Source organism: Canis aureus, chromosome 24, assembly GCF_053574225.1.
Source record: "Canis aureus isolate CA01 chromosome 24, VMU_Caureus_v.1.0, whole genome shotgun sequence".
Lineage (NCBI taxonomy): Eukaryota > Metazoa > Chordata > Mammalia > Carnivora > Canidae > Canis > Canis aureus.
Genome location: NC_135634.1, coordinates 27007776 through 27132023, shown reverse-complemented (window position 1 = coordinate 27132023; position 124248 = coordinate 27007776). Strand labels below are relative to the sequence as shown.

General features: G+C 45.4%; 2 protein-coding genes and 2 long non-coding RNA genes across 5 annotated transcripts; 2 read left to right on the top strand and 2 right to left on the bottom strand.

Annotated features, from left to right (window-relative positions):
- Positions 1-5234: 5234 nt before the first annotated feature.
- FDFT1 (farnesyl-diphosphate farnesyltransferase 1) lies at positions 5235-40918 on the top strand. 2 transcript variants are annotated; one of them, XM_077868617.1, is made up of 8 exons: positions 5235-5508; positions 13989-14086; positions 14991-15174; positions 20987-21115; positions 24440-24631; positions 29925-30101; positions 31626-31778; positions 37460-40918. In XM_077868617.1, the coding sequence occupies exons 1-8, from the start codon at positions 5410-5412 to the stop codon at positions 37679-37681; spliced, it is 1254 nt and encodes a 417-aa protein (XP_077724743.1). In that variant the 5' UTR covers positions 5235-5409; the 3' UTR covers positions 37682-40918. The 2 variants fall into 2 exon arrangements, with proteins under 2 accessions (XP_077724743.1, XP_077724742.1); XM_077868616.1 differs by lacking the exon at positions 5235-5508 and having other exon boundaries at positions 13707-14086.
- Positions 13069-16498, bottom strand: LOC144295936 (uncharacterized). Its single transcript, XR_013363080.1, has 2 exons — positions 15344-16498; positions 13069-15250 (listed from the first exon to the last, which is right to left on the bottom strand). It is a non-coding gene; the product is annotated as an uncharacterized LOC144295936 (long non-coding RNA).
- A 942-nt stretch (positions 40919-41860) lies between the features above and the next one.
- CTSB (cathepsin B) lies at positions 41861-62151 on the bottom strand. Its single transcript, XM_077868618.1, has 10 exons — positions 62033-62151; positions 50015-50165; positions 48583-48668; positions 47549-47663; positions 46421-46539; positions 45515-45600; positions 45000-45143; positions 44375-44491; positions 43237-43365; positions 41861-42858 (listed from the first exon to the last, which is right to left on the bottom strand). Exons 2-10 carry the CDS (start codon positions 50138-50140, stop codon positions 42761-42763), a joined length of 1020 nt encoding a protein of 339 aa, XP_077724744.1. The 5' UTR covers positions 50141-50165; positions 62033-62151; the 3' UTR covers positions 41861-42760.
- A 3833-nt stretch (positions 62152-65984) lies between these two features.
- On the top strand, positions 65985-69188 carry LOC144296491 (uncharacterized). The gene is made up of 2 exons (XR_013363593.1): positions 65985-66302; positions 68992-69188. It is a non-coding gene; the product is annotated as an uncharacterized LOC144296491 (long non-coding RNA).
- Positions 69189-124248: the final 55060 nt, after the last annotated feature.

Below are 124248 nucleotides of genomic sequence, written 5' to 3'. Positions count from 1 at the left end.
GGGAAGAGTAGTAGAGCCACACTGAAGATCCAGGCTAGACTGCTCCACCTCCCAACTTTCTCCAGCTGCATCCAGAAGCCTAGGCTCAGGAACAATGAAACGGATTCTATATTAACCCACAGTTGAAGGTGGTCAGGGTAAGAATGGAACAAGGCCAGCGAGGTAAATGAGAATCCTTAATATTTAAAAAAATTTTTTTAAAGATTTTATTTATTTCAAAAGAGTCACAGAGAGGCAGAGACACAGGCAGAGGGAGAAGCAGAGTCCCTGTGGGAAGCCCAATGTGGGGACTCGATCCCAGGACCCTGGGACCACACCCCGAGTAGAAGGCAGACGCTCAACTAACTACTAAGCCATCCAGGTGTCCCTAAAAAATTTTTTTAAATATTTTATTTATTTATTCATGAGAGACACAGAAAGAGAGACATAGGCAGAAGGAGAAGCAGGCTCTCTGTAGGGAGCTTGATGTGGGACTCAATCCCGGGACCCCGGGATCACGACCTGAGCTGACGGCAGACGCTCAACCACTGAGCCACCCAGGGATCCCTGAAATTTTTTTTATTATCTTTTAAATTACATATATCGGGGATCCCTGGGTGGCGCAGTGGTTTAGTGCCTGCCTTTGGCCCAGGGCGCGATCCTGGAGACCCGGGATCGAATCCCACATCGGGCTCCCGGTGCATGGAGCCTGCTTCTCCCTCTGCCTATGTCTCTGCCTCTCTCTCTCTCTCTGTGTGACTATCATAAATGAATAAAAATTTTAAAAAAATTAAAAAAGAAAGTTTATAAAAAAATAAAATAAATTACATATATCAACAGATTCAAGTGATATAAAAGTTTACAGAACAGAACATAGAAAAATAATTCTCACACCTGCTGTGTCCTCTCAGGAGCAGACTTCTTCCTCTGACTTCAGTGACTCACTAAAGTCTGTAGAATGAGGGGAAATAGAGTGCACCTAGCGGTTGAGTTGTAGGGGTCACTGTCAGCACCATCGGAATTATAGCAGAATTACATGGACTTAGTGGAAGAAATGTGAAAGCAGGAACATGGGTAACTGACAGAAACCATAGCTACTGTGCTCCCTTTTAAGATTTTATCCAGCATGGCAGGAGGCACTCGGAAAGTTTTAGTCCTGAAAGGAGGGCAGGTAGGGATGGCATAAGCGGAGTGGATGGCAGCTAGAAAAGAGGTGATGGAGTGGTGTGGAGCAGTGGAAATTACTCATATTGTCCTTATGCTATTAGGATGGAAGGAGAGGTTTTTGCTTGACAGAGTTGCGGGTGAGGGATGGGATACATGGAGAGTCCAGGTTTCACTTAGAAGTAAGGAGAGGTGACACTTGTATTCAGCAGATTCTAGGGGAAAGATTTCTCTATCTCATGAATTAGAGTTTTGTGGTAATTGACACTGTGAAAAACGTGATGTGTAATGTTAGTGTAAGTTAGTTATTGAATACATTCAATAAGTATTTCTGACATGCCTCCTAAATGCTGGGTCTGGGAACGCAAGGATAAAAACACAAACCCCTATAGGATAAAACCCCAAGGATAAAAGAAAACCCTTATAGTGATAGGAAGAGACTGGCTTATGACAAAGAATGTTAAGTGTTTCAGTAGGTTATAGAGAAACTGCTCTGTGAGGGTGGGGAGGCTAGAAGTGTGTCTAAAAGTTCCCATACAGTTCTAATTTCAAGCATTGTTACTCCACAGAAAGTAGTGGAGACTTGTTATGGGGCAAGCACTGTGCCAGATTTTATGTTTAAATGAGAGGCTCTGACCTTGAGTTCAGTGAAGACATAGAAAAGAGATCATTGGAATACACCAAGTTCAAGACAAGAGCATCAACTGAACATGATGGAAGTATTGAGGTTTGTGGAAATAAAGACTACTGAAATAAGAACAAATGAGGCTCTTTATTCAGAGCTTGCTAGAGCAAGGGCAGCAGCCATTGTCACTTGTCACTTGCATTTGGCAGAGACTCAGAAACAGGCAGGGGAGTGGGTAAGCTCTATAATGAACAAAAGGGGAGGAACCAGGTATGCATACTCTGGTTGGAAGGTTGGCATGGAGAAGCTGGAAGCAGGCTAACCAGTAGCTGGGTATCTTATGTAATTTGTTTGAAGAGTATATTTGGCTTTCTGTGATTGGTCCTGAGTTGAAAGTGGAGGAAAAATATGGGGAAGTTATTGACCTAGTCCTGACTACTCTGGGCCTGTTGCTGCACAGGTTGTGCATCAGAGTTTTGTCATGGTGTATGGTCTGGTCATTGTCTATCTGTGTATGCCATCTCCAACTGGGCACCTAGGTCAGACTTAGGAAGCTGGATTAGGATCCAACTCTGTCTCTAATAATAGCAACACCATTATATCAGCCATGTCTGTCTCTTCCTACTGTCTGGTGGCCCTGGAAGCTCTTTGAAATCAAACCTCGTCTTGCTTGTTTTTTTGTTTTTTGTTTTTTTAGTGTCTGCCACATGACTGGTGTCAAGTGGATGTTTGTTGAATCTAAAGAACAGATAAAGGAGAAGTCAGGGAACTTCAGAAAAGAATTTCTGAAGGAAGGGTATCCACGTAAGCTGTGATGACCTTAAGGCAGGTAGCTGGGTGAAGAGAAAGGAAGGACATCCTGGGTGTGAATTACTCTGGTGGAGACTGGGATATGTGGTCCTGTGGCCTGTTGGGGAACTGCAAGTGCTGCCAGGGCTGGATCAGGGCTATACAGTACAGAAGTGATGGGATAGAAAACGGCGAAAATCCAAAAAAAGGAAAACGGGTGCCAAACAATGAGGGAGTTTTTATTCAATGCCAGAATCTTTAATTTTATCTTGAAAGGCATTTCTTTTAAGGCATTTAAAATTGAAGAATTGTAGGCAAGAGAGTAATATAATCAAGTGTGTGTGGGTTTTTTTTTTTTTTTTAAGATTTTATTTATTTATTTATTCATGAGAGAGAGAGAGAGAGAGGCAGAAAGGCAGAGACACAGGCAGAGGGAGAAGCAGGCTCCATGCAGGGAGCCCGACACGGGACTCGATGCCGGGTCTCCAGGATCAGGCCCTGGGCTGAAAGCGGCACTAAACCACTGAGCCACCCGTCTGCCCACAAGTGTGTGTTTTAAATTACTCAAGCTGTCAAATGGGCATGCATGGAGAGAGAGAGGTGGGAAGTTGACTTGAAAATAGTTGGGAGAGAAGATGAAGCTTAAAACAAGATGAATCAGAGAGGAGAGGTTACAATGAGAGATGTTTGTTTCTTAGGTTCCACAGACTTGATGGAGGGCAGGTGTAGGAAGAGAACGGAGTTAGGGATGACATCAGGATTTGATAATTAGGCAATGCTGCTAGTGCCATTCACCGAAGTGTCAATGGGAGAGAGATTTCAGTTAGGGATGTAATAACTTTGGAGGACATCAAAGAAGAGGAGGTACAGGTCAGTTCAGTAAATGTTCACTGTGCACCCAGTATGTACCAGGAACTGTTCTAAATGCTTGGGGGTGTGTTAGTGAACAAAATAAAGATCTGTCAACCATTGAGCTTAGGTCTAACAAGAAGAAACAGACACTGAACATACAAGTAAACTTAGTATTATATCAGCCTGTTATAAATACTAGGGCAGGGATGGGGGTTGGGGTGAGGGGTGGGTGGTGGTGGTGGTGGTGGTGAACTAGAGCAGGATGGGGATCAGCAGTAATGGTGGGTGGAGGGCGAGCACAGTAAAGCACTGATCAGGAGAGTGGCTGGCTCAGGGTCCTGGATCGAGTCCAGAATTGGGGCTCCCCAGGGGGAGCCTACTTCTCCTTCTGCCCGTGTCTCTGCCTCTGTCTCTCATGAATAAATAAAATCTTAAAAAAATAAAATAGTGACCAGGGCTCATGGCTGGCTTGGTTGCTTAAGCCGCTGACCCTTGATGTGGCCTCAGGTCATGATCTCAGGGTGAGAGAGTGTGGAGGGGAGAGGGTGGGAATTCACATTCAACCTGGAATCTGCTTCTCTCCCTCAGCCCTTGGTGCACTTGTCCCCAATCTCTGTCTCTCCAAAAAAAGAAAAAAAAAATAAAGATGGAGCTATAAATTTCTACATCAGCCTTTCATAGGTCGTAGAAACGCTTCTGATGCATTTTGGGGACAAAGTGGACACACAATTTAAAAGATCCTAGAGATGGGCAGCCCGGGTGGGTCAGCGGTTTAGCTCCACCTTCAGCCCAGGGTGTGATCCTAGAGACCAGGGATCGAGTCCCACATCAGGCTCCCTGCATGGAGTGGAGCCTGCTTCTCCCTCTACCTGTGTCTCTCAGGAATAAATAAATAAAATCTTAAAAAAAAAAAAAAAAAAAAAAAAAGATCCTAGAGGTGAAATTCTAGGAGTGAGCGACATCATCCCCCGAGAAGTGAAAGGCTCTGCGGGCTGTGCAGCGGGCACGGGGTCACTGCTGGACGGGGTGCCCGGTGTTGCACGGGGCTGCAGGTGTGACTGCCGGCCAGGGTGCCCGGTGTTGCACGGGGCTGCAGGTGTGACTGCCGGCCAGGGTGCCCGGTGTTGCACGGGGCTGCAGGTGTGACTGCCGACCGGGTGCCGGTGTTGCACGGGGCTGCAGGTGTGACTGCCGACCGGGTGCCGGTGTTGCACGGGGCTGCAGGTGTGACTGCCGGCCAGGGTGCCCGGTGTTGCACGGGGCTGCAGGTGTGACTGCCGGCCAGGGTGTCCGGTGTTGCACGGGGCGGTCAGCGCCTCCAAGCCCTCGCTCCCCGGGGCGGACAGTCAGCGCCCGCACCTCCATGGCCCGCCCACCCGCCCTTTAAAAGTCCCGCGGCCTCGCGCAGACACAGCACGGGGAGGTGCACGCCCCTGAAGAGTCAGTGCGGCCGCAGGACAAACAGGACCCACCACGTGGAATGATGACTGACAAAGTCGTAGCGAACTCGCCCTCTGGGCTCGCACCAAAAACTCAGGACGCGGGAGCGAGAACCCGCCGCAGCCACCTCGCCGCGTCCCAACTCGGGTCTGAGGCCCCGCCCCACCCTCTACGGAGGAGAAGCCAGGACGAGGCCCACCCCCCACCGAAGCACCAATCCCGCTCACCCGCCCCTTTCTCGTCCTCCAATTAGCTTAGAGGGTACGGTCGTCACGCCAGACTCCTCCTGCAGCCGATTGGCCGGCGTCTCCCTGGTGCGAACGGTTCTGGCCAATCAGAGCTCGTCAGTCCACCCCGCGCGCCCCCGAGAAGTGGCGCGAGAGCTAGAGCCCGTTGAGGTGGGCGGGGAGGTGGGCGTGGCGCCCCGCTCTGGGCCCGCCTCTGCCCCGCCCCGCCCGTTGCGATTCCGGGGTTTAATCCTCGGCTGAGCGCCGGCCGGGGTCCACCGGAGGTATCCGGAGTAGAGCGCCAGCCCCGGGAGCCTGCCGCCTGCCGCCAGCATGGAGTTCGTGAAGTGCTTGGGGCGCCCGGAGGAGTTCTACAACCTCCTGCGCTTCCAGATGGGGGGCCGGCGGAAGGTGATACCCAAGATGGACCAGGTGGGCCGAGCATCCTTGCATCCCGGCCGGGGCCGGCGGCTGCGCGCGGTGCTTCGGGGCCTGGCGGGCAGGCCCGGCTGCCGCGGGCGGGGAGCGCGGCGAGCGAGTGCCCGACGCCTCCGGCGCCCTCCTTCCCTCGGGATAGCAGACCCCCGCCCCCGCTGGCGGCCCCGCCCGCCCGCCTGCCCTGCCCGGTTCCGCTTCCCTTGCCCCAAATCGGGCCCAGCCGACCCAGGTCTCCTCGGCGGGCCTCGTCTCCCCTCCCCCCACCCTCCCCCGAGTTGTCCTGGTGCTTAAAATGTTTCTGCTCTTTGAAGACATTGGTTGTCAGGTAGGTTCTCTTCATGCTTCTGTCCTTGCGCATTGATGTTTATCTGTGTGTCTTGATGTTGCAAGATTGAGATTATATGGGTAGATTAAGTGGGAGAGGACGTGGGAGAGAATTTCATCAAGGGAATGAACTCTGCAGATGTTGCCACAATTATCTTTTCTGCAATGAAACGTTGCGCATCCTTCCAGTTTTAGGTTACCCTTCTTCCAAAAGCTTCCCTCCCTTCTTGCGGTCTGATCAGTCCCTACTCGTCAGCGCTTCCTCGTTTTGTTTTTTTGTTTTTTGTTTTGGTTTTTTTGGTTTTTTTAATAACGCATATTTACTCTTCCAAGTTCTCATTTGCTACCTGTATATCTGTCGAGTGGCAGCATTGTTGGCCCGTTGAAGGCCAAACGTGGTTTTATTTACTTGTATTTCATCTGCCTCATTCTTTGCTAAATGAATACTTACGAAGGTATTTATCACAACAAGAAAAATTATTCTTAAGTGGTTATTGAATGAATAAGACACATTCAACAGAATTAGTGGGTTATATCAAAACGTTTAAGTTCTCTTCTCCAGCGGTACATCACAGGTACCGTTCTTTGTTTTAAATGTACTTTTAATTGGTGTTCTTTATCAAAACACTTTCATTTCCATCAGGAAAAAAAATTTTCTCTTTCTTTCATAACTCAGGATCCTTCTCATCCTTCAAGGTATAGCTTCCGCCGTTGCCACCTATGTTCACCATTCAGTGCACAGGGATGCAGGGACACCTGTTCCTTGCTAGGTGTTGTGCTTGATGCACCATGGCGGAATGGCATGGATAGACAGTTAAGACGTACAAAGAGCTCACCATCTTATCGGGTCAGTAAAGTAAGATTGTTCATAGAAAATTTGGGAGCACCATAACAAGTAACCTGTGAAACTTCCTCAGCCATTTTATCTGGTACTACTTTATATCAGCCCCATAGTCTTGTGTTGTGGTGATTTGTGTATTGGTTTTATGATCCCCAAATCCCTTTCAGGTTTAAGATTCTATATTTGATTCTGGATTTTTAAGCTATTGGGATATAGGAATCCTATTTGATGTCCCTTTAGTGAATTAATGAATAAAAGGCGGGGGCACAAGTTAAACTTCACGTGTCAGAGTATATAGTAATTGCCATAAGGAAATTTACAGAAGGGAGAACTCACTTCTGGCTGGAATAGAGGATTCATCTTTTGGGGAATGCTTAAATTGCTCACGTGTCTTGCTCAGTGAATGTTTAATTAGAGATTCTTGCTAAGAGTTTTTGGAGCTTTCCTGACATTATTTGAAAATATTTATGTTGTTGCACATCTGTGTGTTTTGAGGGGAAACAACGGCCCCTGTCCTCATATTCTGTAATCCGGTTTGTATAGTCTCCTGAACACCTCCTGTGACAGGTAGTTCACTACCCCTGGAGACTTGCCCACTCCATCCCCAGACAGTTTTGGATTTTAGGAAGTGTTACGTTACTCGGTTCTCCTTCTGAAACCAGAGTCAAATCCTTGTTGTGTGATACAGCGCTTGATGTGTTTTAAGAGAACTCTCATACTCTCTCTGAGAATACTGACATTCCAGCCAAATGTTCTGTTTTTCCCTTAGTTATCATTATCTGTAACTCTTTCCAGATCATTTACCAGCCTGATCTTTCTCCTTTTGAAGTCCAAAGTTCAGTGGACCAGTGTTCACAGTTGAACAGTAACTACCCTTTCAGTGTGGTCTGGTCATTTCAGAACTTTAAATTCCTTTCTTATGGACGCTGTATGTCTATGTAACATAGATTAAGACTGCTTTCAGTTTTTTAAAAAAAATACATTTTAACTATAAAATATTTTAAGGAAATAGAAAAATATTGAAAATACCATTACCAATTTGTGTCTATTTCCAAGATTAGATGGATAGTGTTTGCTGTATTTGCATCATCTTTTTTTTCTTTTCCTAAGAAATAAAATGGTGATATATGCAACGAAAGTCCATTTCCCGATCCTACCTCACCAGCACATCAGTGTTCACTATCTTTTTGAAGTAGTCTCATCATGCTGGGGACTTGGAATTGTTGTCATTCAGGTCCCTAACTGTACTTGCTCAGAACCTTTTCTTCCATTTTGATGCTCTGTTGACTTTTTAAACTTAGATTTTCACCCTTTAGATAAAGAGTGTCCTGATAATGGCTAATGTTTATTGAGCTCTTACTATGTGCCAAGCACTATTTTATACACCTCCTGACATCTGTTATTTAAACCTTCCGGTATCCTTATAAGGAAGGTACTAGTTTTCCTGTTTTATAGATGCGTTGTGGCTGGACAGTCTGTTGGTTAGCAGGCTGGACTGTCAAGGGGATCCTGGGCCAATGTGTCTCATCATCCGCAGGCTAGCCCTGAGGTCCCATGTGGCAGCTGGAGTGTTTCAGCCTTGCTTGAATCACATTGGCTGCTGTCTTATTGGCCAAAAAAGGGGACCTAGATTTAGGGAGGCAGAGAGAGACCCCCATCCTGTGATGAAAAGAGCCATAAGCTTTTGGGGCCTTTTTGTAACTCATCGCACTTAGTCAATCTTGACAACAACCCTAAAGTGACAAACACTATTATTACTGCTCTTTTATAGGTTAGCAAACAATGGCATAAAGTAATCAGATAATTTGTTCAAGTAGTGATTCCAGAGTGCCAACCCAGGCTAGTCTGAAAACCTCCTTGCCCCCAGTTTGGAGGCTGCCTGCAAGGAAGAGCTCAGGTTTGAAGGCCCCAGACTGCTGATCAGATCCTAGTGCTGTCACATGCGCTCCCATATGTGATACAGATACTCTCTAATTCCTAGTTCTTTTCTTCCTTTCCAAACCTGGTGTATATTAGCTTCCTTCCTTTAACAATTATGTGACCACCAATGTCAAGTACTATTCTAGATGCTAGAGATACAAAAGTAAACAGGATAGGTGAAGACCTTGCTTTTATGAACCTTACATTTTAGAGGAAGACAGAATGAAAAAAAAGCAAGTATGGTTGACCCTTGAACAACATGACTTTGAACTGTATGGATTTACTTATACATGGATTTTTTTCCTGATAAATACAGTCCAATACTGTAAATGTATTTTCTCTTAATATTTTATCAAGCTTACTTTATTGTAAGAATACAGTATATAATACATATAACATACAAAAACCTAAGTGTTGATCAGTGTTTATGTTTTGGTAAGACTACTGGTCATAGCAGGCTATGAGTAATTATGTTTTGGGGGAGTCAAAAGTTATAGGCAGATTTTCAGCTGTGGGAGGTGGCCCATGTTCCTTATCCCCACATTGTTCAAGAGTCTAATATATGTAACATTTCAGGTGGAGGTAAACACTACAAAGAAAAATAATAACGGGGCAAAGGATCTATGTGTCTAAAGTCAGGGGACACAATTTATAGGGTTGTGATTTGGGTCCAGAGACTTGAATTCTCTGAGATTCGTTTTTCTTTCTATAAAATAAGACCATTGGAGAAAACAGTAGCATTGGTTACACATAGAGAGAAAAGTAGTAAGGGCATAGGAGAAAGATTTCCACGTTATAATCTCTTGATTTTTTTTTTTTTAAGTGAGACTCTTCTAGCTCTAAGATTTGATGAGCAGTAAGTACAATATTATTTGTTTTGTTGCTTGCAGTTTTTCTGAGTCCTTTTTAAGCCCCTTAGAGCCATTAAAAAAGAGAATAGTTGAATAGAGGAAGCATAGGAACGCATTTTCCTTTGCTTAACATGATCTTAGCTTCTCTCTCTTTTTAAAGATTTTCTTTGAGAGATTGAGAGAGAGAGTGAGAGAGAGAGCACATGAATAGGAGGAAGGGAAGAGGGAGAAGCAGGCTCCCCACTGAGCAGGGAGCCCATGTTCTGCTCAATCCCAGGACCCTGAGATCATGACCTGAGCTGAAGGCAGATGCTTAACTGACTGAGCCACCTAGGCATCCCCATTAGTTTCTCTATCTCTTTCTTCTACTATTTTTTTTTTTTTTAAGATTTTATTTATTCATGAGAGACACAGAGAGGCTGAGACATAGGCAGAGGGAGAAGCAGGGTCCCTGTGGGAAGCTGGATGTGGGACTCTATCCCAAGACCCCGGGATCATGCCCTGAGCCAAAGGTAGACTCTCAACCACTGAGCAACCCAGACATCCCAGTTTCTCTTTTAAGTTAAGTAAAAACTGGGGAGAAATGTGCCTTTAGAAGATATTGATGGTTAGCTGTTTCTATCATGGAAGAACTTGGCTATAAAAATTCAGGGTTCAGTAAACTTGATTTATACTGAATTTTTAGAACTGCCATCTGCAAGTTGTGTGATCAGAGGGCACGTCATGGGCAGCCCTGGTGGCCCAGTGGTTTGGCGCCGCCTTCAGCCTGGGGTGTGATCGAGTCCCACATCGGGCTCCCTACATGGAGCCTGCTTCTCCCTCTGCCTGTGTCTCTGCTTCTCTCTCTCTCTCTCTCTCTGTGTGTGTGTGTGTGTGTGTGTCTCTCATGAATAAATAAATAAATAAATAATAAAATCTTAAAAAGAGGGGGGCAGATCACGGTAAAAGGTGTTTTGTAATTGTGCATTTCTGGCTTCTTTCAAGTCTAAATCCTAACTCTTAGCTGAGTAACTTTTGGTAATTTAACCTCCAGGCAACAGTGTCTTCATCTATAAAATAGAGATATTGATCACAGGCCCTTAACCACAATTTCCCAATGCGTAAATGGTCTAAAGATGAGGAATGTTTTCATATCTACCTCAAAGTCATGTGGCAGCAAAGCTACCCTGAACTGAAGTGACCCTGGCTTAGTACAAATATTCAAAGATTTTGCTAAAGAAATACTAACAATTAATTATGGAATATTACTCTATAGAGGTTGGGGCCATATTTACATCTTATTGCCTGTTTTCTAAAACATTAAAAATTCTGAATTCTGCTGTACATCTGGCCATGAAGTTTGAATGAAAGTGGATGTAGGTCTGTAATATCTTCCTTAAAGGATTTTTTAAGGATGAAAGGTAATATTTATATTTTGCTTGGCCTTCAGTAGTTGCCCAGTAAGCGGTAGTTTGTAATTTTATTGTTACATAAAATTGGTTATGTTTGTGGGATTTCTCCCCATTCTGAGGAATCTGTGTTAAAGTCTTAAGGAAAGCTGTGGGAATGGTCAGTAGCCATTCTTTCAATTTGAGGCTAGAGTCCCAGTCCTGGGAGTTGAGTCTTTGTACTTCTAGCCACTGCACACTCTTCCTCCAAATGCCCTCCATCCCTGTTTCTCCCCCACTTGAGGATTCTCAGGAGCACACTTCATCTCACACACCAGTGGAAAACATCAGAAGGCTCTAGGGACAGGCAAGCAGTTCGCTCTAGTTTTTTTTCTACATCCCCCCTCCCCCACAGCAGCTCATGGGAATCAAGCACTGGAAATTTTCACAGTGAGTTGAGTTTTCCAGTGTTTGATAGTTATACCTTCCTGTATCTTCTTGGTAGTTTGAGGAAATTCTTTGTTGCAGAGTGAGGAACTGAAACAGATAGGTGACAGAAGAAAGAATGATGAGGGAAGAAGGCAAAGGAAGGGATTTATTGACCTTGCTCATTTTAAGAGTGGAGGAGGTGTGTTGGTAAGGAGCCTTTGGTATTCCTTAAAGTTGCTGTTCTTCAAAAACCTCACGTCTTTTGTTTCAGTTTATGGTTAGAAATCAGCCCCCAAGCCATTAATTATAGCTGAGGATTAAAACATTTGGTAGTGCAGTGAAAGGAAGCATTCTGGCCTGGTAACAACAGCTTAGGTGAAGACCTGCCATAGAGCTCAGTAGTAGCTGTTATTTTATTTTACTTGACTGCTAAGCCTGGCCTTTCCACACTTGAGAGGGAAGGAGTTAGTGAATGGTTTTTAAATACTCTGAACGTATTCATTTATTCATCAAACCTTCACTCAGTATAGTTATATGCCAGATACTGCATGAAATTATTTTACTAATTTATGGTGCTAAATATTAATTTTTACTAATAATTTTTTATTGACTATGGCAAGGAAATGAAATTCTCATGATTATGTGATTTTTTTTTTAAAGCCTTACTTTCTTGATGTAGGATAGGCATCCATGATAAGAAATTCAGGCAATAATACACATATAAAAAGAACACGGGTCCACCAGGGTTCAGAGTTCACTGTTAACATTCCAAAGTGACTATAGTATATTTCCACCAGTGGATATGCCATATAGATATTAACCATTCTCCTGTTAGACATTTCAAATGTTTTCCTTTCCTTTTTTTTTTTTTTAATTTTTTATTTATTTATGATAGTCACAGAGAGAGAGAGAGAGGCAGAGACATAGGCAGAGGGAGAAGCAGGCTCCATGCACTGAGAGCCCGACGTGGGATTCGATTCCCGGTCTCCAAGATCGCGCCCTGGGCCAAAGGCAGGCGCCAAACCGCTGCGCCACCCAGGGATCCCTGTTTTCCTTTTCTTAAAAAGAGTGAGGGAGACCGAATGGGAGAGGGGTTGGGAGGATATATGGGAACTTTGTATTTTCTAATGTTTTCCTGCTAATGTAAAAGAGCTCTAAAATTAAAGTCTCTATAAAACACACACAGCCAGCAATTCTTTCAGATATACTTGCTTTGAAAATATGGCACCTTTTTTCCCCCCTGGAAAAATGATTATTGTTTTCCTTAGGGAAGAGTAGAGTTCAGGAAGCTGCTCATTACAGGTCACTCATTTGAAAGAAAAAGACAATTGGGGGACGCCTGGGTGGCTCAGCGATTAAGTGCCTGCCTTCTGCTCAGGGTGTGATCCTGGACTCCTGGTGATCGAGTCCCCCATCGAGCTCCCTACATGGAGCCTGCTTCTCCCTCTGCCTGTGTCTCTGCCTCTCTATCTCTCTCTGTCTCTCATGAATAAATAAAATCTTCTTTTAAAAAAAAAAAAAAGGCGATTGGAAATGTTAAAAGTAATAGCATTCCAGAGGATAGAAGACGATTAACAGGTGTTAAAGAAAAGCCAGAGGTGAGGGATCCCAGGGTAGCTCATCGGTTTAGCGCCGCCTGCGGCACAGGGCGATCCTGGGGACCTGGGTGGAGTCCCGCATCGGGCTCCCTGCATGGAGCCTGCTTCTCCCTCTGCCTATGTCTCTGCCCCCCCCTTCTCTATTTCTTTGTGTGTGTCTCTAATGAATAATAATAATAATAATAATAATAATGATAATAATAATAGAAAGCCAGAGGTGGTAGTTAAAGCAGTAAAAGTAGGTTTTATTCAGAATAGCCACTGCAATAGGGGAAAAGAGACCTGCGTATATAGAACTGGGCTCGGTTCCGAATACAAGGACAAGTGGGAATTTCTAGCTAAGGAGCAGAGTGGACGAGTCGGTGGATGGAAAATGACGAAGACGGCATGTCTGGGGTGAGGGATGTTTTCACCAAATGACCTAACCTGGCTGCATTCTTGCGGGAAGCAGACCGGGGCGATGGGATGACGGGGAATGGGGAACTCCGTCGGATAGTCAGGTGATCAGCAGCAGGATTCTTGCTAAAATTGGGCGATGCGGGAATAGACACAGAAGTACAAGAGTGGAGGGTTCAGAGGAGCCAACTCCAGTTTGGTGAAGGAGAGCTCTTGGCACCAGGAGGAAAAGCCAGCTTCCAGGAGAGGGCCGGGCTCCGCCAGCCGCGCGTGCTCCGGGAACAAGGGGAGGACGGGCGCCGAGAAAGGCTCCGGTGGCCGGGGGCGGGGCTGACCCCGGGAGGGCGGCCCCAAGGGGGGCGGGGCGGGCAGCGAGAGCCGCTGGGGAGCCGCCGGGGAGCCCGCCCCGCCCCTGGGGGGGCGCCTCCCAGCTCCGCTCGGGTCTATGGAGGAAAAACTGTCCGCGGGCCCTGCGCTCCCCATGGCCGCGGCCGCCTGCGGCACCAAGGCCATGTCCCTGTTCAAGCGGACCCTGGTGCTGAGCCCCGCCTCGGCGCCCCGGGCCACGGGCACCGGCTCCCCGCCGCGCGGCTGCCCCTTGCCCCCCGCCGCCTGGCCCTGCAAGGACCGGGCGCGGGGAGAGGGCGTGTGCGGCCGCCTGCGGAGCCCGCCCGCCGCCGGCCGCCTGCCCCAGTCCCACTCCTGCTCCTCCGCGGCCCCCAGCTCCGTGTGTCTTCTCTGCCCGCAGGACTCGCTCAGCAGCAGCTTGAAAACCTGCTACAAGTATCTCAATCAGACCAGTCGCAGTTTTGCAGCTGTCATCGAGGCGCTGGATGGGGAAATGCGGTGAGTGGCCGGACCGCTTCTTTTCACTTGGGGGGAGGAGGGCTTTTCCAGGGGACTTTGAGCCACTGGAGGCTGCTTTCTGACAGCCCCGAGCATTGCAGCCTCCGTTTGTGCCTCAGCGAGAGCATGCCCCAACAGAGTGGAAATGTCCTAGCTGGAACACCCGTGTATTTACTGTAGAATGCTCTTCCGGGCACTTCGCCATCTAATAGCGTCCCTGTGGGCCCAGCTTGCAGGGAAGCGGGGAGGGGCGGGGGGGTGTTTATTAACTTTTTTTAGTCCTGGCAGCTGAACCTGTCTCCGAGTAGGTCATGCCTTTTTCTTGACTTCACTGTGCCTGCCACATTGCAATTCTAGTATATGGGGTCAATTCTAATGAAGTTGTTTTTTTATTTTTTTACGTTTTATTTAGTTAAGTAATCTCTACAACCCCACGTGAGGCTCAAACTTAGGACTCCTGTGACTGAGCCAGCCCAAGCGGCTTCTGTGCAGATTGCGTACATGAACCTAGACCAATTGCCTTGGTGTATGATAGTATTTACATTGAGAAATTTTTGACTTTATTTTTTATCTACAAAATAATAGTTCCATGTAAACACTTGGTCTGTTGATATTTGTGCTGTTAGTTCTAAGTTAGTTAAATGTAACTCATTCTGTGAGCAGTTGTGACAGCTGGTAGGTTTTTTATTTTGTTTTTTATAAATAAATCACTGAAGTCCATCGCTCCCATCTAAGACAGGAAAACTAAGATGTTTCGTTAAATACTAAAAGTTTTGGCTGTCCTTTCATAGTTTTTAGAAGTAGGGCTGTAGGAGGGTTTGCATAAATGACATTTTAAAATAAATATTTTGGAATGTTTGTTGCATTATATTAATGCATTTTTACATGAATTCCATTTTTACAGCCATGCGGTATGCATATTTTATCTGGTCCTCCGAGCTCTGGACACTCTGGAAGATGACATGACCATCAGTGTAGAAAAAAAGGTTCCACTGCTACACAACTTTCACTCTTACCTTTATGAACCAGACTGGCGGTATATGGAGAGCAAGGAGAAGGATCGACAAGTGCTAGAGGACTTCCCAACGGTAGTGGAATTACAAATCTCTTCTGTGTATGGTTGTGTTTATAATTGATGATATAGTTGTCAGCCAGCCCTCATACCTGTAGAGAACAATAAAATAAGCAATCTGAGGGCAGTATGATATGATGTGATGGTTAAGAACTCTGGTAGCCAAAACTCTGAAGCCAGACTACCTGGGTTGGAATCCTCTCTCTCCCACTTATTAACTGGTGCATAGTGATATGGCCTGTGTAAACCTCAGTTTCTTCATCTCTCTATAGATACCTGACTCATAGTATTGTTCTGAGGTTTAAAAGAGTCACTATAGGTTAGAATGGTATTAGCTCCTATTGTTAGCAGTATGTTGCTTAGAAGCCCAGTGTTTCTTCCTTTGGAAAGATACATTCTAATTCTAGTGGTATTAAAGATGGATTCTAGGCTTGCTCACAAAACTCATTGCCTATATAATACAGCTGAAGTATAGGGTGCTACTGGCTCCTGGTACCCTTAGCCTGGTAGCACGGGTATACTGTTCATGATGGGTAGGTAGCTGCTGGGTTGAGGACCAAAAAGCAGAGTGATCCTCTACCACTAACACTACATGATCCAGGACAAGTTCCTAAGTTTCTTTGCCTTAGCTTCCTCATTTGTAAAGTTAGAGCTCTGAGGATTGATAAGTTCATATATATAAAGTACTTAGGAGAGTGCCTGCTATATGCTAATTATTCTATCAGTACTAGGTATTTAGTCCCTTACGTTGGACTTAAGTGGGTTATAATTAAAATCCTGAGTTTTAGAAAGTTGACAAGGTTATGTTTTATATATGTGACTAGATCTTACTTTTCTGGTATTTGCATGTCTCATCACATAAATAAGTGCTTCTTTCATATCTTATAAATAAAAGTTTGCTTTAATGAAGTCTCTTGTTCAGAGACTTTGGTCTAACAGACCAAAGAAGCCCTTCTATTTTGTACTTGCTAGCATTTGAGGGGAAGAATAGTCCTCATGTGGCTGTTGCTACTGGAACAATCAGTATTTCTGAATGGGGGGGGGAGGAATCCACGCTTTGCAAAAGAATGTTTTGAGGGCACCTGGGTGGCTCAATGATTGAGCATCTGCCTTTGGCTCAGGTCGTGGTCCTGGGATCCTGGGCTCGAGCTCTGCATCGAGCTCCCTGCAGGGAGCCTGCTTCTCCATTTGCCTATGTCTCTACCTCTCTGTGTTTCTCATAAATAAGGATAAAATCTTTTAAAAATCAAAAAACAAAAGAATGTTTGAGAGGCTCCTTTTGGAGTAAGGACTATTTCAGATTACTGAGATTATGTCTTTTTTTTTTGTTTTTTTATGATAGTCACAGAGAGAGAGAGAGAGAGAGAGGCAGAGACACAGGCAGAGGGAGAAGCAGGCTCCATGCACCGGGAGCCCGACGTGGGATTCGATCCCGGGTCTCCAGGATCGCGCCCTGGGCCAAAGGCAGGCGCCAAACCGCTGCGCCACCCAGGGATCCCTGAGATTATGTCTTTATTGTCAAAGACAAAAATAAAATACAATAAAGTTCAAACCAGAAGAAAAAGATCTGTGAGGAATAATTAGGTGGAGCTGATACAGTATAATGCAATTCAAAAGAAGAAAAAGGGAACATAATTTGTGAAGCATGATTAGGTGAGGAGTTAAAGCACTTACCTAGAGAAGGTACCGGTGATTTGGTTCTCCCAGGACACCTCTCATATGACCAGAGAGGCTGGGTTTCCTCTGACTAGAAATCCATGGCCATTCACTGATGAGCTTGTGAAATTCTGCTAGCACAGGAAGTGCTGAAAGCAGGGTCCCATAGCATTTATAATTGATGTGTATTGTCACTTTAAAAAGTTATATTCTAGGGGCCTCTGGGTGGCTCAGTCTTAAGCATCTGCGTCAGCTCAGGTCATGAGGTGCTGGGATTGAGCCCCACGTCAGGCTCCCTGCTCAGTGTGGAGAGTCTGCTTCTCCCTTTCTCTCTCCCTCTGTGTTCTCTCTCAAATAAATAAATAAAGTCTTTAAAAAAAAAAAAAGTTATATTCTAGCTAGAGCCGCCAAAACCAAAAAACTCTTCCAAACTATTTTCGACTTGTGTAGATTCATAACAATTGAATAGTATCTAGTCCTGGGATAAATGTTATAGGTATTTTAAAAATCAAGGCAGCCCAACCCACTCAGCAAAAATGAAAGAGTATGAAAATATGTGAATGCTAGAATAATTTGGGGGCTATAGCTGATAAATGTTTAGATAATATTTCAATATGCTTAGAAAACCAGTCTTCTTTATAAAGACTGCATTCCAGTGGAAGAAAGTTTGTTCAAGAAAATGTCATCATTAAATCAGTCTTTCCTATGTTGGGTAGTAGGGTGAGAGCAGATAGATACCACCCTTCTGAGAACAAGAGACTGGTCCTGGTAGAGTAGAAGGGAGCAGAGAGCACAGGCCAGGCATCACTGTTTTGCTGGTGTTAACCTTTTATATCCTTAAGAATGTGAACCATATGAAGCTATGTGTTTCATGAGGATGTAACTTTGATTGGAGGTCCTTATAGCCTGTCATTCCGATTGAGATAGGAATATATGGAAAGTCATAGTGCCTCATTTTCATAGGGAATGGTTTGTGCACATGCTGATCTATATCCCAGCACCTCCTTGAGAAAAGATGTACAATTTGAAGGGTAAAGCAGTCTACTTGGGTTAGATGTACTATCAGTTTTGGGCGAGGTCCTGAGACAGAACAGATAACTTGGCCTCACTCACACAGTACTGCTCTTATACTGAGGTAAGAAGGACCTTCGCCTCCTGGCCCCTCACTTTTGGGGGCCCCACTTAAAGAGATGAGGGGTCCCCAGGGCCATGGGAGTGTGTCTTCCCAGAGTTTATGCAGCTCCCCTTCTAGACTGTGGTCCTGGTTTCTGGAATTTCTTGCCCTCAATTCTCTGAGCCCACTTCCCGGGTTTGCAGTCTGTTTCCTCAGGCCTGTCTTCTCCGGGGGGGACAGTGATGGTGCCCCTAGGCCTTCTGGTGCTAGACAGAGCTGGGAGTGGGAAGGGAGGGTGCAGGCTGGGAGATGGGGATCAGCAGTCTCTGCCCTACTGCATTTTGGAACAAAGCCCTGAGGAAAATTTAAATTCACTCCTGAGTCCTTCAGGATGTGGTGAAGGTATCTTTATAAAAGCAGGAGAATAGAGCATACTGTTTAACAAGTTACTAGTATGCCTGGTAATTTTAAGATTGTAAGCCAGTATGGTATGTAGGCTTCCATTTGTACTCTTGTCCTGGGCCCTACAGACTTCAGGCATAAGCCTAGACAGAGTGTTCTAACCCAGGGAGCCCTTCCTCAATGTGTGTGCATTGAGATAATCTGGTGTTTTATGCTTTAGTGGTCATTAGTGGATATCATTTGAAGTCAGGCTTTCTAGAACTTTCACCGTATGTTATGGATTAGATTAGAGAATATCTTTTTTACCTGGTACTGGTGGAAACTAGTAGTCTTCGAAATCTACCCCTAAACACAACTTGAAGGGGCAGCTGGGTGGCTCAGTTGGTTAGGCTTTTGCCTTTGGCTAAGGTCATAATCCTGGGCTCCTGGGATTGAGCCCCATGTCAGACTTCCTGCTTCTCCCTCTGCCTCTGATCCTCCCTCTGCTCCTGCTCTCTCTTGTTCTCTCTCAAATGAATAAATAAAATATTAAAAAAAATACAACTTAAGGAATAACAGGGCTGTTTTTAAATGCTACTAGTAATAATAACAAACATTTATTGAGCTATGAATTAGTTATGAAATATTTCATTATTCACTTACTATTTGTATTTTATGTTAATATAGTTTTAACATTTAATCACTGGCATACTTTACTACCCTTTTAAAAATTGGTTAAAAACAGAATATTGCATATAAGTGAAGAAGGTAGAATTACCCAGTTGTTTTGATCATAACACCCCAAAGTTTATAGGGAATTTTTATTTATAGGTGAATAGAAGTGTCATGCTACCGTTGACCCCGACTTGGTGTTTGGCCATCCTCCATTATACTAGTGGATTCACCATGATATCCTTCCTCCATGTACTTGAGTCACCAGAAAGTGACTCATGGACCTATAAATCTATTATAGTTGTGAAACAGAATTACCTGGAGGGGCGGTAAAAAGTCACTCAGAGCTTGTTACTCCTACAGAGTATGTGAATCCAGGTACTGAGTGTGGAGGAGTCAGCAGTGTTCTCTCTCCACCCTACTTCTGGTGTCTGGGAAAACATCACTTTTTCCTAGATATTTTTGTTTCCATGTTTTGAATTAGATATTTAGTCCTCCAGAGTTGTTGAAGGAGATGTTTCTCCTTCAGCAGTAATGTGTTTACTTCATTTTGGAGTGCTTGATGTTAAGAATCTAAACCTCCTCTTTCCCTACCTCACTGATCTCTGTGCTTATAAATAGAGTGACCTAGTCAAGGGTCTGTGGAAAGAATGGTGTCTGAAGGCGACTCAGGGATTCAAATACCCTTTGGTAGAGTTGCTCATTTGTTTCAATCCACAAAGGAATGACTTTTTGGCTTTGTCTTGGAACCGCTATTCTGGAAAGATTGGATTGATTTTATGGATTCTAGGGGAGTTTAACAGTTGGTGCTGATCAGAGTAATCCTAAAATTTCTTAGGGTTCTGAATCCCTTTGGGGCTGTGCAATCAGCTGGTTTTCCCTTAGGTCCTTAAATATAGGTGTTTCCTGAGGAAGCTTTTCTAAGCTTTCTGTGAACATAGACCAAGTATTTCTCACACTTTTGATGCTTAACAGAGTCTGCTAACTGTCTCCAGTATTGTGTGTTGGCTCTATTAATATTTTGTAGCATTTTAAGAAGTTTCGTGGTGTTTCCATATTGTATTTTGATCATCTATAGACACTTCTTTAAACTTAAACAGGATATTTGTGCAATAGCCATGAATTTAAAAACCACCAATATGACTTCTACATTAGAGCTTGGGCTATGAAAACAAAATGTGGGGTACCATGCCTCAGATTACACTAAATTGAGTTGTGTAAGGAATTAAAATGTGTAGTCTTATATTAGGGGAGACACTAACTTCCTGATAAAAATTTGAGAAGTGATGATAGAAAACAGTTGGCTGATCTTGGTAGAATGTAAACCTGCCAGGGGCTTAAGATTCGGCTCCTTTCCAGACTGTGCATCCCCAGTGTCTAGAACAAAGCTTGTTATGTAGAAAATGCCTAATACATGTTTGTGGGAATGAGTCCTCCCTATCATGAGGTTTGTCTGAAATGGGACATTCTTCCTAAAATTCTTACATTTATGTCCACTTTATGTTGAAGCCCTTATTTATACTGGAAAGATGAGCATAGAGCCAGACGTTGAATTTTCTCGGGAGTCTAGAAGCTTTCACATTTTAAGATGCTTCTGTTCTAACAGTAATAAAATTTCTGAGTTTTTTTTTTTTAAGATTTTATTTATTTATTCATGATAGACATAGAGAGAGAGAGAGAGGCAGAGACACAGGCAGAGGGAGAAGCAGGCTCCATGCCAGGAGCCCAACGTGGGACTTGATCCCGGAACTCCAGGATCGCGCCCTGAGCCAAAGGCAGGCGCTACACCGCTGAGCCACGCAGGGATCCCCAATTTCTGAGTTTATTATTGCATAACAAGCAATATGTAGAAAACTAGCATAACCTAGGTTTTAGGCTTATAGATGAATCATTTGGGAGTCTTAATGAGTTCTACTGCTGCTCTGTTTTATGATCTATACGTACCATGTTGGTTTCCAGTATAAATGCATGTTTCATGTTTTCTGTTTTATGATTTCCATTTCAGATCTCCCTGGAGTTTAGAAATTTGGCTGAGAAATATCAAACAGTGATTGTTGACATTTGCCGGAAAATGGGATTTGGGATGGCGGAGTTTTTGGATAAACACGTAACATCTGAACAGGAGTGGGACAAGGTTAGTGCTTACAAAGCAGTGTCGCATATTCACTGCAAAGTTCAGACTGAGGAATAAAGTTGTCTACGGTTCCAGGTTTTTGGTTTTACAACCCATTAATTTAGCTTGGCTGTCCCCTGATACACCCTTAACATAGGGGCTTATGGTTGAGTATTTGAAATAACCCATGCCCTAGGGAGTTTACCATTCAAGTGGACCAAAGTAGATAGAACCTGCCCAGGGGTACAAACATTAAGCTTCGAAAAGTGTCTGTGACCTGCAATAAAATTTTAGGTAAGTGGCCAGATTACTTCATGTAATATAGAGATATCTGAGGTTTTCAACTCTTAAAAATGTGTTTTTTGTTACTTATTTTTTTCACCACTGAGCATGTGTGTATGTGTACATACCTTAGTATCTGAATCAATCTCCAGTTCCATCTTAACACAAGATGACTTTTAAACTCAGTGCCCGCTTGACCCCATTTGTTGACAAGAAGTAGGTATCAGGGCACCTGGGTGGCTCACTCGGTTAAGTGTCTGCCTTCAGCTCAGATCATGATCCCAGGGTCCTGGGATGGAGCCCCACATGGGGCTTCCTGCTCAGCGAAGAGCCTGTTTCTCCTCCTCCCTCTATCCCTCCCCCTGCTCTAGCTCTCTCTTTCTGTCCCTCTCTGTCTCTGCCTGTCTCTCTCTCTCAAAGAAATAAATCTTGAAAAGAAGTAGGTATTACTTAAACTGTTAAGTGGTATATATGTTTTCGTAGAAACAAAAACAAGTTTATGAGAATTCAGAGGTACTAACTTTGGATCGTGGGTGTGTTGTGCTGAGGCGTGAGCGCTTCTCCAATACCTTACTACTTCCTTTCCCATCATCTCCCTACAGAATTAACACAATAGGAGAAGTTCCAAGTTTCTTAACCTCCCTCCCCCAATTCATATGGTGGTAATAAGCAAATATGTATGGGGATTAGCAGTGGGAGACCCCACACAGATGAGGTTGTCTTCCTCAGGAGACCTGGAAAGGGATATGAGAGCAGATGATGAGGCAAATAAAATTATAATGGCTTTTATTTGGCCTGAGTTTACTCCTGAGCAGCAGCTGTGTAGGATATTGGCCAGGGTGGAAGTAGGGGGTCAGGGAGAAAGTGCTTATCTAGACAAAGGGACCTAATTGACTATGGCTATGACTAAACTAAACATCAAAATACAGGATAGGAAAGAGGGGTCTTGCCCATTTTCCATAGGAATCTTTGGCAGACTTCTTCATCACCCCAGTGGAAGCAAAGACATTTTAAACATCTGAGCTATGCGTGTATTTTGTATCTTTAGGAGTGTTTAAGTTAAAATCTCAGAAGAGAGGCTACTACATATATATTCCTCAGGTGAGTGTAGGTCCAGAGTCTGACCTCTTAATCCTTCAAGCCTTAGATCTTGCTGGCAACGTCTTTGGAACTGTTGGTTTATGCTCTCCAAGTTAGCATGAGTGTGGCTGCTGCTGAATTATCAGCCTATGAATTTAAAGTTAAAGCTGAAACTCCTCCTGGCCAAGAATCAACCCTGGTTAGCTGCATGGTATCTTCCTTTTCTGCCCTACAGACCTATGTCTACAGGAAATATAATGTTAGGTTGTTGAATACAAATTCTGATTAGGTGAAATTAAATACAATTCAATTTTAATGATTTTTTTAACCCCCTTCAACTTTGGAGGAAAAGGACTACCTCCATTCTAGGAATATTTCTATCTAAAGAATTCTTCTTAAAATAAAATCTGCCTTTCCTTGGGTAGCACTAAGGAAATACTAATGTATTTTATTTTATTTTTTAAAAGACTTTATTTATTCATGAAAGACAGAGAGAAGCAGAGACATAGGCAGAGGGACAAACAGGCTCCATGCAGGGAGCCCAATATGGGACTTGATCCCGGGACTCCGGGATCATGCCCTAACCCAAAGGCAGAGAGTCAACCGCTAAGCCACCCAGGCATCCCAGTACTAATGTCTTAATGTCTAGTAATTCTTTTTAAATTTCTTGTAGTTGTCCACAGCTCATTTCTCTATCTCATTTAGCATATCTTTATGCTTTCCAGATTCTTCCTTTCCTAGCCATATTTCAAGTACTTTCTTTTTGGTGTTTCATTGGGCCCCTTGATTAGTCTCTGGCTTTATGTTACTTTTCAACCAGAGGCTCTCCTCTTTGGTCTTTCTCGAACTTTTACCCTTCCTAATGTCCACCCCAGAGGGTACCTTCCTTAACTGCTCTCCACTTCTTAAATTGTGTAATGAGCATTCATTTCATAAGAGTGTTGCATTAACTTGTTTTGGGAAACTCTTTTCAGGAGAGGACAGCTTTGACAAACCACTTTTATGGGGAAAAAAATCCTTTGATGATCAAAAATGACATTTACCAAGATCTCTTTTGAGAAGAGGCAATTTCAGCAAAGTTGTTAGAGCCTACCTCCTAAGCCACACTGCCTGGCTTTGAGTCCCTGGCCTCTGACTTTCAGATGAGTCAGATGAGTGATCTTGGGAAATTAATTGACTGACCTCTAGTTGCCCAGTTTATACATTTGTAAAATAGTGATAGTAATGATACGTGCCTCATAAAGGTATTTGTGAGGATTAAATATGCAGAGTGCTTAAAACTGGTAAGGACAGAGCCATAGTACTTTGTTCTTCTATGAAATGAAGATTTTGAGACACTGCAAGATCCTAAAGTATCTTTAAGACAACTCCACTTCGTATTCCAGTTTCTATTAGAATATTCCTCATTCCCTTATTACTATCACTCTCAGTTTTAGGTATCAGAAAGCTTACTGTACTAGTTTATTTTTTCAATGACTTTTTTTTTTTTTTTAAGATTTTATTTACTTATTCATGAGAGACACAGAGAAAGAGAGAGAGAGAGAGGGAGAGGCAGAGACACAGGCAGAGGGAGAAGCAGGCTCCATGCAGGGAGCCTGACGTGGGACTTGATCCCGGGTCTCCAGGATCAGGCCCCGGGCTGAAGGCGGCGCTAAACCGCTGAGCCACCCGGGCTGCCCCTTTCAATGACTTTTTATTCTAGGAGTAGTACGTTTTCATGCTAGACAGAGAAAAAAACGCAGTTGAAAAAAATAAAACCAGCCAGAGATCAGAGATCACTTTTGTTCAATCTTTTGTGCCCATCCTTCTTGGCTGTTTTTTATTCCTTACATGTACATAGTGTATACTTGTGGTTTTTAATCAAAACAAGATCTTGTCCATTCTGTTTGGAACCTGTTTTTGTTTTTATAGCTAATGATCTCTAATATTCCCATTTTAGTAAATACTGCATTATTAAAGTATTTTAAAAATATTGTTTTACAGTACTGTCACTATGTCGCTGGACTGGTGGGGATTGGCCTTTCCCGACTGTTCTCAGCCTCAGAATTAGAAGACCCTTTAGTTGGTGAAGACATAGAGTGTGCCAATTCTATGGGCCTGTTTCTGCAGAAAACAAACATCATCCGTGATTATCTGGAAGACCAGCGAGAAGGAAGAGAATTTTGGCCTCAAGAGGTAACAGATTTAGGGGACTTGGGAAAAATAATCTTAAATACTTTTCTGAAAACAAAACAAAACTTTTGGTTGGAAGTGATGGAAATGTCGGTTCAAATAGCTTATCCAAATAAAAGAAAGAGAAATTAAACTACCCTGAACAATGTAAGAGGATTTATAAAACAGGTTATGACTTAGTTTGCTTCAAGGTAGACTGGCTAAGTCCAGGGATTCAGATTATATACATAGTGTTACACAAACATACATACTCTTACACAGAAGCTCTCTTTTTTTGTTACCTCTAGGATAGGCTTTCTCCAAGTGATGGATATAACAACTCATGACTCACAATCTACTGGCTTAATAAAAAAGTTCTTAGGAAGGCCCAGTTGGTGGGGCTTGGATCCTGTGCCCATCCCATGATAAGTTACTATAGCCAGAGGGCTGAGTTCTCTGGCCAGACCTGGATTCTGTCTTCCTAGCACACATAGATTGGATTCTTACCCAAAAAGGATTCTATGGCAGGAGGGAGGAAGATGTTAGATAAGCAAAAACTACAGGATGTTCATTATAAGGGACAGGAGTTGATCTTTGACTTAATTTTAAGAAATGGATAGGGAAGGGCAGGGATTGGACATGGGCTTTATTCAGAAGGAAAGCTAGAAAATCCTATGACTGTTTCCTGATTTTAATAATCCAACATTTGCCTATTGCTTTCCATAAAATGGTTCTCTGAAATCAAGTGCTTTTAATTTTTTTTTGAAAGATTGTATTTATTTGAGAGAGAGACAGTATGAGTTGGGGGAAGGGACAGACAGTATCAGTTGGGGGAATCCCAGGTGGATTCCTATGTGGGCAGGTTAGCAAAAGAGCTTATGACCACCCTTCCTTTGACACCACAGCTCAGTTAAGGGAGGGGATTTGTGTAAGGACCCTCAGTGAGTCAGTGGCCACCTAAAAGGGTCACCTCAGTCTGCTGAGTCTCAGCCAGAGTCTCCCCCATACCACACTGCCTAACACACAGGGGCATCCCTCCAGTGTGGTCGTAAGCACCAGCTCTGTAGTCCTGCACACAATTTACTTCCCTCTTCTCTGAAATTGAATTGTTAGACCACAGGGTGGTGGTGTGAATAAAATGAGCTGAACTTTAGCCAGACTGGTTACTAAACGTCAATTCAAATAGCTTGACCAAAACAGAGATTAAAGAGCCCTGAGATACTATTTCTTGCTTAGGATTGGCAAAAAGTCCTAAATTTGATAATCCCTAAATAGGACTGGGGACACGAACACTCTGTTTGAAAAAAACATTCTGTTTGTGTGCTTGGTGAGAGTCCCCTGGTACAAACAACCCTGAGAGCTGGCCTCTTGGCAAGTGGATAATATGGGAAGTTATTGATCCACCTTTGTTTCTAATAGTTACATTTTATAAACCACTCAGATATTCATCTATACAGGACTGATTGAATGAACTATGGTATATTCACCTGGTGGAGGACAAAAAGAACTATACTACGATGGAGTAATCTCCAGGTTATATTATTAAGTGTAAAAAAGCAAGGTGCACAGCAGTGTAGTTTATTTTATTATTATTATTATTATTTTTATTTTTAAGATTTTATTTATTTATTCATGATAAACAGAGAGAGAGAGAGAAAGGCAGAGACACAGGCAGAGGGAGAAGCAGGCTCCATGCCGGGAGCCTGATGCGGGACTCGGTCCCGGGACTCCAGGATCATGCCCTGGGCCAAAGGCAGGCGCTGAACCACTGAGCCACCCAGGGATCCCCAGAAGTGTAGTTTAAACAATAGGAGAAACCAAAACATAATAAAATGTGATTAATTTACTGTTACTGAAATACTGAAACTATTACAGAAACTTTTGTAACTAATAGCAAATAGACAGTTGTGTTCCTGTCAGTTGAGGAGCCAAGATTTTTAGTCTAAAATAAAAGGTACAAATATAAAACTATGAGTTAAGTTAAACAAAACTCTCATAATCCTAAACTGAATTGGAAATATCAGTCTGAACTCCTGTTACAGATTCTCTTAAAAAAGAAAAAGTTCAGCTCTGTCTATGAAGAGGTATAGAAAGAAACCAGCAGTAGTATGTACTGCTGGTGTATCCGTTTGGTCTTTTAATACCATTTCACTCTATGGAATAGTGGGGGCAGGAAATATACAAAATGAGCTTGGAATACACTGTAATCCCAGGAAAGAAGGTAGCTATCAAAGTGAAGAGTACAGGATCCAATTTAAAGGGGCTTTCACTGGCTGCATATGGAATAGTTTGAGTATCAGAAGGGATAATAACTGCAATGGCTTAAAACACATCAAATGTATTAAAATCTAAAGAAAAATAAGCATGCGCCTCTTGAAAGATATTGGTGTGTTCCCTTATCAGGAGGTACGTAATGTCGATCTTTGCCAACTTTTGGTGTTAGCAGTTGTTAGGCTTCATGCCTAGTTCTGTTAATTTATTGTGATTACAAAACAGTATTTTTAAATCATTACTCTATTGAGACAGTTTACATACTATACAGTTTAGTGTTTTTGTTTTGTTTTGTTTTGTTTTGTTTTTGTTTTTTAGTATGTTCACTGAGTTGTGCTACTATCACCACAGTTAATTTCAGGACATTTTCATTTTTCCAGAAAGAAACTCCATGCCCACTAGCAGTCACTATTTTCCCCTGGTGTCTACTCCCCAGCCCTCGTTAACCAACCTTCTTCTTCCTGTCTTTGAGATTTGCCTGTTTTGGACCTTTCATGTAAAAAAGAATCATACAATATGCGACTGACTTCTTTCACTTAGCATAATGTTTTCAAGGTGCCATGTGGTAGCATGTATCAGTACTTCATTCCTTGTTATAGTCAAATAATATTCATTTGTATAGGTAGGCCATATTTTATTTATCCATGCATTAGGTGAGGAATATTTGGATTGTTGCCACTTTTTTATTATTAATAATTCTGTGAACATTTGTATACAAGGTTTTGAGTGGACGTGTTTCCATTTCTCTTCGATATATACCTAGGAGAGGAAATGCTGATTCATATAGCTACCAACCTTTTGAGGAACTGCCAGACTTTTTCCCACAGTGACTGTACCATTTTACCAGTCCTGCCAGCAGTGTGTGAGGGTTCCAGTTTCTCCTCCTCTTTGCCAACACTTACTATCTTTTTTTATGTATGTGTATGACATCTTTTTATTGTGGTAAAGTTTACGTAATATAAAATTTACCATTTAAACTAATAGTTACACAATAACTACCTACTCCTTCTCCCTGTTATCTGTCTTTTTGATTCTACCCATCTTCATGGGTGTCAAGCGGTATCTCATTGTGGTTTTGATTTGCAGTCTCTGATAGCTAATGATGTGGAGCATTTCATGTGTTGATTGGCCATTTGTATATTTGCTTTAGAAAAATATCTATTTGGGTACTTATCCTGAAAACTACTAAAATACTTTCAGATATTTTCATGATGTTGTTTGTTGTTATTATTGAGTTGTAAGGGTTCTTTCTACTTCTGGATATAAGTCCCTTTTTTATCAGATACTTGACTTAGAAATATTGTCTCCCACTCTGTGGGCTTTTTTCTTCTTTGATGATGTCCTTTGGAACATAAGAGTTTTTAATTTTGATGTGGTGTAATTGATTTAGTTTTCTCTTTTGTTATTGTGTTTTTGGTGTCATATGTAAGAAACCATTGCCTAATCTAAGGTCATGAAGATTTATGCCTACATTTTCTTCTAAGAGTTTTATAGTTTGAGCTCTTACATTTAGGGCTTTGATCCATTTTGAGTTAATTTTTGTATTAATTTTTAATAATTAATTAATTTTAATTACAAGTTAATAATTGTATTAATTTTGTAATTTTGTATGTGTGAGGTAGGGGTCCAGTTTCATTTTTTTGTGTGGGTGTCCAGTTGTCCCACTACTGTTTGTGGAAAAGATTGTTCTTTCTTCATTGAATTATTTCAGCACCTTGTTGAAAATCAGTTGACCCTAAGTGAAGGTTTATTTCAGGACTTCCAATTTTATGCCATAAAGTAATTTTTAATTCTATAATTGTGTCTTCCTTTATTAGCTGGACTGATTTAACTCCCCTCCTTTAATATTTGCTTATTGAATGGTACAGTTGATGTATGGAAGGCAGTATATATATTTGATTCTTTTTCTTTACCCAGCTTTTAAGATAATGAATTTTCTCTCATCCTCATAAGGTGACCAATTAGTTATTTTTTGCTATCATTATAAACTCAGGGATTAAAACATACTTGATTTGGTTTAATCTGCCATAATTATTCTCATTACTAAAGTTCAGAATTTCCCTCCTTTGGTCGGGAAGAAGTTCAGGTTGGCTCCTGAGTCCTCATGAGGGGACCCTTTGAGCGCTTCCTTGCCATTTGGTATGTGAAGATGTTCTAAGCTCATTTTGTACATTTCTTGCCTGAGCTCTGGATTCATCCAGCTCTTCAGGAAGCCTAGGTAAGACACCTGGGCTAATGGGAAATAGTAACCAGCACTGCACTTGGCTACTAGGAATAGTCATTGCTCTTGGGGTAGTCATCGTGTGTGTGCGTTTAGTTTTAAAATTAAAATATCTTGTAAGTTGGTACTGATATTTCCAGTTCACACATTCAGGACTGTCAGCTTGTTACATAATCTCCTCTGTATTACATCTCTACTTCATTGCTTCCTCATGGAGATTCAGAGATGCCAGAATTAGTATATGCCATAATTACTCATTTGCTTTTTTTCCCCACATTACAGATCCTGCCATCTCTTAATAGTGATGCTAATGCTACTACCACCAAATATGATTACTGAAAATAATTGAAAAAAGGTTTTTGCACATGCCATACTAATTCCCAATTTCTTATGATTGTGTTCATATCTGAATTGGCAGAGCAAGTAGCTATGGCAACCGTAATAATGTTTAATGTTTAGCTTGCAGTACTGTTGTAGCTGATTTTGTATCTATCTGGTTACTTCTTTCAGGAGTAGACTAATGCCTTTCTGAATAACAGGAATCCTCTTTATCTGAAATCATCAAAGTATTGCTTAGTACACACTTACTAAATGTCCCTGAGAGACCATTTCCCAAATACTTAACTGACTCCTAGGCTGTGATCAGACCCTGACAGGTTGTCATAAATAGCTACCGCATGGAGCTTAAAACAGACTTGATCTTGGGGAAGGATGAGTCCGGAGCTAAGAAAAATGTTACTGTGTATCATAGTTCTTACTCATGAATATTCTCTCCTGTTGCTTGTACATCCTTCCCTTATGCACATGCTATAACTTATTTTTAAGGTTTGGAGCAAGTATGTTAAGAAGTTGGGTGATTTTGCTAAGCCACAGAATATTGACTCAGCCGTGCAGTGCCTGAACGAACTTATAACCAACGCGCTACACCACATCCCACATGTCATCACTTACCTCTCAAGACTTAGAAACCAAAGTGTGTTTAACTTCTGCGCTATTCCACAGGTATGCGGTGGAGCTATCTTGTAGATGAGAGGTGGGAGCTAAAAAGAGTGGCATGGGGGTAGTGATGGGGATAGAGAGAATGCATTTACTATTTTGATTTGCTTGCATTTAGGAATATGGTTCCTTGGAAAGATGACTGGTCTATTTTCTTTTGCCGAGGGGGAAGCAGGCAGTGTTTCACCACACCTTTTCTCTGCCCCACAGCCACTACACCCACTCAGCCTCATTAGGTGAAGGTTTGTCATTACAGAGAGTCTTACTTAATCACCTAGTTTTTGCTGTCCTTTTCTCAGACTCAGGATAATGGAACCTGATACTATGGACCTAGCCCCTCAGTCCTCTACACTTTTTAATTGCCTTACCAGTTATTTTATTTTATTTTTTAAAAGATTTTTATTTATTCATTCATGAGAGACACACACACAGAGAGAGAGACAGAGACACAGGCAGAGGGAGAAGCAGGGTCCATGCAGGGAGCCCAAAGCGGGACTGGATCCCGGGTCTCCAGGATCACGCCCCGGGCCAAAGGCAGGCACTAAACCGCTGAGCCACCCGGGTCTCCAGGATCACGCCCCGGGCCAAAGGCAGGCACTAAACCGCTGAGCCACCCGGGCTGCCCTTTACCAGTTATTTTAGTTTTCAACTCAAGTACATGCAAGTCATGAGATTTAACTGATTTAGAAACTTGATTTGAAAAAAAAAAAAAAAAGACACTTGATTTGATTTTTTTTTTTTTTTTATAAAGATTTTATGTATTTTTTTGAAAGAGAGAGAGTGTGCAGGAGCCTGGGGGGAGCATCAGAGGGGAGAGGGTGAAGCAGACTCCCCACTGAGCAGGGAGCCTAACTTGAGATTTGATTCCAGGACTCTGGGATCATGACCTGAGCCCAAGGCAGATGCTTAACTGACTGAGCCACCCTGGTGCCCCTTGATTTGATCTTTTAAGGACCAATCTTGAGTGGTCATTGGAGCTAAATTCTGCATGCCTGACTTAGGTTCCCATTTACCCTAGAGATAATTTGCCTATGAGCATTGGGGACTATGCCCCCTTCCCATTTCCCCCCCATTCCCTCCATGTTATTTTTCATGTGTAATGGATATGTTCATTGTAGGAAAAATAGAAAATTCTTTGTAAATATTATTTTGAGATACATTTTTTGGCTCATTACTCTAGCATGGAAAATGACTTACAGGCGTAATGCTTGTGTTTTTCCAAATAAAAAGGGGTCCTTGTGGTTAAACCAAAGAATATTTAAGACTTCAAAGACCACTTGATTCTATGTGTAGTTAGAGAAGGGACGAGTGGGAAAGGTCCAAGTTTTGACATGCTTTTTTCTTTGGTATTTTTTCTTGGTTATTTATACCTTAGCCCTTTGGGCATGTTCTTATTCTACAGAAGATTTTTTTCACCTTTTCATAATGGTGATTGTTTAGAGTGCCATTTCATACTTTTTTTTCATGAAATTAGTTGAATTAGTGTTTTGTTTTGTTTTTTTTCCTCTCTCTCCCTCCTTCTATCTGTAGGTGATGGCCATTGCCACTCTGGCTGCCTGTTACAATAATCAGCAGGTGTTCAAAGGTATAGTGAAGATCCGAAAAGGGCAAGCAGTAACTCTAATGATGGATGCTACCAATATGCCAGCGGTCAAAGCTATAATATACCAATATATGGAAGAGGTGAGTTTTCGTTTAATTACCTGGAGAATTTGTAGCTATTTTTAGGATTTAAATAATATCACTGTTTAAATAGTTCATATTTGGATGTTAGATCATTGTTAACGACTCACTGTGTTATGATAGACAGGAGTTGGTGTCCTGTATCAGGAAAAAATGTGTACCCAGGTTGCTGATGGTTCTGATCCGTACAGCACGATAGTGGGAGGGTATAAATGCAGTAAACCCTTAGGGTGGAGCCCCTCAGTAGGATCAGATTTTTGGAGGGGGATGATGGTGTTAGAAGCCAACCAGGCTTCTTGGTTTATGGAAGAAGAAGGTGAAGCCGAGGCTTGTGCATGCTAATATAGTATTTGACCGAGTGGATCTCAGACTCCAGGCCACGTTGCCTGACACTCAACCTGGTACTTCCCATTATTTCATGGGCTCTAACTGAGAAACCACAGTAGGAAATTTCAGTGAAGGAAAACCATCATGTTGCAATGATTTCTCAACTTTCTAATGCAAATCTCATTTCAAATGCCAAAACCACACTATAAAACAAAACAAATCTCCTGCTGTGGGAGATACAATATGACTAGGTTCAAAAAACTTTCTTAGAGGCTAAAACTAATCACCAGGCCTTAGAGCAGTAGTTCTTAATTGAAGGTGCACTCTCTCCCCACCAAGGGGCATTTGGCAATATCTGGAGACATTTTTTATGATCGTCACACTAGGGAGGGAGGTGGCTTCTGATGAGTGGAGGCCCTGCGGTCCTTAGGTATGTTCTACTGAAGATTGAACTACTACTACAGAAATACATGAAACCAAAAGACCTTCCACCTTCTCTCCCAGAGATAACCACTGCTGTCAATAGTTTTCTGCCTCCTTCCCATCCTCTGGTTATGCCTTTACAGGGATGTGATTTGTAATAGTGGTTTCCCCTACACAGAATTCTGCAAGACATTGATTTCCTCTGATTTCTATTGCATTTTGCACATTTTCCTTGGAGTTCCTACCTGTCTTCAATCTGACAAGCTTTGGACCTTGCATTTCTACCAGAGGCACCAGAGAAGACATAAGAGAAGATCCCATTTTTTTTTTTTTAATTCTAAAATTTTTTAGCGACTTCAACACTAGATAAAGTGTTCATTCGGCCAGTGACCAAAAAATTGCTACTATTGAGATTTAGGACAGTCCGGTTCATCGTAAATGGCCAGCATTTCCTCTGAGTTCCCTGTGTGCCTGGCATAGCAACTGAATAGTAGGTGGGTACTATTAATATCAAGGAAACCTGAGGCTGGAGCCATGATTTGGACCGAGATCTGGCTGACTTCAGAGCCTACGCTGTTCACTACAATCCTAAGGGGTTTGGATTACCCTTTCTGAACTGAATGGTGCCATATTAGACACTTTTCCTCCATTTTATATAAATTGGAAACCTTTTGTGTAGTTTGTAGTTCAGAGAAGATTTTAGTTCTGTAGTTTTATACTGACCACTAATTTTAGAGAACGATTTTTTTTAAATGTTGTAGATAGTTCCATTACTCTCTTAAGATTCAGATTTTATCTGATGTTTTCTTTAACCATTGGAATTAAATCCTAGTTGTGATTCAGTTTGATTTAGGGTACAGGTAGGCAAACTACAGCTGGCTGTCCTACACCCTCATAAATAACATTTTATTAGAACACAGCCACACCTGTTTGCTTATGCACTGTCTACGGGTGCCTCATGATACAGCAGCAGAGTTGAGAGGCTGCAACAGAGGTGGCCCACAAAACTGAAAATATTTTCTGGCCCTTTAAGAATGTTTGCAGACCTCTGATTTAAAGCACCAGTTGTTTAAAAGTACTCCAGTGAAACTCAAGGTAATTTGGGGAAGACATTAATACTTGAGTTGATTTGATTCAGAAAAATCTCTGAAGACTTCCGAATGTGGAGGAATAAAATGTAATAATAGCTTTGATGTCAACATGAATGAAATTTCAAGTTAAAACTTTTTGTGTCAAGTTCACAAGTTGTCTGGCTTTTTTTTTTTTTTTTTTTTTAAGATTTTATTTATTTGTTTTGAGAGAGAGCACAAGCAATGGGGAGAGGCAAGGGCAGAGGGAGAAGGAGAATGGGGCTCCATCCCAGCACCCCAGGATCATGACCTGAGCCAAAAGCAGACACTTAACAGACTGAGCCACCCAGGTGCCCCAGTTGTCTGGGTTTTTGCTGCTGTCCAAATTTTAACACTGAATCCTACTTCTCCTCACTGATCAAGTTTGTTCTTTATGGGAAGACAGGAAGGCACATTTATTCTCTCAGGTATTGGGGCCTAACTGGTGGTCACAGTAATGCACTTGCAGGGGACTTTAAAGCTTTCCTCACGCAACCTGACTGCTTAAAGGAAGGGTTAGAGTGACAGCCGAACTGGCTGAGTAGGTGGGCACTGCTCCTCAGTGTCCTGCGTCCTCTGGAGCAGCCACAGCTTCAAACCAGTCTGGACACCTGTCAGCTGGCGAGAAGCTCAACCAGCTATTTTGGGACCAAAACAAATGCTCAGGCCAACAGCCAGAAACTATTATTTCCTTCTCTGCCAATCCTCATTCCTTGGCGAGGGCAATATTTTTCAAGTTGACACAGCTTCCTGTTTCACCCTGCACCGTGGTTCATCTGGAGCATTGTCCTGCCCATCAAGCCCTTTCTGTGCTCCCGACTCACAAGTATGGTCCTCCGGTCAGCCACGTCAGTGGCCCCTGGCCACTTGCTAGAATCTCACCCCTACTCAAACCCATTGAATCAGAATCTGCCTTTACCAGGATCCGCAGGTGACACCTGTGAACCCAAAGTCTGGAAAGCACTGTTGTAATCCCCATCCTCTCCTGACCTGGCTCTGCCTTTTCACCATGTGAAGAAGTGTGAGCTAATGTGCTATGAAGCCCCTCCACACCTCTGTGTCCACCTCTGCTGTGGGAGCCTACCCCCTGCATGTCCACGCTCCTGCTCCCCACTGTCGCCCCCTCAGGGTCGGCGGCCTCTTTATCTGCAGCTCCACCAACCGCCCCACTCTAGTCACTCCTCTAGTGTATGTATGCTCAGGCCACTCTGCTTAAAAAGTGGGCACATCACTCTCAAAAAAAAAAAAAAAAAAAAAAAAAAGTGGGCACATCGTGACCCTGGCCTGGCTTTGTTCTTCTTTACCTGCTCTCCTCCCCCTTCTCCCTCACAGTTAAGCTTCTCAAAAGATACATATACTTCATGTTATTCCTCCTTTTTCAACCCACCTCATGCTAGCTAGCTTTTGTTCCTATCTTGTCATTAGAACTTTCCTTACTGAACTGATTTGATGACCTTCTAATGACCAGTTTTTTAAGTGTCCCTGATCCCATTGTTTGACAATGTGGTTCTTTTTCACCTCGAAAGCCCTTTCCTCTCTTGGCTTTTGTGACACTCATCCCCGGTTTAACCTCTTACCTGTCTGTCTACTCCTTTGCCTTTCTGACTCCTTACACTGTTATTTCCCAGAGTTCTGTCTTAATTTTCATTTTCTCTCACTGAGCAAAAGCTTTCTGGCATTCTCTTTGGTGGCCAGGCTTCTTCCTCCACCACATGCTCATCACTCCTGACTTGATTACTCCAGCTCAGGACTTGGTCATAACCTTTTTTTTTTTCTGGTTAATGACATTACCATTTGCCTGATCAAGCAGTCCAGATAACCCAGGGTCCTCTGTTATTCTCTCTAAGCCTGATGTATAGGCATCTCCCTATCCTGCCTGTTGTACCTGTGGACTTTCCTACTCCTCAGAATTTTGCGTGCATTGCCCTCTGACCAAGCAATTCTAGGACTTTACATACAAAATTAACCAGAAAATGTGCAAAGGTGCTTATCGTAGCATTTTGTCCTCAGTCCTCATTGGGAATGAATTGATTAAACTATTAGAGTACATTTGCATTATGCGGCTTGTGTTTAAAACTGGAATGGCATCATTTTCTAGGTTCTGGCATTAAGAGATGTCCATAAAAAAATTATGTAAGTGAAAAAAGTGAAATTGCAGCATAATATATTTATAGTCTATTTTTAAAATAAAATTGTGGGGGCTCATGACCTGAGCTGAAATTAGATGTTTAACTGACTGAGCCACCTAGGGGCCTCTCTATTGCTTGTTTTTAAGAGCATTACTCCATCATCTAAAATTTTTTTAAAAAGACAGTAGAAAGGAAATTGCAGTTTCATCCTTGCTTATGTTTTTCTCTCTAAAGCTACTCTTGGTAGCATAATAATAGGTATTAGATATCATTAGCATATTTCTTTCTTTTTTTTTTTTTTAATGAGCTTTATGCCCATTGTGGGGCCTGAACTCATGACCCCAAGATCAAAAGTTACATGCTGTCTTGATGTAGCAGCCAGCCCCTTGTAGGCATATTCTTTTATTTTCTTGTTATACTAAATTGCAGCTGGGCCTTTTTGGTGGGGAGGTAGGAGGGTGGCAAGAATATGAAATATGTCTGTGAAAAAACATGCCTATTATATAATGGAAATTTATGGAAAAAATTATTTAAAAATATGCCTGCTCTGTTGTCTGCTTCCTCTTTGCCTCTGTCTTGGATCATTCCCACTTCTCACCTCCATCATCTCTTAACTGCTCTGTCAGTTTGAGTCAGTGACGATTTGTGCAGGGCCTCTTGTGTGCCAGGCACAGAGCTGGGCAGGAGGCAGAAAGATGAGGCGTGGTGCCTTTGAGTCTTGCAGTCTAGGGAGACACAGAGGATAGCTGAATTCAGTGTTAAGCGATAAGGCGGCACATGGCCCAACTGAGGGGTTCAAGGCAGGTTTTCTAGAAGACCTGATACCTAAGCTGAGACTTGGGCAACAGGTGAGAGTTGGCCGGGTGAAGGAGCATAACAGGGGCATTCTAGGAGGGGGGAATGATGTGAGCGAGGAGCAGAGCATCACACTTGTGAGACAACGGTCGGCAGTTGAAAGTTCAGACACTCAGCAGCTGATTGGGAGCCACTGAAGGTGTCAAGCAGAGGCCTTCAGTTTCTTTGGTGACGGTATGGAGAGCAAGCGAGTGGACTTGAGGGTTCCAGTAGAGTCAGGAGCTCAGTTTGGAGGCTGGTCATAGCTCAGCTGAGAGGCTTGGAGGGCCTAGCCCGCAGCAATAACTGTAACCATGGAGGTGAGGCCTGGGTTCAGCAAATGCTTTGGAGGTTTGTGGAGGGGTAGGAGGGCAGGGCCCCTGAGAGGACTCTAGGATGACTACTCCGGCTTCCAGCTTCTGCTCTGGCCTTTCTGCATCTAGCCTGTGGCCTACACCGTAGATCCGTCTTGTTTGTCTGGCTGCGTTTGCCCAGTCTCTCCGGTATCCTTTCCCCTTTCCCCTCTCCATGTTGCTCTGCTCCAGCACAAACTCTGCGGGCGCAGCCAAGCTCTCCCTCTGTGCCTCGCTCTGTGAGGCGTTGTGGACATGAAGATCAGTGAGGACCTGGGGGCAGGGACTCCCTGGTGCTCCCGAGGACTGGCTGTGGGACGAGGCCAGCCTCATTGGACATCCTACTTGTCAAGTGGCTTTGGGTTATTCCTTTCATGTCCTCATTGGTAAGATGGACATAAAATACCTACCTGTTGAGGGTTATCATAAGAAGTAAACACAGAAGATGCTTATAAAGTTCCTAGCACCCAATAGTGCCGCTTACTGCTTTTTCCTTTCTTTCACAGATTTATCATAGAATCCCCAGCTCAGACCCATCTTCTGGTAAAACAAGGCAGATCATCTCTACCATCAGGACACAGAATCTTCCCAATTGCCAGCTGATCTCCCGAAGTCACTACTCCCCTATTTACCTGTCGTTTGTCATGCTCTTGGCCGCCTTGAGCTGGCAATATCTGAGCACCCTGTCCCAGGTCACAGAGGACTATGTTCAGACTGGAGAACACTGATGGGTATCAGTCCAGAAGCTACAGTTGATCACAGATCGACCTTTTCTTCAAGAGAAAGGATATCAGTACACCCCCCACCCCTTTTTTTCCCTTCCTGCTTTAATCCCTGAAAGAACTTGGTGGACTTGGGACTTTTAGAAACTGTGACAGGCAGTTGAGAAGCTAAGAATAAAAGGGGTGGATACGTCCCCCTCAGCAAGCAGGCACTTGTGGGCAGCACTCACCTCTGTGCGGTGGCAGCAACGGAGCGCTCCTGGCTGCCCGTCAGGGGAAATGGTTGCTTATGGGGCTGCCGAGAGATATTTAGGGTGAATCCTGGCTAGAATCATAATTAAATGTATTTAATTTGAAGCAACCTTGGAGTACATGTCCTTGTGGAAAGTGAAGTGAATTTTCTCAGTTGGATTCCCGTTTTTCTCATTTTGCTTTCTCCAATCGATCTGAATGTAGTAGGTGTCAGTGTTTGTGGGTCTAGGTAATGGCCTCATGTTTCCTAAGAATGCAGACTGTCTTCTACCCATGAAGACTAAGGACTGATTCTGGGAGGGGTTCTGGAATTGCTTCCTCATTTAAAAGTTTAGCTTTCAGAAAGACTGCAGGACTGCTTTGGGCCCCATCGTAGAAGATTGGCCTCCAGTTAAGGCTGACTTTTTGAGAAGACATCATATATAAAGATGTGTTTATAATAAAGAACTGAATTACTTTGTATTTGTCGAGGGCGGCTTACTCGAAAGCCTGGACATGCATGGCCAATAGGAGCTCAAGAATGGAGTTAGTGATGGAAGGACTGATGGCTGTCTGCTGCCAGCACACAGCCAGCCAGGGTGGTACCGAGGAGAAGGGTCTGGCTGCCTGGCCTCTGTGTGGCTCTGCCTGCAGGAAATGAGCACGGGGCAGCCTTGCTTCACTGGCCAGCTGGCTCTCACTTAGCTGCATGCAGATGTTATCACATCCAGGGATTGTGTTTGTGGGTTTTTTGGTCTTTTGTTTCTTTTTTAAAAGAATCTGTTTCTATACTGAAGCCTCAAGAAAGGCAAAAGTGTTTTCAGGCGATGGGCTAGAAAGCCGAATGGCATTTAGCCAAATTCTTCCGGCACCACTGTTTGCCTTGTCTTTAGCCCCACACAGCGGGGCGGGTGTGAGGTGCGCTCACTCGTGACTACTGCAAATCAGCCTGGGCCCCGGAGGACACGGCCCCTCTTTCTACGGTGGTTTGAAAAAGCCCCTCAAGCTGAGGAATCCCCATTGTGGGGGCATTAAAGGACTTAATGGGAGCCGTTATGCTCAGTGTACATAGTCTATAGTCTACTCTCCTGCTGCAGACCTTCATGTATGGTGATTAATCACCAAGCTGAGGGCTTTCTCCAGCAGTAGTGCTGGCCTCGAATTGTACTACACAAACACATTGATTTTCTTCCTGCTGCTGCCACCTGATGCAGTGGCTTAGTTTGGGTCCCTGGAAGCTGCTGTTAACTGGTTCATTTGAAGCTCAGCTCTGGACAAACTGGTCACCACCATGCTGAAGCCAGTCATTTGCCACGTGGAGTACGGCTATGAGCCAGACTCCACAGTAATTTTCCAAGTATTTTAAGCATCAGAACTTTGAGATTCCAAGGTAGGTTGTTAGAAATTTGTGTTGAGGTGCCAGATGAGTTCTGCTATGGCCCATGTAGGACAGAGGACAACCTGGTGGAGAGTCTTGGTCTGAGGTGGATGTATGGCTCAGTAATGACCTGTGGGACTTTCTGAGCTTCTGTATGGTTTAGAAGATCTCCTAGGTTCCTCCTCGCCATAAAATAACTTTTACTGTCACTGACTTCTGCAAAGTCTAAGCTCTTATGCCCACTCCTGAGTGCTTTAGATGATTTTTCTTCTAAAAATATTTCTCTTAAAATTGCCAGATAAAATACAGGATGCCCAGTTAAGCTTGAATTTTAGACACACTAGGTTTCTTTTTTTTTAGTGTAATTATGATCCAAATATTGTAAGGACCTATTCCTCCTAAAAAATTACTTGCTCTAAAATTCAAATCTAATTGAGCATCTGGTTTTTGTTAAATCTGGCAACCCCACCCTCTGCTCCACACTTTAATCAAATGTATAGCATCTCTGGCCTACAGTCTACTTGATTTCTACTTACAGTGGAATGTTTTAGCTTTTCCTCAGAGGAGTATTTGACCCATGTGAATCTAGGGCTCTAAATTTAAAACTCCGTTATGTTACAACAGACCGGAGTAGGAGCCCGATCTCCACATATTGGGAGCCTTCTAGAGCTCCAGGTTAAAGCTGCACATGTGCATCCCCATCTCCCTTTGGGAAAGTACTTGGAGCATTACCTGGAAGCCCCATTCAATCACAACCATTCCTCTGGGGCTGGCACACCCATGTGTGTAGGGGAGGAGGGGGCTAGCCATTTGTTAATTATCCTTAGTCATTTTGGAAGCAGAGCGCTAAAGCTGTGGTTCTCAAACGTTAAAATCTGAATTGCCTGAAGGCCCCAGATTGCTAGGACCATTTGTCTCTCAGGTCTGGGGAGTACCCCCAAACTGACATTTTAAACAAGTTCTCCGGTGATACAAATGCTGCTGGTTAGGAGCCCAGTTTGAGAACCACTGCTCTAGGCCTTATTTTTCAAGCTTTAACGAACATATGAATCATCAGGAGTCTTGTTAAATTGCAAGGGCAGACTCAGAGGTCTGGCCCAAACTCTACGTTTCTAACAAGCTGCTAGGCGATGCCCACGCTTTTGGTCTGACGCATTTTAGAGTGGAAAGGGTTCAAGTACATGCACAAACTTCTAAGTCTAAACTAAAACCGTGCCCTCCTCCAGATAGTGAAGAAGGCACAGTCCCTTCCATCGATCATCTCATTTGGACAGGCAACCAAGAAAAAGCACCCCACCTGTTGAACTGAGGTGACACGTGATCAATTAGGTAATTTGAGATTTAAGTATTGACATTGGTCCCAACCCCAAATAAGCATAGCTGGTTTTGTTTTCTAACAAAGAGTCCTAAACTAAGTGTGCAGATGCCCTGTAGTTCCTTTGGGTTCTTGTGGTAGCACGACTCTGCAGGCATCTCTGCGGGCTTCCCGGGTGAGTGCAAGCTGCCAGCTGGTGGGCACGGGGTGGAAATGGGATTATCCAACTGTCAGGGAGCAAGTCAAATTTATCAGAACTACACTGAGGTAATGAATGTCTCCTCATTGAAATTTTAAGAATAAAGTCATTGCAAATGTGTGGCTTTGGTAGCCTTTGTTAAGCACTTAAAAATTTGTGAAACCTAACTTCATCCTTAAGTTTTTCATCTTAATTCGAGGTCTCACAGCTTTTCCCTTTCATATTTACCAGGTGTTTAAGAGCTTATCTAACGAGGCAGTTTCTGAGTCCCTCCCCCCCCTTTTAAAGATTTTATGTGTTTATTCATGAGAGACACAGAGGGAGAAGCAGGCTCCCTGTGGGGAGCATGACTCCTGAGCCAAAGGCAGACGCTCAACCACTGAGCCACCCAAGTGTCCCCTGATCCCTAACTCCTAATTCCCATCAGAAGTCAAACTTCCGTGCTTCTGGAGCTAGCCCAACCCTAGGCTGGGAAAGAAAGTCAGGTGCTGACAGGCCAGTAGGATGGATGCAATCCTTCCAGTTTCCTCTGTTCCCTCAAGAACTCCTGTACTTCACTGTTCAGGATTCTTAAAGGACCATGCAGAGCAACCTTCATAACCAGCATGTAACCCAGAGACAGGGAGCTCAGCATACAACACATAGGCTCTGCTCCCACCCCATCCCAGCATCGGAGGGGACCAGGGCCACCCGGTGGTCCTCCACTACGACAGCTGGGCTCCGGCATCATGCATAACCGTGCTTAGGCGAATCCTCACACACGTTACTGCTGGCTTGGAGCCAGTAAAGAACGGACTACAACTATGTTCTCAGCTTTTTAAATTCAGCAGGAGCAAAGCTAATCGGGGCCTGAGACACGGTTTAGGCGATGAATTTACAGAGCCAGGGCCAATGAAAATGACAGGGAACTGGGAAGAGAGAAACCGCGGTTTGAGGCAGGAGACTTCTGGTTAGAGTTTCAAGGACTCTTGGATCCAGGAAAACAGGATTCTGTGGGATAAGGACAGACGGCGCTACAGGCCTACAGATGGCGGGATGTCACCAGAACACAAGACTACAAGGTAAGGGAGAAAACGTTTTATTGGCATAGTCATTCCTTTCCTTGTTGAATTAAGAGAGTGAAGCAGTGACTTTTAAACAGTTAAAGCCGGTTTCTCCCCAAATGAGCTTCCACTGATTATGCTGGTAGGCCAGTCGGGTCAGGACCACCCAGTTTTGTTGTAAGGGGACAGACAGTCCGTAAAGCGAGTACAGCTCTTCCAGCTGTTCCTCTTTCATTCACATGATCAGCAGAGGTGCACAAAAAATAAAACGTATATTGAGAAAGGAATCATGCCAAGGACCAGACCGTTGAGGGTCTTTGAGGCTACTTGACTATAAGCTCAGGAGATGCAGGGGCCCCGGGAGAATGGCTTTCTCCCAAGGGCTGCTCCACTACCTTTCTTTCCAACCTCTTCCAAATCTAGTGAGCTACTTGCTTAGAAGTGCCGCCGCCGGTGGGGACTGGTCTCATTAGGAACTCTACTTTCTATGGCTTTGGAACACCTAACAAACCCTCTAGGGTCTCCGTCTTGCTTGCATGACGTGCATGGAGAGGGGAAGACGTGGAGGGAGCCACAGCAGGAGCTGAACAGGAGGGCACTACTGGCCCAGCACTAGTCTAGGGGGGAGGCCTTGCTTCACTCACAGCAGTGGTTCACGTGGTCTAAGTGTGCACTGGGACTGCAGTCCACCCCACGGGCTGGGGGGCAGCCAGGCCTTGGATGTGTCTCCTTGGAAGACAGCTCTGATGGTAGACACGAGGTTGGGCCCAATACTTCAGGCCCTGTCTAAAACCTCTTGTATCTTATCTGAACTCAAAGAATAAAAGACATTCCTTACCCTCTACCTCCTCACCAGCCCAACTGGCTATATTTAGGGGGAAAACTGCCCAAGGGCTGGCAGGGCCAGTCCCATGGCAGATTAGATCTTTTTCCAGTACTGGTCAGTACATGGGATTCCAGCCACGATTTCAGATTCAATTCCACAGTGATCCCGTCCTCTGAGGATTTTAAAGAAGCCTGGAAAGCAAAAATAATATGCCTTTCAAGTGTGTGGAGATTTGACCCTTGCCCACATACTCAAGACTCACCTCAGAAAGACCTAGGAGTAGGAGACGCCAGACTAGCCCCACAGCAGTCACCAAACTAGCAACAACTTGCTCTACCGACTTCTACGCTGTTTGCCCAGAGCCAGACACTGACTTGAGGCCATGTCCCAATCCCTACCACCCTCTATCAGGATCAGATCTGCCCTGCAAGGGAACCCTCAGCTCACGAGCACCCAAGAATCTGGAGGTCACTGCTGAGCTCTAGGCCTAGTGTTTGGAACAGAGGACAGGATGAGCCCTCCGTCCTGGCTCACACACCCCATTAACAGGAAGAGAGAGTTCCGCTCACCATTGTCGCCCCAGTCAGTGTTCCAGGAGTTGCCAACCAGCCAGTAGGGTGTGCCATCCTCCACTCCCCAGCCCAGGATACGGACGGCATGGCCTCCCATCATCTCTCCAGTGACGTGCTGGTACACTCCTGAGAAAAGGACAGCCCATTCAGGTGGAGACCAGGCTGTTGCCCCACTTCCCAGAGCATCCCTCCAACTCAGCTGGCTGCCCTGGCAGGACAGGGTCCAGAGAGCCCACCGAGCCCTCCCAAGAAACTGTTTGCAAACAAGGTTATACAGAGAGAAAATGCTGATGTTCTCTCTGAAGGTTCCAGAAGCTCCCACAACATTTGGGAATTATTTCAATAGGTTTTTGAAAGCCCAACACTCAAATACGTTTAGTAAATATTAAAGTGGAGTCCCAACAAAATGTGCTTGGTTGCCTTTAAAATTAAAGTCATAGATTCTAATTTAAGAAGTGAATTTAACGTTAACATTCAATTCCAGTTATTTGTTCGCCATACTAGGACTCCACGTGAGGATCTCTTCATCAAAAGGGTTTTGTAACTTAAAGAGTTTGACGCTGCTGCCCTGGGATGCCCTCTGCAAAGATGAAGCCTGAGAGAGGCTGGGGTGGCAGCAGCGTTGACCAATGCAGAAAGCTACAGGCCAAGCAGGCCAAGTGCCCTTGGGGCCTGTGGAGCAGGCGATCCCCTCACTGATGAGTCACTTTGTCAAACTGGAAATGCCTCCTTCTAAACTAGAGCTGAGGACTGCTAAAAACTGCCAGCTTTCTAAGTTTTTCTTGCCAGCATCATCTCCCTCAATCCAATGATGTTTCTTAAGAGTCAAGAGCTTTGAAGTTTTCAATGTGGCAGATCATAAAGGAGACAGCACTGGGCAGTCAGAGGCTGTTCATGTAAATGGGGGATTTCTAAGGCAGCTATCGGGCCGGGCGCCTGTCCGATGGCCCGGGGGGAGTCCCCACAGCCTCGCACACAGCCACCTGCCTCCTGTTTCCCCATCCACTGAACCTGAGGCATGGTCTGGGGCGGCTCCAGCACAATGTTATGTCTTCCTCCTCGATCTAGTCCCGGGCCGTGCCCAGAACCCACACCTCCCTAACCCCCACCGCTGCCCTTGGGAGCCCACACACACCGGACTTGTACAGCAGGAAGTCGGAGTACACGGTGAAGGCCGCCTCCACCGGGCCGTTTTTGTAGATCTCTGCCATGATCTCCTTCTCGTTATCGGACACACTGTAGGAACTGCATCCTGGCAAAAGAACCAGCCAAGCAGGGGGGTGGGGGGGGTGGGGTGAGGAGGGTGAGGGGGGTCAGGCAGGCCCCCCCCAGGGTTCCAGCTGTCAACTTATCAATGATTTATGGGGTTCCGCCAAGTGAAGACCACGTCTAGGGGGCTCACCCAGCCCAAGGGTAGGGAAGGCCTCCCCGGGGAGCAATGATGGAGCTGGACCGGGCCGAGAAGTGGGAGCGCACAGCTCTGTGGCGCAGGGGCAGCAAGCACGAAGCCCTGAAGAGTGGTGCCCTGGGTCCTAGGCCTGATCACTCTGCTGTCAAGTGAGACTGACGCAACAGGAATCCTGAGGCCGAATTCGGGAGGGAGGCAGCCAGAAGCAGCAGTGTGCTGCTCCCTGGCAGGACAGTCGTTCATGGCCTTCCTATCTCCAGGGAGAGTCGACTGCCCTGTCCTCTCTCTTCCTCTGGCTCAGAATGGGTGTCTGCGGGGCCCGGGGTGCTGGGGAGCCCAGCTGCCGCTTTACCGTAGTGTTTGTCTTCTTTGTAGGACGGCGAGTAGCCGGGCTCGCAGATCTTGCTGCACTTGGGGGTATCCCCCTCCCCTGTGCATGGGGGCCGGGAGCCGTTCACGTGGTGCTCACAGGGAGGGATGGAGTAGGGTCTGCAGCCTGGGGGGCCAAGTGGAAAGGAAGGGATCAGCTGACAGCCTCCTCAGAAGCCCCTTGTGGCAAGAGGGAAACGCTGGAGCAAGGCAGGGGAGGTGTTGGGAGGGAGGGAGGATCATCACATCTGCAGCAGGGACACTTGACACCGTCGCTAATTCTGCCCCCCCCCCCCCCCAGGCAGTCCCCTCCCTCGGCAGTCCCGGGCAGTCCCCTCCTTCGGGCAGTCCCCTCCTTCGGGCAGTCCCCTCCCTCGTATTTCTGTTGGATTCTTCAGTGGCCTGCTCTCAACTCTCAGCCTTCACTTTACAATGCTAGGCCCATTCTTACTGCCTATAAGCTCCATCTAGCCAGAGGGTGTGACGGCAGACACTCACCCACATGAGAGTCATAGAGGCCCCCCGACACCAGGCCTTGCTTTGTCCAGAAGTTCCAAGCTTCAGCAGGAAAGCCTCCATTACAGCTGAGGAAGGAGCCACTTGTTAAGTTCACTGTGAGAGAAACTCTAGCTGCGCCCAGACCATTGCCCATGGCCCCAGGGTCTCTTGGGGACCCCCCCCCGCGATAGTCACTTCTTCCAGGGACTCACCCAAGCTCCCAGGCCTGCCTGCCACCACCCTCAACAAGACAGAAGGACCCTCATATCCATGGCTACCCTGAACCAGGCTGTGCCCTTCCCGGAACCCAGATTATCAATCAGCACAGTGCAACTCCCTGGTGTTTTAATGCAGAAAATGTTAATGCCGGGGACTGGTTTAACTGTATGAGGTGAGGCCTGGACACTTTTTTAAAAACTCCCGGGTATTTCTAATCTATAGCCGTATCTGACAACCATGGTTGTAAAACCAAGGCCAGAGTGGGCAGAAAGGCAGGTACCCACGGTGGGAATTTAGTGTTTGGTGACCAAGCTGGGGACCCAACATTCTTCATTACAGAAAATAGGCCCCAAGGTTATTACATTTCCTTGAGCAAAGAAAGGGAACAAGGATGACAAAAACCAGGCCCGAGATCAGAAAGTGAGCCACATATTCTGAGACGGTCTCTGCTGTGCCTGGACCCCAGCCCCCACCCCCAGCGCTGGGGGGGCGGGGGGGGGGGGGGTCAGCCTGACTCTAGGCAGCTCACAGAAAGCAGCAGTCATACCACGGCCTGCCTCCAGACCGCCCAGTCCCCAAGCTGTCTCGCCAAAGGACCTTATCTGAGCTGGAGTACCAGTCCCATCCTCACAGAGGCCATTCCCAGGGGCCCGGCTCCCGCAGCGGGAGGCGCCACTTCTGACTCACCCGTCCCCACACTGGTCGCCACAGCAGGTGAGCATGTCCTCGGCAGACACCTCCACGTTGACGTGCCCATTGGTGCGGATGCAGATCCGGTCAGAAATGGCTTCCACGGCCCCAAATGCCTACAGGGACAAGCCCCCCACAGGTGAGCCCCACTCCTGGACGGTGGCCTCTGCCAGCTACCACGTCAGAGGACCACACCTCAGACCTCCTGGGTGGCTACTCTCCCAATGTCAGGGAGGGTCCAGGCCCTCACGTTTGTCTTTGAAGCGAGAGACCAATCTACCCCAAATCTCTACCTGGACACTCGGGTCATTTCTAAAATGTGGTTTTTGTTAACCTAAAACAGCTCACACAAAGAACAAATACTGTATGATTTTACTAAAATGAAGTATCTAGACTGGTCAGTAAAAGAAAGTAGAAGGGTGCTTGCTGGGGTGGGGGAGGGGAAAGGGTTTCCATTCTCACAAGTTGCTAAGAGTTCTGTAGATGGGCGGTGGTGACTGCATTCATGTAATGTGAATGTACTTAGTGCCACTGAACAGTGCTCTTAAAAATGACTAAGGTGGGGCGCCCGGGTGGCTCAGCCGGTTAAGCATCTGCCTTTGGCTCAGGTCATGATCTCAGGGTCCTGGGGTCATCCCTGCTCAGCGAGGAGTCTGCTTCTCCCTCCGCCCCTCTCCCTGCTCATGCTCTCTCTTCTCTCTCTCAAATAAATAACTAAAATATATTTTTAAAATGACTAACAGACTTAAATTATACCACATGTACTTTTACCACAGTTAAACAAAATTAAGATAGCGCATTGATACAGATGGGATATTTCTTCGTGAAGCAGCGGAGGGGTCAGAACTCCTGGTGTTTGCTGATGGCCTGGGGCAGCGTGTAAAACGGGGAAGTAAAAGCAGCTTCACCGCTGCACATGGGCCAGGTCCATACACCACACAGGGCGCTCTGCACATCGGTTCTCCTGCCCAGTCCTGGCAGTAACTCACGACCACAGGGATCTGCATGATTTTTATGTTGATGGAACGGAGACTCAGCAGGTTTATATAACTTGCCTCCACTGGGAAGTCTGACAACACGCCCCACACCCAAGGCTCGGGCCTCTCCCCGCCAGCAGGGCCTCACCCAGCAGGAACCGCAGGAACCCTGGTCTCGGATCTCTTTGATGGTCGGGCAGTTAGGCCACTGTTCGCGGGCATCGAAACTTTCCGGCAGAATCAGGTTCTTGGCAAACTGAACTCTAGATAAAGGAAGGCCTCCGTGACCCGCTTGCCAGTTACCACCCTCCCCCACCCTGGCACCCGGCAGCAACTGCAGGCCGGGCCATCACCTGGGAAGTGAGACCCACGGAGGACAAGCTGAAGATGACATCTGCAGGGCTGCCCCCAGGAATTTATAAAACTAAACCAGGAATTCTACTGTTCAACACATCTTATCATTCCCTATGCTTCTTCCTAGTCTTCCTCTATGAGATATTTTTCAGGAGTTTGGCCACAAGATCCACACAACTGCATTTCTTACTCCCTTCACCCCACCCCGGGTCTGCCCAGGGTCCTCCCCTCATTTTTAACATTTTCACTATGGTGTGACGTCCCATAACTATTCTATCCACCTTGTTACTTTTTTTTTTTTTTTTTTAATTTTATCTATTTATTCATGAGACAGAGACACAAGCAGACTCCACACAGGGAGCCCGACACGGGACTCGACCTCGGGTCTACAGGATCAGGCCCTGGGCTGAAGGCGGCGCTAAACTGCTAGGCCACCAGGGCTGCCCTTGTTAGATATTTCTAATGCTTCCTACTAGAATAATAGCCACTTGACAATGCTCACTGTAGAGCTCTCTAGGAAAAAAAAAAAAAAATGAAACCTTAATGGCCAATCAGATGGCTTTTCTTAGATTCTCCTTCAATTATTAAAGACTGGGTCCATCCAGGTCATACAGAAGCAGACCTGGAGCTGAGACACCTGGAGAAGCACAGCAGGACACACATTGCTGGAGGCTGAGCCTGTCAGGTAGAGTCCTTGCTGCTCCGAAGGGCTGAAACCTCTTTCCTTCCTTCCCTCCTTCCCGCATCCCAAACATACACCCACGTGGGCATGGCAGTGGTGTGGGCATAGATGCGGAGCGTACCCACCCCCAGGCAGCAGGCACTCACCTCTGTGGCAGCTTCGGCCCACCCAGGAAGGTGCCACATAGCCTCCTCAGGTAGCTCGGGTCCACGTTATGGAAGTTGTGTCCAGCCTGGAAGAGAGCACCGGCCACAGCAGTCAACGGAGGGGGGATCTAGAGCTGGGAGTAGATGGGAGGCCTGACCAAGCCAGGGGGTGCCATCCAGCCTAGCATAGCAGGAGGTGCTGGGGAACTGCTAGAGAACAAGTGCATCCCCCCAAATTTATGTTGAAACCTAGCCTCCAAGGTGATGGCACCTAGAGGTTGGGCCTTTGGGAAGTGATTAGGTCATTAGGGTGGATACTTTGTGAAGAGGATCAGAATGGGGTTAGTGCCATTTTTTTTTTTTTTAAGATTTTATTTATTCATGAGACACACAGAGAGAGGCAGAGACATAGGCAGAGGGAGAAGCAGGCTCCCCATAGGGAGCCCGATGCGGGACTTGATCCAGGACACCAGGAGAGAAGACAGACCTCAATCACTGAGCCACCCAGGTGTCAGATTAGTGCCCTTTTAAAGGTGGTATGAGAGAGCTGGCTGGCCCCTCCAACTAAGTGAGGATACAATGAGAAGTCACTTGTCTGCAACACAAAAAAGTGCCCTCCCTAGAACCCAACCATGCTGGCACCCCAAAAGTGTATTTCCAGCCTCCAGAACTGCAAGCAATACATTTCTATTTGTAAACCACCCAGTCGGGGATCCCTGGGTGGCTCAGCGGTTTGGCGCCTGCCTTTGGCCCAGGGTGTGATCCTGGAGCCCCGGGATCGAGTCTTGCATCGGGCTCCCGGCATGGAGCCTGCTTCTCCCTCTGCCTGTGTCTCTGCCTCTCTTTCTCTGTGTCTATCATGAATAAATAAATAAAATCTTAAAAAAAAAATAAAAAAAAATAACACCCAGTCTGTGGTATTTTGGTATAGCAGCATGATCGGACTAAGACAGGCAGCCTCCAGAGCAAGCAAAGACCCGCCCCCGAGTGAACCACCTGGGCAGCATGCAGCTCCGAGACCGGTGGGTATCTTCTCGGATCTGCTACATTGAGAGGTGAAGACAGACCCTCTGCAGCCCTGAACATGGCCCATTCTTCATTTCTTCACTCCTGCAATCCAGGAGCTGCCTAATGAGCCTTACCAACTACCATGATGGGGGTTCAGGTCTTCCTGGTTGTGAACATTTCCAAAGCTCATTTCTCCCCACTGCACCACCATGCACTCATGCACACATGTACACACATGCACGCGCACACACACAGCACAGAAGCAAAGGAGGATGCTAAGCATAGTCCTGAGTGGCAATGACTCTCAATCAGACCAACTGTCTGAGACAGATTGTCCTACAGCTGCAGTCACCACCCTTCGGAATCGGAATGTACAAACTAAACCCCTAGAGAAGGGACATGCACAATGGTCCCCACAGCTCACCTTCCACGTAGTGTTACGTTTGTTAACATAGTCGACCAGCTCATCCGACAAGGCACGGAAAGGCAGCCTGCTCTGGGCACCGGTCAGCATCACCAGGCAGCTAAGAGTGGTTAAGAGCTGCCACATTTTGGAAGCTGGATCTTGGATTCACCTAGAAAAGACATTAGGACGCTTCAGTTCAAGTGCTTTACACAAGAGTGCCAGCTCCGGCAGCACAGTTTGCGGGCCAGAAACCACCCAGCAGCCGAAAGACCCATGTTCTCTTCCTGGCTCCGCCATTTGCCCCTTTTTTCCCTCATTGTCCTCTTCTGTAAAGCCTGGGTGTGGGTGCACAGAGCCCGCAAGGACCTCCAGCGCCCGTGGGCTCCCAGGCCCCACCTCATCCAAGTCCCAACCTATGCCCATAGCACACAGGGCCATGCTGAGGGCTGAATGTCCATCCACCCCCGTGCCACCATCCCCAACCAGTTCATGTGGAAATCCTAACCCCAGTGTGATGGAATTAGGAGGTGGGGCCTTTGGGGGATGACTAGTCATGAGGATGGAACCATCACGATGGGGCTAGTGTTTTGTTGTTGTTTTTTTTTTTTTTAAGATTTTACTTATTTGTTCATGAAACACACAGAAAGAGAGAGGCAGAGACATAGGCAGAGGGAGACAAGCAGGCTCCACGCAGGGAGCCCGATGCGAGACTTGATCCCAGGTCTCCAGGATCATGCCCTGAGCCGAAGGCAGGCGTGCCCAAACGCTGAGCCACCTAAGCGTCCCGGGGCTAGTGTTGTTATAAAAGAGACCCCAGAGAGTGGTCTCACCTCTGCCATGTGAGGACACAGCTAGAAGGGTGTGTCATGTGGAAAGGGACCCTCACCCGGCCAAGCTAGCACCCTGACCTCAGACTGCCACATTTTGTCCCAAAATGAGAAACAAATTTCTGTTTAGAAGCCACCCGGTCTGTAACATGCTGCGGTAGCAGCCCAAATGGGCTAAAGAGGACTCCTCCAGATGCCTTGGAGCCAGGAGACAAAGCTGCAAGCAGTGAGGCCCCTCTGCAGCTGCGGCCTGGTGACTCATGCACACTGCTGGGTCTCCAGGGCTGTTCTCAAGCCGAGGCTGGGCTCCCGGCCTGAGGGGAGCAACTATTCCTTGGATGTTCCGCGGCTACCTCGGGGCCTGTGAGGATGGCACCAGCACCACCCCACTGTCGGTCAGAACCCCAAGGCCCAGGCCACAAGCAGTACCAACGACTCCATCCAAAGCAAATCAATAAACCCAGATCTTGAGGCTAAATGGACTTCGGCGCCCCACCTCCTGCTCTTGCCAAACTGCCTCTCCCTGGGTTTGTCCAACTACGTTTGAGACTCTTCCAAGTGAGCTCTCTGAGAGAGCAAACAGCCTATATGATTAGGTCCCAAATGGAGGACCAATCAGATAAGAAAAATGCAAATGAAAATATATTTTATAAGCCACATTCTGGATATAAAACAAGCAAACATGAGCCAACAAAGCCGAGCATGTGCCAATCTCAGAGCCAGGGCAGCAGAGCTGGTTTAGCCAGTGGCACAAGTCTGGGACTTTCTCTGTTTTTTCCAGCCAGCCAAGGGTTCTGTTTCAAAGATGGGTCTTCCAGGACGGGAAACTGTCACATTACAACCACAGTCCTTAGATCTTAAAATGGCCTGCAAGTCAGGAGACTGGCAGTTTCCAGCTCCGCCTCTGAATCATGCTCCTAGGCAAGCAGCTCCAATGAAAGCAAGAAATGTCCTGGATGCCATAGCACCCGGGGGCCTTGCAGGATACCCATGTGAGGAGTGATGGGTGGTGGCAGGAGGAGGGTTTTCTGTCCTTGACCTCAGGGGCTTCCAGAGTGCCTCAACTCCTCCCAGGTCACAGGGTTATGTGAACATGCTGCCCGCCTTCCACAGTGAATTCTACTTGAGGCAAGATTTAAAGTTGATGGTTGCTAAAGTAATAATTCATCCCGAAGAATAAAGGTGCAACAATAGCAAATGATTCAAGAGCAGGAATGGAGGCCTACCCTCTGGGGCAGTTAAGGAATTAGGAAACCCTGGGGAACACTGGCCCAGGGACAGTCCAACCAACAAAGCAGACCATTCAGAAGCATATCCACGGGGGAATTTAGCATCTGTGGCACAGGTGGGAGAAGCAGCAGTGCATATCAGTGATGGGGGCCGGCACCGCAGGCTCTGCATTTGAAACAAATAGTAAAGTCGAATCTTTACACCTGATTTCTCAGACCCAAGATGCGCTACACGGAACAACGATCTTGAATAAAAAGCTGCATGAAGAAAGTAAAAGCACTTTAAAAACTGTAATGTCAGAGTGAAAACCACTTAGGATTGACAAACAGAGCCTTAAAGGGACAATGTCTGATTACATGAAAATAAAGTCTCTCTTCTAGGGGAAAAAAAAAAGTGGCACACTGACAAAACAGTCCTCACATATACTTCAAGGTTCCTCTCCGTATTATGTAAAAGGTGCTTAAAAATCTAAATAAATTAATTTACAGAAAAAGACTACAAACAGCCAAAGGTATGAAAAGATGCTCAACTCACAGGGAAGTACAGATAAAATGAGGGCCTCGCAAAGGCTGAGTGGCTGGATGGTTCCTGGCAGGGGTTAGATGTGGGGAAGCAGAAAGGCTCTGCTGCTGAACCCTGGTGGCAGGTACAATCATGGAGAGGATGGCCTGGCCATTTCTAGTAACTTTTCGATCTCCACACCCTTTGACTCAGCAATTTGACATTTAGAAATGTATCCTACTGTATTCAAAGATATGGTATACATTTGTTTACAGAATATTCTTTGTATAACAAAAGACCAGAAACAAAGTGTCTAAGGACAGAGTAACTCTTACCTTCCGGTAAATGATTAACAGAATACATTAAGGATGCAGTAAAGTGAATCATACTGTACTGATACAGTCAATATGCCCAAGATTCACGGAAGTGGGGAAAAAGCAAGTAGCAGCAAATGAGTCACGGCACGCGTGTGAGCCCAATAAGCAATATACACGCATATTACCGTTAACACATGTGAAATATCAAGAAAAACACGAAAGTGGTTATGTGTGGCAGGGAGATTTATTTTTCTCCATCCTTTGTAAAAAAAATTAAGTGAACATATTACATTCAAAGTTTTGGTCTTTTAGGAAGAAGCGTAGCTAGGGCTACCAAATCCCTGGACCCCCAAATGCACTTCCAATTGATTCCCAGTCAATTCCCAGTGAGGCCTTCTCCCTAGTGACTTTCTGCTGAAAAGCCCCAACCTTCTCGTTTTCAGTGACTCACGGGCAGGCTGGTGCTCACATGACCACGGCAGGAACCCAGACGGCCTCCAAACCGTTCAGTAAAGGTCTTGCTGGGTCCTCGTGTGGCAGAAGGAACAAGGGGGCTCTGAGGTCTCTCCTAAAACATTTCCTGGGCAGAGAAGCAAAGCACTCGGGCTCCTTTCTTTTTATCCTGCCATCCTCGGACTTACACTTGGCGCCTTCGCATTTTCCCAAGATAGGAGAACCTCGCGTGAGCACCAGAGTGCACGCTGTGGGCACACGGGCGTTCAGACCCATGAACTGGACTCACACCCAGGAGGGCTGCTCTCCCCAGCTTTCACCACCACCTGTCAGGGGTGACGGGGCCGCGGCTGGGTCCCAAGGCAGTCCCAGGTGAATGCTCCCTGTGTGTGTCACAGAGGGGCACCCCAAGCCGACCCCTGGGGGCTCAGCCATCTGCTGAGAGGTCACACCACGAGCGAGTGGAGGATGGGAGCAATCTCAGGGTAACAGACTTTGAACAAGATCTCTCTGGCTTTTCTGGTGGCAGAGAACGCAGGCACCCCCAGGTCCCAGGCAGTTCTCGGTTTCTGTGCCGATGGCCACCAGGGCCATGGCCAGGCCCCCCGTGAGACAGTCACGCACTTTCCCTTCTCATCTCTGTTCCACCGGTCCTCCTCCGTATTTCCTGTCAACGTCATTCTCAGGAAGAACTAGGGGCTCGGTGAACTACAGAGCATAAGCCTGGAGGCCTGAGCTCAGCTGGAACCACTGACTCCAAGGCCCATCACTGAGCACTGGCGAAACTCTTCCTTTCAGCCTGCCACCCCAGGCCCAGGGCTGTGGCATCTGGGAGAAAGTCTGGTTTGGGGTTCAATGAAGAAATAGCTGCTGTGGCGTAAGGCGAAGGCAAGCACTGGACTTGGAGTCGGGACATCTGGATTAGATCTTGCACTAACTGTGCAGCCTTGAGTACCAATCTCCACTGAGCCTCAGTTTCACCACCTGTAAATGGGGCTGATGACCATTTATCCAGGTGGAAGTCAAGAGTGCCGGGATCCCTGGGTGGCGCAGCGGTTTGGCGCCTGCCCTTGGCCCAGGGTGCGATCCTGGAGACCTGGGATCGAATCCCACGTTGGGCTCCCGATGCATGGAGCCTGCTTCTCCCTCTGCCTGTGTCTCTGCCTCTCTCTATCATAAAATAAATAAAAATTAAAAAAAAAAAAAAGTGCCATGACAGTGCCTGCTCTATAGTAAGAAAGCCATGAAAGGTTGCTCATTTAGGCATGCTCAATTCCCAGGTCCAACTTACCACCCAATCTTCCCTCTCTGTCCTCTTCCTTTCTGGCTTCTAGCCTGGGCCAGATTAACTCTAGTTCACTCCAGACCTGTCCACAATACCTCTATATCACAAAGAGTCTGAATTAAAATGAATGTTGTTTTGTTTTTTAAAGATTTTATTTATTTATAAAAGACATTCAGAGAGAGAGGCAGAGACACAGGCAGAGGGAGAAGCAGGCTCCCTGTGGGGAGCCTGACATGGGACTTGATCCCAGGACCCTGGGATCATGCCCTGAGCCAAAGGCAGATGCTCAACCACTGAGCCACCCAGGTGCCCTAAAATGAGGTTTTAATTTCAATTAACTTCCAGATGGGAAGACTTCCAATGGGAGACTGCTGAGCCCAAAGAACATGAAGTCAGATTTCTCCCTCTAGAGGGGACGGATGCAGATATCCTGAGAGCAGTGGCAGTCTCACTCCAGTGGGCACCAAGAATCTTTCTGGGTCCACACAGATCGTGAACACTGGACCAACCACGACAAATGGCTAACAAAGCTGTATTCTGAACAAGCTGGCCATAGGTCCTTACAGCTTTACTTGAAACAGAACCAGTTTTCACTTCCCCTCTTTTGGGCAAACACTTCCCTTTTTCTCAGTCTTGTGGTTTTTTTTTTTTTTAAATTACAGGAGAGAATAAACAGAGAGTTCTTACTTATTCTATGAGAAAAGAGGTACCCAAATAGGAACACTTGTAAGTCACCAGACCGCCCTGCATGGTGTGGATGGGTGGGGGAAACAGCTGTGGACAGATTGGTACTTCTAGCCCTCCGTCAGCTGGTCTTCCTGGGTGGACGCAGGGTTCCACTCCACCCCTCCGCCCCTTTGCCAAGCCAACCTCTGGCTAAAAAAAGACAGGCTCTCGCATTTCTCCCATCTCCAAACCCCTACAGCATTTGAGTTTATATGAAAGGACATCCCACTGAAGATCTGTAGAAGGTCATGTGCAAAAGGGGCCTGTGGCCAGCTCAACCAACCCCCCCCACCATAGCATACATTCCCTAGACTACTTTGAAGCCATTCCCAGGACTACTATAGACCTTGGAGCCCTGGAAGGAGATGGAATTAACGCAGGAGAGGAGCTGATGCTAAGTTGCAGAAAGCTTCAGTCCTGATATTCTCTAAAGACATGGATTCGGCTTGGGCTGCCATGGAGTTTTTTTTTTTTTTTTTTTTGAGCTTCATTTTTAAAAAAGTTTTCTTATGTGGTTGTAGAGCCCTTGAGTAGACTGGACTCTAGATCTGTCTCAAATCTAAGGAGACAGGACATGTGTATGTGCGATTTCCAAATATGCCCCGCTGCAATTTTCTGGCCAACGCAGAAAAAGATGAATGCGTGCCCAGCACATCTTCCGTCCGGACTCCGCTCGTCCTTGCCCACTGCTGTTGTTCCTGCACGGCAGGACCGCTTTCACAGCTGGCTCTAAAGAATCAAAAACCGAGTGCCTCAATTTTGCCAAAAGCCACAAAGTAAGTGCCTTATACACCACCAGAGTGCCTACAGCCCAGGAGAAGGTGGACCAGTAGGAGGATCGTGAAGATTAGTGGGACCTAGCTAGAGAACTTGCAGACTTTTCTTGCCTCTTGCCATCATTCATGGCAGGTGTTCTTGAAGTTTCAACCACTTCGGTTCCCCACCCACACATCAGAAAGAGGCAGATCTTCATTTCCTCTGACTTGCCCACTTACCCCTCCTAGTTGGGACAACACTGAGGGGGCGGACACAAGTGCCTTTATCATATGCTCCAATCGAACTGAAGGACACCTGGCCTTAGAGTTTGAATCACAGCCTTGATGTTTCCTGTCTTTGTTCGTAATGGAAATATGTTTAACAAAACAAAAAGGGCTTCTGGTCGCCTGTCTCCTTAGAGCTGTGAGGATGAATAGGGCACCAGTTTGCGCTCTCTGTCCTCTAGAGCCAGGCTTCCCCCCCAGCTGAATGCCCCCAGGCAACTCCTTTGTGACCCAGAGAGGGCATCCCCTGCAGCTGGCTACAGCTGTGCAGCTAACAGGAGAAGCAGTGGGGGGCGTGAGGGGGGGGCTCAACAGTTAAGCGGCTGCCTCCAGCTCAGGTCATAATCTCAGGGTCCTGGGATGGAACCCTGTGTTGTTCTCCCTGCTTTGTGGAGAGTCTGCTTCTCCCTCTCCCTCTGCCTGCACACACTCTCTCTCAAATGAACTATTAGAAAAAGAAAGAAAAAGAAAAAGAAAAAAAGAAAAAGAAAACTAGAAAAAGAAAAATAGAAAAAGAAAAAAGAAGGCCCCACCTGCCTCACCCACCTAAACAGTTGAGGCCACTTAGAGGTACTCCCTCTGCTGCCCACTTGCCAACCATCTGTCCTCAAATCAGGGACTAATTTCCACCAGGTTGAGCAGGGTGGGCCTACACAAACTCATCTCCCGCAGTGCCTGGAAACCATCTAGCTGCTGTGCCCACAAATGGAACAATGCTTAAGATCATCCATAGCAGCCCACATCCTGCAAACAGAAAAAAATTACTACCTTGTCCTTGAAACAATGGACCCCAGGAAGGCCCGAGGCAGGTGAAAATTTTTGTATTGTTGAAAAACAAGAATACGGGAAAAGTTCTGGAAGCTTTTGCTCACCAGCTTTGCTCACTGACTCTGATACTGATTTACTGAGATGCTAAAGGGGGCATAACATTCTCATGTCTCTGTTTCTAAAGTAGGCATACCGCCCAGATTCTGAAGGACCTTAGGACTACTTTATGGAAGCTTTCAGAAATCCTTGGAGATTTAAATGAGATTAGCAGCCCACGCCTCCCCAGCTTGCAGGAGCACGGAGGCTCTAATGCAACTGCAGGCCAGATCCCATCTCCCCGCGGGCTGGGTACTCTGGAATGAGATACTGGCAGTGGCAAAAGCAAGCAACAGAAGGGCCTTGCCTCTCCTGCTTACTCCTCGTTCCTCTCTTGAGGCCCTAGGAAGACATCCTCACCTCATGAGGCTGCTGGGAGATGTAAGGAGATGATTTGTCTTTTTTCCTTCTTAAAGATTTTATTTATTTGAGACAGAGACACTGTGCAAGTTGGGGAGGGGGAAGGGAGAAGCAGACTCCCTGTTCAGCAGGGAGCCCACATGGGACTCGAATCCAGGACTCTGAGATCATGACCTAAGCCAAAGGCAGACGCTTAACCGACTGAGCCACCCAGGTACCCTGGAGATGGTCTTTTTCAAAGTGCCTTCCATGCAGCCTGGCTTGGAGCACACAGCCCTTACAATGAACTGCCACCAGGAAATGGTTGTGTACTCACTGGTGAGGTGACTACACATCTCTCTACTCACAAACTAGTTAATGCTTAACATACCAGGCTAATCTTTTTATTCTCAGAAAAATTATGATCACCCTATTTTTATCAACCAAGGCCTCAAAAACTGGTTTATTCTATCTTGACCACCAGAACAAAGCACTCCTAAGCACCCACAGAGTTCAGATGGCTCCCAGCTGATGTACAATGCCTCCAACCCCAGAGTGGCCACAGCCCCTGGCTGGCACCACTTTCCCAGGCCTTGCGCAAGCCCAGAAACGTCGTGACTTATGTATGTGTAAGCACATCCTGCCCAAGCCCAGGTCAGAGGGTCACAGAGAAGCCCAGCCCCAGCTGGATCTCTTGGCAGAATAACCCTCACAGTACTTTATACTGGATCAGTTTACTCGTTTGGTGGTATCTAACCCCTCCTCCTCTCCTCATCTTCGCTAGTGACCAGGTTATCCTGAGGGCCAGACTGAAGTGAGTTATGAGCCTGGCAGAGACAGATAACACAGGCACAGGTATCTTCCTCGGCACCCTGCAGTCAACACAGTGATGTTGGAAAAAGACCTTTCATCTCCTATAAAATGACTATTTTACAGCTGAGGGAAACTGGTTCTCGGGAAGACACCATAAGCAAGCAAGCTTGAAAGAGTGTATCTGAGTAGGTGTGGACAATTAAGAGATCAAACTCGAAAATCCCAATTATTTCAGTGATTCCTGCCATGTCACAAGCTTGCAGGAGCCTCAGTGTCATCTGTAAAGTGGAAGAGTCAAACTCCACTACTCATAACTCACGTGCATTCTGAAAATTAAAAAGTAAAAATAAAAAATTAGAAAAGGTTATTTAATTGCAGAAGCCCAGATACCTGGTAGGATCTAAAGAAACCTCAGTAAGTTCTTGCTGTTCGCAAACACATTAAAACTACAAACACTGGGCAGCTCCGGTGGCTCAGCAGTCTGGTGCCACCTTCAGCCCAGGACGTGATCCTGGAGACCCAGGATTGAGTCCTGCGTCAGGCTCCCTGCATGGAGCCTGCTTCTCCGCCTCGCTCTCTCTGTGTCTCTCATGAATAAATAAATCTTTAAACAAAAACAAAACAAAACAAAAACTATAAACACTGCGATCAACGACAAAAATACAAATCCTCACTAATCAATGACTTCTGAGAGCAAAGAATGACTTGAATTCCCGGTCCTAAAACTTCAAGCAGCAACACCGTTTCAAACGTATCAGGTTGCTAAAAATTGAAATCTGATAATATCTAATGGTGGTAAATGAGGAATAGGTACCCTCAAGCACCGCTGGTAGTACATATTGGTAAAACTTCACTGGACAGCATTCTGTAAGTATCTAGCAAAACAGAAGATGCACATGTCTTATGACCCAGCAACTAACTGGACTTCTGCTTTTGCCCTGGAGAAACACTCAGGGGTGCCTGAGAGATATAAGGATTTACTGCAGCGCTGCCACAAACAACGAGAAAGTAAAAACCACCTGTCTCTCTGTAAATACTCTACGTTTGGTATGAATGAATGAACAAGACCTTCGTGTATCAACATAAATAATAAAGCTCATGAACAGGCAATGGAAAAGGATACAACCAGCACAATTACAGTTAATAAATTTTAATAGCATTGTTCATGGATTGATACAAAAGTATTAAAAGCACAAAAAAGAAAGACTGAGGGTGGGGCACCTGCAGTGGCTCAGTGGTTGAGTGTCTGCCTTCGTCTCGGGTTGTGATCCTGGGGTCCTGGACTCAAGTGCCGCAATGGGCTCCCTGTAGGGAGCCTGCTTCTCCCTCTGCCTGTCTCTCTCATGAATAAATAAATAAAATCTTAAAAAAAAAAAAAAGACTCAGGATTTATTGCACACACCCCCTTTCTTAGGCAGCTTCTGGAGTGTGCTCAGAGCTGAAAAGAAGAGGTGAGGATATGGGATGGGGTATAAACACTGCTGACTGCCGCCCAGCGTCCACTGAGTACAGTACACAGCTGCACATGCCCCCACTACATTCATCTACTTGTCAACCCCCACCCCTCTCTGCATGTGAAGCTGAACCATAAAGTACCTGATCGCCACCCTTGTTGATCTAGAAAAATTCCCAAATATCATCTTAACATTTTCCTTGTGTCAAACTATCTAAAAAGGGCTGCAGACGTTGAGCCTTTGCTCCGAAATAGTCCAGTCCTTCCCTCCGGAAGAAGGGGATATCCCACACAATCACGAGGCCTTACCACATTTAAGAAAATCACCCAATGGACACTTTCTGACTCCCCTGAATGTGCTCTCTCTTGCTTCCCAGCCCAACAGAGATACAAAACATCTCTTACCCCTAAAATGTGTGCCAACTTACTACCCCAACTCCCAGGTCCTCTAATGGAGGAAAAGAAAGGACCAGTCTCTGAGAAAGGCCTCAGTTCAAGCTGCTGAATCAGCAGCACCTGGGCAGGTTTATCCTGAGGCTAAAGGGCTCCCACCCTCACCACCTGACCAGTCGGGAAACCAGCAGGGGAGTTAGTGGAGCCAGGGCTGGGCTGGCTTGCAAAGCCCCCAGATAAGGAATCTACATCCTTCCACTGCTGAGTGGCAATAACCCAGCTCTGGGACAGAGCTGCCCAAAAAGATGTGAGGGGAAACTTTCTCCAGGGCACCGTCAAAACCCTCTCTTTGGGAAAACCACACAGGGTGTGTGGGGGGATGCAGCTCAGCCCCTTCCTATATAAAGCTCAAGGGCTCTAGGTCACTATCACCAGTGCCAACAGGAAATAAGTCTCAGGGCGCCTGGCTGGCTCAGTCAGTAAAGCATGTGACTCTTGATCTCAGGATCCTGAGTTCAAACCCCACGTTGGGCACAGAGCCTACTTTACAACAAAACAAAACAATTCTCCATTATTTAAGGATGTTATGGAAGAAAAGCAGCCCCTACCAAACCAGACAGCCTCCTAAGCCTCTTCACTTTCCTATCATTCTCAAACTATAGAGTCAACTAGATAAATGCATCCCAGCTGCATTTCTGTCCGGTGGATGCACTGAGGATCAGTTTTTTCTAAGGTAACTAAAGATGCTAGCTGTCCATTTGAACCCCTCCAGCTCCCCCTCCCACCGGGTGTGAAGGACTGGCGGAGGGATGCCGGCGGCGGGGTCCAGGTGCCTGAGGAAGAGAATGACCTAGGCCCACAAAGGGGCAAATCCATTTCACATCTAATTGGATGGCCTGCTGAGCCCGCCAGACTGTTACCCCTAAATGCTCCCCATATGCTCCCTTTCGCAGGCCTCCGGGGTCATTAACTGAAGGAAGAGCTGAGGCCTCAGGGTCTCTGCCCTGCTTTCCCCTCTCCCAAACAACCCGGGCCTATGTAAGGCTCAGTCAAGAAGTAAGGAGTGGCATCTTCCCCTTCCACCCCAGCCTCCCGGGGAGGGGAATTGGGGCCTCCAATACCTAGACTCCCAAGCACTGCTCAATTTCTCTTCCCATCAGTGGATCTAACTCATCATGTGGCCTCCACCCTACACCACCTAGTTCCAGGTTCGTTTTCTGGTCTCTGTCCTCTGGGGTCCCTGGAACTGTGTGTTCGGTTGTGGGCTGAGAATTGCCCAAACCCTATGAAATAAGAAAACACCTAGAACAGACGTAGGGAGACACTATTATCTCGGCAATTTCCTGAGGAAACTGAGGCCCAGAAGCTCACCAGGGGCCGGGGAGCTAGATTCTGGCCGAAAGTCACCGGGATCCCAGCCCAGCGCTTCCTGGCAGACTACGCAGGCCCCACGCCGGAGCCGGAGCCGGAGCCGGGCTGGCCGCGGACACAGCCCCGGGAGGAGGCGGAGGCCGGGGTCGGGGCTGGGGTCGGGGCTGGGGTCGGGGTCGGGGCCGGGGTCGGGGCCGGGGCCAGGCCGCCCACCCGGAGTTGGGGGCTTCTTGCTTTTCTCACCGCGATGACTTTCCGGAGCGCGCGGGCTGCCACCCCCGCCCCCACCCCGCCTCCTCGCCCGCCCCGGGATGCCGCGGGGCCGCACAGGGGCCCGGGCTCCCGGCCTCCCCGCCTCCCCGCCTCCCCGCCAAGGTCACCTCCACCGCGGGGGCGCCGCGCCCGGCCGCCCGCCCGCACTCACCGAGCCCGCCGCCGAGAGCCTGGGCCTGCAGCCTGCGAGCCGGGCCCGCCAGCGCCGAGCCGAGCACCCGCCCTGGCTTCCCGGAGCCGCCCCGCGCCTAAGTACCGCCCGCCCCGCCCGCCCCGCCCCGCCCCGCCCCGCCGCGCCCCGCGCGCCCGCCCACTCGCCACGTGACCGCCGCCGGCCCCGGCCCGCCCCGCTCCCCCTCCGCCCTCCGCCCTCCGCCCCGGCCCGGCCCGGCCCGGCTCCGCACCCCTCCACCCGCCCCCGCACCCCGCCGCCTCCGCCCCGCACCCCCTCCGCCCTGCACCCCTCCGCCCCGCACCCGGACCCCCGCCGCCCTCCGTCCCGGCCCCGCACCCCCATCCCTCCGTCCCGGCCCCGGCCCTGCACCCCCGCCGCCCCGCACCCTTCTGCCTCCGCCTCGCACCCCTCCGCCTTCCGCCCCCTCCGCCCCCCCCCGTACCCCTCCGCCCTGCCCCTGCACTCCCTTCCGCCCTCCCTGTGCCCTCCGCCTGCACCCCGCACCCCCTCCGCCCGCACCCCAGGCACCCACGCCCCCACGGACCCTGCGCTCGCCTCTGCTCCCGGAGATCCCGCTGGGGGTGGGCTTGGCCCGGGGAAGAGGGACTCGGAGCCTCGGGCCAGTGGGGAGCGAGGGGAGATGAAGGTGGCCCGAAGGGTCTCCATCCAACCTGGACAGAGTCCCAGGGGCCGCCGCCGCCTGAAAGCAGCGGTTCGAAGCCTGCGGGATCCCTGCTTGCAGGAGGGGGTGACTGTCCCTCATTTCATCCATTCAGAAACCACTGAGTTGGGGGTATCATGATAGCAGGCCTCCCAGGGGAGCCTTTAGAGGCTCCTTTAGCGACGATAGTCTAAGAACGTGCCTATTAAAGCCTCCAGTTATGTAATAATAAATGGGTCTGACTTTCAGGACCTGCTTCAGGATTTCTAGAGAAGGACCTTAGGGGCAGAAATCCGTTTGGAAGAGGGGTCCCAATAGGCCTGTCCTAAAGGGACAGTATTTTACTTGGAGTTTATTTGGGGAGTGCTTACGGACGACGGTGGGGTGGCTCAAGACTCACTATCTCCATGAATCCCCGTGTTTCGAATCCTTCTGACAACTTTGCAACGTTGGCATGATCCCAGTTTTTCTTCCAGAGGCTCAGGAAAGTCTAGTATTTCATCCAGTGGCTTTTGGTAATAATAAGAAAGCTATAGGCCTGGTGGACTCCCAGAAGCCCTGGTGATGTAGTTTTTTTGTTTTTGTTTTTTTGGGTTTTTTTGAGTAGTTCAGTCCGGAGACAGCAGACAAGAATTCTTGAGATATCTTTGGTGCAAAAAAAGTGATATTAAAGCATGGAGACATGACCTGTGAGGACAAAGAGCTGCTGCCCCAGGATTGTGGGGAGCTAGCCAGGGTTGGGTGAAGTAAAGAAAAGGGAAGTTCAAAAGGGCTTTCATATGCTAAATAAGACTCTTTTTTTTTTTTTAAGATTTATTTATTCATATGAGAGAGAGAGACAGGCAGAGACACAGGCTGAGGGAGAAGCAGGCTCCATGCAGGGAGCCTGATGTGGGACTTGACCCCCGGACTCCAGGATCACGCTAAAGAAGACTCTTGGATTCCTGGAGGCCTTGCTATTGTCAGGCTAAGATTACTTTTCCCAACAGCAAAACATTGACGTTAAGACAGCTGGGAGCTTCCTGGAGGAATGTTCTACTCTGCGGATCTCAATATGGGCTGCAGGTTATAAGGCCATTTAATTTTTCCTGCATTTCCTTCTGTCTTTGTCTCCCACATCACTGGCTGCTATCTGCTGCATCTTGCAGATACCTGGCCGCCAGGTGTCACACAGTCCCCGTGCCTGCCAGGGCGCATCAGAGAGCTGTGTAGACACATGTACCTCTTTGGTCCCAATTAAAGAAAGGAGTCAAGATGGCCCCACTACAAGCTTACCCAGTCATATCTTGAGAACCATGGACTCAGGCTGCAAATCAGTGTTTTGACATGTCCTCTCCCACATGGTGTCAATCGTTTTCAAACCCAGTAATGGAGCTTATAAAAGGAAACCCAAATGGGGAGGACACACGGATGACCATGGGAAATCTCTCCTCATCGTAACAGGAGTGCTGAGTACTTTACATGATCTCTCTCTCTCTCTCTCTCTTTTTTTTTTTTTAAGATTTTATTTATTTATTCATGAGAGACAGAGAGAGAGAGAGGCAGGCTCCATGCAGAGAGCCTGATGCAGGACTTGATCCCAGGACCCCAAGATCACACCTGGAGCCCAAGGCAGACGCTTAACCGCTGAGCCACCCAGGCGTCCCACATGATTTCTTTTTTTATGAAATTTTGAATGGGTGTCATTGTAGAGATAGATTATCACTTTTGAAATAACAGAGAAATAAACAAGTACAACTTCAGTAGAACGTAACCCTTCCTGCCTTAGCTAGGAATGCTTCATGGAGAAAGGAAGGCACCACATAATTTGTTTATTCTCGAAGCCCTCACTGGATCTTAAACTCCAGGATTTTTGCCTATAGTTAAAAAGAAAGCCCAAAGTAGAGTTGTTATGTGATTGCAGGGTTCTTGTCTCACGGAGTCCAAGAATGAATCTCACAGGGAAGTGAAAATGTATTAAGTGAAGATGGGAGCAGAAAGGAAAAAAAGAAGCTCTCTAGCGTGAGAGGGGCCCTGCCGTGTGGGTTGCCACTTGGGCTTTTACTGGCAGTCTTGTATTGAGAACTGACCAGGAAGCTTGTGGCCTTGACTTTTTTGTGCGGGCTTGGTTTGAGCAAGGACTATTGATAACATCCTTAATGGCTTACTTCTTCTTTGAGGTCTGGTTGTTTTCTGTGATTACAAGGTAGCTGACAAAAAAAAAAAAAAAACAAACTTCCCAAGCCTTCCCATTTAGGGCTAGGTGGTCTAGTTCATTCCCTTATCTTGGGTTTTGTCCACCTCAGCATTTTTCCACATTTGGGATTTCCACTCCCCTGTGGAGCCTAGTTACAGGAGTCAGGGGCCTCCCATCTCCCCCTGCCTAGACCCTAACCCTTTCCTTACTCAGAGTCACTTGTCCCCAGGATAGCAAACCAAGACTTAACTGCAGCATCTGTCTTCCCAGGAATGGAATGTTAAGCCAATGAATCCAGAATTTCTGGTCAGCACCAATGAGGTAATCTGTCAAATGGGCCCTTTCTAACCTCCCCATTCCCCAAGGAAAATCACATTACCCACCTAATAAGACCCCCTGCCTTTCTGGCTAAGGGAAAGTAACCTTGCCTGGAACAGTGTTTCTTTTGCTAATAACTTTTTGCCCCATCCTTTTCTCCATAATGCACAACTCCTCTGAGCTCCCCTTACTTGCCAGATGGGGCGATGCTAGTCAACTCATAAATTGTTTAATAAAGCTAGTTAGATCTTCATATTAACTTGGTGGAACTTTGCTTTTTTTTTTTTTTTTTTTTTTTTAATTTATTCTTGAGAGAGAGAGGTTGAGGCAGAGACACAGGCAGAGAGAGGAGCAGGCTCTATGCAGGGAGCCCAACGTGGGACTCCAGGATCACAGCCTGGGCCGAAGACAGGTGCTAAACTGCTGAGCCACCCGGGCTGCCCGGAACTTTGCTTTTAAATGCTATGTTGGGGGATCCCTGGGTGGCGCAGTGGTTTAGCGCCTGCCTTTGGCCCAGGGCGCGATCCTGGAGACCCGGGATCGAATCCCACATCGGGCTCCCGGTGCATGGAGCCTGCTTCTCCCTCTGCCTGTGTCTCTGCCTCTCTCTCTCTCTGTGTGACTATCATAAATAAATAAAAAAAAAATTAAAAAAAAAATGCTATGTTGTTCTTTCTGCCCCCCCCCCCCCCCCCCCGCCGCCCCAGCTTGTAGCAGAGAGCCTGGCACCTAGTACAGAATGAATATTGAGTGAATGTCTCCACGCATGAGGTGGGCCTTGAAGGTTGAGTAGAATTTTGCCTTAACCTGCCAAGTTTGAGGTCAGGGGCTCAGGGAATGTTGCTCAGAGCTTGCAGAAGGGCCTGGACCTGTGGCAGAAGCCATTTGCCTGCCGAGCTTCTGGAAAAGAGGCCTGGGTGTCTACTCAAAAGAGATGAAAACATATGCCTTCACAAAGATATGTGCTCAAATGGTGATTGTAGCATTATTTATAATAATCAAAATGTTACAGGACTTCCTTCTCCTTAAGGTGCCTGCAGTTCTTGGTTATACCACTTTGAAGAATGAAGAAGTAGACCAGATTAAGAGTGGTAAGCAGCAAAGTTTCAAAATTTATTGGTTGATAATAAAGTGATAGTACAAAACTCATGGAGAGAGAGGGGATCTGAGAGGGTTGCCATCCATGTTTGTAAGTCTAGGGATTTCTATGGGTTTATTGGAGGGCTATTTTAATCTGATTAACCCTCCCTGCACCTGTCATCCAACAGCTTTTTGTCCTCTATCACATGGGAAAGGGTGGAGGGCTCCTTCCAGGGTGGTATAAAATCCTTCTGAGGGTGGTTTCTCTTGGGGGCAGGGCATCATTGTCTCTGCCTGCCTTTTTTCCAATTTTCCTCCATCAAAAAGATGGAAAAACCCAATGTCCACACACTGATGAACAAAATGTCATACACCCATACAATTCATAAAAAGGAAACCCATTCATAAAAAGGAATGAAATACTTGGGCATGCTATAACATGGATAAACTTTGAAAACATTTATGCTAAGTGAAAGAAACCAGTCACAAAGGTCACATTTTTTCCATTTATACTTAATTAAAATATAATGTATTATTAGTTTCAGAGGTAGAGGTCAGTGATTCATCACTCTTATATAACACTCAGTGCTCATTACATCACATACCCTCCTTAATGCCCATCACTCAGTTACTCTATCCCCCTACCCCCTCCCTTCCAGCAACCTTCAGCTTGTTTTCTATGATTAAGAGTCTCTTATGGTTTGTCTCCCTCTCTGATTTTTGTCTTGTTTTATCTTTCCCTCCTTTCTGCTATGATCCTGTTTTGCCTCTTAAATTCCACCTATGAGTGAGAGCACATGATGTCTTTCTCTGACTTATTTTGCTTAGCATTATACCCTTAAGTTCTATCCATGTCCTTACAAATGGTAAGATTTGGGTTTTTTTTTTATGGCATATATATATATGTATATATATATATATATATACATATATATATATATATATAGCCAGATCTTCTTTATCCATTCAACTGTGGATGGGCATCTAGGCTCTTTCCATAGTTTGGCTATTGTGGACATTGCTGCTATAAACATTGGGTTGCAGGTGGGCCTTCAGATCACTACATTTGTATCTTTGGGGTAAATATCCAGTAGTGCAAATGCTGTCATAAGGTAACTCTATTTTCAACTTTTGAGGAACCTTCATACTGTTTTCCAGAGGGCTATATCAGCTTGCATTCCCATCAACAGTGTAAGAGGGTTTATTCCTAGATACCTTATGGTTTTTGGTGCAATTGTTAATGGGATTGATTTCTTAATTTCTCTTTCTTCTGTCTTATAGTTAGTGTATAGAAGTGCAACTGATGTCTGTGAATTGATTTTATATCCTGCTACTTTGCTGAATTCCTGTATGAGTTCTAGCCATTCTGGGGTAGAGTCTTTGGGGTTTTCCATATAGAGTGTCATGTCATCTGTGAAGAGTGAGAGTTTGACTTCTTTTTTGCTGATTTGGATGCCTTTTATTTCTTTTTATTGTCTGATTGCTGAGGCTAGGACTTCTAGTACTATGTTGAACAGCAGTGATGACAGTGGACATCCCTGCCATGTTCCTGGATTAGGGGAAGAGCTCTCAGTTTTTCCCTATTGAGAATAATATTTACTGTGGGCTTTTCATATATGGCTTTTATGATATTGAGGTATGTCTCACACTGTGAGGTAGCCCTACACTGTGAAGAGTTTTAATCAAGAGCCACATATTTTTTAATCCTATTTATATGAAATGTCCAGAATAGGCAACTCTATAAGGTAGAAAGATTAGTGATTGCCTTGGGCTGACCTGGGAAATTTGGGAGGAGAAAGATAAAAGGCATAGAATTTCTTTTCAGAGTGATAAAAGTGTTCTAAAATGGATTGTGGTGATGGTTTTATATATATGCTTTTAAATTTATGTTTATATATGTATATATAATATACACTTATTTATTACATAGTTATATACAATATATAATTTGAAAATTATTTTAAAATTTAATTATTATAAATAAAATATTTCTAAATTATAATTTATAATTATATATTTTATATATACTTATATTATGTAATTGTATAATATTTATTTGTAAATATAAATATTAAGTTACATATAAATGTATTTATACTATATATTTACTATATTTATATTTTTTATACATAATGTAAAATTATGTATAAACCATTGACTTGTGCACTTCAAATGGGCAAATATTATGGTATGTCACTTTTATCTCAATAAACCTATTGCCAAATAAAGGATTGATAAGGAAAGTACTAGAAAAGGCTAAAGCAGAAATAATCCCTTTTTTCCTTTTTTTGGCTGTCCTTTAAGAATTCCTTTTCTGAAGGAATGCCTGATTTTTTTTTATTTTATTTTATTTGTAAATGCCTGTAAATTTGTTTTCCCCTGGCCTCTCTCTGCCAGCTTCTAAAATCCCAGGGAGTTAGACTCTGTGGTGGAGATTTTTCACCAATAATCTGTTGCTATCTGGTGGGTTCTTTAGGAGTTAACAATGGTTTCTGAAGGTATTGTAAGCAGAAAGAGTTAGGGGTCCCCAGAAAAAGAAAGACAGATTTAGCTCTCTTGACATAAGAAAAATCATTTTAGGTCCCCAACTATCTTGTGAAAGAATGTAAGAAGAAACAGCCACTATCAGATCAGGAGGTAGCTGGATCATAGGCGAAAGTGGAAAGTGACCTGACACACACTCTTGAGTTATCTTTGCAGGATCTAAACCCTTCTGAGCACTCAGATACTGGACCAGCTGGAGCCAGGGAATTGATGATGGCCATTGCACAAGAGCCTTCATGAATACGTAGCTTAAAACCACCCCAGTTCCACTGTTGTTTGGGAAGACACTCTTTGGGAAAGATCCCAGGTGTTCTTTTGTACTTGCTGCAAATAAAACCCTTCCTTTTCCTATTCTTTGGCTTGGTTGTATCTTTGGGCTCAACACCCACCAAGAGGCGAACCCAGTTTCAGGTAACACTTTTAGCAGCGGTCAGTGTTTTCTCCTGTGTGTGGGCCCAACAGTGACATCTGAGGAATGCATCCCCTCTCTACCTTCTCGTTCCTCCCAACAGTGTTCAAACCTGTTAGTTCAAATTTATCTTCAAGCTCAGAGTTGCAAGGATCTTACAAGATCAGACCAACGTACTTACCCAGACTGATTTAAAAAGACAGAAGTGGGAAAAGAAGGTCCTACGCCCAGAGCAAAACCAGAACAACACGGAATTGTTTTCACAATTCTCAAAGGAACAGGAAAATTAAAAACAATAATTGATCATCTATTATGTGATCTGCTCTGTTATATAATACATATCTTTTAAAGAATATTTTCAACAATCCTGGCATGTGGGAAAGTTCTCTCCATTTTACAGAGGAAGGAAAAGGGACTCAAAGACATTTGGAAGATCTCTCTGGGCCCCTCATTCTTCCTTCAGGCCTTTTATGAGCCCAAGAGCTTCGTTTCCTAAGACCTCTAGCAGGTGGAGGGAAGCCAGTGTTTGGTGAAGGATTTTCTTCCCCCCTTATCTTCTGTCCCCGGGTCATCCAAACCTACAGGGTCAGAAGCATGAGCTTCTAATATGAACCAGAACATTCTGAGCTTCCTTCCCAGAGGGCTGTAGTGGGAAAAGGTTGACAACACTCCTTTATACAGGGATCTCCCTTCTCAACACCTTGTTTCTAACTTAGATGAAAAAAAAAATGGAACCAGAAAAACCTGGGTTTGAATCCAGTTCCACAATGACCTCACTTCTCTCCACCTCTGAACAAGCTGTTAGAAGGAATAAATTTAAATTAGATTCTGTACAGTACAGCAACCATAGTACCCCCTGTACTTGTGCAATGATGGCAAGCCCCTCCCATCTCCTGACATCCAAAGCAAGATATATAGAAAGGTCTGGTTTTATTAAAAATGCTGATGATACCAAATGTTGGCCAGGATGTGGAACAATGCGGGTAACTGTATATTGTTTGTGGGATAATAAGAGGCTGCAGGCACCTTGGTTTGAGAAACTCTGGTAGTTTTTTTTTTTTTCTTTAATAACAAAACTAAACATACCCTTACCCTATGACCCAACAGTTCCATTTTTGCGTTTTGTGAGATTTCAAGAGAAATGAAGACATATGGCCACGAAAAGACTTGTACAAGAGTGTTTATATACTGGCCTTATTCAGAACAGCCAAAAACTGGAAATGGCCCAAGTGCCCATCTGTACAAGGATGGATCAACCAGCCCCAGTATATTTAACGATTCTTCCCAAACAGAAAAAGAGGTCAAATTACTGCAGCACACAACCACAGGATCAGTCTCAAATACATTATGCTGAGTGAAAGAAACTGTAAGCGAAAGAATGTGTACTATATGAATCCTTTTAAATGAAGTTCTAAAGCAAACAAAACTAATGTATAGTGGAACACACTTATAATAGTTTCCTCTGGGCATGGTGAAGGCAGAATTGGTGGAGAGGAAGCTTGACAGCCTTCTGCAGTGGTGGTTATATTGTATATCTTCATAGGGGTTTGGGCACACAGGTGTGTGAGCGAGACTGATGCCATCTTGGACAAATCAGCCACGATGACCGGTCTGTGACCTGAAACCTTCTTAGGTGCACCTCTCCCTCCCCTGTTCTTTCCTTTCATTTAACCACATCCTTAAACACACCCTCAGGGCATAATGTCCTTGATTGCCCTGGAGATACCACTGTGACATAGGCCTATTCTTAAATATTCTCCTTTTGGGTGATCCCCCAACAAGTACTCCCAGCACCTAAGGGCTATAAAAGTAGGTCTTAGGGGGAGTGAGGTTGCAGACAGATCTTCTTTCCTAGGTTCCCTAAATAAATCATTTCTCGTCTCAGTGAACTTCTTAGATTTTTTCTTCTGTCACAGGGCTCCTTTGGCCTTTTAAATTTTATTTTTAAAAAGATTTTATTGATTTATTTGACAGGGAGAGAGAGCACACCCAAGCAGGTGGAGTGGCAGGCAGAGGGAGAGGGAGAAACAGGCCCTGAGCAGGGAGCCCAATGTGGGGCTTGATCCCAGGACCCTGGGATCACAACCTGAGCCAAACACATATGCTCAGCTGACTGAGCCACCCAGGTGCCCCTCCTTCAGCTTTTAGGAGTCTTTCTGCATATACCTCCCTTTCGCAGAACGACAGGTGTATATCCCTGTCAATACTCCGGGAATATACCCTTCAGGTTTGTGAATTCCATCATTGTAGATACATTTTACCTAAAAAGAAACCATCATGGGCAAATGCTGAATTCTGGTTAATGACAGGGATGCTGAAAGGGAAGTTAACAGATATCTGCAACTTTGAGATACATTAAGATGACGGATGGCATGAAGAAAGAGGGAGGGAGGAGAAACTGGATAGGTGTGCAGTGAAGCACAGTAAAATATTAATGATGGAATACTGGCTGTACATACCAGTGTTCATCATAAAATTCACTGTAAAGTTTTTTCCAGTTTTTTTTGTCTTTGAAATTTTTCTAAATATCACGATGGAATAAGCGTTCTGGTCTTAGAACCATACGTAACAGAGCATAGTATAAGTTGGAAACAACTCTGCCAAAACCAGATGTAAAAGGTAGACTCGACTCTTTCTTTCTTTTTAAAGATTTTATCTATTTATTCATGAGAGACAGAGGCAGAAACACAGGCAGAGAGAGAAGCAGGCTCCATGCAGAGAGCCCGATGCGGGACTCGATCCTGGGACCCCAGGACCACACCCTGGGCTGAAGGTGGCACTAAACCGCTGCGCCACCCAGGCTGCCCTTTTTCTTTCTTTCGCACACACAATCTCTGGTGTCTCTTTTGTGTCCTAATCTTCTTTTCTTAAAAGAACACCAGTCAGATTGGATTAGGGCCCCCTCAATAGAATCATTTAACCTAATTACGTCTTTATAGGCTTTGTCTCCAAATGCAGTCACATTCTGATGTCCTGGGGGTTAGGGCTTCAACACATGAATTTTGGGGGGAGGCAATTCAGCCAATAACACTGTCTTGGAGGACAGGGCTGCTTTGGACTTTCCCAGAAGAGGCAGGCTGTTTGGCAACCCCAGAGAAAAAAACTGACTGGGGACATTCCTGACTATGTTTCTGAACTGGGAAGCGAACAGAAAACAATGCAGGAGCAAGGGTCAGTCATTCTCAGCAAATGTTCATACATACGTCAGTTATGGGACAGGTTCTCTGCCAGGTACTGGAAGTTAAAAGGAAACTTTGCTGCAAAACAGATTGGGTCAGGTTGCGCATGTGTTGGTAATCAAAATAAATTTCCTTGAAGACGAATGCAACAGCAAATGAGCTTTCCTCTATTCCTTTTAAAAGTGTCTGTGTTGTTTCCCGGCTTATAATCAGAGTCAGGATTCAGGTTTTTACATTGCAAATAAATAGCTTCATTATTTTCACATGAGTTACTGGTTTGGTTGCCTTGATGTTTAGAACTAACCTTATATGGTTAAACCATCCCAAATGGTAGTACCTACTTGCTGCCTGTGGCTCTAGTCAAGAGAGAGAGCTCTGTAGTCCCTGTTAAGAAGGATTCTTGGAGATGTATTAGTCGGGGTAAGTAATACCAACTGCTGTAACAAATAGACCCAACCCAACACCAGTTCATTTCTTATTGAAGTTGGAGACCAGTGAGGGTTGGTTGGGGGGAGGTATTCTGCTTCATGATGTCACTGAGGGACCCAGGCTGCTCCCTTCTTGTTGCAGGGCCATCTACCCATGGTCGCTGAGGTCCCTGGCAAAAGGAAGGTGAGAGAATGGGGAAAATGTCCCTGTCCTCTTCACCACCCTGGCTTATGGGTAGTATACAGAGCTTTTGCATACATTCCACTGAAGAAAACTCTCCAATTAACAGGGCTGGGGAACATGGTTTAGTTGTGTGCCCAGGAAGAAGAAATGGTTTAGAGGAGCTTGGGCTGGTCTCTACCACAAATTCCTAATCGTGGTTCCACCACTTGGACAAGTTCATTAAACTCTCCAGGCTCCCTTTTTCCTCATCTGTAGAATGGCAGTGGTGATAGGATAGGGGTGATCGCAGGGTTGTTGGGAGATCAAGGTAACATCTTACTCAGCTTGTACTGCTATAACAAAATCTCATAGACAGGGTGATTTAAAGAACAGGACTCTATTTCTCACAGTTATAAAGACTGGAAGTCCAAGCTCAGGGTGCCTGTTGGGTTGGTGTCTGGTAAGTGCACTCTCCTTGGCTTGCAAATGGCTGCCTTCTTGCTGTGTGTGTCCTTATATGGTCTTTCCTCCATGTGGACAGGTGGAGAGAGAGAAGAGGCAATCTCTCTAGTGTCTCTTATGCTCATAACCTCACCTAAACCGAATTATTTTCCAAAGGCGCCATCTCCAAATACTGTGCCATTGGGGATTAGGGCTTCAACAAACGTAATTTGTGGGGGGACACAGTTCCATCTATGGCAGAGATTGGTACATGTAGAGCACTGAGTGCCCAGCACAGAGCTAGTTCAGTAGACGTCCTGCTCCAAATCAAAAGCACTGACCATATCTGGAAGGGTGTTTATACTCAAAAAGCTTCTTATGGCTTATAACATTCTCACCCTCAACCTTTTCTACTCGGAACCTCTTAGCAGCCCTGTGAGGTGGACTTTTTCCAGATGACAAAACCAAGGAAAGGCTGGGCGATTTTCCAAAGTCACATGCACTTAAGCAGTTAAGCCTCCAGACTCAGTCCAATGTTCTTCCTCTCTCATTTTCTGAGGTCATAGTCACTACCTTCAGTGCCATGTGGTCCCCTGGACCCATTCCAAGGCTGCTGAGAAGTTTGACGAGAGAGTCTGAGCTAAGAGAATAGATGACCCTACCTTGGGTTTCCGACCTTGGGCTTTCATGGGTTGTTTCAGTGTATTTTTGTCCTACATGCTAAATTTCCTCTAGGGACAGACTTACTGACTTAGCTCTCTGTGAAAAGGCAGCTCCATGCTTCCAGAAGTGAATACCAGGTGTCCAACTCCTGAAGTTATCAGGAGGGGTGGCAATAGGGAAGTACCCAAAATTAGGATTTCTCCATCACTTGTGGCCTAGCCCATGGTAGGTCCAAAGAGAAAGTAAAGAGTAAACTGTTTCAATTTAAATCATTGCTCTGGCTCATTTTAGACATCAGTGAGACTGGCCATCAGAAGGGCCTAATTGCTACTATCAGTTAAGAAACACTGGCTCATTTGCTATATCTAGCCAATAAATATTTTTCAAAAATTAATCTTCGAAGAAGCATTTTTATTTTTTGGCTATTCTGCTTTTGCTTGAGAATGTCTTTAGATTTGAGAAATCCAGGGTAAGACATAAAATCCTCTGTTTTCTCAACATTTACCTGTATGAGCTTTCCATCCTTGTTTGTTTATCTAGGGTTATGATAGATGAGAAGACCTCCTCTAATTGATGTGTGTGTATGAGCAAACGTATAAAGCATGCTTCACTCGTTAATGATCTCATCTGTGTGTGAAGGGAAGTAGTGGATCAGTCATCAGGGGATCAGGTGGGGGAAGCTGGTGAATTTTGTATCAAGATGAGAAGGGATTGGACATTCGGTGGGGGCAGGATATAGCCTCACTCCCAAGTCAGTTTACTGCCTTTCATTCAGCCAGACATGGCCTTTCATCCTGGAGCTTTCTGGAAGGTTGGCTAGGGTTATGGGCCCTGGAGCCTGTCAAAGAATGGGGCCTCCTGCCAATGAGGGGAGCTGACATGCAGGAGGCAGGGTTACAGCGTGACCAGACCTGTCATCAGAATGAGTTGGTAGCACTGAGCCAGATGTAGGTCAGGTAGCCTAGGGCAGAAGACAGTCTTTACTTAAGCCTGAAGCCAGCCTTCCTGATGAACCAACACATCAGCTGAAGACCACGGGACAGGAGGGAAACCATGGTCTGGGTATCTAAGATTAACTTGACTTAGTCAAAGCAAAAATATCTGTGCTCTGTTAAGTTGTTCCTTTTATGCTTTCCTATTTTTTTGCTTTTGCATTAGACTTTCAACTAGGGCTTCCCCTTCCTTTAGAACCGGGTAAAATGGATGGAAACCTTTTGTTTTCATGGCCCCTTTGGATGTTTAAAGCTGTACCTTTCATGTTTGCATATCTATAGGGGAGGAAGGTGTGCTGGTTTTCTGAGAACAGAAAACTCTACCCCATGCTTGATTTCCACACACATCTGCAAAAATCCTGGTGAGTTTAGTAGACCTTCCTGGAAGTTTGGGAGTAGGCATTGAGGGAGCCAGGAGGTGAAGGGTTGTATCTTGCAGAAATGCATCCAGAATATGAGGCATCTCCTTTCAGAAAATGTTCTTTAGTGACCCCAGCTGTGCTGTCCATTTACTCCCAACCTCTCCATCTTTTTGGCTCTTTTGCTTGTTCCCATATCTCTCACCTTTTCTTTCAGTGGCCAAACAACCCATTTCTTCTCTGTCTCATGCACAGCAGCCTCCCTGTTCTGTGAAGTCCCACAGGCTCATTTAGTCCAACTTGGCCTGACAAAGGAGTTCCAGCATCAGTCAGAGCTCTGGGGCTTGCTGTGTACTCTTGCTTTTCAATTTCACTTCTCTGAGAAAGGTCCTTTAGGAAAATCCAAACTTGCTCAGTCAAACTAAATGGGTCAGGGCAGGATTGCTGGTGGGATTGTGTGTGCATGTGTGTGTGTGTGTGTGTGTGTGTGTGTGTGACCCAGCATCATCCTGGCCACCATTCTGGGGTGTGCCTAGAGAGAGGATGAGGTGGCTATTGGGGAGCCCACCACTGGATTGAGGGTGGAGAGGTGCAGCTCCTTCCCAGTTGGCATAATGGTTTTGCTGGTGCTCCAGAAGCTCTCCTGGGAGACGGAATATGTTCTAGACACATCTACCCAGACAACAAACTTGCCCTGAAGTGTTTTTATTTTTAAATAGACTTTAATTTTTTAAGGCCTTTTTAGGTTCATAGCAAGATTGAGAGGAAGATACAGATGTTTCCTATGCCCTTCTTGCCCCCACACACCCACTGCCTCCCCTACTATCAACCTCCCCCACAGAATGGTACATTTATTACAGTGGATGGTACACCTGGGTGGCTTAGTAGTTGAGCATCTGCCTTTGACCCAGGGCATGACCCTGGAGTCCCCTGATTGAGTCCCATATTGGGCTCCCTGCAAGGAGCCTGCTTCTCCCTCTGCCTGTGTCTCTGCCTTTCTTTCCATCTCTCATGAATAAATAAATAAAATCTTTAAAAAAAAAAAGTCATTTGTTACAGTGGGTGAATCTACATTGACACATCATGATCACCCAAATTCCAGTAGGTTACATCAGAGTTCACTCTTGGTGTTGTGCATTCCATGGGTTTGGGCAAGTTTACAATGACTTGTATCCACCATTACACAGAGTAGTTTCACTGTCTTAAAGATCCTCTATACTCCACCTATTCATGCCTCTCTCTTTTGCCCCAAACTTTTCATCTTAGAAATGCATGTCAAGTTTGACTTTCATTCATAAGTGCATATTCATGTTTGTATTAACATAAAAATAATGTATTCTTCAGGTTTGCAGTGTTTATTGTATATTTATTCTGTCTACTATGTGTCAGGCACTGTACTAGGCTTTGGGAATTGAAGGCAGGCATGACTAATGTGGAACTTGGGATCTAAGTAGAGAGACAGCCTAAGTAGTCAGCCTACCAACAGAAAACACCACAGCTCTGGTTTTTAATTTAGAGGCTGAATACTTTTAGGGGTCTGAAAAACCAGGTTACTAAGTGCTATTTTACTCCCTTCTCCCTTGCAAAGTTTTTCTGTAGCTATTCCAACAAGTCTCAGAGGAGGCACTTAGGTTAGGAGATGTTGGCTGAATGTGTGAATAAAGGGATAAATGTATGGATTATAAAGTTTGACTCTAATTCTCATCTAGGACTGTGATGGTTAATTTTATGTGTCAACATTACTGTCCCAAGGGATGTCCAGGTAGCTGGTAAAACATTGTTTCTGGGTATATCTGTGAGAGTGTTTCTGGAAAAGATTAACATCTGATTTAGTTGATTAAATAAAGAGATCAGCCCTCACCACTACAACTGGGCATCATCTAATCCACTGGGGGCCCAAATAGAACAAAAAAGGCAAAGGAAGTGTAAATATTTTCTCTCTTGAGCTGAGGTGATCATCTCCTGCCCTCAGACATCAGAGCTACTGGTTCTTATTCTTTGGACTCCTTGATTTATAGCAGTGGCCCTGATCCTTGGGTCTTTCACCTCAGCCTGGGACTTATACCATGGGCTCTCCTAGCTCTCTGGCTTTGCACTTGGACTGAATTGCACCACACGATTTCATGGTTGTCCAACTTACAGCAGATTGTGAGACTTTCTGGCCCCAATAACTGCATGAACCAACTCTTGGAATTAATCTTCTCTTGTCTATCTGTTCTTCTCTCTTTATATATCTATCCTATTGGTCTGTTTCTTTGGAAAACCCTGCCTAATATAAGGAGTTTGTTATAACCAGTCTGAGATAGAGATGAAATCTGAAAACCCCGGTGCTTTAATGATCTTTGGAGATGATTTAGCTTAACCCCGTAGTTGGAGCTCAAGGAGGATGAGGCCTAGAGAAATAACACAGGTGTGAACTATCTGGGCTAGAATGGACAAGACCCCAAGTTCTTGGGAGGCATTGTGGACCCAAATCCACTCCCCCTGCTGTCTATCCTTTCAGGCACATGCAGATGACTGGCATTACCACTTGACACAGATGTCAACAAACATGACAATGCATTCATCTGATAGGGATCATCATCACTGCTGTTTCCAGAGCCAGAGTTAACAAACACTAAGGTAATAGTGTGGATACTGTCTGCTTCCCCAACCTCCTGGTTGCCTGCTGCAGTGTGGGTCAAGGGCATGGGGTGGAGAGAAACGGGGTGCTAGGAGCTAGGGAAATGGCTTGGCGTGAACGTGCTATCTCTAAACCATCTTTGGCTGGGCTCCCATTTTATTAGGTGGATGATAAGCCTGCCATCCCTGGAGTTCTTCCTGTGTCTTGTGGTAAGGCTACACGAAGAGGCTTCAGTGGGCTCTTGAGGATGTCTTCTCAGGGGTCTTGGGAGTAGCACTAGTGGGCTATATAGGTGTGTGTTTTCTCTCAGCATGAGGCAGGGTGGTGGGGAGGAAGGGCAGGCTTTGGGGAGCTGTAACTCGGGCTCTGTACCTTTTCTAGTTGGTGTCCCCTTGAGCAAGTCACTCAGCTTTCTGAGTCTTAATTTCATCCTGTTTCCTCTGTGATGGGGATAGTATTACCTTACAATAGGGACATCAAGTGCCTAGCATCGTGCTTGGTAGATGGAAGCTGTAGGCGGTGGTCATCATCATAATTATTAGATAAGGAGCCTGACTGGGACGCCTGGGTGGCTCAGTGGCTGAGCGTCTGCCTTTGGCTTGGGGCATGATCCTGGAGTTCCCAGACTGAGTGCCACATCGGGCTCTTTTTGCAGGAAGCCTGCTTCTCCCTCTGCCTATGTCTCTGCCTCTCTCTGTGTTTCTCATTAATAAATAAATAAAATCTTAAAAAAAATGAGGCTGACTCTCTGCTATCCATCAGAGAGGGGGGCTGAGATCAGGGTTTATGGAATAGTGCCTCTTTGAGAGGGTGCAAAGAATTTCTGCTCCTCTCCCGACTGCTTCCTGTTAGGTCCTGCTGGACACCATGTGGCTCTAATACCATGAGAGGACCTGATGGAGCTTTCCCCATCAGGCTGTCATCAGCTCTGCAGGTCCAGATGACCTTACTGTGGGTGGTGATAAAGCATGTCCAGGAGATTAAACTGAGTAGAGCCCCATCTCCCATGGTACTGGCAAGAAATCCCTTCCATTAGAGCATCTTACATTGATTGGTCAGGATAGGTTCTAGAGTATTTTCAGTAAAACATCAGTTTTACTAGGCAACTTGATGTGGTGGAAAGAATACAATATAATGTATCATAATACACAAGCCTGATGTAAGGCAGATTTATTTATCTTTTAAAAGATTGTGTTTATTTATTTGAGAGAGCGGGAGAGGGACAGTGAGCGCAATTGCAGGGAGGGACAGAGGGAGAAGCAGACTCCCCGCTGAGCAGGGAGCCATCTGTGGGACACCATCCGTGCTGGGATCATGACCTGAGCTGAATGCAGACTTGTAACTAACTGAGCCACCCAGGCACCCCAGCTTTTATATTTATATTGCAAACAGTGCAGTATACAAGCCTGATATAAAACCCTGGCTCTGCCACTCACTCACTGTAAGAATTGGGGAAAATTCACTGACTTCTCTGAGCCTCATTTTTTCTGCAAAATAAAGACAATAATCTGAGTAGTTATGAGGATGAAATGAAATGCCCCAGGCACAATAGTTTGCTAGGGCTACCATAACAACATATCACAGATTGGGGGACTTCAAAAACAGAAATTAGTTTTCTCATCGTTCCGGAAGCTAGAAGTCTGAGATCAAGCTGTCAGTAAGTTTGGTTTCTCCTGAGGCCTGTCCCCTTGGCTTGCAATGGCCAGCTTCTCTCTCTGTCATCACATGGTCTTTCCTCTGTGCTTAAGCGCCACTGATGTCTGTGTTCCAGCTTCCTGTGGTTATAAGGACACTAGTCATCTTGGATTAGGGTTTACCCTAATGACCTCATTTTAGCTAAATAACCTCTTTAAAGGCCCTATCTCCAGGGTGCCGGGGTGGCTCAGTTAGTTACACATATGCCTTCAGCTTGGGTCATGATCCCAGGATCCTGAGATGGAGCTCCATGTCTGGCTCCCCAGAACCAGGGAGCAGGGAGTCTGCTTCTCCTTCTCCCTCTGGCTCCCTGCAACCCCTCACTTGTGTGGGCATGTGCTTTCTCTCTAATAAATAAGTAAAATCTTAAGATGAATGAATGAATGAATGAATGAATGAATGAATGAATGAAAGCCCTGTCTCCAAATACAGTCACGTTCTGAGGAACCTAGGGCTAGAGCTTCCACATATGAATTTTTCGGGGATACAATTCAGCCCATGACACCAGGAGAAGCTTCTAGCCAAATAGTGGCTCCCATAGATGCTGACTATGAGGAGACCTGGACATTTCTTTCCCCAGCCTCTTTCTCCCTGCTCCTGGAATGTTTCTGTGGTTTGGGAGTTGGTAATTGTGCAGGGGGGGATAGTGATATTTTTCACAGAGTTCAGCAGTAAAAGCTGATTAATGGCAGGAAGGAAAACACAAAGAGCCTCCTCAGCGTTGCTCTCTAAGCAAAGAGTCTACCCTCATGCACTATTCTCGGGCTGGTATTCCCGAGAAATTATTTGCAAGTTCTAGAATACGCAGAAAATGTGTGGAGACCAGGTCGAAAACATGCTGTGGTTACCACCCACCTCTTGTGCCTTTTGTGATGGACTGCTCGCTGCCTGAGTGAAGAAAGGGTGGGCTAGTAGATATTTATATACCCACGTAAGTGGAGGCTCTTTGGTGAGAAGGTCTCTCTCGGTAGCAATATTATTTATGTGCATAATCCCTGAAAGAGTCTAAGGAATCTTAAAACTGAAAGGCACTTCAAGCTGATTGTATGGGCCAGGTACGGTGCTGGATATTGGGGATAAGATCGGCTCTTGACAGGCTCTCTCCTCTCACAGAGGTCAGCTTTCCACAACGTCCCGCACAGACACTGTCAAAAGTCCATGAGGCAGTAGCACTTGCCATACATCAGGTGAACTCAGGCCAGTGATTGCTGGCCCAGTGCTGGCACATTTGGGGGGCCGAGATCCTTGCTACCTCGAGGCCTCTCTGACTTCTGGATTTCCTGATAGGGGGTTGGACCTCTGCCCCACCTGCTCCACTCCTCAGGTTCAAATATCACTTTGTACCCGGGCCAGGCTGCCACCTCCTTTGGTGAAGAGCCAAATGGCTTCAGCTCCATCAGCTCATGCTCCGGGGGTACAGTTCCCAGGCCTGACATCATTCTGGGCGGGCCTCTTGCCATCTGCCACTGTCTCCCTAAGAGCAGAGCCTCCAGGATAGACCCAAGCCTGGAGTAGTAGAGCCCCCGGGGGGTGGGATGAGAGAGCAGCACTCCCCGCTAAAACCAAGTACCACTTCTTCTGGAAGCAGTAATATCACAGATAGTTTTTTAAGGGCAAGAGTCTTTTTTCTCAAATTTCTTGTGTTCGGACTCCTCATTAAGTCACCTCATTTCTCTCTTCTCCACATTAGGGAAGCATGATGAAGCCACTTTTCTCTCATGTTCTTATTTTTATGAATAATAATGTTCATCTATTTATAAACCTGTTGACCAGCTAGGGAAAAGCTTGATGTAGCAAAAGCCTTGTCCTAAATATATTATGGATTTCTTTTTCTTCCTTTTTTTTTTTTTTTTTTCTTAGCGAGTGAGCATGAGTCAGGGGGTGCTGAGGGAGGGGCAAAGGGAGAGAGAAAGAGAGAATCCCAAGCAGACTCCCCACTGAGTGCACACAGGGCTCAATCCCCACACGGGGCTCAATCTCACGATCCTGAGATCATGACCTGAGCTGAAAATCAAGAGTTGGATGCCTAACCGACTGAGCCATCCAGGCACCCTTTATGGATTTCTAGAAGTCTGACCTATGGTTGGAGCTGCAAAGAGGATGACAAGAGTTCCTTTGTCTTTCCAGACTAGTCCCAGGTCAGTATGAGCTCAAGGACAGGTCAGTGTCTTCTGCTCAATTTCAATCATTGAGGCATATTCTTACTTCTGGATTCCAGGTGAAAAGCCTTTGAATTCTCAAAATTAAAAATATATGTTATATATTTAAATCTCAGATTGAAAAATATATGTTATATATACACATAATACATAAATATAAATGATAGTAATAGTCGGTATGCACTTTCAATGTGCAATGTCAGTCAGTGTATGAGGAAACTGAGGCAGAGGGATTGAGATTATCTGTCCAAGAACCCAGCAGTCAAGCCAAGATACAGACCCAGTTCATCTGGCCAGGATTCAGGGAATCAGTCAGGAGCAGTAACCAAGACCAACTGAAGCAGGAGGCAGAAAACAGAGGGAACCTCCACACCCACCCCGGGAGATAGTGGTATTCTACTTGGGGAACCAAATGAGTTGTACTCAGCACACACACAGACACACATATACACACGCACATATGCCCCCCCCACACTGTGTCAGGCAGATGATGGGGCGAGAGAGAACATAACTGGAATTCTTTTATTTATTTATTTGACAGAGAGAGAGAGAGAGAGAGACAGAGAACAGAGGGAGGGGCAGGGGGAGAGGAGGAGAGAATCTTCTTGATTTCTTCCTGAAGAGAGCCCTACATGGGGAGCATCTCACGACCTTGAGATCATGACCTGAGCAGAAATCAAGAGTTGGATGCTCGAATGACTGAGCCACCAGGGTGCCCCAAGCATAATTGGAATTCTGATTTAGAGAGTCAAGGAAGGCTTTACCAAAGAGACTTCAGGGTTCAGACTTCTAAAGACAATAGAGTTTCAACAGTAGCAAGAATGGGGAGCCAATGCCTCAGATCCTTCTAGGGGTGGGATCAGCATGAACAGGGTTTGGGAGGAGGCACATGGCGCAGCACATCCCTGAGGAGGGCTGGATGTGGCAGGAATGTCAGACCTGGGGAGGGGAGTTAAGCAGCAGAGAGCAGGAATGACAGACTCAGCAGCCTTGTGAAGCTTATTTCTGAGGCACCCCTTGCTTCAAATGCTCTCCCTCTCTCCAGCTCCATCTTGGAGTTCCAGGCTAAGAATAAACATGTTTCCCCTGAAGTGTTTATTGGTCCCTGTGGCGGGAAGGGCACTCCCCCTCTCCTGGGGCTGCTAGAGTGAGTTCGGTTCTCTGGAGTCACCTTGCCAGCAGCCTGTTGTTATTTGGTGCTAAGCACCCTGGGGAGCCCCAGGAAGGAGAGGTGGTGCCTGCTCACCTCCGTCCCTTCTCGGAACCCTGTTTCTGAGCCTGCCCCTGGGCATCTCAGTGCTCACGGCGGCCTCCTTCCTCACTCCTCGCTTCCCAATGCCCCTCCGGCTAAATTAGTCCATCGTCTTGCCCCTCAGCCGATCCCAAGAGGCCTTGGCACTCACTGGGCAATAAATTCATCATACTCCGGGGAGCAGGGGGGACCTAAGCTGGAGCCATTACCTGGTCTTGACCCCTCACCGAGCTTTGCACTCCCCACTCTCAGAAAATATGCCAGGCAGAGAAAGGAGGAAGTGTTACACCTGTAGAATCTCTTGCAGATCTCTTCTGGGTCTATCAAGCAGGCTTGCTTTTTAATGTTTCAACTGACATTTAAAAATCCAAAGCCCTTGCCCCACATTATTATCAGTGAAGTAAGTGAATTATGACGGCATGACTGTGTGAGCCCCATTCTGTCCTGCGGGGAGGGAAGTGAGGCTTGCAGCTATGACCCGGTGGCTTCCCCAGGCTTCTAAAGACAACAGGGGGGACCCATCAGGGGACCCATCAGGGTCACCCTGTGGCCGGGAGAAGGCTTCCCAGTGATAAGGAAATAAAGGGAATGCAAAGCATTTGGTCTAGTCTCTGTCTATTAGTGTCTAGAAACTTCTTTACTGTCATAAAAACCATCCAGTTGAGGCCTAATCTAGAGAGGTCAGGTATGCCTTGTTTGCTCCTGAGTCTGGGGTCCTCTGCCCGTCCCAGCTTCCAGACCCTCTGACAAGGGCAAGGTACACCTTGCTCACCTTGGACTTCAGAGACCTCCTGATGTTTGCCCTGCCCCCTCCCCTTGGAGGATCCAGCGATTCCCTGAAGATGAAAGCAGGAGGCATCAAATGCGTCCATTTTCTCCTGAGATCCACCGTCATAACCAGCTCCAAGCCTTCTTCGTTTCTGTTCTTTCTCCTAGTAGCTGTGGAAGGGCTCCTTATGCTGCCCTTACCATCTCCCCCACCACCTCGTTGGGACCATATCCTGCCTGCTCTGTTCTCACAGCTTTGTGCCACATCCGTATCTTTCTCATGCCTCCAGAATCCACTGAACAGCTGTGCAGATTGCTCATTGCACAACCCTCGGGGCACCATTCACAGAGGCAATGAGGTGAGTTGCACAACAGTAATACTAGCTCTGTGGGCAGCCTCCATACTTCATACATTGTCTTTGTCACGTCAGAGTCCCTCAGAGGCTTCCCTGAGTCGGCAGCTTTGAGTTCCTTTCCCCATTTTTGAGAAAGTCTTGCTCAGACATGTATTTCTCTACTATAAGAAAAGAAAGTTCATTATGACAAGTGTACGTCTCAGTGTTAGGGAGAAGCATGGGGAATGGTGAGGAGAGGGGAGCCATGGAGCATACAGGCCTTACATAAAGGGTAACTTCTACTCAGTTCTAGAGATTCTTATCATGTAAGGGATGCCAAAAGAATGTGGCTATGCCTTCTGGTTTATTTGGTAGAAGTAGAAATCTGGATTTTTAGGGGGATCTAGTTGGCTCAGTCAGTAGAGCCTAGGACTTTTTTTTTTTGCCTTCCTTAATTTTTAAAAAAAAATTTTAAATCAATTAATTAACATATAGTGTATTATTAGTTTCAGAGGTAGAGGTCAGTGACTCATCAGTTGCATATAACACCCAGTGCTCACTACATTGTGTGCTCTTCTTAATGTCCATCACCCAGTTACCCCATTCCCCCAACCCCTTTCCTCCAGCAACCCTCAGTCTGCTCCCTATAATTAAGAGTCTCTTATGATTTGCCTCCCTCTTTGTCCTCATCTTATTTTACTTTTCCTTCTTTTCCCCTATGTTCATTTGTTTTGTTTCTTAAATTCCACATATGAGTGAGATCATCTGATATTTGTCTCTGTCTGATTGACTTATTTCACTTGGCATAATATCCTCTAGTTCTATCCACATCATTGCAAATGGCAAGATTTCATTCTTTTTAATGACTGAGTACTATTCCATTGTGTATATATACCACATCTTCTTTATCCATTCATCTGTTGATGGGCATCTGGACTCTTTCCACCCTTTGACTATTGTGGATGTTGCTGAACTAAATATTGTGGTGCAAGTGACCCTCCAAATCACTATGTTTCTATCCTTTGGATAAATACCTACCAGTGCAATTGCTGGATTGTAGGGTAGAGTAGAACGTAGGACTCTTGATCTCAAGGTCATGAGTTTAAGCCCCACAGTAAGTATAAAGATTACTTAAAATTAAAAAAAAAAAGAATTTTAAAAAATGAAATCTGGATTTTTATATTTTTACTGCTTATATTTTATTTATTTATTTATTTATTTATTCATTTTGCTTTATTTATATTTTAAATGGAAGTATTTTTATTTTATGTACAAAGAGCTAGCAGTAAGGTAGAAATCTTGCATGACCCATTCAGGCAGTTCACTTAAACCAACTTAATGCAGTCTTTATTCTTTGCCAACTGACAAAAACACCAGTGGCACACATCGAGGCTGTGTTTCTGGATCAGATTGTGCAGGTCTGAGTACATACCCTGAGATGGTGAATTCCAGCCGAATTTTCTTGGATGGCTCCAGCAGAGTCACTGGTGACCCACCTTGCCTTCTTAGATGCAATGAGGCAAAAGGGAAGAGCTCCCAAACGCATGTGCTCTTTAAATTTGGGGTGGAGGGGAGAACACACAGTTTACCCAGAATGTGGTGCTGACAAGTGAGGCAGGCTTTGTGTGGCTAGCTGCTTTGCAGGAGTGAGAGAAATCTGGATTTTTAGATGGAGCCTCCAGCTTTTTAAATGTTGGCTCAAATGGAAAATAAATATCAGATGGGACCAAACAAAAATGATTGTGAACTGTTTTTGTCCTACCAGTTACAGATGGTAGTGTTCTGCTTTATATCTCAAAAGGCAAGATTGTCACAGAGGAAGAAAACTGTCACCAGGGGTTCTGCTATACATGATGGAGACTTTTTGGGGGGCAGCATCTTGTGGTTTTGAAGGCTATCTGACCAAGTGGCACCTATGGGATATGCAGGATTTTCCTATTATGATGGCACTTTCCCCTGCCTGGTTCCAAATTTCCTGATGAACAATTTCCTGATTGTCCTTAAGGCAATGTGGGGACATTTAATCTCCAGGGATGACAGTCGGTTTGGATATAGTGGTGTTCCCTTACCAGTTACAAACAGTGACATGGTTTGTAGTGGCAAAGAGTCCCTGAGTGCTTTCCCCACTTTTCAAGGCCTCTTTGGAACCCTTTAACCTAAAGAGTACCAAAGAGTTAATATCTAGCACAGCAGGAAACCTCCAGGCACCAAGTCAGTCACTAAATACTTTGAATATTATCCACATGGTATCCTATTTTTAGATTGAGAAAGGAAATCTAGAGGTTTTCTCAGTTTTGCCTGTAACCAGCTGCCTGCTTGGTGAATGGTAGAATTAGATCATCAACTCAGGTCTTAATTTGGCTCTCTCTTAATGAGAATACATGATTTTCAGATATTTAACAGCTTTGAGCATGAAATTTTGAAGGCCAGTGTAGCCTCCAGGTCTTCACAAAAGGTAAAGAAACAATGCTCTGAGTCAAAGGACACAGGTAGCAAAGAGCATGGTGCACACGTGAGAAGGTGGCCCTTCTTATGTAAGACACTGTTAGAGAACGTGTCCCTGGGAGTCTCTGCCTCTTCAGAAGGAACCTTAAAACAAACATGGAGCTGACCTGAACCACAGTGTAGCCTGTAAATTGAAGCAAGTCCCTGAACTAAGCTCAGTCTAGATTTGCCAAATAGGTCAACTTGAAAACCAGTGAGCAAGAGACCAAATACTTGTTGTTGCACGTCACCAAGATTTGGGGTGGTTTGTTATGCAGCATCATTGTGGCTGTAGCTGACTCACACAGAAATTGGTTAATATTTTGATGTGAGTCAGATTTAAGTTTGGCTTGGCTTCTACCACCCCCTGTGTGATCCTGACCAAGTTATTTAACTTCTTACTACCATAGCCTACAGCTTATTTTTGTGAAGATTAAATGAGACTATATGTGTAATTTGCTTAGAATATTATCCGGCACACAGTAGTTCTGAATATTCTAATTAAAAATAATGTCAATTGGGACACCTGGGTGGTTCAGCAGTTAAAGTGCCTGCCTTCAGCCCAGGGTGTGATCCTGGAGTCCCGGGATCAAGTCCCACGTCGGGCTCCCTGCATGGAGCCTGCTTCTCCCTCTTCCTGTGTCTCTGCCTCTCTCTCTCTCTCTCTCTGCTCTCTCATGAATAAATAAATAAAATCTTTAAAAAATAATAATGTCAATTGATTTTTTGGGGAGAAATGTACTCCCATTATCCTAACAACTATTCTCAAATTGCACATTTCTTTCCATTCTTGTCCATATGAATACATATTTCAGATCCTTTCAATCATAATGTACATAGCCACTTTCACTTTGATCAGAATTATTTCCCTTTGTTTCTAAATAGCTTTCATGATCACATTTCTTTACTCTTTACAGAAGACTTGTAGAGAAAGACTGTAAGTTTTTCATGATTTTATATTTCTAGTTTAAAAAAATATTGCCAATGCCACAATATGTACTAATTCAAACATTTTATTGGGCATCTGCTCTGTGCCAGGCACTGTGCTAGGAGCTAGGGACACAAGAGTAAATAAAAGCAGACAAAAATCTCAACTCCATAGAACTCATTAAAGTGGGAAGACAGACAATAAAAAAAACAAATACATAATAAAATATTGTGTCACTTGGTGATAAGCTATGGAGAAAAATAAAGCAGAGAAGGTAGATGGGAAATACCAATGGAGTTCAGGGTATGGTTTGCAATTTTACATAGGATGGTATGGGAATATCTTACCAGAGTATAGGAGGTAAGCAGTTGAGCCATCCAGATATTTGAGGAAGAGCATTTTTAAGATTTTATGTTTAAGTAATCTGTACACCAGATATGGGGCTCCAACTTACAACCTCGAGATCAAGAGTCTCATGCTCTACCAACTGAGCCAGCCAGGCGTCCCAAGGAAGAATATTTTTGATAAGAGAGATTAGTGAGGGCAAATGTCCTGAATGCCCTGTGTGTTTGAAGAATAGTCAGGAGGCTATGTGAGTGAAGTGGAACATGTGAGATGGGAAATAGTAGGAAATAAAGTCAGGAAAATAAAAGGGAGTCAGAATGCGTAGGGCTTTGGCTTTTTTTCTTTTAAGCCTATCTATCTTTTGTGTGGTAGATAGGTATGCAACCATCACCACCATCCATCTTCGGAACTTTCAGTAGTCCCAAATGGAAACTCTGTACCCATGAGACACTACTTCTCCCCACCTCCCCCCAGCTCCTGGCAGTTCCCATTCTATTTTTGCACTTTGGCTTTTACTTTGAGTGTTATAGGAACTACTGGTGGATTTTGAACAGACAAGTGCTATGATTTGACTTAGGTTTCAACAAGCACATCTGGCTGCTGTGTTTAGAATGATGCAAGGGAGAGGAGGGGCAGAGGCATGGAGGCTAGATTGGTGGAAGAAGATGGAGCCTTGGACCAAGGTGGTTTCAGGGCAGGTGGTGAGAAGTGGTAGTAAGCTCAAGGCAGAGACAACAAGACTTTTGAATGAACTTGATATGGATTGTGAGAGAAAAAGAGAAATCAAAGATGAGCACAAGGTTTTTTGGCCTAAGCAACTGGAAGAATAAATTTGCTGTAAAGTTGGGTGGGGAAGACTTCAGAGGAGGTTTTTTGGGGGAAGATCAGGAGCTCAGTTTGGACATGTCTAGAATGACATACTTTATTAAGCATTTGAGCTAAGATGTTGAATAGAAAACTGAGTCTGGTATTCCCAGACACCAAATTGAGGATCAAGATTTGAAAATAAGCAATGTATAGATGGTGTCTAATGCCATAGAGTGATTGAGTTTACCAAAGTAGAGAGAATGGCCAAAAAAAACAAGTCCTGGGAGTGAACCTGAAGACTCTCCAAGGTTGGAAGGTCATGAATACAGGAGGAATTAGAAGGAAAAGTGAAGAGAAGCAGCTAGGGAAGGACAACCAGAAGGGTGTGTCTTGTGGAATTCCAGTGAAGAATGTGCTCCAAGGAGCTCTATGCAATCAGTAGGGGTTTGTACTTGATGGGATCTGTCCGTACACCTGCTGCACATGAGGGTCATTGGTAGGTCAAGGAGTGGAGTTTATGAGCCAGCATTTAGGAAAAGGGATTGAGGCACAGTTCAGGGAGGGCCAGGGAATGGGGGGAGAGGGCCCTGAGGAGTGAGTGGAATTTGTGGATTAGGGAAAACAGCTGTTCAGAAGTGTCCATTGTGGGCTCCAGATGCTTGGAGTGGAGCCCCAGAGTAAAGGAGACTGGGACTGTGGCAAGGCATGGGAATGCAGCAACCTTCCAGGTCCCTGGAAGCCCCCACACCCTGATAAGAGAAGGCCTCCAATGAGCTCTAGGGCTGCTGGTGGAATTGTCTTCAATCAGATGTGTTCAGAGGCTACCTGTCTGATGGTGAGAGGCAAGGATAGTAGGGCTGCTAAAATAAGATCTGGTCTATGTTATGGGCTTTGTGTCTCCCCAACCCCAATTTCATATGTTGAAGCCCCAACTCCCAGCATCTCAGTGTGTGACTGTATTTGGAGATAACCTTTAAAGAGGCGATTGGGTTAAAATGAGGCCTTTAGGGTGGGAGTCTGATTGGAGTCCTTATAAGAAGAGGAAATGTAGATACCAGACAAGCACACACAGAGGGGACCATATGAGGACACAGTGAAAAGATGCCATTCTGCAAATCAAAGAGAAGTTTCAGAAGAAACCAACATTTCTAACACCTTGATCTTGGATTTCATGGCCTCCAGAACCATGAGAAAATAAATGTCCTTGTTTAAGTCATCCAATCTGTAGAGAGGCCCATAAGGCAAGAAACTGAGGGATACTTCTGGCCAAAGCCAACTGGGAACTGACGCCCTGAGACCAATAGCCCAGAAGGATCTGAAGCCTGCTGACAGACACATCAGTGAGCTTGGCTGTGGATTGACAGCTGAGCCTTCAGATATGAACACAATCTTGACCAACACCTTGAGTGCAACTTTGTGAGAGACCTTGAAGCAGAAGACAGCAAAGCTGAGTCCTGATCCCTGGCCCACAGAAACAATAGATTTGTGCTGTTTTAAGTGTTAGGTGTGCATTAATTTGTTACTCAATGGTAGATAAATAATACATTCTTGGAAAGGTCCTTGAGATTTAGACTGAGGTTTCTCTTGGACCCAATTAGCTTTGGACTGAGGTGGCCTCCTTGAATGTAAGCAGAAATTTGAATCTCCTGGGATAAATCATCTTACCATTGACCCCCTCAAATTCCTTATGATGAAATGAGAAGTCTGCACAGATCTCCGAGATCTCTGTGAGTGCAAACTTTCTACAACATGCGTTAAGAGCCCACAGCCAGTACACCTGGATTGGTTGGCTTGTGGCAGACCATTTTTGCCTTACTTGAAAGCCAGTTTTTGGTGTTTCAGATTTTTGCAGAAAGCAGCTGGAGCGAGTCAAATAGTGTCTTCAAAATTCATATCCATCTAGAACCTCAAAGTGTAACCTTATTTGGAAGTAGGATCCTTGCAGATATAATTAGATTGAGATCATACTGGATTAGGACAATAACTGATGTCCTTATAAGAAGCGGTGAGGACACACAGAGACAGGAGAAGGAGATATGAAGACAGAGGTGAAGTTAGAGTGATTAGCTACAAGCGCCTGAAACCCAGGATTTCCAGGAGTCAAGAGGAGCTAGGAGAGAGGCAAAGAAGGAATTTTTCCTAGATACTTTGAAAGGAGTGTGATCCTGCTGACACTTTGGTTTCAGACTTCTAACCTTCATGACTGTGAGAGAGTACATTTCTCTTGTTTTAATCCACCTGGCGTGTGGTAATTGGTTATGGCAGGATTAGGAGACTAATCAAATGGCATTACTTATTTTCCTTGAAACTTGCATATACTATACAAAATTATTAGGACTCTTGGAATTTTCATGAAAAATTATAGATATCTAAAAAAAAAAGAAAAATTATAGATATCTCACTATGTGGCCATGTAAAAGAACGATTTTGAAGATTCTAGGTAATTTGGAAAGCTACTTCTGATTCAGTGTTAAGACCAGAAAGCAAAAGTATGTACAGCATGATTATAACTAATTTAAAAAGAAACCGCCTGCACAGGGAAGAAGAGGAGGCTGTGAGCTGAAATAGAAATAAGATGGTAGGATTGGGGAGGATATTCTCTGCTTTAATTTTTCAAAATTCTTTGAGGTGCTTTATATTCACTTTTGTGGATAATATTATAGGAAAACTGAATAAAAGAAATCTAGATTTTGAGAGAGAATCTGAGAAACATACAGTTTATGGGCCATAAGACTGAAATGAAGTGACTCTGCCACTTGATCTAAGAATAACAATATTAAGGGCGCCTGGGTGGTTCAGTTGGTTAAGCATCTAACTCTTGATTTCTGCTCAGGTGGTCATCTTGGGGTCCTGTGATCCAGCCCTTTGTTCAGCTCCATGCTCAGCATGGAGTCTGCTTAAGACTCTCTCCCTCTCCCTCTGCTCCTCCCCCCTCACCATGCTCTCTCTAAATAGTCTTTAGAAAAAAAAAAAAAAAAAGGATAACACCATTAGCCACAAAAGTGCCTTACCTGCACCCTTCCCCATCTATCCCCTCTCTTCCAGAGGTTACAGCTGTTCAAAATTGAGTACCTATCACTATTTTGCCTTTAAAATATATATATTAGATTTTATTTATTTATTCATTAGAGAGAGAGAGAGAGGCAGTGACACAGGCAGAAGGAGAAGCACAATCCCTGCAGGGAGCTTGATGCATAATTCAATCCCAGGATCCCAGGATCACGACCTAAGCCAAAGGCAGACGCTCAACTGCTGAACCACCCAGAAATCCTAAAAAGATTTTAAAAATTATTTTTAAGTAATCTCTAACCTAGCGTGGGGCTCAAACTTACAAACTAGAGATCAAGAGTTGCCTGCTTCACCTACTGAGCCAGCCAGGTGTGTCCCTATTTTGCCTTTCAAAAGACAGTATTATTGTGGATTATGCATGTGTAAATGATCACTGTTTGATTCTCCTTTTTTTAAGGTTTATTAGAATGGTTGTACGTCCTAGTTTTGGGTTATGCTTTTTTTGATCCAATAACCATACATAGAGATTTATATTGTTATACTTCATTGATGGATGGCCTGGTCTTAAAATGTATGCATTTATAGCTTTGTCTAGATATTTTAGAACAATGAAGAAGGGCAAAATCCATTTTGAGGCAGTAAAACCTTCTACAAGGAGGCATTTGCAGGCAGGATTGGACCAAGTCATGGTGGTTGTTTTCTTGTCTCTTTCTCTTCCCCACTTTGGTATTTCATATTTCCTGTCAGGCGTGATTGAGCACAGGCACCCACACACCAGTTCCCGTTCCGGGAGGTGGTGCAGGCAGGATGGAGGTGGGGGAGGGCACCATCCTTGAATGAGGAACACCTGACAGCTCAGCACAAGGTCCAGACTTCACAGCGCAGCAAAACTCTGCTGGTTTCTTGGAAGTCATTATGAAGTATCTTTCATTTTTGGCATTTCTGCTTCCTCTCTGGATCTTTGGTCCATGCAGTGACCTCAGTGCCTCCTGACTGTGGAGTCACATGTCTTTCTCTACTTTGGAGTTTGAGCTTTATAATGTTCCAACTCTTTGGCAATAGATATAGCATGTGGGCCTGATGTCAGCAGCAGGGGAAAAAGTCTTTCTGTGGATTTCCATCAACATCCACATGATACCAATGACTCCTCATGGACCCCTGATCTGACCCTCTGATAGAAGAGGTCACATTCTGCAGATTCTCCTGAGTCAGGCTCTAAAATGCTAATAACAGCATTTGTGAAGTACTTAAGAGTTTACAAAGCCTCTCCAAACACCCATTCCTGGTTGACTTGGCAACCACCCCACAGTCGAGCAGTTCAGGTCCATCTGACAGAGCAGATGATCCATTGTTAAGTGAGAGAATGGGGCACAGTGTGGTTAAAGAAGACAACCAGCATGTATTGTCTACCCCCAGGCCTACTGCTGCAATAGGTGCTTTACACACCTTTATTTGAGGCAAGTAGTATTTTCATGCTATTATTTTTTTTAAAGATAACTGTTATGGACTGCATGTTGGCTCAGCCCTCCGATTCATATGTTGGGGCTCTAACTGCCAAGGAAGATATTATTAGAAGGTGGGACTTTGGGAGGTAATTAGATTTACATGAGGTTGTGGGAGCAAGGCCCCCATGATGGGATTAGCCTGTCCACATGACTGGTAGAGTGAGAAGGCTGCTCTTTACAAGTCAGGAAGCAGACTCTCACCAAACACGGGAGCTGCTGACACCTAGACCTTGGACTTCCAGCCTCTAGAACTGGGAGAAATTAATGTTTGTTGCTTAAGCCACCTGGTCTGTGGTATTCTTACTATAAAATTGCCGGAACAGACTAGGACGGTAAGTCGGCTCAAAGAGTGGAGCAGCACAGAAATAGTGGAAGAGCAGGAGCTGAGACCTCAGCTCTGTCTCCTGTTCAGTGCTTTTGCCCATCACTACTTATGTTATCTGTTGCTGAGCAACTGATTACTCCAAATCTTAGTGGTCTATTTATTTATTTTTTTTTTTTTTTAAGTATTTAAAAATTTTGTTTGACAGAGAAAGCAAGGAAGCAACACTAGCAGGGAGTGGTGGAGGCAGAGGCAGAGGGAGAAGCAGTCCCCCTGCGAAGCAGAGACCACCCCCCCACCTACCACCCCCCCACCTCCGCCTACCCCGGATGTGGGGCTCTATCCCAGGATCCTGGGATCATGACCTGAGCCAAAGGCAGACACTTAACCCACTGAGCCACACAGGAGCCCAAAACTTAGTAGTTTAAAACAACAGCAATTATTTGTGATTTTACAGTTTCTATAGACAAGGAATTTGGGGCCTGTTGTAGCTGGGCTGCTCTGGCTCAAGGTCCATCACAAATCCTAGTCAAGATGTTTCCTTGGGGCTGCTGTCAACCTACCTGAAGACTTGACTAGGCCCGGAGGATCTGCTTCCGAGGGGATCTCCAGCCTTCCTGGCTGACTCACATGGCTGGCAAGTTGGTGCCAGCTCCTGGCAGGTGGCCTAGTTTATCTGCATCTCTGCTGCGTGAGTGTCCTCATAATGTAGAGGCTGGCTTCCCGGAGTGGGAGGCCCATGAGAGAGCCAAGATGGAGCCTCAGTGTCTTTTATGACTTTGCCTCAGAAACCACAACTGCCATTTCTCTATATTCCATTGGCTGCAAAGGCCAGCCCTATTTCATGCAGGAGAGTATTACACAGGGCGTGAGTACTGGGAGGCTGGAGTTACTGGGGGCCATCTTGGCATCTGGGTGCAATGCTACCTATGTTGCCTAGCAACATGGAATGTTGATGTTGATTAAAATCCAATACAGAGATACCATTTTCAAGTCTTAATTGGCTTCCAGAATCTGCCAGAGTGAAGATTTTAGGTTTCCATAATTTTTTTTTTAGGTTTCTATGATTTTTTTAAAAAGATTTTATTTATTTATTCATGAGAGACGCAGAGAGAGAGAGAGGCAGAGAGACATAGGCAGAGGCAGAAGCAGGCTCCCCGTGGGAAGCTTGATCCAGGACCCCAGGATCATGACCTGAGCCAAAGGCAGATGCTCAACCACTGAGCCACCCAGGAGTCCCTGTTTCTATCATTTTATAATAAAAATTGTACTTTTGCTTGCCGATAATGTAAACAATGGAAAGGATGAACATAAAACGTAGCATTTTTTTGAGGAGACATAATTGATGAATTAAAAATCCTAAACATTCAGTATAGGTTTAAAAAATAGACCCTCTCCCGATACACTCAAGTTAACATTATCACACTTTATAAAACAATAATTCCTTGATATTGCCTAATCCCCAATCCAAGTAGTCTCCCAAGCATCCTTTTCAGTTGGTTATACAGAGCTATACATTGTATTTCGTTGTCATGTCCTCAAGTTTCTTTTATTCAAAAGTAGGCCCTTTAATCATGACCCTGACTTGGAAGTTCCTGACCCAGTAGTTTTGCAGAATGGCTTTCTGGGCTTCTCTAATTGTTTCCTTGCTGGGAAGCTTAGGCTGTTTCTCTATCCCTTGCATTTCCAGTTAATTGAAAGTTAGGTCTAAAGATTTGATAGGTTACAGTTAACTCCCTAAACTAGAAGACATCATAGGAGACGGACTTTATGTTTCCATGTATCAAGAGACACATTAACCCTGTCTCCTCCTCCATCAGTGGTTGTGACATTGTAATATAACAAATATATATTTGGTCTGTGATAAAATAAGACATTTATGTTTGTTCTTCATCCCTGATTCCTGGCACAAGAGCTTCTTAAACCCTTGGAATTTCCTAAGTGGTGTGGGTGAGAGGAGTGTCTTTTGTTATTCATAGAAAAGCCCCTTTCAACCTTACCTGGGTTTATGCTAATGAAGCGAGTCTTGGCAGATCCCTACAGAGCTTCAGGATAGGAACTGCAGGCTGGTGGAATCAACCACGTGATCAGAAGTTTGGAATTTTCAGCCCAATCCCCAGGCCTCCAGGGACTTGAAGATCTTCCAAGTTGGTGAATATATCCTGGTGCTGCACCTCAACTCCACAGGGACAGAAAGTCCTGTACTAGAGCTCCTTCTGGTTCCTCACTCTGTGTTCCTCTACACTTGGCTTTTCATCTGGATTCTTTGTAATATCCTTTATACTAGACCAGTAAACATAAGTAGTTTTTTTTCTCCCTGAGTTATGTGAGCTGTTCAAACGAACTATGGAACCCAAGAAGGGATATGTGGGAACTCCTGATGCATAGTTGACTGGTCAGAAGTATGGGAGACCTGGACTTATGATTGGCATCTGAAGTGGGGGGACAGTCTAGCCTGTGGTGTCTGGGCTAAGTCTGGGGAGTTGGGGTCGTAGGACACCCAGTTGGTGTTCACAGAGAATTAGGGAATTGGTTGGTGTGGGAAAAACAGCCCCACATGTTTGATGTCAGAAGTGCTGTAAGTAGAGAAACAGTTTTTTCTTCGTGTGTATAAGAACTCCAGGATTAGGAGTTGGCAGCCTCGTCACTTCGTCGGCTAATTGTGCTATTTGCCTTGTGGCTGGACAGTAATGAGTGGGTGTTACTTTGGCCCTACACAAAGTCCAGCTCCCCATTTAGCAATTCACTTTGCCATTTCAACATTAAGGAATAGTCTTCAAAGGAATCAATAATCTCATTAGAATTGGAAAGTATTGATTTTCCAATTCTGTCAATACTTTCATGTTTAATAGCTGACATTTTTCTGGAAGGTAGAGCTTTCTCTCATCAACTGAAAATACAGTTCCTGCTGGAAAAGTAGAATAAATGCTAATACTTTTATTTTACATGACTAATTTTCAAAGTAAGGGGCTGGTTTTATAGTCACGCCAATTAATAACAAATGAGTGTTTTTTCCATATTAGCTTGGATTTCTCTTCTTTGACTACCATCATGGATTTGTGGACTTTTACTGATTCATGTGTTTCAAGCAACTATATTCATAATGTTTTAATGCTCTCATGCATTTTTCACAACTATTTTGAGGTATAATTGACTTATGGTAAACTACACATGTGTATACAGTGTACAATTTGATGAGTTTTGACATATGCATATATCAATGAAACCATCACCAAATAAAGATAATGGATACTTTCATCGCCCCCATAAGTTTTACTCTGTGCTTTCTAATTCACCCTTATTTCCACCCGTCCCTGGACAACCACTGTCCATACACAGTGTCCAATACACTGTCTATTGCTATTTGTTTTTATTTCCAATAATTTTAAATAAATGGAACCACACAGTGCCTTCTAGTTAATGTCTGGCTTCTTTCATTCACATAATGATTCTGACAATCATCCATGTTGTTATGTGTATCAATAGTTTGTTCCTTTAAAAATATTTTGAAAAATGTAAGCAGCTTTATTGAGATATAATTTACATAAAACCAACTGCATGTGTTTAACATGTATACTTGGATAAGTTTTGATTCTTGAGTATATATGATAAAACATCACTATAATCAAGGTAACGAAATCATACATCACTCCCCAGATTTTCTTGTGCTCCTTGGTAATCCCTCCTTTCTGCTTTTCTGTCTCCATCCTCTCTCTACAGGTTTGACTTCATTTTCTAGAATTTTATATAAATAATCATATCTTGTGTGCTTTTTTTTTTTTTGAGACTCATCTATGTAGGTGCATGTATCAATAGTTCACTTTTTAAAAATTGCTGAGTATATTTCTTTTTTATTTTTAAAAATATTTTATTTATTTGACAGAGAGAGAGAGAGATCGATCATGAGTGGGGACAGAGAGAGAGGGAGAAACAGACTCCCTGCCAAGCAGGGAGCCTGATGTGGGACCCTGGGATCATGACCTGAGCCTAAGGCAGATGCTTAACCAACTGAGCCACCCAGGTGCCCTCTGCTGAGTAGTATTTCCTTGACTAGATAGAGCACAGTTTGTTCAGTTGCTCACTTGTCAATGAAAGTTTGGGTTATTTCCATTTGGGGGCTACTATAAAGAAAGCAGCTATGAGTATTTGAGTATAGTCTATGTGTGAGTGTATATTTTCATTCATTTTAGGTAAATACCTTAAAGTGAAATGGCTGGGTCATATCTAGGTGACTTTTTTTTTTTTTTTTTTTTTTAAGTAGGCTCCATACCCAGTGTGGAGGCCAACGAGGGGCTTGCACTCATGACTCTGAGATCAAGACCTGAGCTGAGATCAAGAGTTAGACACTTAACCAACTGAGCCATGCAGGTGTCCCAGTCAGTGACTTTTTAAGAAAACTGTCCAAACTGGTTTTTGAAGTGGTCAAACCATTTTACTCTCCAACCAGCAGTGTGTGAAGAGTTCCAGTTGTTCCCCATCCTCAAAAATGGTGTGGGCAGTCTGTTAGTGTAATTATTCCAGTGGGTGTGCAGTGGTATCTCATTATGGTTTTAATTTGCATTTCCTTGATGACTAATGATGTTGAGCACCTTCTCATGTGCTTATTGGCCATTCATATATATTCTTTCCTGAAGTGTTTATACAGACCCTTTGCCCATTTTTGAAATTAGGCTGTTCACTTTCTGAGTGTATAAAACAGAAAGTATACAGAGTTATAAACATGAGTGTTATCTGCATGAGGACAGTGGGTTCTGTCTGTAGTTTGCCGCTCCTGTCGTGACCAGAAAGTGGTTGGTCAAAGGGAACTGTAAGCTCCTGGGCAAATGCAGCAAAGAGAGTCACATGGCAGGGGAGAAGGGCAGGTGGAAGAGAAGGAAAGATGAGGCTGGTGGGCATCTCATGGCACTAGAACCTCTAAGATGGGGTCCATGTGACTGGGAGGATCATTGTGTCTGGGCACCTCTTTCCCCTTTTTGGTCCCAGCTCATGGCTCCCAGTCAAAAATCCTTCAGACCACAGACATAAATTACCAGGAAATTTGGCTGCAAAGCATAAATGCTAGAGATTAATCCCATCTCCAAACTGATACTTGTGTGAAGCAAAAGAGCCAGGAGTATGGGTTTGGTGGTCTTTGCTCTGCTGCCTCAGAGAAGTTTTGTAAATCACTGGGTAATGATTTTGATAGTAGTGATGATTAAGATTGGGATATTCTATACTTTTGGTGCATGTAACAATTTTGAAAGTATGTCCTGGCCGAGTATACTTCTTCCCTTTGTGATGGGCAAGGCGTTGGTTAGTGTGCCCATTTGACAGCACAAATAACTGAGGTTCTTCTAAGTTGGGAGTAGTGGGGCTAGGAATCCTTCTCCAGTCCAGAGACCTGGGGGGAATCATTCCCAGGGCAGTGTCTAGCGTCCCACATGTTTACCAGCTCTAAAACCATAGATCCCACGTGTTTCATACGGAAAATTCAACTAAATACATTTCAGAGATGTAACTGATTTTGTGAGACAATTCATGAATCGGGCAACCTCCCATCTAACAAGTAGAGGTGTACAAAACGGAAGGTTTTTACAGAAGGAAGGCAGGGGGAGAAAGTTATCAGCAAGAGAAAAGGATCATTCCAGGCAAAGCTGCTCTCCCTCCGGGAGAAAAGCAAGGGGTTTCATCATGCAGATTAGTTCATCTTTTGGGGAATGGGGGGATGGAGAGGGCCCCTGTGGTGGACTCATTGGCTCAGGTGGAAAAATCCCTACCTGGCTGGTTAAGACTATGTTTCCGGGGGAGGTTGACCCTGCAATCACATGAGGTATCAAGCTCCGGTCTGGGAATTTGGTTTATGTTGTGCCCAAGATTGCGAATCCGAGAAGCCACCAAGGAGCGGACACCAATGCAAGTACACGAGGGTTTATTTACAAGCTCCAGCTTGGGCAGAGCAGGGGCTTGGACCCCGAAGTGGGTTACAGCTGGGTTTTTTATGGGCTCGTCTAGGGGATTTTCAGAAGGGGTGGAGGAATTTTTTTCCATTCCAATATGGGGGAAAGGGTGGGGGAGTTTCTTAAGATCTGATATGGGATTCTCTGCCAGAGGGGATTCTGAGCTTTATTGTCTTTCTGATATGGGATTCCCTGCCTAGGACCTTGTGCAGTTTTTCCTGTAAAGTTCAGCTCTGATTCCCAGGGGCCTAAGATGGCTGTACTTGGGCTAATGCTAACCTTGAGGTGGGATGGCCTTCATTTTTCTCAGCCTCCACAGTTTAAGTGACATCACTTGGGGCCTGTGGTTTTGTTTTGTTTCTATTTATTTATTTAATTTAATTTAAGGGTTTTATTTATTGACTCATGAGAGACCCACAGAGAGAGGCAGACACACAGGCAGAGGGAGGAGCAGGCCCCCCACCCGGGGAACCAACCCGATTCTGGGATCACGACCCGAGCCACCCAGGCGCCCCTGTGGTTCTGATTCTAACCGGCCTACCTTGTCTTCTCCTTCGCCTGTGGATTTATTGCACAACCAAGCACTGTTCACAAAACAAACAACAAAAAGAGAAACGACTGCGCCTGCGGGGCTTCGGAACCAAAGACCCAGAGGAGGTCCTGTAAGCTGCAGGGACCCCTTCCCCCACGACGAAATGGAGCCACCTGTCCTGCCCTGCCGTGCCAGTGGGTCCCGCGGAGCCCTTCCGAGCCCCGCTCGGCACCAGCCAGCGGCTCGGGCTTGTGTTTGTTCCTAACCAGGCCCGCAGGTGGCCCGGGTGAGCCCGGGTGAGCCCGGAGGTGCAGGGAGGGGGGCAGGGCGTGGGGGGACGGGGACCGGGTGATGGGGGCTTGGGGGAACAGGTGGCCCAGCCGCAGCTCCGGTGTCCCGCGGGGTGGCGGAGCCCAGCGGCGCCCCCCAGCGGCCAGCCTGGCGAACAGCCGGCCGTCGCCACGAGTGGGCGGTGCGGGCTCGGCGCGGAGCAGGTGGCCCCGGGGGCGTCCGTCCCGGCCCCAGTCGGATCCCGCGGAAGCCGGTCGTGCGGGGCGCGGCCTGGGGCCCTGCGGCGGGGTCCCCGAGCCTGGGGCTAGAGGGCGGAAGCCTCCGCCTGCCGCTGCAGACCCCAGCCTCTCCTGGCAGCCGTCGCTGTTGTCTGTTGCCTGGGCGGGTGGGCGGGCGGGGTCACGGCGTCCCCGCGGTTGTGCCTCTCCGCCCCGGCCCTGGCTCCGGGCCCCGTGGCCTGGAAGGCGTCCGCCCCAGCGCTCTCGGCCTGAACACGGCTCCTGCCCCCGCCCCCCGCCCCCAAACCACTGCGCCACCGGGGCTGCCCGATGCCCTCTGTTAATTACCTGGATGTTTTCTAACCAGAAGGGCAATATAGTTGCCGTTTTACACAGAAAAAAAACGTAAAGAAAAGGAATCATCTATTATCCTACATAATTACTAATTTTAAGACTAATTTTAATTAATATAACCCTCTAGACTTATAAACCTTTTCTCTGCAAATACATGTATTCTACAGATATGAGATCACATATATTAAGCATCTTTTAATGTGCAAAAGTGACCCTTCTGTGGTCGGTTATTGAGTTTTGAGAAAGCAGGAACTCCTACTTACCCTTCAAAGCCCAGGCCATGGAGGCACCTGGGTGGCTCAGCGGTTGAGCATCCGCTGTGGGCTCAGGGCGTGGGACTGGGGTCCTGGGATCGAATCCCACATCAGGCTTCCCTCGGGGAGCCTGCCCCTCCCTCTGCCTATGTCTCTGTCTCTCATGAATAAATAAATTTTTAAAATCTTAAAAAAAAAAAAAAAAAAGCCCAGGCCATGTCACTCTTCCCAGCAGGACTCTGATTGGCACAGGCCATAGTAACTACTCTCTTATCCATGACATGTTGATCATATTTTTATATCAGTACTTATTATTTTGTATCTGGTTTATGCATCTGACTTCCCCACTTGCCTGGAAACCTTTGAGAGGGGACCCTTCTGATAGATTTTCATATTCCTGACTGTTAAAGAGAAATTATTCTTTTTTATTCTTTAAGAGAAATTATTCTGATGCTTGTTAAAATGACAAGGAAGACTTAGTTTAAGTATTGCAATAGGGGTCAGGACTCTGGCAGTAGGGAAGAGAAATGGGGTTAACGCTTAGTTTATAACAAGGTCAAGTGAGGACTCACAGCCAAGGAGCAGGGTAGGGTCAGTAGATGGAAATGACTGAGAAGAAACATCAGAGTAGGGGGATTCTTACTGGAGGCTTAGACATTAGGGGTGCTGCGTGGTGCGCTTGATCAGACATTCAGGGTGCTCCAGTATCAAGGGTGGGGGATTCTTGCTAACCTGACTTAGCAGGATTCATGCTAAAATTGAGCCAGGCAGTGGGAAGACAGGATCGGGCCAAGGTCAAGGTCAAGGCCTGCTGAGAGGGGGACTCAGAGGAGTCGATTAAATTCAGTCAAAGAGAGTTTTTTTTTTTTTTTTAAGATTTATTTATTTATTTATTCATGATAGACATGGAGAGAGAGAGAGGCAGAGACACAGGCAGAGGGAGAAGCAGGTTCCATGCCGGGAGCCCGACGCGGGACTCGATCCCGGGACTCCAGGATTGCGCCCTGGGCCAAAGGCAGGCGCCAAACTTCTGAGCCACCCAGGGATCCTCCCAAAGAGAGTTTTTGTCACACTATATACATATCCTGGGTCACAAAGGGAGGTGGGAGGAGCTAGGAGACAGGCCATATTTTAGGGACCATCATTTTTGCTCTTGCTCCAGGCTCTACGAATATTAAGGACAGTCCTGGGAGAATTAGGATAGGGGCTTTTTCTGGGGTGGGGATGGGGGTATTATTACAACTTTAAGCAGGATGGTCAGGGAAGGCACATGGAGAAGGTGACATTTTACTAAAGACCAGAGAAAAATGAAGAAAGGAGTGATGTGAATATCTGTGGAAGACCATTCTAGTCAGGGGAAAATGTAAGTGCAAAGGTCCTGAGGCAGAAATGTGCCTGGCATGTTTGGGAAAAGTAAATGTGGCTGCCCCCCAAGCACACCTCAGCCCATGGGGACCTGCTGGATCTGTGTTTGTGCAACACATAAAAGAAATAGGCCATCCATAAATGTCGTATTGCCTGGCTGAATGAGTGGGCCAGCCTCTTTGAGGAGCCACTCCCAACAGCACATCTTCCTTGCCTACTCTGTGCCAAAGGCTATTTCTTGGCCAGCTCTGATATCCTGATGACCAGGGACTACTACTCTACAGGCCAGGGTTTTCCCAAACCTGCTATTCTTACACGCTTTTCCCAGTTCCTTCGAGACTCTCTCATCACCTCCACTTTCCTGTTTTCCTCTCCCGGCCAGCACCCTTAATCTCCCCATGGTGTCCCCGTACATCTGCTTGTCCTCAGAGACACCAGTGTCTCAGATGTGGCTGCAGACACAGAGCTGAGAAGGGGTGGTGGTGGTGGTGGTGGTGGTGGTGGTGTGTAGCCATGGCCCCCTGGCCAGGGGTGGGGTGGGGAAGGGTTAGGGCCTGAGAGGAAGGAAAGACTCAGAAGTTGTAGGCTTGACCTGGTCTTAGCCCAGGGGAGCATGTGCGGGTATTTACATGGTAAGAGGAAAAGAAAAGAAAGAACCTTAATTTTAGGAATAGGTCCAGAGATTTAGACCTAACATGGAGTCTGGGTCTTAGATTTTTAGCTGATGGGGATCCCTGGGTGGCGCAGCGGTTTGGCGCCTGCCTTTGGCCCAGGGCGCGATCCTGGAGACCCGGGATCGAATCCCACATCGGGCTCCCGGTGCATGGAGCCTGCTTCTCCCTCTGCCTGTGTCTCTGCCTCTCTCTCTCTCTCTCTATGTGACTATCATAAATAAATAAAATTAAAAAAAAAAAATAAAAAAATAAAAAAAAAAAAGATTTTTAGCTGATGGCTTCTGAGCTTTGCTGCTCCTGCTCTGAGCTTCTATCCTCAGTCTCTGGAGATGGACATGCTTCTTGTGGGGAGAGGAGTTGTGGCCTCCTGCTTCAAGGACATGTAGATGCTCCCCCCACCTCGCCTCCCCAGGTCTGCCCTGTTTCCCTTTGCACGGGTTGTTCCTCTGGGCATGACCTTCCTGTCTTTTTGTCTAGGCACCACCTATTCATGGAGGACTCTGCTTAGGCCTTCCTGGCTACTGTCCTGGCCAGTGAGGCTGCGTGGGTACCCCCACCCCATGCTACTAGAGAACCCAGACTTTCTTGTTTTGTTCCCTTGGTCACTCCTGCCCCCAACGAGCTCATTTGCTTCCCTTGGTGGCAGAGGTCATTCTTATTCTATGTCCCCAGAGTCAGCTTGGACTGGATGTGGGCAGTAGGTGTTCAGACCGTTAGTTTAGTGAATGAATGGGTAGAAGGTGAACCCCAGAACATGCTCACTGGAAATTTGGTGCACCCAAGGAGTCATCTAATGGTGAAGGGGAGTGCCACGAGAGGGGACACTTGTTGGGGTGAAAGTGGGGGCAGGACTTGGATTTGGCCAAGATTTTTCATGCAGTTTCTGGAGGTCGAAGAGGGTTGTACCTGCTATCTGCATCTGCAGGGAGGAGTCAGGGAGCTGGGGGAGTGCTTGGTGCATGTTTGTAAAATGGTTTAAATACAAAGGGTTCAAAATTACCATCTATACAAGGTCAAGTCCACTTGGGAGGTAGGTGGGGCAAGGACAATATGCTCAATATTTTACAGATGGAGAAACTGAGGCTCAGAGAGGCGACTTAACTTGATGTAAAGGCAGGGCCAGGGCTGAGCCCAGTCTTGGGTTTTCCTGGGCTCTGTCCATACCTTCTCACCAGCATCTTGTCCCTCTGTATAGCCTTCTCCCGGTGACAAATATTGACACAGCTGGTGCAGAGAGGATCCAGGGTGTGTGAGCTTGTGCCTTCCATAATGGTGTGGGATGCTGGGTTTGGACCACATGCTCCCCATGGCTTCTTGCCATGGTCAAAGCCTCTGACCTCTTCAGGGGACTTGTGAGAAGCACTCTTTTCACAACTGCCCTCAAAAGGTCCCTGTTGAAGGTATGTGTGTGACAGAGCTGGCTAGGGGGGCTGCCAGGAGGTGGTGTTGGAAGGCAATAGGATTGGCTCCTGTCCCCCATTCCTCCATTGCTCTTGCGTCTCCCGGGCCCCATTTTTGCAGTTGTTTGGTTTCATAACTGCCCTCATCTTTCTAGTCTCACCATCACTTGGGGGAGGGATAAAAGATATTTGCAAAATGGGACATTAAAATGAAGTTGACTAACTTGCATATATTTTATTCAGCATTCTTTTTTTTTTAATAAAGATTTTATTTATTCATGACAGACAGAGTGAGAGAGAGGCAGAGACATAGGTAGAGGGAGAAGCAGGTTCCTTGCAGGGAGCCTGATGCGGAACTCGATCCCAGGACCCTGGGATCACGACCTGAGCCCAAGGCAGACACTCAACTGCTGAGCCACCAAGGCATCCCTCATTCAGCATTTTCTCATATATTTTTAAAAGATTTTATTTATTTATTCATGAGAGACACACACACACACACAGAGGCAGAGACATAGGCAGAGAGAGAGAGAGACAGGCTCCATGCAGGGAGCCCAATGTGAAACTTGACCCCGGGACTCCAGGATCACTCCTTGGGCTGAAGGCAGGCGCTCAACCGTTGAACCACCCATGTCCTGCATTTTCTCATATGTTTTGAGGTAGATATTGTTATTCACACTTTGCAGGTGAGTCAACTGAGGCCTGATTAATAATTACAACTGGACACTTATGAAGTGCCCAGTACTTTATTTATATTCTTTATTTAATACTAGTGGCTTCTATTTGTTGAATACTTAGTATGTACAGATACTGTTCTAAGCTCTGTACACACATGAACTCATTTGATCTCCACACAAACTGTAAGAGGTAGCCTGGATGAGGAAATGGGGGCGAAGAGAGGGTCAACAAAATACCTAAGGCCAGAGCAGGGAAGTAGCAAATCTGGGATTCAAACCAGGTAGTCTGACTTTTATTGGAAAATCCCAGCCCAAGAGACATGGTTAGTCACTGGTGGGGCTGGGATTTGAACCCAAGCAGCAGACTCTAGTGCCATTGGCAGAGCTAGGGTACAGACACTCTCCTCCAAGTGCAAATGTAAAAACTTCTTTCTTTACATCATGCTTTAAGCTGTGCCAAATAGCTTACCTGCAAGGTCTTGGGAAGCAAGAATGGTATTTACCTATGCCTGGTTTCTATAAGGAGAGGTTTTTCCTCAGTGCCCTCTGGGCCTGCTCTGGTCCCCTGTTGGCTGGGATGGAACAAGCAAGACCATTTCATTTGGAGTTCCATTAACAGACCAGCTGGGTGAGTAGATTCAGAGCATAATATCCTTTTTGCTTGTTTATTTTATTTCTCAAAAATGTTCATAATATGAGCAGGAAAGTGGAGTTCTTTTTGTTGAGTATGTTCCTAGAGACCTCAGCATTTACACAGTACCGAGAACCAGGGGTCATGTTAAAAACATTTTACATTCAGAATGGGACAGAATAGAAAATGGACTGTATGGCAGTGAAACTTGGCCCTAGGGGCCTGCTGTTGTGCCAGGTGTTATTCCTGTAATTGGCGAATTGTGCAGGGTTCAAGAAGTTCCTGAGGAAAATATCAGGAATACTGGGGTGGCCAGGGGACCTCCAGGAGGCTCAGGAAAGTAGGTATTTTACAAAACACGTTGGAAGTATTTTAGTGTTTCAAGAACTGGTTGGCATGCTGGCTAAATATTAAACTGCATAAATTCCTTGATATCTATTGACCTAGTTTACAGATGAAGAAACTAAGGTGCGAGAGAAATTTAAGTAATTTGTTCAAGATCACTCAACTATTATGTGATAGAGTCAGGATTCTCATCTGTCTGGCTGAATTCAAAACATGGGATTTGGAGCAAAATATTTGCTAGATGGAGAGGAGATGTCATACCAGCACTTACTGGGGCCATGCCTGTATCCACACATGAAAGCCTACTGAGAGGATGTTGCAGTAGACAGCCCCTGGGAAGGTCCTCATTCATCCCTGGTATCCTCTCTCTTTGAGTGACTTGCTTCTCAGTTCTTGAATACCTCAACATAGGGGGATGTCACTTCCATGATTTGATTACAAAGATTTTGACTGCTGTCTTGCTAGCTGACTCTCTCTTGCTGGCTTTGATGAAACAAGTTTGTAGGGCCCATATGGCAAGGAAATGAGGGCAGCATTTAGCCAACAACCAGTTGGGAACTGAGGCCTTTAGTCCACCATTCCAAAAAGAATTGAATTCTGCCAAAAACCACATATGTGAGCTTCTCCAGTTGAGCCTTCAGATGAGTCCCCAGCCCTGATTGACATCTTTGTTGCAGCATGCTGAGAGAACTTGAAGCAGAGGACTCAGATAAGCTATTCATGGATTCCAAACAACAGAAACTGTAAGATAATAAATATGTGATTTTAAATCCCTGTTTGTTATGGGAAAATAGGTAACCAATACAGATGTACATCCAACAACTTAAAAAAACAAAACAAACAAACAAACAAAAAAAACAAACTATGGGAATTGTATTATCCAGATGACTTAAAGGTTGAAATACAACACTTTTAGTTTTAAACATCTTGGTAGAAGTCATAAAGACTGTTCCTTCAAAGCTGCAAACAGTTATCTGTCTTCATTTCTCTGAGAGATTGTTATTTGGTTGAGGGAAACCACCAAACTATTAGTTAAATAAATGTTAAATAACCTAAAAAAATCAGGCTGTGGAAGGTTAGGTTATTTGGACCAAATAGTCCATTGAAAACAAGAAATTATTTTTTTTTAACTTTTTTTTAAAAAATTTATTCAGAGGCAGAGAGAGAGAGAGAGAGAGAGAGGCAGGCAGAGAGGCAGAGACACAGGCAGAGGGAGAAGCAGGCTCCATGCAGGGAGCCCGATGTAGGACTCGATCCCAGGTCTCCAGGATCACACCCCAGGCTGCAGGCGGCGCTAAACCGCTGCGCTACTGGGGCGGCCTGAAAACAAGAAATTATTGAATTTTTAAAAATCTTAAAAGCATTTAAGTATGGACATAGCAGTACTAAATTATCTGGTCAAAATTGGAGTGTAAACAAGTATCTAGAAATGTAAGCAGAATCTAGAAAGCACTTTGGCTTTGAAGGCATTTACTGATGCTGGCAAATGTGGATTTTCCTTTGGCAGCCTCATGGATTGGATGATAGGGCAGAGAAACAAAGGTCCAAGCCCATGTAAATTGGAAAGTCTAACAGAAAATTTCTCCCACAGTATGCTGGCCTCACAAAAGGGCTATATCCCTAGCATAATGGTGAGCCAGATATGTACCTGTCCTACTGAGGGTGAGCAATTGCAGTTCTCATTGCCTGGGTGGACCAAGGAATCTTAAGCTTTGAACTTGGTTTAAGGCAGCTCTGGAGGTGCATAGCCCCTAAGCATCTCATAGAAACAAGCAAAACTCTCTTTGGAGAAACATATCTTTATATTGGATCTGAAATTATTACTATAAATATTTTTCAAGTATAATGAGTAGCTCACAATAAAAGATAACCTGGACCAAAAGAAAACAAGGTACCATCAGAAGAACAAGCAGAAAGAACAGACCACAGAAATAAATCTACAAATACTTGATTATTGGAATAATCAGGAAGAGATTCTCTTCTGTTGGTTATTTCAAACATATCCCCACAAAAAATGTACTTAATATGCCTAAAAGAATAAAAGAGAAGCTTGAAAATCTCTGCAGGAAACTTTCCAAAGTGACATAAGATCTTAAACCAAATAAAACTTTTAGAAATAAAGTGTACACTAACCCAAATTTAAAAAGTTCAATGGCTGGCTGGCTTTAATAGCAGATGAGACACAACTAAAGAGAGAATTAGTAAGTAGGAAATTAGCCAGAGAAAGATCTCTTGGATTACAACACAGAGAGATAAAAAGAATAGAAAATGGAGAAGAAAGGATAAGGTATATAGAAGATAGAATAAGAGAGTCTATTATATGTTTAGTTAGAATCCTAGAGGAGATGAGAGAATAGAATAGAGACTAGATTTGAGGGATAATAGGTACAGATTTTGCAGAATTGATAAAAGACCTCAAGCCACAGGTTCAAGTGTAATAGAATAAATCCCTAAGTGAATAAAGAAATCCTAGCCACATCTTAGTAAAACTGCAGAAAACCAAAGACAGAGAAAAGAATCTTAAAAGTAGCTTGGGGTGGGGGGGGGGGTTGACCACACCAATAATAATGGAATCTAGAAGGTCATCAAATATTTTCAATTGTGCTGAAAAAAATATATAACCATTAATCTAGAATTCTATCAGTAATTTCTTTTTAAGGAATAAGAGCAAAATAAACAGATAGATGTTGTTATTTTCAGATAAAACCAGAGGAATTTTCCATTATTAGTAGCCATGTAAAGGAATCTTATGGGATGTGCTTCAGGCAGACAGTAAAACCATCCCAGATGGCAAGACTGAGATACAAGAATAGAGAGCAAAGAAAATGAGTAAATATACAGGTAAGTTTAAATTTTGTACCCTACATGGTATGAAACAGCAATAATAATAATTAGTGGGATTTAAAAAAAAACTGGAAAAATTGAAATATATAGCAATTGTGTATAAGCTGGAGGGGTAAATGGAATTAAAGTGCTGTAGGTCATTATATTGTCTGGGAATGGGATAAACATTTATTCAGCCTTAGACTTTGATAAGAAGTTAACTTTGCATGTTATGATTTCTGGGGTTATTATGATAAAAATAGGGATTATGACTTCCAGAGTAGTGGAGGAAAAAAAGCATGATGGAATCAATCAAGTTAAGTGATGGCAAGAGGAGCAAGGAAAAGCAAACATAGGGCAACCAGGACTGAAAAAAGTCATAATAGTCGTAGACTTAAATATGTCAGCAATTACATTAAATATAAATGCACTAAATGCTGCTGTGAACAAAGAGGTTAGGACTGTATAAAGTAACTCTATGTGGCCCAGAGAGGGAGCATTAACCTGCCCAAGGTACCCAAGGGAGTTGAGTCAGGGCTAGCAATGGGGTGCCTGCTTCCTAGTCCTGTGTTCTGTCAAGCTTACCCAGTCCAGTTCAATGGAGCCCATTTATATTGAGCAGCCAATGGTTTGCCAGGTGGTGTCAGATACTGCAACACATAGAAGAGTAGAATAAGTTTGCTGTCTTTACGGCATTTTCCTGAAATGAAGAGAAAGTATGTCTTAACATGAATTCTAGGGCACAGAGTTCTCTAGGGATTTATGGTGACACCATGTCTACGTGATGGGAGTGGGGAGGATAGTGACAGTTTTGAGGTTGTGTCTGAGACAGGCCCTGCCTGTGTGTCTAGTGTCCATTCTAGCAGCACCACATGAAGGCAGAGGGGAGGGAGGGAGGGAGGGAGGGACGGAGGGAGGAGGTGCTTTTCTGAATGGGAATTCATCAATGTATTTCTGTCTGGGGCAGTTATCAGAGTTGCTATTTCAGTGAGTAATGGTGGAGCCTTCACCGGGCTCATGCCAGACGCTGGGGGTGGGGGCACAGGGCAGTGATATGGCAGGGGTCCTCTCTTTCGTCAGAAAACATGAGCTCATGCCAAGGTTTCCACAGGTCACCGAGATAGCACCGGCTCTCTGGAGACAGGCGTGACCCTCAGGTCGGCTCCTAGTCATTGAACTAAGTGGGCTCAGATAAGGGCCGGATAATGGTAGCCAAACTCCCACGGCCTCTTTGGGCCTCCCCCAGGGCCCTGAGGCCAGAGAGAGGGCAGGTCAGGGAGGGGCCAGTGGGTGCACGTGGCCTGGGAGCCTGCTTGGAGCCCCCTGGAGCCAGCCACAGGGGAACCCGGACCTCCTGGGGCTCATGGCCCACACTCTTGGTCTGTGCCCCAGTCTCCAGACCAGAGTTGTTCGGACATACAAAATGGGGGGTTCCCATTAGACATCCAATATCAAATTTGGAAAAATATCAAACTGGTAGCCCTTCCTTCTCTGGACTTCTTCCGATTTCAAATTTGCAGTATCTGTTGGCAAATTTTAGTGAGTGGGGAAGTAGGAGATGTTTGTATTCAGGGGCCTGCTATGGATCTGGGGTGGCCAGGGTTAATCTGCCCAATGTTTTCAGGGAAAAACAAGGCCTGATTTCTCAAGTTCCTCAACCTCTGTGTCCTATGACCCTGAATTGGCCACCTATGATTTAGTGACCAGTGGCCATTAAGACTTCCTGGGACAAAAAAAAAAAAAAAAAAGACTTCCTGGGACATAAAACAAGCCACACTCATTTAAAAAGAAAATGAATAAAGTGAAATCTGTGTGTCACCCCGACAGAATGATGGTCATGGCCCCAGGCCTGCCAATCTCTGGGGGCTGCTAACGCAGTCACGTGGTGAAAGTAGGAGACAGATTTAAAGCTAAGGAGGGACTTCCATTTGGAAATTGTCCTCTAGGTTGGCAAACACCAGGCATGCGTGCTGCCAGTTCCCCTCTATCGCTTGTAGATTATGGAACCTTTTTTTTCTGCCCAGAGTAGCCCCCAGAGAACCACTATCAAAGGACCAGAGTCAGCATGTGATAATGCTATGCTTTGCTGTCTCTGAAGGAGTCCAACTCCTGTATTCTACAGAGGGGAGCACTGAGGCCCAGAGAGGCTGGCACAGCTGCCTATGAGGTTGGTACAGCTAGGACTAGAATGCAGATCTCCTCCTCTCTGCTCATGCCTTTGTACCCACCCTGCTTTTGTGAGCCTTCCTTCTAGGGCGAGGACTGAAAGAAATCATCTGAATCATCACTGCTTACAGGATGGCTCTTAAATTTTAAAAAATAAAACTCTAGGACCTTGCATGTAGACAAACTGCAAATGAGAGTTAATATTTCCACAGAAAGAAATCTGTCACTAGAACAGAAAAACAAAACAAAACACCAAAACAACCACAAACCAAACCCCAATATCCCTCCCTGACTGGAACGCTAATGACATCTACTGGAATGTGCAGATACTGCATGGGGACAGGCTAACAGTCACCCCTTCATTTCAATATGATTTAGTATGCATTTTAAATGTATGTGATTCTATATCTTATTTATACACATGTAGAAAAAGTATAAAATATGCTTGCAAATGATAAATATAAATTCACTTAGCAGTTACCTTGGGGGAGGGTAGGATGGAGCGCATGATAAAGGTTTTAGCTCTATCTATAATGTTTTTCTCTTTTAAAGAGATCTGAAGCCAATATGACTAAGTATTTACACCTGTTAAATCTTGGCGGCGGTAATATTGGAGTCTGATTTTCTGCACCTGTCTCTTTGTTTAAAATAGTTTAAAATAGTTTAAAATAATAGTAACAATGATTACATTTATTATGTAGTAATCATTAAATAGTATATATATTTATTATCCTCTATATTAGTTATATAAATCATCTATTCATTATATGTTGTATAATTACATTTATGTAAGGACAATAAAAAATAAGAATGTAAAATTTGGAGTTCAGGTTCTTGTCTCTGATATCAGGCAGCAGTTATTTATAGCATAAGTTATTCATACTTGCTCGCTATTATTATTATCATCATTAATAGGTTTACTGGAGTTGATGTAAGGAGCTGAACAGCATTCAAAGATTCCCATATGGGTTAATGAGCAATGACACTCTTCAAAAGAGGTGACAAGATGAAGATGACATATGCATTTGCTGGTGTGATATTGGGCAGACTCACTTCTTTGCTCTTGTTGAAGAATGGTCTATTCCCCATAAGGACATGTGTCCTGGAACATCTGGATGTCAATGGCATCTAGAATGAATCTAGACTTTGTAAGGAAGATCTCAGGTAGGAGACTGGTAGGTAAAATGGACAATCAGTATTATTTCCAGATTAAGGTTGCGGCCTCGAAATTAACTAGGTTACTTTCTAGTTAGGATCATAACCCAGAATCTGCCTGAGCAAGGCAGTGGGGCTAGAGCAGGTCTCACCCTATTTTGACAATTCAGGTTTACTTTCATAGTTTTTGCATATCCAGGTCCCTTGTGTATGATTGCTTACATAATGCATTTTTATTTAAATAAACTTGCTTTTGGTTACCAGAGATTTGAATGTGATTGGTCTGGGATGTGTCCTGGGATTTTTAAAAAAAAAATTTCACTTAATTCTGTATGAGCCCAGGTAGAAAACTACTTCTTCAAAGCAAGAAAGGGCAATCTTGGTGTTTTGGGGATGAAGAGGGAATTGAAAATGAGGATAGTTAGTGTGAGAGCTGATACTATGGGCTCTGGAGTCTGGGTGGGGTGGATTCTGAAAATGGGTCTATTTGGTAAACGCTTGATTTTAACATTCTCATAGGGACATATGATGAGGCCCTGGGCCTGTAAAGAAGGAAAGTTAGATTTGAGATACCCACATAAGTCAGGGCCCTTGAAAAGCCACATACTTAGTGCTTCCCCTTCCACCTTCACACTGGTGAGGGAGACTGTTTGCCTGCAGCTCTAGGTAGGAAAAACCTTCTAGGAGAATCCAAAATTCCAGCTGACAAATTCACTTTAGAATTAGTCCCAAACTACCCAAATATCTATTCCTGGGTGAATGAATAAACAAAATGGGGGCACATACATGCAATGGAATATTATTTGGCCTTAAGAAGGAATTCAATTATTTTCATTTATTTTCACAATTGAGATATAATTGACATATAACATGTTTTAGATGTACAAGGGATGAAATTCAGACACATGGTACAACATGGATGGACCTTGAAGATACTATGCTAAGTGAAATAAGCCAATCACAAAAGGACAGATGTTGTATGATTACACTTATATGAGGTACCAAGAATAGTAAATTCATGGAGACAGAGTTGAACTCATACAATGGTGGTTATCAGGGACTGAGGCAGGAGAGTGGAGAGTTAGTGTTTAATGGCTATTGAGTTTCTGTTTGGGATGAAGCAGTTCTGGAGATGGATGGTGATGATGGTGGCACAACAATGTTGAATGTACTTAGTGCCACTAAACTGTACACTTAAAAGTGGTTTAAAATGGTAAATTTATCATGTATATATTACCACCATAAAAAAAATTGGTCCCAAGTTTATGATGCCCCTGGAATTTTTGGCAGAATTCAATAAAATATTGTTTGGAGGAACAATCCTCTTTCCAAAGTGTATGTGGTTCCCTATGTTCACTGAAAATAGGTTCATAGTAATAAATTACAAAATGGGAAAATAACCTATCATGAAAGAGATTCATCAGACATGATAAGAAGCAGGATTGCCACCCCAAGAGTTGAGACAATTAAGCAATCTGAAAGAAAATAAACAGATATGTTAGAGATGAAGAAACAGTAAGAACATAACATACTTTTGTGCAAAATAGCAGCTTAGACACAGCTAAAGAGAAAATTAGCAAATGAGAATACAGATCTGCATGAAGCCCAGAACAAAAAAGAGATGGAAAATATGAGAATGATGTTATGAGACATGAAAGATGGAATGAGAAGTTTCACCCTAAATCGGAAGTTGATGTTGGCAGTGCCTTGTGCTAACCCTTTCGACCCATCCGACTAGTGCAGTTGTGGTGGATAACTCCACGAGTGATGCCTACATCCCTTTGTAACCACGTGCCACAATGTCTCTCTGTTCTAACTCTGGGCTTTTGCCAATATTGCAATATTGCTTTTTGTCTTCACCCTTTGGTCTGAGGCTCCCTGGCTCCCATCTCCCCAGCTAGTGAGATTTTGGATTATGTTAGCAGCATCGGTGAGTATGCTTGTTTAAGAGCTTCACCTTCATCTCTCCTTGGTGGGGGAGCGAACATCTTAACTGCTGTCTACAGATCAAATTCCCCTCATCTCCCCTACTGACTAGAGGGGAGAGGAGAAGTAATTATAGCACTGCAGGGACTTGTGCTCTACCTCTCCAGCCTCAGTTTCTGTATTGATAAAATAAAGGGGGTGGGGGGGAGATTGGCCCACACTGATGGATTTTCTGACTCTAACTCAATGGAAAAAACTTCTGACCACCCTCCCTGGTTTCTCTGCAGTGGTAGCTAGCTACTTTCCAGAACAACACAGGTGAAAATAACTTCCTCCTCCATTGTGTCCACGAGGTAGGCCAGGGTGTGGTGGTGACTGTCTCTCCTTTGGTTGCTCCTCCTGTTCCCTTCTCCACTCACCAGGAGGTTGAAAACCAGGCTGAATCACAGGTTTGCCACAGAAAACAAGATGTTTATTTTCTTTCTGGGTTTTGTTTAGATCATAGGGTCTATGGTGGGTGGATTCTAGTGTTGCTGTTTTCTTCTAAAAAATTAAAAAGTTTTTATCATCACACAAATTGTATGGAAACGTCCTTCCATTACAGAAGAATTCAGATAATGCTAATAAAGCAGATCATTTCCTCGCCTTCAATTCCAGCTGTCTTTAGAAGAAACACTATGGTCATCCAGTGTTTTGCCTTCCCTGCCTTTCTCTCTTTCCTTTATTCTCTCTTTCTAAAATACAGGAATATGTATGAAAATATATAAATATACATGATAACATATGAATATAAATAATGGGTATGTATATTTAAAACATAATAAATATAAAAATCTATACACAAAGACATAGATATAGCTAGATATCTGATACTTATATCTATTTCTCTAGAAATGTATATATTTATTTATATAATATAATGTATATAAAGTCCACAATTTGTTCTTTTTTTATAAAGTTTTTTTTTAATGTTTTATTTATTTATTCATGAGAGACACACAGAGAGAGAGAGACAGAGACAGAGACACAGGCAGAGAAAGAAGCAGGCTCCATACAGGGAGCCCGACGTGGGACTTGATCCTGGGTCCCCAGGATCACACCCTGGGCTGAAGGCGGCGCTAAACTGCTGAGCCACCCGGGCTGCCCTATAAAGATTTTATATTTATTCATTTGAGAGAGAGAGAGAGAGAGAGAGAGAGAGAGAAAGAGCAAAGGATTAGAACAGGAGAGGAGAGGGAGAAGCAGACTCCCCACTGAGCAGGGAGCCCCACGTAGGACTCAATCCCAGGACCCCGAGATCGTGACCTGAGCCAAAGCAGATGCTTAACTGACTGAGCCACCCAGGCTCCCCTTGTTCTTTTTTTAAACTTACATATTTGGGGGAATCTTTTGGCATGAAGATTTTTCTTGTTCCTTCTGACTGGTAGTTAGCATTTCAGAGTATTGAGATACCAACTGTAATATATTTAACCACTTCCCTGTCTATTGACATTTAGGATGTTTATAATTTTTGCTACTATGATAATTCAGCAATGAACATTTTTGTACATATCTCTGTGTACACATGTAAATATTTCTCTTGGGTAGATATGGAAAGTAGACTTACCAGTGATGAGAAGACACACTTAACTTTTCAACATTTTAACAATTGGAGATTGTTTTCCAAAAGGGCTATTTCACTATACAAGTTACCTAATCAATGTATGAAAGTATCCATTTTTTTTTCAGTCTTTCATGGAAATGGATTGTTTTCAATATCTTAAATGTTTTTCCCTGCTGTCATTTTACTCCTTTAGTTATCTCCCACCCTTCGTCTCTCTTTGTGGCATCTCCTTTTCCAATGTATCAAACACAGACGTGCTTCACAGACTCCTACTTTGTACTCAAGTCATAAAATTACCCAAACATAATCCATATGGTCAGAAGTCAGGGCGGGAAAAACACTCAAAAGACATACACGGGAGTTTGCAAAAACACATGTCTTCACATACAAACAGTCTTCTTTCCAGTCAAGATAAGAATATTGGTGGGAAAAGTGCTGCCGGACTATCTCACTTCCCGGTGTGGGTGTCCCAGATAAGTGGCCTCCCAGATCTGGACAATAAAACCCAGCCTGACAGCTTCTCCAGAGTCCTCCCCCGCCCCTCCTGAGAAGCCTCAGCCTCTCTGGCTGGGTCTGCAGCCTAGTCCAGGACAGGCAGGGGTGATCAGTTCTGAGCCAATCAGAGGGGTGGACAGTGACAGTGACCTAGGAAGAGGGGTCAAGCCCATGATTGCTGAGTTGCTGGGGATATGCTCTTGCCCAGAATCACTTATCACTGTGGTCTGGAAGGGAGGATGGCACTGTGGCTCAGCTTGAGGTGGACACACAAGTTTGTAAACCTCCTTCCTCCTTTTCTACCCAAGGCACTCTAAGTGGGATGCCCTGATAAGGCTTCCCTCTCCTGCCAGCGTTCCAGTCCCATCCTACACCTCTCAGGTTGACACTGTGGCATCCTTCTGCCATACCTTAGTAAGTGCCGGGTCCTTTGCTTGTCCTAAAGAATACAAAAAACAGTAGGTTCCTATTTCTGTCCTTGAGGACCTCATGGTCTGGTGGAATGTCCCGGGTGCCTCTGGCATTGTAATTATAATTCTAGACCAGGTCTCCCCACTGGGAGTCTAAAATTAGTATAGTGTTCCTGGCTGCTGTGTCTTATGCATATGGTCTCGGTGCCTGCTGCTCTAGGATGTGCTTGGGATCCATTTTGAGTCCCTTCTTCTATATGTCAGGTACAAGCATGAAGAAGGGCACATAGGAGACTAGCAGTGATGGTGGGGGGGGGATGGGGCACCCCGTCCCTGAAGGTGGTGGCAGTTCCATACTGAGCTGAGGCCAGAGGAATAAACTACTCCATGTCCCGATATTCAGGGCTGGGGACGAGAGGCCTCAGAGTTCCTCTGAGACTCTGGGTAGCGGGAGACCTTGTTAGGCTGTACAGAGTGTGAAGGTGCCCATACCAACAATCTCTGTTGGTCCCCACGACCTGGGAGGGAAGTGGAGCAGGGCTTCTCATATCCATTACAAGGGGGACAACAGAGCTCATAAAGGTTAAATGACTCACCCCAGCTTGCACAGCCAGAAAGTGAAGAGCCCAGCTGTCTGGGCTTGAGATTTTGGGGCAGGCATGGACCGTGTCTCTGGGAGCTTGGCAAGCTGGCGCCACATGACAGATCCCTTGGGAAGAGGGGGCCAGAGGCTCTCCAGGGCGTTCTCGTGGTGCTCAGGCCCTGTGCACATCCTTAAGGAAGGGTAGGCAGAGCAAGTCACACTTATGCTCTACTCAGCCCCCAACATGAGCATGAGTACGAGATGGTTAAAAAGAGAAAAGAAGCATTAAGGGTGGACTTGAGGGCTAACTTCTCTGGAAGGTGGGTTTACACTTTGGTTGTATTTTATAGGCCTGATATTCCCAGCACTGGTTGATGAAGCTACTGGAATATTCCATTGAAACAGTTTGGGTCTTTTGCTCTCCAGTCAGGTTAAGACCCAAACCCTCAGACTTTTTTGCTTTCTTACTGAACACTGATATCCTAACCACAGTCACAGCCAGGTCACTGGGGCCTCGTACTCTGAAATGAGGAGCCGTAACTCGGGAGTGTCCTAAAACAGTCTGTCTGGACTGGGAAGAGTCAGAGAGGTAGGTCCAAGGCAAAATTCTCTAAAAGAATTTAGGGTTAAATATGAAATGTTGGGAAAACCCAGATGTAAACAATGGGACCAAAAGCAGGAGTGGAGCCGAAGTTCAGAGCCAAGGATTTGGAGTTGGATCAAGAAGTTCTTGATGGGAGGTTTGAATTGAGAGGCAAGGGTCAAGGAGAACAGTAGCCGGCATATTTTGGGGTCCTGGTTTTAAAGTGTGACAGCCTTCCTGTTGATACTTCCTGTTGACCAGCACTCTTGATAATACTCATTATTATAACTAAAAAATGGCATGTCTGTGAAGGCTGTGGTCCTGGGGGTGGGGGAGGGGAGTTTAAGTGCCTGGGTGTTCCCAGTCCTCACACTAGGCCCAGCGCGTGGCAGACCCTTGGAAGGATTAGCAGGAGGCTCTGTGTGGTTATCACCCCAACACGAGGGCTATCAGGCCTCTGGAGGCCAGCCCCAAGTGGCCCTGCCCATCTGCCCCTAAAAGAAGGAGGAAGCCTCTCCTTTTGGAGCAGCCAGATGGATACAGGGCCTGCTCTTCAGAACCAGAGCCCGAAGGTCCAGATGGAGCTGTTGTGGGGGAGATAAGGTATGTTGAGTCAGGAAACGGAAAGATAAAAGCCACATAAAAATGCAGGAAGCTATCAGAGCTCTTTAGAAGGAGAGGGTACGGATGTGAAATCTGGGATGGGAACTACTATCCTCGGCCCTTCCTGCCCTCTGACCACCTGACCCACATCCAGTCTCTGGGTCCCTCCTAGAGGTGCAGGTTTACCCTGGAGGTGACTCCTGGCCAAGAAGAGACACCCAGGGTCTGCACAAAGGTTCGAGAGAATAAAGTGGCCTGGTGCTTCCAGAAGGGTGTAGGAAGTGAGTGGAAAGGGAGAGAGAGGGCCTGGGGGACTGCATTTATCTGGGAGCTGCTAGGACGGCATGTTGCCCACCTATTGGCACTTTCCCTCTGGGGTGAGGAAAGCAACTGTCCCTTGATGTTTGACAAATGTCTCCCTGACAAAGTCCACTTCTCTATCTAGCAATTTCTGAAATCAGGAGGTGATTGAGATGCCAGAAGTCACAGTGTGTCCTGAGGAAGGACAGGATGGAGTCCAGGGGAGCATAAGGCTCACATAGGTCCTGTGATCCAGCAGGAGGGAGCTCAGGGGCTCGGGGGTGGGGGGGTCATAGAATCCCCATTTGTGTGCCCAAAAGATGGGGCAGGCTGTAGGGGCTGCGGGAGGAAGGCAGAAGCTGACCACCGTAAGGGACAGCACACGGGCTCTAGTAACAAACCACCGCCACACTTACCGAACATTTTTTACACGCCAAGCATAAAGTACTAATGTGTTAATTTATTTGATCATTACAACAGTGGTCTGGGAGAGTAACAGTTGCATCCCCATTTTACAGAGGAGGTGGCTGCAGTCAGAGAGGGAATTTACTTTGCTTAAGATCATGTGGCTGTCGGAAGCCAGCGGCTCAGCTCCGGAGCCCGTCCGCTGTGGGTGACCACGAGGCTCACCTGGCAGGGGAAGGAACCGGCATCCTCCATCGGACTGGACGGGGGCACCAGCAGTGCAGTGACATAACCAGGCAGGACACAGCCCGTTCCCTGGGGCTGGGCAGGTCTCCCCTGAGCTCCCCATGGCTCTCTCCATAGGCTCACATGACCCTGGGCCAGGAAAGTACACACTGAAACTGGACTGTGACTGTGACTTTAATCCCTGAGCTGTATTGGTCACCCCCGATCTGGCCTGAGACTACCAACGTGGACAAAAATTAATGGTCAGCCTTGGCCTGGGGACTCAGGACCAGGAGTGGAACCATCGAGGGACAAAGGGAGACTCCTTCTTCCCCTCTGCGCCTGGCTAGGTGGTGGCTGCCAGTTGCAGCTGCCTTGCACCCAAGTGTAGCGCACAAGAGTGGGGAGGCTGGGCTGGGAGAGGGGGCCGCAAGCAGGGGCATTGCTGGCCGGGGGGCTGCAGGAACCCCCAGAAGGAGGTCGGGGCTCTTCCGATTTGAAGGCTGCGGCTGACACTCCCCAGAGCTCCAGCCTGTGCCAAAGTAACCAGAGCTGCGGCTGTCCTCTGCCTGCGGGCTCCCTCCCCCCTCTCCCCCTCGGCTCCCAGGGAGGCTGAGGAGCAGATAGGAGCTGGGCTCCGAGATGAAGTCATCTGTTTTGGTGCCAGGGAAGGGAAGGGCTGAGGGGAGCGGGTGGAGGGGCCACAGGGCCCGGGCTCTGTCTGCCTTTCCCTGGTTGGCGCCACAGGTTGGAAAGCCTGAGTCTTATCTGGGGAGTGCCCATAATGGGGGGATTGGGGGTGGGAATGGGGTCCCGGGAGGGCAGGGGACTGGTGAGGAGTGTCTGTGCATTGTTAGCAAATCTGGAAGTAAAAATGAGAGTTTGGTTGAAATGTCGGAGATGGGGGAATTTGTGAGTCTCTTGCAAATTTTGTCCAGCTGATAACTGTGAATGATTTAATCCGTGATCTGATAGGAGTCCTCCTCTGACCATATGCCATTCTACAGAAGAGGAAAATAACCTGGGGGACATTCCAAACTGTAAACGCTTTGGCCTGCTCTACAGACACTTCTGTTATTTGTCACTGTCTTTGAAGGAGCCCCATGCCGTTTGCTAGTTTTCTCTCTGGACCTCAGCAAAATTGGGCTTCAGATGCATTCTTATGAAGAGACATGCAGGCACAATTTGCTACTGTCACATATCTTTTTCAAAGTAAAGTTTAGCATAGAGTGCACAAATCTTACGTGTACAGATCGATGATGCACTTTTACTAATGGATGTACCCTGTAGACAGTGCCCAGATCCAGACATAGACCAGTCTCTGTGCTCCTGCCCTGTCATTGCTCCCAACCCCCCACAACTGCAACCAGGACCTCTGCCACAGTTTTGTGTGTCCTTGAAACTCAAACAAGTGGAGTCATGAAGCACTGTTCTTTTGTATCTGGCTCTTTTTCCCATCATTGTCTGGGAGACTCACTCTACTCTTGAATTGTGTAGCCACAGTTGACTCTTTCTCTTTTCTCTAAAAAAAGTTTTAAAGCATTTTATCTTAACAGTAAAATTGAGTGAAAGGTACAGAGAGTTCCCAGGTGCTCTGCCCCCACGCTCAGAGCCTCCCTTGTGATCCACGCATCTCTCCACCAGCTGGATACATTTGTCACCATGATGAACCCACACTGTCACACCATTATCACCCAGAGTCCCTACTTTACCTCACAGTTGACTCTTGGGTGTTGTACATTCTCTCCTTTTTTTTTTTTTTTTAGAGATGTATTTATTTATTTGAGAAAGAGAGAGAGAGTTCCAATGTGGGGGAGGAGTAGAAAGAGAGAGAGAAAGAGTGAGAGAGAGAATCTCTTGCATAACTCCGGCTGAGCCTAGAGCTTGAGACAGGGCTTGATCTCAGGACCCTGAGATCATGACCTCAGTCAAAATTAGAGCAGGTCACTTAACCAACTGAGCCACCCAGGGGTCCCTTGGGTGTTGTACATTCGTTGGATTTAGGCAAATATATAAAGACATGTATTTTTTTTAAAGATTTTATTTATTTATTTATTCATGAGAGACACAGAGAGAGAGAGAGGCAGAGACACAGGCAGAGGGAGGAGCAGGCTCCCTGCGGGGAGCCCGATGTGGGACTCATCCCAGGACTCCAGGATCACACCCCAGGCTGCAGGCAGCGCTGCCCAAGACATGTATCTGTTATTACCGCAGTATGTAGGGTATTTTCTTCCCGTAAAAATCCTCTGGCTTCACCTATTCATCCGTCTTTCTCCCAGTTCATTCTGTTTAGTGTTAGGAATATCCCATTGTAAAAAAATATTCCAATATTCCGCAATGATCTATCTACTTACTTGTTGATGGCACTTCCAGGTCAAGAAAAAGCTTCTACGAGCATTCCTGTGTTCTGGTAGATGTATGCCCTAATTTCGTTTGCATACATACCCTGGAGTGGGAAAATACTCTACTCTGTTACTGTCTTAGAGTAATCAGTCCTAGGGTTAGTAGATACTGGCAGTGTTCTACCGTGTGTGAACATGCGTGTGTGTTTTCAGCTTATTTATCATCATCATCATCATCATCATCATTTTACCTATATGCATTTCCTTCAAAAATAGGAAAATTCCAGTTGTGCATCCTTGCTAATTCTGGTGTTGTCCATCTTTTTGGTTTTATCTATTCTGATGGGTTTGCATTGGTATCTCACTGTGGTTTTTTTTTTTTTTTTAAGATTTTATTTATTTATTCCTGAGAGACAGAGACAGAGAGAGGGAGAGAGAGAGAGAGAGAGGCACAGACACAGACAGAAGCAGGTTCCATGCAGGGAGCCAGATGCGGGACTTGATCCGGGATCTCCAGGATCAGGCCCTGGGCTGAAGGCTGCACTAAACCGCTGAGCCACCCAGGGATCCCCATATTCTGAATAACATTTTAATTTTTTTCAAGCCCAGTTTCTGTATAGAGTATCCTGAAGCAGGAACTGCAGCATGATCATAGCAGGAAGGGCAAGAAGCGTGGCAGCTGCTGGAGGGTCTGGACCGATCCCACCTGCTCTCCCGGAAGGAGGGGGTGGTTCTGGAGGAATTGTGCTGGAAGTCAGCCCTTCTCACCCAAATGAGACAACAGAGAGTGCTGCCGGGTAAGATTAGAGGGGTGATAGAAGTGTGAGCCATTGCGAGTGAGCTGTGGGTTTAAGACCCATGGGTGTAAGACCAGACAGACAAGGAATCAAGGCCGTCAAGATCAGAAGGACTATCTGAGCCCCAGGGTCCTGGGCCCTGTGGCACAGTTAAAGACTCTTAGGGAATGGAAAGGCTGGAGACAGGTCTTGATGGGAGGTGGATAAGAGCTGTTGGAGCCTTGGGAAGTGGAAGCAAACAACTGCACAGGAGGCATTGCTGGCTTAGATGCAGGCTGTGCATAGTGGAGGATAAGGGAAACTGAGTCCAGCACTGGCTATGTTTTTTGGACTGTTTTGAAAGTCCATCTGGGGCTTCTTGGCCAGGCAGATGTAAACATCTTCCTCTTCTGAGGAGTAGGATACGATGTGTGAAGGAGTCAGAAATGGAAAATTAACGAAAGCAAAAAACAAGCCCAGAATCCAGAGCGGCTAAGGCCAAGAGCTCACATCTCCTGCTATGATCTGAATGGTTGTGTCCTCCCAAATTCACATGTTGAAATCCTAATCCCTGAAGATGATGGTGGTCGAAGTAGGGTCTTTGGGATATGCATAGTCATGAGGGTGAGGCCCTCATCAGGGATTATGTCCTTATGAAAGAGATCCCAGAGAGCCCTCTCTCCCTTCCACCATGAGGGAACACAGCAAGGAGCCACTGGCTATGAGTCAGGAAGACACCCAATCTGCCAACACCTTGATTTTGGGCTTCCTAACTTCTGGAACCGTGAGCAATAAACTTCTGCTGTTCATAAACCATCCAATCTGTAGCATTTCGTTACAATAGCTTGAACAGGCTAGGACACCAGCCAACCGGGGGGCCTGGCAGGCTGATGATCCTTTCAGCCCTGGGCTGAGCCTGGGACAGTGGGGGCTCAGCCAGGTGACTCTTTGCTGCCCACAGACTCCTTCAGGGTGTTGGGCTGGGATTATGTGCACTCTGTGGATCGCTCTGTGTTACTGTGCAGAGCACAGCAGGAGAGGGGCTCCCTCCTGAGACCCACCCAAGCCACTAAAGACCCTGACCTGTCCCTTACACACTAGGGCCCACAGGGCTGCCAGAGGAGGAGGTGTTCCTGTGCCCAAAGTACCAGGTGTCTTACCAAGGTGCAGCTAAAGAGATGAGAAGGTGAGGCTTTAGATGAGAGCTCCTGGCCGGGAAATGGGTCTGGATGTGTCTTCATGTCTTCCACCCACCTTTGCTGGGTTGCAGCTGGCATGCTCTAGAAGCGGCATCCCGACAAGTGGGCGGTGGCTATTCTCACATTAGAGTTTCATCATTATTTTGAAATACAGGTTCAATGAGTCAGAGCATCATGATTTTGGAACGTTTCATATAGATTCAAAAGCTATTCTGTTACAAACTCGTTAAACACTGTATTTGTCAACTAAAGAAAAGAAAGGCTGCTAGAGTTTCC

What these genes read in the sequence shown, in the direction of transcription:
- CTSB (XM_077868618.1), bottom strand. Translation starts at nt 50,140, where the DNA reads ATGTGGCAGCTCTTAACCACTCTTAGCTGCCTGGTGATGCTGACCGGT. An exon ending in CAAAGAAGACAAACACTACG is followed by an intron (nt 44,492 to 44,999) that starts GTAAAGCGGCAG and finishes TTCTTTTGCCAG; the next exon opens with GATGCAGTTCCTACAGTGTG. An exon ending in CACTGACTGGGGCGACAATG is followed by an intron (nt 42,859 to 43,236) that starts GTGAGCGGAACT and finishes TTTGCTTTCCAG; the next exon opens with GCTTCTTTAAAATCCTCAGA.
- FDFT1 (XM_077868616.1), top strand. Translation starts at nt 13,722, where the DNA reads ATGGCCGCGGCCGCCTGCGGCACCAAGGCCATGTCCCTGTTCAAGCGG. An exon ending in CTGAACAGGAGTGGGACAAG is followed by an intron (nt 21,116 to 24,439) that starts GTTAGTGCTTAC and finishes ATTGTTTTACAG; the next exon opens with TACTGTCACTATGTCGCTGG. An exon ending in GAGAATTTTGGCCTCAAGAG is followed by an intron (nt 24,632 to 29,924) that starts GTAACAGATTTA and finishes CTTATTTTTAAG; the next exon opens with GTTTGGAGCAAGTATGTTAA.